This window comes from Hemitrygon akajei, unplaced genomic scaffold (assembly GCF_048418815.1).
Source record: "Hemitrygon akajei unplaced genomic scaffold, sHemAka1.3 Scf000033, whole genome shotgun sequence".
Classification (NCBI taxonomy): domain Eukaryota; kingdom Metazoa; phylum Chordata; class Chondrichthyes; order Myliobatiformes; family Dasyatidae; genus Hemitrygon; species Hemitrygon akajei.
Genome location: NW_027331919.1, coordinates 5607157 through 5751335, shown reverse-complemented (window position 1 = coordinate 5751335; position 144179 = coordinate 5607157). Strand labels below are relative to the sequence as shown.

Sequence of the window (144179 nt, the reverse complement as noted above, 5' to 3'; positions counted from 1 at the left end):
CTCCATCAACTTCAGCAAACATTGAAGCAAGACACACTGGCCAATAATTTCCTCGGCTCTCCATACTACCTTTCTTGAATAACGGAACAACACCGGCAAACCTCCAAACCTCCAGAACCTCTCTCGTCCTCATTGATGATGATTATCAGAAATGATCTGGCAAGTGTGGATGAGGACCGGCTATCTAGTTGGCAAAGGTGTACTTGGTAGCAATTAGGCCTTCAGGAGTGAGATTCTTTTCAGAGGACAAACTTGTCCTGCCTGACAGAATCAAAGATCACAACTTGCATGTACCCATCTTTTTCAAGAGACTTGCACGTCCAGTTTACAACACTGATATAGGGGATGTCCATTGGTCAGATATAAACATAGAAAACCTACAGAACGATACAGGCCCTTCGGACCACATAGCCCTGCCGAACATGCACTTCATTTAGATATTACCAGTGGCTACCCATAGCCTTCTATTTTTCTAAGCTCCATGTACCTATCCAGGAGTCCCTTAAAAACCCTATCACCTCTGCCTACAGCACTCTTGCAGGCCAACCTAGTCCATGCACTCACCTCTTTCTGAGTAAAATAACTTACCCCTGACCTCTTCTCTGTACCTTTCCCCCAGCACCATAAAACCGTGCCCTTCAAGTAATCGATCCTTTCTTCGTCCAGCTTCTGGCTTGGCGGTTAATCAACAGCAATCTTTCTCAACAATAATTAGGTGAGCTGAAAAGCCTTATTCTGTTCTTTATGACTCTAATGATGTGTATCCGATGAGAGATGATGCTCTGCAAACGGACCTTAGTGTGTCAGATTCTAAGGGCAGGACCTCCAGGGTTGTGATCTCGGGAGTGGTAGTTGTGCCCCGAAGTAATGAGTGCAGAATTAGGAAGAATATTCAGTTGAATAATCGATGTAGTTGAGCAGTTAGTGTGGGATGAGTGAACAAGACGTTTTGGATCACTGGAGAGGGGTGTAAATTTTACAGAGAGTCAGTTTGCACCTTATCTGGAAGGGGACTAATATTCTGCAGGGATGGTTTATTAAGGCTGCATAGTGGAGATTAAAAGAGAGTTGCAGGGTGATAGGAATCAGAGTGCCGGAACAGTTAGTGGAGAGGTTGCGGAAACAGACCTTGATGACCTCAAGCAAAGTCAGGAATCGAACGTTTGAACATGGTGTAACTAGTGTCCTGTCCTTCAGAATGATCGTACGGAAGGTGAATGAGCTCAGATCCCGGATCAACAGCTGGAATGATGACGTTGTGGCTATGATCGAGAATTGGTAGCAGGAGGGGCAGGTGAGGTGGGTCAGTTTTCTGAGGTTCAGTTGTTTTTGATGTGCAGAGCGTGAGGGATTAAAGGAGGAAGAGTGGCATTGCTAATCAGGGATATTGTGAGGGCCGTACAACATCAGGACAGACTAAAGAGCTCTTCTGGTGTGGTGAAATAGGAGCAAATAAGTAAAAAGAAAGGTGTCACAATATTACTGTGGCCAAGCTGCCTGACGACCCAGATGTCCAAGAGATTTAGAGGGGCAAATTTTTCAAGAAGTCAGGGTTTACAAGCATAAGGATGTTATAAAAGGGGAATTCATCTTTCTATATCGTCACTGGTACTTCCTCGCAATGTAGAAGTCCCGATGAAGATGCAGATCCGCCATTAGGGAATGAGACAAGAAAAGTGACTGAAGTTGGTGCAGGGGAACACTTTTCATCCAGCGCCCACATTGTCATTCATTTGAAAGCACTCATGCAAAAAGATCGATGCGAAACCTGCCGATGCGGGAAATCCATGGTGAAGGCCAAAGGGGGCAATTACTGAATCTCCAGAAACCAAAGATCAAATGGGAACTTGAGAACAACGATCCCTGGAACTCCCGATAATTGTTCCCACTTTACAATTATAATTCGCCCCTCTCATCCCATCTGTGTCCCAGCCATTAGATACCCCTTGACATCTACGAACTGCCCCCGTTCCATGATCTTCAAACCCTCCTTTCAGATACTCTCTTCTGCAGCACTTTATCACATATCTATCATCTTCAATCTCTTTAATACTCCGTACCCCATCTCCTGGTTTTACCTATCACCCACCGCTTTGCAGTTCTTCCTCCCCTCTCTGATTGTCTTGCTCTAACTTTCGACCGGTTTTTCCAGTCATGATGACTGTTCTTGGCACGAACCTTCAGCTGCTTACTACTTTGCACAGATCCTGTCCGGGCCTGCTGCGCCGCTCCACCACTTTATGCAAATAAACAGCAGGTCAGCTCCCTGGGTTGAGATTCTAATTTGGAGAAAGGACATTTTCAAAGTTACAGAAACATAGAAAACCTACAGCACAATACAGGCAGTTCGGCCCACAAAGCTGTGCCAAACTTGTCCCTAACATAGAACTACCTGGGCTTCTCCCATTGCCCTATGATTATCATAGCTCCATGTAGCCATCCTGGAGTCTCATGAAAGACCCGATCGTTTCAGCCTCCACCAATTTGTCCGGCAGCACATACCGGGCACGCACCACTGTATGATTAAAATAAAGACTTACCCTGGACATCTCCTCTGTGCCTATTTTCAAGCACGTTAAAAACTGTGCCCTCTCGTGCTGGACATTTCAGCCCTGGGTAAAGGCTTCTGACTATCCACACGATGAATGCCTCTTATTATCTTGTACACCTCTTTCAGGTCACCTCTCATCCTCCGTCGCTGAAAGGAGAATAGGTCGAGCTCCCCAATCGAGGCAACATTCTTGATCATCTGTCTGTGCGTTTTCAATGCTTCTCAAGTCCATCCTGTTGTGAGGCATCCAGCACTGAGCACAGTACTGCAAGTTGGGTCTGACCATGGTCCTATTTAGCTGAAACACTACCTCTCGGCCCTTAAAATAAAACCCACGACTGATGAAACCCACTGCACCGCATGTCTTCTTAACCATACTGTCAACCTGCGGCTGTGAATGTCCTGAGGACTCGGACCCCACGATCACTCTGATCCCCCACACTGCCAAGAGTCTTGCCATTAACGCTATGTTCTGCCATCATGCCTACCGTAACAAAATGAACCACTTCAAATTTATCAGGCTCTTACTCCATATGCCACTTCTCAGTAGAGTTTTGCATACTATCAATGGCCCGTGTAAACTCTGACAGCCGTCCACTCTGTCCACAACACACCCCACCTTTGCGTCATCAAAAAGTTTACTAACCGATCCCTCCACTTCATGTTCCATGTCATTAACAAAATTCACAAAGAGTAGCGATCCCAGAAGATTCAGTCACTCAGTATTCAGGATGAGATAGTTAATTAGATTAGACATCTGTCTCTGAGAATCCAGAGAACGTTGTTAGATGATTGCCCTCGGATTGGATGCCCGTGTCTACTGGAGTGCCACAGGAATATGTACTGATTCTACTGACCATTTATCAACCGAACTAACTTAAGAAATTCACTACACAACTTGTAATTAATCGAAGCTCGCATATTGCCTCTGCAGAAACAACAACGTAAGGCTGTTGAAACCGGGCCAACAGCTTAGAAATTGAATACTACTATTCCCACGTACCAATTCTCTGTGAGACAACTTGTCTAAATTGCAACACTGAAATAGGGGATGTATATTTGTCAGAAAAACATGGAACACCTACAGAACAATACAGGCCTTCGGACCACAACGCTCTGCCGAACATGTACTTCCTTTAAAAATTAGCAAGTGATACACTTAGCCCTCTATTTTTCTGAGCTCCATGTACCTGTCTAGGAGTAGCTTGAAAAAACCCTATCATATCTGCCTCCAGCACCACTGCAGACAACCTATTCCATGCACACACACTCTCTCTGAGTAAAAAAAAACACACCCCTGACCTCTCCTCAATACCTACTCCCCGGCACCATAAAACCGTGCCCTTCAAGTCTTCGTTTCTTTCTTCGTCCAATTTCTGGCTTGGAGGTTCTTCAACAGCAATCGTTCTCAAACGCAATTAAGTGGGCTGAAAAGCCTCATTCGGTTCATTATGACTCTAATGATGTGGATCAGATGAGGGATGAGGCTCTGTAAACGGACTTCAGTGAGTCAGATGTCTCTTCTTAGTCTCTTCTAGTCTCTTCACAGAAGAGCTCTTCTAGTGTGTTGATATGGCTGCAAGTGAGAAATAAGAAAGGTTTTAATGGGGCCAAGTTACTGACCACACAATATTCCAAGAGATTTAGAGGAGTAAATTTGCCATGAGGTCAAAGTTTTTACAAATATAACGTTTTTATAGTAGGGATTTAACTTTCCATATATTCACTCGGAGTCCCCCACCGAAGCAGGACTAGATGAGATTGTGTTTGCAAATGTGTTGAAAAAGGTTTTCCTCATCACAATTTGTAAATCCCGATTAGAGTGCCGATCTGCTATTAGGGAATGAGAATGCAAAATGACAGAATTTTCTGTAGGGGAACACTTTGCACCCACTGGCCTCAGTGCCAATCCTTTGATTGTTCTCATGCAAAAAGTTCGATGAGAAACCTGCCGATGCGGGAAATCCACGCTTAAGGCCAAATGAGGCAATTACTGCAACTCCAGAAATCAAAGATCAAATACAAACATGACAACAACGATACATCGAACTTCCGGTAATCGTTCCCACTTTAAAATTACCATTTCCCCCTCTCATCAATTCTGTGACCCTGCCCATCACATACCCCAGTGGTCCACCCACTTCCCCATGCTCCATGCTCTTCAGCCCTCTCCTATCAGATAGCCCCTTCTGCAGCACTTCAACACTTACATCTAGCATCTTCCATCTTTTTAATACACCTATCCTCATCTCCTTGTGTTCCCTATCACCCACCGCTTTGCTCATCTTGCACCCCTCTCTCATTGTCTTGCTCTAAATTTTCATATTATCTGTTCCAGTCATGATGACGGATCTTGGCCCGAAACCTCCGCTGCTGGCTACTTGGCAAAGATCCTGCCCGGGCATGCTGAGCTGCGTCAGCATTTCATGCAAATAAACCAGTTCGAGTCCGTGGGTGGAGATTCTAAGTTGGAAAGGTTCCAATTTTAATGTTATGGAAACATAGAAAACCTTCAGCACTATACTGGCACCTCGTTCCACAAAGCTGTGCCAAGCATGTACCTACCTTAGAACTACAGAGGCTTTTCCCATACCCTCTAAATTTCTGAGATCCATGTAGCCATCCAGTACTTTATTAAAATCACCTATCTTTTCCGGCTCCAACATTATCTCCTGCAGGTCATTCCACACACTCAACAGTATCTGATTAAAATACTTTCAACTGACATGTCCTCTGTATACGCTAATGCTGCGATCATATTTGTCCTACCAAAATGAACCACCTCAGACTTATCTGGCTTGAACTCATTCTGCCATTTCTCAGCCCAGTTCTGCATACTATCAACGGCCCGTTGTAACCCCTGACAGTCCTCCACACTGTCCAACAAGACAGACCACCTTTCTGTCATTAGCAAATGTCCTAACCCATCGCTCCACTTCCTCATCCACGCCATTAACAAAATCCATTAAAAAAACAGCGGTCCCTGAACAGATCCCTGAGTCGCACCACACGGCACAGGCCTCCTCCTTTCAGAATATGACCCTTCTAGAGCAACTCTTTGCCACCTCTGATCAAGCCAGTTCTGGATGCACTAAGCACTATCCCCTTGGTCCGATACCTCCTTACTTTCTCAATAAGCCTTGCATGGACATACCAAATGCCTTGCTGAAAACCATATGCAGTACACCTACAGCTGTACCTACATCAGTATGTTTAGTCACACTCTCAAATTTTCAATCAGGCTCGAAAGGCACATCTTGCCTTTGACAAAGCCATCCAGACTATTCCTAATCATTCTATGCCTCCCCTAATGTTCATAAATCCTGCATCTCAACATCTTCTCCATCAACTTACCAACCACTGAGGTGAGACACATTGGGCTATAACATCCTGGACTCTCCCTGCCACCTTTCTTGAATAAGGGAACATCAGAAAAATTTACATGGTGAATCTGACATCAGTTGTGGGAAAGGTATTGTAAGATATTCTAAGTGACAGGACATAAAGCATTTGCGTAGTCATGTAATGATTATGGATGGTCAAATGTAAGAAATTTGGCAATGAACTTACCAGGAAAGTGAATAAAGGCGAGGATTTGCTCGTTCTGTACATGGACGTCAGCTATTTCTTTCACAAAATCCCCTGGGAGGCAGCTCCAGAAGTTTGAGTCACGCAGTATTCAGGCTGAGATAGCTGATTAGATTAGAACTAATTCTAATTAGATTATAATTTCATAAGCAAAAGTATAGGCGATAATTCCCAACAGCCTAGATAGATAGATAGATAGATACCTAACAAGGTGTTTTCTCGGAGCCTGCACGATGCAAGTTCAGAAATTACCAGGGCCCTAGCAGAGATAATTAGATCATTATTAGGGACCGTAAAGCTACCAGAGTTTCGGAGAGTAACTAATGTTGCCCCACTTTTTAAAATTGCCTCTAAACATAAACCAGGGATTCGGACTGCAGTCAGAATGACAATTGTTGTGGGAAAGTTATTGGAATAAATTCTAAGTGACCGGACGTAATGTATCTGCACAGACATGTAATTATTAAGGGCTTGTTACTGATTATGGATGGAGTTTTTCACTGAACTTACCAGGAAAGTGAATGAAGGCGAAGTTGTGGATGTTGCCTACATGGACCTCAGTAAGGCTTTTCACAAAGTCCCCTGGGAGGCTGCTCAGAAAGATTCAGTCACTCAGTATTCAGGATGAGATAGTTAATTAGATTAGACATTGGTTTCTGAGAGAATCCAGATTGCGTTTGTAGAAGATTGCCCTCGAACTGGAAGCCCGTGTCTGCTGGAGAGCCACAGGAATAAGTACTGATTCTATTGACCATTTATCAACCGAACTAGCTTTAGAAATTCACAACTCAACTTGTAATTAATCGAAGCTCGCAGATTGCCTCTGCAGAAACAACAACGTACGGCTGTTGAAACCGGGCCAACATCTTAGAACTTGAATACTTCTATTCCCACGGACCAATACTCTATGATAAAACTTGTCCAATTTGCAACAGCGAAATAGGGGACGTATATCTGTCAGAAAAACATGGAAAACCTACAGAACAATACAGGCCTTCGGACGACAACGCTCTGCCGAACATGTACTTCCTTTAAAAATTACCAAGTGATACACTTAGCCCTCTATTATTCTGAGCTCCATCTACGTATCTAGGAGTCGCTTGAAAAAACCCTATCATATCTGCCTCCAGCACCACTGCAGACAACCTATTCCATGCACACACACTCTCTCTGAGTAAAAAAAAAACACACCCCTGACCTCTCCTCAATACCTACTCCCCAGCACCATAAAACCGTGCCCTTCAAGTCTTCGTTTCTCTCTTCGTCCAGATTCTGGCTTGGAGGTTCATCAACAGCAATCGTTCTCAACCGCAATTAAGTGGGCTGAAAAGACTCATTCGGTTCATTATGACTCTAATGATGTGGATCAGATGAGGGATGAGGCTCTGTAAACGGACTTCAGTGAGTCAGATGCTGAAGAGCAGGACCTCCAGGGTGGCGATTTCGGGAATGATCGTTGTGCCCCGAAGTAATGAGTGCAGAATTTCGAAGATTATTCAGTTTTCAATCAGGCTCTTTGGATCAATAGGTAGGTGGAATCTTTACGGAAGGGACAGTTTGAACCTTCTCTGGAAGTGGACTAATATCCTGGAGGGATAGTTTGTTAATGTCGCATAGTGAGGTTTAACCGAGTGTTGCAGTTTGATAGGAACCAGAGTGCCGGAGCAGTTAGAGGAGAAGTTGTGAAACAGATGCTGATGACCTCAAGCAACGTCAGGAATCAGACGGTTAAGCATGGTCTAAATAGTGTCCTGACCTTCAGAATCGTCGTCGGCCAGCTGAGATTCCGGATCAAAGTTGTTAGTGGCAAATTTTGTCCTCTGGAAGATAAAAAAGCTTTTGCATTTAGAGAGTCAAAATAAATGGTGGAAGACCCTAAATAATTTCTTCTTCTGTATTTACTCAACAGGTAGGTCAGTTTTCGGAGGTTTTGTTGTTTTTGATGTGAAAGACCGTGAGGGACTAAAGGGGGATGTGTGGCATTGCTAATCAGGGATATTGTGATGGCAGTGCTCCATCAGGACAGACTGAAGAGCTCTTCTAGTGTGGTGAAATGGGTGCAAGTGATAAATAAGAAAGGTTTTAATAGGGCCAAGTTACTGACCACACAATATTCCAAGAGATTTAGAGGAATAAATTTGCCAAGAGGTCAATGTTTTTCAAACATTACGTTTTTATTGTAGGGTATTAAACTCTCCATATTTTCACTCGGAGTCCCCTACAGAAACTGGACTAGATGAGATAGTGTTTGCAAATGTGTTGGAAAAGGTTTACCTCATCACAATTTGTAAATCCCGTTTAGAGTGCCGCTCTGCTATTAGGGAATGGGACAGCAAAATGACAGAATTTTGTGTAGGGGAACACTTTGCAGCCAGTGGCCACAGTGCCAATCCTTTGATTGTTCTCATGCAAACAGATCGATGAGAAACCTGTCGATGCGGGAAATCCACGGTGAAGGCCAAAGTGAACAATTACTGCAACTCCAGAAATCAAAAATCAAATACAAATATGACAACAGCGATAGCTCGAAATTCCGGTAATTGTTCCCACTTTAAAATTACCATTTCCCACTCTCATCAATTCTGTGTCCCTGCACATCACATACCCCTGGGGCGACCCACTTCACTATGTTCCATGCTCTTCACCCCTGTCCTATCAGATAGCCCCCTCTGCTGCACTTCAACACTTACATCTAGCATCTTCCATCTTTTTAATACACCTATCCTCATCTCCTTGTGTTCCCTATCACCCACCGCTTTGCTCATCTTGCACCCCTCTCTCATTGTCTTGCTCTAAATTTTCATATTATCTGTTCCAGTCATGATGACGGATCTTGGCCCGAAACCTCCGCTGCTGGCTACTTGGCAAAGATCCTGCCCGGGCATGCTGAGCTGCGCCAGCATTTCATGCAAATAAACCAGTTCGAGTCCGTGGGTGGAGATTCTAAGTTGGAAAGGTTCCAATTTTAATGTTATGGAAACATAGAAAACCTTCAGCACAATGCAGGCCCTTCGGCCCACAAAGCTGTGCCAAGCGTGTACCTACCTTAGAACTACATTAGCTTTTCCCAGAGCCCTCTAAATTTCTTAGATCCATGTAGCCATCCAGTAGTTCCTTAAAATCACCTATCTTTTCCGGCTCCAACACTGTTACCTTTCACACACTCAACAGTCTCTGATAAAAATACTTTCTCCTGGCATGTCCTCTCTATACGCTAATGCTGCGATCATATTTGTCCTACCAAAATGAACCACCTCACACTTATCTGGCTTGAACACAATCTGCCATTTTTCAGCCCAGTTCTGCATACAATCAACGGCCCGTTGAAACCCCTGACAGTCTTCCACACTGTCCAGAACACAGACCACATTTGTGTCATCAGCAAATTCCCTAACGCATCGCTCCACTTCCTCATCCACGCAGTGAACAAAATCCATTTTAAAAAACAGCGGTCCCAGAACAGATGCCTGAGGCACACCACAAGGCACAGACTTCCTCCTTTCAGAATATGACCCTTTTAGAGCCACTCGTTGCCTTCTCTGATCAAGCCAGTAAGCTAGTTCTGGATAGACAAAGCACTACCCCCTTGGTTCCGAAGCCTCCTAACTTTCGCAATAAGCCTTACATGGACATACCAAATGCCTTGCTGAAAACCACATGCACTGCATCTACCCATGGACCTACATCAGTATGTTTAGTCACACTCTCAAATTTTCAAATCTGGCTCGAAAGGGAGAACCAGCCTTTGACAAAGCCATCCGGACTATTCCTAATCATTCTATGCCTCCCCTAATGGTCATAAATCCTGCATCTCAGCATCTTCGCCAAGAACTTACCAACCACTGAGCTAAGAAACATTGGCCTGTAACATCCTGGGCTCTCCCTACTACCTTTCTTGAATAAGGGAACATCAGAAAATTTACACTGGTGAATCTGACATCAGTTGTGGGAAAGTTATTGTAAGATATTCTAAGTGACAGGACATAAAGCATTTGCATGGTCATGTAATAATTATGGATGGTCAAATGTAAGGAATGTGGCAATGAACTTACCAGGAAAGTGAATGAAGGCGAGGTTGTGCTCGTTCTGTACATGGACCTCAGCAATTTCTTTCACAAAGTGCCCTGGGAGGCTGCTCAGGAAGATTCAGTCACTCAGTATTCAGGCTGTGCTAGCTAATTAGATTGGAACTAATTTTAATTAGATTATAATTTCATAAGCAAAGGTTTAGGCGATATTTCCCCACAGCCTAACAAGGTGTTTTCTCGGAGCCTGCACGATGCAAGTTCAGAAATTACCAGGGCCCTAGCAGAGATAATGAGATCATACTTAGGGACAGTAAAACTACCAGAGTTTCGGAGAGATCCTAAAGTTGCCCCACTCTTTGAAAATGCCTCTAAACATAAACCAGGTAATTGTACAGCAGTCAGACTGGCAACAGTTGTGGGAAAGTTATTTGAAGAAATTCTAAGTGACCGGACGTAACGAACTTGCATAGACAGATAATGATTAAGTGCTGCTCACTGATTACGGATGGAGTTTTTCACTGAAATTACCAGAAAAGTGAAAGAAGGCGAAGTTGTGGATGTTGCCTACATGAACATCAGCAAGGCTTTTCACAAAGTCCCCTGGGAGGCTGCTCAGGAAGATTCAGTCACTCAGTATTCAGGATGAGATAGTTAATTAGATTAGACATTGGTTTCTGAGAGAATCCAGATTGCATTAGTAGATGATTGCCCAGGGACAGGATGCCCGTGTCTACTGGAGTGCCGCAGGAATAAGTGCTGGGTCTATTGACCATTTATCAACGGAACTAGGTTATTAAATTCACTAGACAACTTGTAATTAATCGAAGCTCGCATATTGCCTCTGCAGAAACAACAACGAAACTCTGTTGAAACCGGGCCAACAGCATAGAAATTGAATACTATTATCCCCACGTACCAATACTCTGTGAGACAACTTGTCTAGTTTACAACACCGAAATAGGGGATGTACATCTGTCAGAAAAACTTAGAAAACCTGCAGAACAATACAGGCCTTCGGACCACAACGCTCTGCCGAACATGTACTTCCTTTAAAAATTACCAAGTGATACCATAAACCCTCTATTTTGCTGAGCTCCATGTACCTGTCTAGGAGTAGCTTGAAAAAACCCTATCATATCTGCCTCCAGCACCACTGCAGACGACCTATTCCATGCACACACACTCTCTCTGAGTAAAAAAAAACACACCCCTGACCTCTCCTCAATACCTACTCCCCGACACCATAAAACCGTGCCCTTCAAGCCTTCGATTATTTTTTTTTTCGTCCAGATTATGGCTTGGAGGTTCATCAACAGCAATTGTTCTCAACCGCAATTAGGTGGGCTGAAAAGCCTCATTCTGTTCATTATGACTCTAATGATGTGGATCAGATGAGCGATGAGGCTCTGTAAATGGACATCAGTGAGTCAGATGCTGAAGAGCAGTACCTCCAGGTTTGCGATCTCGGGAATGATCGCTGTGCCCCGAAGTAAAGAGTGCAGAATTTGGAAGATTATTCAGTTTCTACGAGGCTGAGCAGTTCGTGTGGGATGAAGGAATAAGGCTCTTTGGATCAATGGGTAGGTGGAATCTTTACGGAACACACAGTTTGAACCTTCTATGGAAGTGGACTAGTATCCTGGAGGGATAGCTGGTTAATGCTGCATAGTGATGTTTAAACGATTGTTGCAGTTTGATAGGAACCAAAGTGCCGGAACAGTTAGTGGAGAAGTTGTGAAACAGATGCTGTTGTCCTCAAGCAACGTCAGGAATCGAACGGTTAAGCATGGTGTAAATAGTGTCCTGACCTTCAGAATTGTCGTCGGAAAGCTGGGATACCTGATCAACTTTGTTAGTGACAAATTTGTTCCTCTGGATGACAAGAATGCTAATGCATTTGGAGAGTCAACATAAATGGTGGAAGACACTAAATATTTTCTTCTTCTGTATTTACTCAACAGATAGGTCAGTTTTCGGAAGTTCTGTTGTTTTTGATGTGACAGACCGTGAGGGTCTAAAGTGGGATGTGTGGCATTGCTAATCAGGGATATTGTGATGGCAGTGCTCCATCAGGACAGACTGAAGAGCTCTTCTAGTGTGTTGATATGGGTGCAAGTGAGAAGTAAGAAAGGTTTTAATGGGGCCAAGTTACTGACCACACAATACTCCAGGAGATTTAGAGGAATAAATTTGAAAGAGATCCAAGTTTTTACAAACATAACGTTTTTATAGTTGGGATTTAACTCCCATATATTCACTCGGAGGCCCCTACCGAAACAGGACTAGATGAGAGAGTGTTTGCAGATGTTTTGAAAAAGGTTTTCCTCATCACAATTTGTAAATCCCGATTAGAGTGCCGATCTGCTATGAGGGAATGGGACTGCAAAATGACAGAATTTTGTGTAGGGGAACACTTTGCACTCACTGGCCACAGTGCCTATCCTTTGATTGTTCTCATGCAGAAAGATCGATGAGAAACCTGCCGATGCGGGAAATCCACGCTTAAGGCCAAAGGAGGCAATTACTGCAACTCCAGAAATCAAAGATCAAATACAAACATGACAACTGCGATACGTCCAACTTCCGGTAATAGTTCCCACTTTAAAATTAGCATTTCCCCCTCTCATAAATTCTGTGACCCTGACCATCACATAACCCTGGGGTCCACCCACTTCCCCATGTTCCATGCTCTTCAGCCTCTCCTATCAGATAGCCCCTTCTGCAGCACTTCAACACTTACGTCTAGCATCTTCCATCTTTTTAATACACCTATCCCCTTCTCCTTGTGTTCCCTATCACCCACCGCTTTGCTCATCTTGCACCCCTCTCTCATTGTCTTGCTCTAAATTTTCATATTATTTGTTCCAGTCATGATGACGGATCTTGGCCCGAAACCTCCGCTGCTGGCTACTTGGCAAAGATCCTGCCCGGGCATGCTGAGCTGCGCCAGCATTTCATGCGAATAAACCAGTTCGAGTCCGTGGGTGGAGATTCTAAGTTGGAAAGGTTCCAATTGTAATGTCATCGAAACATAGAAAATATTCAGAACAATACAGGCCCTTCGGCCCACAAAGCTGTGCCAGGCATGTACCTACCTTAGAACTACATCAGCTTTTCCCATAGCCCTCAAAATTTCTTTGATCCATGTCGCCATCCGGTAGTTCCTTAAAATCAACTATCTTTTCCGGCACCTGCAGGTCATTCCACACACTCAACAGTATCTGATTAAAATACTTTCTACTGACATGTCCTCTGTATACGCTAATGCTGCGATCATATTTGTCCTACCAAAATGAACCACCTCAGACTTATCTGGCTTGAACTCAATCTGCCATTTCTCAGCCCAGTTCTGCATACAATCAACCCCTGACAGTCCTCCGCACTGTCCAACAACACAGACCACCATTGTGTCATTAGCAAATGTCCTAACCCATCGCTCCACTTCCTCATCCACGCCATTAACAAAATCCATTAAAAAAAAAACAGCGGTCCCAGAACAGATCCCTGAGTCGCACCACACGGCACAGGCCTCCTCCATTCAGAATATGACCCTTCTAGAGGCACTCTTTGCCTTCTCTGATCAGGCCACTACTGGATGCACTAAGCACTATCCCTTTGTTCCGATACCTACTTACTTTCTCAATAAGCTTTGCATGGACATACCTAATGCCTTGCTGAAAACCATATGCGTTACATCTACCCCTGGACCTACATCAGTATGTTTAGTCACACTCTCAAATTTTCAATCAGGCTCGAAAGGGACAACCAGCCTTTGACAAAGCCATCCGGACTATTCCTAATCATTCTATGCCTCCCCTACTGTTCATAAATCCTGCATCTCAGTATCTTCTACATCAACTTACCAACCACTGAGGTGAGACACATTGGCCTATAACATCCTCGACTCTCCCTACCACCTTTCTTGAATAAGGGAACATCAGAAAAATTTACACTGGTGAATCTGACATCAGTTGTGGGAACGTTATTGTAAGATATTCTATGTGACAGGACATAAAGCATTTGCATGGTCATGTAATAATTATGGATGGTCAAATGTAAGGAATTTGGCAATGAACTTACCATGAAAGTGAATGAAGGCGAGGTTGTGCTCGTTATGTACATGGACCTCAGCAATTTCTTTCACAAAGTCCCTTGGGAGGCTGGTCCAGAAGATTCAGTCACTCAGTATTCAGGCTGAGATAGCTAATTAGATTGGAACTAATTTTAATTAGATTATAATTTCATAAGCAAAGGTTTAGGCGATAATTCCCCATAGCCTAACAAGGTGTTTTCTCGGAGCCTGCAAGATGCAAGTTCACAAATTGCCAGGGCCCTAGCAGAGATAATGAGATCATCCTTAGGGACAGTAAAGCTACCAGAGTTTCGAAGAGTTCCTAATGTTGCCCCACTCTTTGAAAATGCCTCTAAACATAAACTAGGGAATTGTACAGTAGTCAGACTGACAACAGTTGTGGGAAAGTCATTTGAAGAAATTCTAAGCGACCGGACGTAACGTATTTGCATAGACATGTAATGATGAATGGCTGCTCACTGATTATGAATGGAGTTTTTCTCTGAATTTACCAGGAATGTGAATGAAGGCGAAGTTGTGGATGTTGCCTACATGGACCTCAGTAAGGCTTTTCACAAAGTCCCCTGGGAGGCTGCTCAGAAAGATTCAGCCACTCAGTATTCAGGATGAGATAGTTAATTAGATTAGACATTGGTTTCTGAGAGAATCCAGATTGCATTAGTAGATGATTGCCCAGGGACAGGATGCCCGTGTCTACTGGAGTGCCGCAGGAATAAGTGTTGGGTCTATTGACCATTTATCAACGGAACTAGGTTATGAAATTCACTACACAACTTGTAATTAATCGAAGCTCGCATATTGCCTCTGCAGAAACAACAACGAAACTCTGTTGAAACCGGGCCAACAGCTTAGATCTTGAATACTATTATCCCCACGTACCAATACTCTGTGAGACAACTTGTCTAGTTTACAACACTGAAATACGGGATATACATCTGTCAGTAAAACATAGAAAACCTACAGAACAATACAGGCCTTCGGACCACAACGCTCCGCCGAACATGTACTCCCTTTAAAAATTACCAATTGATACACATAGCCCTCTATTTTTCTGTGCTCCATGTACCTATCTAGGAGTAGCTTGAAAAAACCCTATCATATCTGCCTCCAGAACCATTGCAGACCACCTATTCCATGGACACACACTCTCTGTGAGTAAAAAGAAAACACACCCCTGACCTCTCCTCAATACATACTCCCCAGCACCATAAAACCGTGCCCTTCAAGTCTTCGATTATTTTTTTTTCGTCCAGATTCTGGCTTGGAGGTTCATCAACAGCAATCGTTCTCAACCGCAATTAGGTGGGCTGAAAAGCCTCATTCTGTTCATTATGACTCTAATGATATGGATCAGATGAGGAATGAGGCTCTGTAAACGGACTTCAGTGAGTCAGATGCTGAAGAGCAGGACTACCAGAGTTGCAATCTCGGGAATGATCGTTGTGCCCCGAAGAAATGAGTGCAGAATTTGGAAGATTATTCAGTTTCAACGTGGCTGAGCAGTTAGTGTGGGATGAAGGAATAAGGCTATTTGGATCAATGGGTAGGTGCAATCAATACGAAAGGGACAGTTTGAACCTTCTCTGGAAGTGGACTAATATCCTGGAGGGATAGATTGTTAATGTCGCATAGTGATGTTTAAAAGATTGTTGCAGTTTGATAGGAACCAGAGTGCCGGAGCAGTTAGTGGAGAAGTTGTGAAACAGATGCTGATGACCTCAAGCAACGTCAGGAATCAAACGGTTAAGTGTAAATGGTGTACATAGTGTCCTGACCTTCAGAATGATCGTCGGAAAGCTGAGATACCTGATCAAATTTGTTAGTGACAAATTTTGTCCTCTGGAATATAAGAAAGCTAATGCATTTGGAGAGTCAAAATAAATGGTGGAAGACCCTAAATATTTTCTTCTTCTGTATTTACTCAACAGATAGGTCAGTTTTCGGAGTTTCTGTTGTTTTCGATGTGACAGACCGTGAGGGACTAAAGGGGGATGTGTGGCGTTGCTAATCAGGGATATTGTGATGGCAGTGCTCCATCAGGACAGACTGAAGAGCTCTTCTAGTGTGTTGATATGGGTGCAAGTGAGAAATAAGAAACGTTTTAATGGGGCCAAGTTACTGACCACACAATATTCCAAGAGATTTGGAGGAGTAAATTTGCCAAGAGGTCAAAGTTTTTACAAACATAACGTCTTTATAGTAGGATTTTAAACTTTCAATATATTCACTCGGAGTTCCCTCCCGAAACAGGACTAGATGAGACATTGTTTGCAAATGTGTTGAAAAAGGTGTAACACATCACAATTTTGAAATCCCGATTAGAGTGCCGATCTGCTATCAGGGAATGAGACTGCAAAATGACAGAATTTTGTGTAGGGGAACACTTGACACCCACTGGCCACAGTGCCATTCCTTTGATTGTTCTCATGCAAAATGATCGATGAGAAACCTGCCGATGCGTGAAATCCACGCTTAAGGCCAAAGGAGGCAATTACTCCAACTACAGAGATCAAAGATCAAATACAAACATGACAACAGAGATACCTCGAACTTCCGGTAATAATTCCCACTTTAAAATTAGCATTTCCCCCTCTCATCAATTCTGTGACCCTGACCATCACATAAACATGGGGTCCACCCACTTCCCCATATTCCATGCTCTTCAGCCCTGTCTATCAGATAGACCCCTCTTCTGCACTTCAACACTTACATCTAGCATCTTGCATCTTTTTAATACACCTATCCTCATCTCCTTGAGCTCCCTATCACCCACTGCTTTGCTCATCTTGCACCCCTCTCTCATTGTCTTGCTCTAAATTTTCATATTATCTGTTCCAGTCATGATGACGGATCTTGGCCCGAAACCTCCGCTGCTGGCTACTTGGCAAAGATCCTGCCCGGGCATGCTGAGCTGCGCCAGCATTTCATGCAAATAAACCAGTTCGAGTCCGTGGGTGGAGATTCTAAGTTGGAAAGGTTCCAATTTTAATGTTATGGAAACATAGAAAACCTTCAGCACTATACTGGCACCTCGTCCCACAAAGCTGTGCCAAGCATGTACCTACCTTAGAACTACAGAGGCTTTTCCCATACCCTCTAAATTTCTGAGATCCATGTAGCCATCCAGTACTTTATTAAAATCACCTATCTTTTCCGGCTCCAACATTATCTCCTGCAGGTCATTCCACACACTCAACAGTATCTGATTAAAATACTTTCTACTGACATGTCCTCTGTATACGCTAATGCTGCAATCATATTTGTCCTACCAAAATGAACCACCTCAGACTTATCTGGCTTGAACTCAATCTGCCATTTCTCAGCCCAGTTCTGCATACTATCAACGGCCCGTTGTAACCCCTGACAGTCCTCCACACTGTCCAACAACACAGACCACCTTTGTGTCATTAGCAAATGTCCTAACCCATCGCTCCACTTCCTCATCCACGCCATTAACAAAATCCATAAAAAAAACAGCGGTCCCAGAACTGATCCCTGAGGCACACCACACGGCACAGGTCTCCTCCATTCAGAATATGACCCTTTTAGAGCCACTCGTTGCCTTCTCTGATCAAGCCAGTAAGCTAGTTCTGAATGCACAAAGCACTACCCCCTTGGTTCCGAAGCCTCCTTACTCTCTCAATAAGCCTTGCATGGACATACTAAATGCCTTGCTGAAAACCATACGCACTGCATCGACCGCTGTACCTACGTCAATATGTTTAGTCACACACTTAAATTTTCAAATCAGGCTCGAAACGGACAACCTGCCTTTGCCAAAGCCATCCTGACTTTTCCTAATAATTTTATACCTCCCCTAATGTTCATAAAATCTACATTTCTGCATCTTCTCCATCAACTTACCAACTACTGAGGTAAGACACACTGGCCTATCACATCCTGGGCTCTCCCAACTACCTTTCCTGAATAAGGGAACATCAGAAAAATTTACACTGGTGAATCTGACATCGGTTGTGGGAATGTGATTGTAAGATATTCTAAGTGACAGGACATAAAGCATTTGCATAGTCATGTAATGATTATTGATGGTCAAATGTAAGGAATTTGGCAATGAACATACCCGGAAAGTGAATGAAGGCAAGGTTGTGCTCGTAGTGTACATAGACTTCAGTAAACTCTTTCACAAACTCCCCTTGTAGGCTCCTCGAGAAGATTCAGACACTCAGTGTTCAGAATGAGATAGCTAATTAGATTAGAACGAATTCTAATTTGATTAGAATTTCATAAGCAAAAGTTTAGGTGATAAATCCCCACAGCCTGACAAGTTGTTTTCTCGGAGCCTGCACGATGTAAGTTCAGAAATTACCAGGGCCCTAGCAGAGATAATTAGATCATCCTTAGGGACCGTAAAGATGCCACAGTTTCGGAGAGTACTTAATGTTGCCCCACTGTTTAAAAATGCCTCTAAACATAAACCAGGGAATTGTACAGCAGTCAGACAGACATCAGTTGTGTGAAAGTTATTTGAGGAAATTCTAAGTGACCGGACGTAATGTATCTGCATAGACATGTAATGATGAAGGGCTGCTCACTGATTATGGATGGAGTTTTTCACTGAATTTACCAGGAAAGTGAATGAAGGCGAAGTTGTGGATGTTGCCTACACGGACCTCAGTAAGGCTTTTCACAAAGTCCCCTGGGAGGCTGCTCAGAAAGATTCAGTCACTCAGTATTCAGGATGAGATAGTTAATTAGATTAGACATTGGTTTCTGAGAGAATCCAGATTGCATTAGTAGATGATTGCCCAGGGACAGGATGCCCGTGTCTACTGGAGTGCCACAGGAAAAAGTGTTGGGTCTATTGACCATTTATCAACGGAACTAGGTTATGAAATTCACTACACAACTTGTAATTAATCGAAGCTCGCATATTGCCTCTGCAGAAACAACAAATAAACTCTGTTGAAACCGGGCCAACAGCTTAGAACTTGAATACTATTATCCCCACGTACCAATACTCTGTGAGACAACTTGTCTAGTTTACAACACTGAAATACGGGATATACATCTGTCAGTAAAACATAGAAAACCTACAGAACAATACAGGCCTTCGGACCACAACGCTCCGCCGAACATGTACTCCCTTTAAAAATTACCAAGTGATACACATAGCCCTCTATTTTTTCTGTGCTCCATGTACCTATCTAGGAGTAGCTTGAAAAAACCCTATCATTTCTGCCTCCAGAACCATTGCAGACAACCTATTCCATGCACACACACTCTCTGTGAGTAAAAAGAAAACACACCCCTGACCTCTCCTCAATACATACTCCCCAGCACCATAAAACCGTGCCCTTCAATTCTTCGATTATTTTTTTTTTGTCCATTTTATGGCTTGGAGGTTCATCAACAGCAATTGTTCTCTACCGCAATTAGGTGGGCTGAAAAGCCTCATTCTGTTCATTATGACTCTAATGATATGGATCAGATGAGGAATGAGGCTCTGTAAACGGACTTCAGTGAGTCAGATGCTGAAGAGCAGGACTACCAGAGTTGCAATCTCCGGAATCATCGCTCTGCCCCGAAGTAATGAGTGCAGAATTTGGAAGATTATTCAGTTTCAACGTGGCTGAGCAGTTAGTGTGGGCTGAAGGAATAAGGCTATTTGGATCAATGGGTAGGTGCAATCAATACGAAAGGGACAGTTTGAACCTTCTCTGGAAGTGGACTAATATCCTGGAGGGATAGATTGTTAATGTCGCATAGTGATGTTTAAACGGTTGTTGCAGTTTGATAGGAACCAGCGTGCCGGATCAGTTAGTGTAGAGGTTGTTAAACAGATGTTGATGAGCTCAAGCAACGTCAGTAATCAAACGGTTAAGCATGGTGTAAACAGTGTCCTCACCTTCAGAATGGTCGTCGGAAAGCTGAGATACCTGATCAACTTTGTTAGTGACAAATTTTGTCCTCTGGAATATAAGAAAGCTAATGCATTTGGAGAGTCAAAATAAATGGTGGAAGACCCTAAATATTTTCTTCTTCTGTATTTACTCACCAGATAGGTCAGTTTTCGGGGTTTCTGTTGTTTTTGATGTGACAGACCGTGAGGGACTAAAGGGGGATGTGTGGCGTTGCTAATCAGGGATATTGTGATGGCAGTGCTCCATCAGGACAGACTGAAGGATATGGGTGTCTAGTGTGTTGATATGGGTGCAAGTGAGAAATAAGAAACGTTTTAATGGGGCCCAGTTACTGACCACACAATATTCCAAGAGATTTGGAGGAGTAAATTTGCCAAGAGGTCAAAGTTTTTACAAACATAACGTCTTTATAGTAGGATTTTAAACTTTCAATATATTCACTCGGAGTTCCCTCCCGAAACAGGACTAGATGAGACATTGTTTGCAAATGTGTTGAAAAAGGTTTAACACATCACAATTTTGAAATCCAGATTAGAGTGCCGATCTGCTTTCAGGGAATGAGACTGCAAAATGACAGAATTTTGTGTAGGGGAACACTATGCACCCACTGGCCACAGCACCATTCCTTTGATTGTTCTCATGCAGAATGATCGATGAGAAACCTGCCGATGCGTGAAATCCACGCTTAAGGCCAAAGGAGGCAATTACTCCAACGACAGAAATCAACCATCAAATACAAACATGACAACAGAGATACCTCGAACTTCCGGTAATAATTCCCACTTTAAAATTAGCATTTCCCCCTCTCATCAATTCTGTGACCCTGACCATCACATAACCCTGGGGTCCACCCACTTCCCCATGTTCCATGCTCTTCAGCCCTGTCTATCAGATAGACCCCTCTGCTGCACTTCAACACTTACATCTAGCATCTCCCATCTTTTTAATACACCTATCCCCATCTCCTTGTGTTCCCTATCACCCACCGCTTTGCTCATCTTGCACCCCTCTCTCATTGTCTTGCTCTAAATTTTCATATTATCTGTTCCAGTCATGATGACGGATCTTGGCCCGAAACCTCCGCTGCTGGCTACTTGGCAAAGATCCTGCCCGGGCATGCTGAGCTGCGTCAGCATTTCATGCAAATAAACCAGTTCGAGTCCGTGGGTGGAGATTCTAAGTTGGAAAGGTTCCAATTTTAATGTTATGGAAACATAGAAAACCTTCAGCACTATACTGGCACCTCGTTCCACAAAGCTGTGCCAAGCATGTACCTACCTTAGAACTACAGAGGCTTTTCCCATACCCTCTAAATTTCTGAGATCCATGTAGCCATCCAGTACTTTATTAAAATCACCTATCTTTTCCGGCTCCAACATTATCTCCTGCAGGTCATTCCACACACTCAACAGTATCTGATTAAAATACTTTCTACTGACATGTCCTCTGTATACGCTAATGCTGCGATCATATTTGTCCTACCAAAATGAACCACCTCAGACTTATCTGGCTTGAACTCATTCTGCCATTTCTCAGCCCAGTTCTGCATACTATCAACGGCCCGTTGTAACCCCTGACAGTCCTCCACACTGTCCAACAAGACAGACCACCTTTCTGTCATTAGCAAATGTCCTAACCCATCGCTCCACTTCCTCATCCACGCCATTAACAAAATCCATTAAAAAAAACAGCGGTCCCAGAACTGATCCCTGAGGCACACCACACGGCACAGGTCTCCTCCATTCAGAATATGACCCTTTTTGAGCCACTCGTTGCCTTCTCTGATCAAGCCAGTAAGCTAGTTCTGAATGCACAAAGCACTACCCCCTTGGTTCCGAAGCCTCCTTACTCTCTCAATAAGCCTTGCATGGACATACTAAATGCCTTGCTGAAAACCATACGCACTGCATCGACCGCTGTACCTACGTCAATATGTTTAGTCACACACTTAAATTTTCAAATCAGGCTCGAAAGGGACAACCTGCCTTTGCCAAAGCCATCCTGACTTTTCCTAATAATTTTATACCTCCCCTAATGTTCATAAAATCTACATTTCTGCATTTTCTCCATCAACTTACCAAACGCTGAGGTAAGACACACTGGCCTATCACATCCTGGGCTCTCCCTACTACCTTTCTTGAATAAGGGAACATCAGAAAAATTTACACTGGTGAATCTGACATCGGTTGTGGGAATGTGATTGTAAGATATTCTAAGTGACAGGGCATAAAGCATTTGCATAGTCATGTAATGATTATTGATGGTCAAATGTAAGGAATTTGGCAATGAACTTACCCGGAAAGTGAATGAAGACATGGTTGTGCTCGTAGTGTACATGGACTTCAGTAATCTCTTTCACAAACTCCCCTTGTAGGCTCCTCGAGAAGATTCAGACACTCAGTGTTCAGAATGAGATAGCTAATTAGATTAGAACGAATTCTAATTTGATTAGAATTTCATAAGCAAAAGTTTAGGTGATAAATCCCCACAGCCTGACAAGTTGTTTTCTCGGAGCCTGCACGATGTAAGTTCAGAAATTACCAGGGCCCTAGCAGAGATAATTAGATCATCCTTAGGGACCGTAAAGATGCCACAGTTTCGGAGAGTACTTAATGTTGCCCCACTGTTTAAAAATGCCTCTAAACATAAACCAGGGAATTGTACAGCAGTCAGACAGACATCAGTTGTGTGAAAGTTATTTGAGGAAATTCTAAGTGACCGGACGTAATGTATCTGCATAGACATGTAATGATGAAGGGCTGCTCACTGATTATGGATGGAGTTTTTCACTGAATTTACCAGGAAAGTGAATGAAGGCGAAGTTGTGGATGTTGCCTACACGGACCTCAGTAAGGCTTTTCACAAAGTCCCCTGGGAGGCTGCTCAGAAAGATTCAGTCACTCAGTATTCAGGATGAGATAGTTAATTAGATTAGACATTGGTTTCTGAGAGAATCCAGATTGCATTAGTAGATGATTGCCCAGGGACAGGATGCCCGTGTCTACTGGAGTGCCACAGGAAAAAGTGTTGGGTCTATTGACCATTTATCAACGGAACTAGGTTATGAAATTCACTACACAACTTGTAATTAATCGAAGCTCGCATATTGCCTCTGCAGAAACAACAAATAAACTCTGTTGAAACCGGGCCAACAGCTTAGAACTTGAATACTATTATCCCCACGTACCAATACTCTGTGAGACAACTTGTCTAGTTTACAACACTGAAATACGGGATATACATCTGTCAGTAAAACATAGAAAACCTACAGAACAATACAGGCCTTCGGACCACAACGCTCCGCCGAACATGTACTCCCTTTAAAAATTACCAAGTGATACACATAGCCCTCTATTTTTTCTGTGCTCCATGTACCTATCTAGGAGTAGCTTGAAAAAACCCTATCATTTCTGCCTCCAGAACCATTGCAGACAACCTATTCCATGCACACACACTCTCTGTGAGTAAAAAGAAAACACACCCCTGACCTCTCCTCAATACATACTCCCCAGCACCATAAAACCGTGCCCTTCAATTCTTCGATTATTTTTTTTTTGTCCATTTTATGGCTTGGAGGTTCATCAACAGCAATTGTTCTCTACCGCAATTAGGTGGGCTGAAAAGCCTCATTCTGTTCATTATGACTCTAATGATATGGATCAGATGAGGAATGAGGCTCTGTAAACGGACTTCAGTGAGTCAGATGCTGAAGAGCAGGACTACCAGAGTTGCAATCTCCGGAATCATCGCTCTGCCCCGAAGTAATGAGTGCAGAATTTGGAAGATTATTCAGTTTCAACGTGGCTGAGCAGTTAGTGTGGGCTGAAGGAATAAGGCTATTTGGATCAATGGGTAGGTGCAATCAATACGAAAGGGACAGTTTGAACCTTCTCTGGAAGTGGACTAATATCCTGGAGGGATAGATTGTTAATGTCGCATAGTGATGTTTAAACGGTTGTTGCAGTTTGATAGGAACCAGCGTGCCGGATCAGTTAGTGTAGAGGTTGTTAAACAGATGTTGATGAGCTCAAGCAACGTCAGTAATCAAACGGTTAAGCATGGTGTAAACAGTGTCCTCACCTTCAGAATGGTCGTCGGAAAGCTGAGATACCTGATCAACTTTGTTAGTGACAAATTTTGTCCTCTGGAATATAAGAAAGCTAATGCATTTGGAGAGTCAAAATAAATGGTGGAAGACCCTAAATATTTTCTTCTTCTGGATTTACTCACCAGATAGGTCAGTTTTCGGGGTTTCTGTTGTTTTTGATGTGACAGACCGTGAGGGACTAAAGGGGGATGTGTGGCGTTGCTAATCAGGGATATTGTGATGGCAGTGCTCCATCAGGACAGACTGAAGGATATGGGTGTCTAGTGTGTTGATATGGGTGCAAGTGAGAAATAAGAAACGTTTTAATGGGGCCCAGTTACTGACCACACAATATTCCAAGAGATTTGGAGGAGTAAATTTGCCAAGAGGTCAAAGTTTTTACAAACATAACGTCTTTATAGTAGGATTTTAAACTTTCAATATATTCACTCGGAGTTCCCTCCCGAAACAGGACTAGATGAGACATTGTTTGCAAATGTGTTGAAAAAGGTTTAACACATCACAATTTTGAAATCCAGATTAGAGTGCCGATCTGCTTTCAGGGAATGAGACTGCAAAATGACAGAATTTTGTGTAGGGGAACACTATGCACCCACTGGCCACAGCACCATTCCTTTGATTGTTCTCATGCAGAATGATCGATGAGAAACCTGCCGATGCGTGAAATCCACGCTTAAGGCCAAAGGAGGCAATTACTCCAACGACAGAAATCAACCATCAAATACAAACATGACAACAGAGATACCTCGAACTTCCGGTAATAATTCCCACTTTAAAATTAGCATTTCCCCCTCTCATCAATTCTGTGACCCTGACCATCACATAACCCTGGGGTCCACCCACTTCCCCATGTTCCATGCTCTTCAGCCCTGTCTATCAGATAGACCCCTCTGCTGCACTTCAACACTTACATCTAGCATCTCCCATCTTTTTAATACACCTATCCCCATCTCCTTGTGTTCCCTATCACCCACCGCTTTGCTCATCTTGCACCCCTCTCTCATTGTCTTGCTCTAAATTTTCATATTATCTGTTCCAGTCATGATGACGGATCTTGGCCGGAAACCTCCGCTGCTGGCTACTTGGCAAAGATCCTGCCCGGGCATGCTGAGCTGCGTCAGCATTTCATGCAAATAAACCAGTTCGAGTCCGTGGGTGGAGATTCTAAGTTGGAAAGGTTCCAATTTTAATGTTATGGAAACATAGAAAACCTTCAGCACTATACTGGCACCTCGTTCCACAAAGCTGTGCCAAGCATGTACCTACCTTAGAACTACAGAGGCTTTTCCCATACCCTCTAAATTTCTGAGATCCATGTAGCCATCCAGTACTTTATTAAAATCACCTATCTTTTCCGGCTCCAACATTATCTCCTGCAGGTCATTCCACACACTCAACAGTATCTGATTAAAATACTTTCTACTGACATGTCCTCTGTATACGCTAATGCTGCGATCATATTTGTCCTACCAAAATGAACCACCTCAGACTTATCTGGCTTGAACTCATTCTGCCATTTCTCAGCCCAGTTCTGCATACTATCAACGGCCCGTTGTAACCCCTGACAGTCCTCCACACTGTCCAACAAGACAGACCACCTTTCTGTCATTAGCAAATGTCCTAACCCATCGCTCCACTTCCTCATCCACGCCATTAACAAAATCCATTAAAAAAAACAGCGGTCCCAGAACTGATCCCTGAGGCACACCACACGGCACAGGTCTCCTCCATTCAGAATATGACCCTTTTTGAGCCACTCGTTGCCTTCTCTGATCAAGCCAGTAAGCTAGTTCTGGATGCACAAAGCACTACCCCCTTGGTTCCGAAGCCTCCTTACTCTCTCAATAAGCCTTGCATGGACATACTAAATGCCTTGCTGAAAACCATACGCACTGCATCGACCGCTGTACCTACGTCAATATGTTTAGTCACACACTTAAATTTTCAAATCAGGCTCGAAAGGGACAACCTGCCTTTGCCAAAGCCATCCTGACTTTTCCTAATAATTTTATACCTCCCCTAATGTTCATAAAATCTACATTTCTGCATTTTCTCCATCAACTTACCAAACGCTGAGGTAAGACACACTGGCCTATCACATCCTGGGCTCTCCCTACTACCTTTCTTGAATAAGGGAACATCAGAAAAATTTACACTGGTGAATCTGACATCGGTTGTGGGAATGTGATTGTAAGATATTCTAAGTGACAGGGCATAAAGCATTTGCATAGTCATGTAATGATTATTGATGGTCAAATGTAAGGAATTTGGCAATGAACTTACCCGGAAAGTGAATGAAGACATGGTTGTGCTCGTAGTGTACATGGACTTCAGTAATCTCTTTCACAAACTCCCCTTGTAGGCTCCTCGAGAAGATTCAGACACTCAGTGTTCAGAATGAGATAGCTAATTAGATTAGAACGAATTCTAATTTGATTAGAATTTCATAAGCAAAAGTTTAGGTGATAAATCCCCACAGCCTGACAAGTTGTTTTCTCGGAGCCTGCACGATGTAAGTTCAGAAATTACCAGGGCCCTAGCAGAGATAATTAGATCATCCTTAGGGAAAGTAAAGATGCCACAGTTTCGGAGAGTACCTAATGTTGCCCCACTCTTTGAAAATGCCTCTAAACATAAACCAGGGAATTGTACAGCAGTCAGACAGACATCAGTTGTGGGAAAGTTATTTGAGGAAATTCTAAGTGACCGGACGTAATGTATCTGCATAGACATGTAATGATGAAGGGCTGTCACTGATTATGGATGGAGTTTTTCTCTGAACATACCAGGAAAGTGAATGAAGGCGAAGTTGTGGATGTTGCCTACATGAACCTCAGTAAGGCTTTTCACAAAGTCCCCAGCGAGGCTGCTCAGGAAGATTCAGTCACTAAGTATTCAGGATGAGATAGTTAATTAGATTAGACATCGGTTTCTGAGAGTTTCCAGAGTGCATTAGTAGATGATTGCCCAGGGACTGGAAGCCTCTTGTCTACTGGCGTGCCACAGGAATAAGTGCTGGGTCTATTGACCATTTATCAACGGAACTAGGTTATGAAATTCACTACACAACTTGTAATTAATCGAACCTCGCATATTGCCTCTGCAGAAACAACAACGTAAGTCTGTTGAAACCGGGCCCACAGCTTAGAACTTGAATACTACTATCCCCACGTACCAATACTCTGTGAGACAACTTGTCTAGTTTACAACACCGAAATATGGGACATACATCTGTCAGAAAAAACATAGAAAACCTACAGGACAATACAGGCCTTCGGACCACAACGCTCTGCCGAACATGTACTTCCTTTAACGATTACCAAGTGATGCCCTTAGCCCTCTATTTTTCTAAGCTCCATGTACCTATCTAGGAGTCCCTTAATGACTCTAACGATGTGGATCAGATGATGGATGAGGTTCTGTAAACAGACCTCCGTGAGTCAAATGCTGAATAGCAGGACCTCCAGGGATGTGATCACGGGAATGATTATTCAGTTTCTACGTGGCTGAGCAGTTTGTATGGAATGAGGGAATAAGGCTCTTTGGATCATTGGGGAGGTGGAATTTCTACAGAGAGACAGTTTGAACCTTCCCAGGAAGGGGACTAATATCCTGGAGGGATAGTTTGTTAATGCTGCATGGTTTGGTTTAGAACTACATAGGAGTTTCCCATTGCCCACTAAATTTCTTAGATCCATGCAGCATCTTCGGGGCTTCCATGCAGAATAAATAATTTTTCTCTGATTGTCTTGCTCGAACTTTTGATCTTTTTTTTCCAGTCATGCTGATTGTTCTTGCACGAAACTTCAGCTGCTTACTACGTTACATAAATCCTGACCGGTCCTGTTGTGCGGCCCCAGCATTGTTTGCAAAAATATAACCGGTCTAGTCAGTGGGTTGAGATTCTAATTTGGAGAAAGGCCAATTTTAATGTGACAGAAACATAGAGAACCTGCAGCACAATACAGGCCCTTCGGCCCACTAATCTGTGTCAAACATGTCCCTAACTTAGAACTGGCAAAAAAGCCCAGATAAGCAAAGGTCGAGTGAGAAGCAGTAAGTTAAACCCAAGATGGAGCCACAGAAAACAAGTCTCAACTGAGCTCAGGTGCAGTGATACTGAATTCCCACTAAACACTGTCAATTTAACCCATGCAATCCCAAAAATAAGGACGCCAGGTAATGATGCTTAAAAATATATTACACTCAGAATTACATGCCTCTCATTATACTGGTCCACGGGAAAAACACAAGCCTGGTCTGTTCAGCCCGGTCTGGGCCACCTTGGGAAGATCTCTAATGACTAAAGACACGAAACAGTCAATGATCCGGGGATGCATTACTGATGATGTGTCCCACTGCACACCCGGTTCATTGAACCAACTGGTGTCGGACCACGTTAGTGAAAGGCATGGGCCAGATTAATCTGGCTTCACCATACGAGCGTATCCGCCATAGCACCTCATACCTCACCACCTGAAACTCCGCAGCCTTACCTCTCCCAGCCACTCTGTGAAGTTTGGCCAGGTGGATTCAGAATTGGCTTGCCTGCAGAAGGCAGAGGGTTGTGATGGAGGGAGTACATTCAGATTGGAGGGTTGTGACTAATGGTGTCCCACAAGGATCTGTTCTGGGACCTCTACTTTTTCTGATTTTTATTAACGACCTGGATGTGGGGGTAGAAGTGTGGGTTGGCAAGTTTGCAGAGGACATAAAGGTTGGTGATGTTGTAGATAGTGTAGCGGATTGTCGAAGATTACAGCGAGACATTGATAGGATGAAGAAGTGGGCTGAGAAGTGGCAGATGGAGTTCAACCCGGAGAAGTGTGAGGTGGGACACTTTGGAAGGACAAACTCCAAGGCAGAGTACAAGGTAAATGGCAGGATACTTGGTAGTGTGGAGGAGCAGAGAGTCCTGGGGGTACATGTCCACAGATCCCTGAAAGTTGCTTCACAGGGAGATAGGGTAGTTAAGAAAGCTTATGGGGTGTTAGCTTTCATAAGTCAAGGAATAGTGTTCAATAGACGAGATGTAATGATGCAACTCTTTAAAACTCTAGTTAGGCCACACTTGGAGTACTGTATCCAGTTCTGGTCGCCTCGCTATAGGGAGGATGTGGAAGCATTAGAAAGGGTACAGAGGAGATTTACCAGGATGCTGCCTGGTTTAGAGAGTATGGATTATGATCAGAGATTCAGGGAGATAGGGCTTTACTCTTTGGAGAAAAGGAGGAGGCGAGGAGACATGATAGAGGTATACAAGATATTAACAGGAAAAGGTAGAGTGGATAGCCAGCGCCTCTTCCCCAGGGCACAACTGCTCAGTACAAGAGGACCTGGCTTTAAGGTAAGAGGGGGGAAGTTCAAGGGGGATATTAGAGGAAGGTTTTTCACTCAGAGAGTGGTTGGTGCGTGGAATGCACTGCCTGAGTCAGTGGGGGAGGCAGATAAACTAGTGAAGTTTAAGAGACTACTAGACAGGCATATGGAGGAAATTAAAGTGGGGGTTATATGGGAGGCAGGGTTTGAGGGTCGGCACAGCACTGTGGGCCGTACGGCCTGAAATGTGCTGTACTATGCTAAGTTCTATGTTCTATGTAAGTTGATGTCACTTTGCCTCACTTTTATAGACTGTGTCATTGTACTGAATAAGTAAAGATGCAATTTTTTTTTTTATTGTCTCCCGCATGACATTTAAGACTAATCTCGGCAATACAGAGGAGGGCACATCTGGACCACAGGATACAAGAGATGAGCACAAGCCGATTCGCAGGTGAAGTGTTGCCTCACTTGGAAGGACTGGTAGGTGCAGAGTTCTGGCCGTTCACAGAGCTGAGTGACAGGAGGGAGATTAGTTCGTTAGGCCGGAACATGAGGAGTGGGGGCAGGTGGGAGAGGAGAGGGGTGAGGGAAGTTTAGGAGAAATGACATGGAAGGGGAAGAAAAGGGAGTAGAGCGGCCAGAGAAAAAGAAGGGGTGAAAAGTCGTTCAAATGAGAGAGGAGTGGTGAGCAACGATTATTTCGAAGGCTTAGAACAAGGCGCTGAGAGAGAGTTAGAGGGGCATGGAGGGGTACGGCGAGGGAGAAGGACAGCACAAGGGTAAAGATGGTTACAGTTACCCTTTCTCCTCCTCCCCTCCCTTAACTCATCAAACATTGCTGCCCTATCTCTGAACTCACGCCCCTCCTTTCTTCACACCTTGTTCACCTACAAAAGTTAACGAGGCTCGATGCTGACTAGCTCGCAGCCGTAGGCCTCGTCTGCATTTCTCCAGCAATTCCGACCCCACTCCTGCATTTGCTGGCCAATTGATAACACCGTTCCCGTACGACATCCTGAACGTGACCGACCCTGCGTTCTGAGAGGGCGGAAACACTCGGGACGGGGTTTGGAGACGGGATAAGGTTGCCAGCTTCTCCTCAGAGCAAACTTCCTCCACGCGCGTGAAAACAGTTTGCATACAGCATGGCGTGAGACGCCTACAACCTCGCCATCCCGTCGCTCAGAGCTCTCTCTCCCATTCCCTTATTCGGATCCAACTTATCCTCAGCGGGCGGCAATTTCGCAATTTCCCACAACTTCACCACCCCATTCCCCTTTCCACCACGATTGAGTGAATCACCCGGGATGGATCAAATCCACAGCCTGGGATTCGCTGAATTAAACAAAGAACCCCTTTGGTTGTGATGGAACGGCAAGGAGGGAAATTGTTTGACCTACGCGGAAGTACAGACAGAAACTACCCGCGTCCGCGAGAGACGGTTAACGCAGCCTTTGATATTCCTGTCTGTGTTTCCTCCATTTGCCCCCAGTCCCCTCTCCTCCCGCTGTCGGACATACCCCGGGCCGCCGAGGGTGCGCGCACCAGAACTGCGGCCATGTAGGCTTATTCCAGCTCAATCGGACCAGTGTATCTGTAATGCCCGACGGACACTGTATAAACAAATAGCCTCGGAGGGAGCAGCTTAGACTGAAATCTCTGTACATGGTGAGCACACCGCTCACCCGGGACCGCACTGAACTCCGTCCGGTTTCAACATCGCAGTAAGTGTTGTCTCCGATTCCTCAGAAGCACGGAGCGTTCACAGCGGGGTTCGGACCGGGAGGGAATTCAATGGCAGGAAGGAGCTCTGAAATGTTCAAGTTAACGAATTAATTACTGAGCAAACGGATTAGGAGAAGCGACGTCATTACCTTCAATCAAAACATTCTCCTGCTGGTTTCTACTGAGCCAGCACTGTAGAACGTTTCACACCGGCAGTGATATCCGAAATGTCCCACGGGGCAGGGTTCCGTCTCTGATCTCTCTCTCTCTCTCTCTCTGTTTTCTCTCTCTCTCACTCTCTCTGATCTCTCTGTCTCTCTCTCTCTCTCTCTCTCTCTGTGATCTCTCTCTCTCCCTGTCACACACACACGCACTCACACACAGACACACACACACACACACACACACTAAAACTAACTACTCAAAACAACAGATAAAACGTGAGATTTTACTGTTTGGATTGTCTCAGTTAAGAATGTGGCAGATCGGCTAATTCCATTTTTTTTAAAAAAGGATATTATAGCCACAAATTATTAGGTGTTGAGATAAATTAGAATACTGGAAACTCACAAAGTCTGATAGCGATTGAGACAAGTCGGCATTCAGATTGCTGACACTGCGGAACTTTCTTTCCTCTGTCAGCGCGTTTTATTGATATCCCCCTGGAACAGTAAGATTTGACTACAATATTCAGCCTGCTTTGCTGACAGTTGAAGGGAGGGGAGGAATGTTGAACCGTTTGGATTTGTTTTCAGCAGAAACGCCGCTCCCTGATCCGAGGAATGTCTGCGTGTCGGAATCCGTCCTGCGGACGGGCAGCAGCTTGCACACAGAAAGTCGCGCTGTGAGTCTCACAGAACAGCAGCACCGGCTCCTCGCCCGATTGTCTGCTATGAAGTTGGAAGAAAACGACTTGAAAATATATCCACACGGAGACTGAATATTCTTAGCGAATTAAGGTGAGAATAATTCAGCTTCTGATATTTGTTTCCGATCTTTATTTCAAATCGATGCATGATTTGCGTTTTGCATCGGTGATCAATAACTCATTCGCACCATTTTAACCCTCTTCCGGCGGCGATATCATTTGTGATCCTACACTTCCTTGTCAGCATTACTGAGATTTTCCACAGCTTATGCCACGATTAAAAACAGATCTGAAACCAAGGGTTCCGATTTCAAAGCAAGCGTGTGAAAAATCTGTTTGGACAACACGTTTCCCGCTTCCAAAGCTTGTCATTTCAGATGAATGCATGTTATCTTTCCCTTTCAGACTGTGTTTATTGTGGGTGCTTCCAACTGATCCGCTCGACATCCTGTAGAAGCAAAGATTTTGATTCTGTTCAAGGCCACGGCACACAGTAAACAGCGGGGGTGGGGGCGGTGCTGGGAAAAGGGGGGTGGGCGGGCTGACCGGTTACAGAAAGAGACAGGCGGCAGGCTGCATTACGGAGCGAAAACCATGATTTTATTGTACGGGGCAGAAGGCTGGATGGGCCGAGTGGCCGATTTCTGCGTGGTATATTGACAGTAAAGATCTGACTCCAGAGTTACTGGAAAACTATATAACAATTACGAACCATCACATATATAAAGTACCTGTCGCCGAAATAAAAACAAACATTGAAGGCAGAAGGCGACGCCCTGCATCGGGACAGGTGAGGGATGTTCGAGTTGAAACTCGTCCTGAGCTGGGAAGCCCCGTTCTCACACAGGGTGGAGCTCAGAACCTCCTAGAACCCGAGATGGATCAGATCCTCGGTCTGGGATTGGCTGAATTAAACAAAGAACCTCCGCCTCATTGGTTGTGATGGAACTGCAAGGAGGGAAATTGTTTGACCTACGCGGAAGTTCACACAGAACCTACCTGCGTCCGCGAGAGACGGTTAACGCGGCCTTTGATATTCCTGTCTGTGTTTCCTCTATTTGCCCGCAGTTCCGTCTCCCCCCGCTGTCGGACATACCCCGGGCCGCCGAGGGTGCGCGCACCAGAACTGCGGCCATGTACGCTTATTCCAGCTCAATCGGACCAGTGTATCTGTAATGCCCGACGGACACTGTATAAACAAATAGCCTCGGAGGGAGCAGCTTAGACTGAAATCTCTGTACATGGTGAGCACACCGCTCACCCGGGACCACACTGAACTCCGTCCGGTTTCAACATCGCAGTAAGTGTTGTCTCCAATTCCTCAGAACCAGGGAGCGTTCACAGCGGGGTTCGGACCGGGAGGGATTTCAATGGCTGGAAGCAGCTCTGAAATGTTCAAGTTAACGAATTAATCACTGAGCAAACGGATTAGGAGAAGCGATGTCATTACCTTCAATCAAAACATTGTCCTGTTGGTTTCTACTGAGTCAGTACTGTACAACGTTACACACCGACAATGATATCCGAAATGTCCCACGGGGCAGAGTTCCGTCTCTGATCTCTCTCTCTCTCTCTCTCTCTCTCTCTCTCTCTCTCTCTCTCTCTCTCTCTCTCTCTCTCTCTCTCTCTCTCTCTCTCTCTCTCTCTCTCTCTCTCCCTCCCTCTCCCTCTCATCTCTATCTCTCTCTCCGTCACACACACACATTCACACACACACACACACACACACACATACACTCTCACACACACAGACACACACACACACATACACACACACACACACACACACAGACACACACACACACATACACTCACACACACACACACAGACACACACACACACAGACACACACACTCACACACACAGACACACAGACCGTCACACACACACACAGACACACACACACACACATACACTCACACAGACACACACTCACACATACTCAGACACACACACTCACACACACACAGTCACACACACATACACACACAGACACACACACACTCACACACACAGACACACACACAGTCACACACACAGACTCACACACACACACACTCACGCACACACACACTCACACAGACACACAGACACACACACACAGACACACACACTCACACACAGACACACACACACAGTCACACACACAGACACACACACAGACTCACACACACACTGACACACACACACACACAGTCACACACACACACAGACTCACACACACACTCACACACACACACACTCACACAGACACACACACAGACACACACACCGTCACACACACACACACATACACTCACACAGACACACACTCACACAGACTCAGACACACACACTCACACACACAGACACACACACACAGTCACACACACATACACACACAGACACACACACACTCACACCCACAGACACACACACACAGTCACACACACACACAGACTCACACAGACACACAGACACTCACACACACACACACACTCACACAGACACACAGACACACACACACAGTCACACACACAGACACACACACAGACTCACACACACACTCACACACACACACACACACACACAGTCACACACACACAGACTCACACACACACGCACACACACTCACACACACTCACTCACACACACACACACACACACACACACACACACACACACACACACACACAGACACACACACACACTAAAACTAACTACTCAAAACAACAGAGAAAACGTGAGATTTTACTGTTTGGATTGTCTCAGTTAAGAATGCGGCAGATCGGCTAATTCCATTATTTTTATTTTTCTTAGAAAGAAAGATATTAAATCCACAGATGATTAAGTGTTGAGATAAATTAGAATACTGGAAACTCACAAAGTCTGATAACAATTGTGACAAGTCGGCATTCAGATTGCTGACACTGGGGAACTTTCTCTCCTCTGTCACCGAGTCTTATTGATATCCCCCTGGTACAGTAAGATTTGACTACAACATTAAGCCTGCTTTGCTGACAGTTGAAGGGAGGGGAGGAATGTTGAACCGTTTGGATTTGTTTTCAGCAGAAACGCCGCTCCCTGATCCGAGGAATGTCTGCGTCTCGGAATCCGTCCTGCGGACGGGCAGCAGCTTGCACACAGAAAGTCGCGCTGTGAGTCTCACAGAACAGCAGCACCGGCTCCTCGCCCGATTCTCTGCTATGAAGTTGGAAGAAAACGACTTGAAAATATATCCACACGGAGACTGAATATTCTTAGCGAATTCAGGTGAGAATAATTCAGCTTCTGATATTTGTTTCCGATCTTTATTTCAAATCGATCCATGATCTGTGTTTTGCATCGGTGATCAATAACTTATTCGCTCCATTTTAACCCCCTTCCGGCGGCGATATGATTTGTGATCCTACACTTTCTTGTCAGCATTACTGAGATTTTTCACAGCTTCTGCCACGATTAAAAACGGATCTGAAACCAAGGGTTCCGATTTCAAAGCAAGTGTGTCAAAACTCTGTTAGGACAACACGTTTCCCGTTTCGAAAACTTGGCATTTCAGATGAATTCATGTTATCTTTTCCTTTGAGACTGTGTTTATTCTGGGTGCTTCCAACGGATCCGCTCGACATCCTGTAGAAGCAAAGATTTTGACTCTGTTCAAGGCCACGGCACACAGTGAACAGCGGGTGTGGGGGCGGTGGTGGGAAAAGGGGTTGGGGGGCTGACCGGTTACAGAAAGAGACAGGCGGCAGGCGACATTACGGTGCGAAAGCCATGATTTTATTGTACGGGGCAGAACGATGGATGGGCTGAGTAGCCGATTTTTGGTATATTTCCGGTAAAGATCTGACTCCAGATAGTAAATGTCGAACTCCAGAATTACTGTAACATTGTTTACTGTAGTACAGGAAGGAAGAGAGCGCGTTGGGCCGTAAATGGGGTCGGGCCACCGGGGGCGATCCTCAACGTTGCAGGAAGTGCTGGCCGGTTTGAGGTCCGAGAAACCCAAGGGGTCCCAGGGGAGTAGGGACCCCTGTTTGAGGGGATGGACAGGGAGAGTAAGCCTTCGGGGGACGACCAGCGCAGTGGGCTGGTAGTGGCGGGCGTCCCGGGAGAGGAGGGGCGACTGGTAGCGTGTGCTATAACTGTGGGAAAGAGGGGCATTTCCGGCGGGAATGTGAACAGTCAGGGGTGTGCTACAGCTGTGGCGAAGGGGGACACTTTCGGAGGGATTGTGAGAGACAAGACGTCCCGAGGTAGGCAAGCCCCCGGGCGAATAAGAACGGAGAGGAGTCGGGAAACTTAGGAGAGACTCAGTGAGGGAACGGACTGGGGTCTCTGGAGGAACACATTGCTAGAAATCAGCCAGGGGACCACCGAAAGCCCAAGCGTGGGCCTACCGATAGAGGTAGTTTACGCAAAAGCCATCCTCGACACAGGATGTCAGGTTACCTTATTGCACCGGCCGTTCTACAACAAATATCTAAAGCACTTGTCAGTAACCCCATTTGAGGCACTGGAGATTTCGGGTGTAAGAGACAGTGATTATCCGTGTACCTGTCAGTGAGATTGGAATTCTCGGAGGGCGATGAGGGAGTGTCTGAAGCCATTGAGACGCCGGTGTTGGTTTGTCCGGACCCGGTGGAAACAGGTGTCGCTCTGCCCTTCTGCTGGGGACTAATTCCCCTCTTGTGAACGGCTCCTGGGAGCCGGTAAGGAGAAGGCGCTGGAGAACTTTCTGGAGACCCTCTCGGTACACCCAGTGTTTCAAGCGGTGTTTCGAGCTGGATCCTGAGTGCAAACGAGTGTCGGTGTGGTGTACGCAAGGGAGGTCTAAAGTGATACGGCAGGGGAGGTGGCACTAGTGATGGGGACCCTCAGATTCCCCGGAGTGCCGGCGGGCGAAGCCCTGATAGTAGACGCCCCGCACGATCTCGAGGGGGAGACACGATTTCCGGCGGGGGTGCTGGTGAGGCCCGAAGTGCAGAGGCCAGCGGTGGTACCTGCGAGACGGATGGCCGTCAGTGTCAGGAACACTACGGCAGGAGAAATCACCTTTAAGAGAGGGATCCCGCTGGCGCATTTGTTCCCGGTGACGGTAATGTCTAACGCCCCTGTGAGGCCCACGAGGGGGATGGATTGGAAAACAGAGGAAAGCTGACCGCTGAGGCCTTTAACTTTGGGGATTCTCCTGTGTCGCCGGAGCAGAAACGCAGGCTGGCGGAGAAGACTTTGAAGCTGGAAGATGTTTTTTCTCTTGGCGAATTCGATGTGGGTTGCTCCAAGAGCACTCGCCATATCATTCGAGTGACTGAGGACACCCCGTTCAGAGAGAGGTCACGGCGACTGGCCCCTGCAGATGTGGAAGACGTGCAGCAACACTTGTGCAAGTTGAAGGAAACTGGAATCATCACTGAGTCTCGAAGCCCCTATGCGTCCCCCATAGTAGTGGCCCGGAAGAAGATGAGAAGGGTACGCATGTGTGCGGACTATCGGACTTTCAACCGGCGAACTGTCGCTGACCAGTATATCAAATATGGGATATTAATTGCCCAGCAATAAAATCTAAAATTTGGCAATGCCAATCCACCGTCCTTTTTTAACTTCTGTAAATGTCTTTTACCTAACCTAGAATTTTTATTCTGCCAGAAATACATGAAGAAATTTTTCAATGAACATTGTCAAAAAAAGATTTCAGAATAAAAATTGGTACCGCTTGAAATATATATAAGAACATAGGTAAAAAATCACCTTAAAACCATTAATCCGACTTATCAATGATAAAGACAATGGTGAACATTTTGTAAACAAATATTTAATGTGATCAATTAAGGGTAAAAAATTAACCTTAAAAAAATCCTATGCTTTTTCTTGTAATTTTAATCTCTAAGTATATAAAATAAACAGTAACTAATTTAAAATGCAAATTTCTGTAAATTGGAACCTGCCTATTTAGGGGGAACAATTCACTCTTATTAAGATTCAATTTATACCCGGAAGAATTACTAAACTGAGCCAACAATGATATAACTGCAGTAATGGATTTCTCAGGATCAGAAATGTATAATAACAAGTTGTCTGCATATTATGATAACTTACGGATATCCATCCCGCGATTAATGCCAAAAATGTTAGGTGATTCTCTAATAGCAATTGCCAAAGGTTCCAGCGCAATATCAAATAATAATGGACTAAGAGGACAACCTTGCCTGGTAACCCGAAATAAGCAAAAAAAGTGAGGTGCCGGAGACAATTTTCCACAATATGTACCAGTCACACACAGAATATCTACATAGTTCAACAAAGACCGATCATGAGTCACCATGGCATTGTGCATGGAAAGTTGTGTTCAACAATACTTTTTTAACATTTTTGAAGATGATTGTCAATGAGTGTGGGGGAGTGGGTATTGTACATTGGCAAGCTGCCTCATGACAGCTTGGTCTGGAAGATAACATCCCATGCGGTACAGAGACACAGCTAGTTGGGTTCAAAAGTTGCCTTGCAGCTAGCAAGCAAAGAGTGGTGGATGAAGGTTTCTCCTCAGAGTGGAGGCGGGTAACTAGTGGTGTACCGCGAGGCTACAGGTTGGGACATTTGATTTTCATTATTTGATAGCAATGATCAGAATGCAAGTGCACAAGGCTTGACCAGAAATTTCACCGATGACAGACAATTAGTAGATGGTACTCACGGTGAATATTATCGTCGCTTATAGGGGATCTAAATGGGCAGAGGATGGGAAATAGATTCCAAAACCAACCCGAGCAGCAACGGTTTCATGCAGAGGCTGGTGATTATGTGGCGGGAACTGCCAGAGGAAGTGGATGAGGTAGACACAATTATATAATTCCAGAAGCAGTTGGGATGTGAAGATGGAAGGAAGAGGCCAGGAGGAAAACGGGCCCAACTTAGAAAATTAGGACCATCTCAGTGTACACTGTGGTCAGCATTGTCTCGATGGGCTGAAGGGTCAGTATCTGTGCTCTGTTTCTCTGTGCCTCTATCGGAAGGATGCTCTAAATATCACTGGACAGACATACAGACATGGTTTGGGAGTTGATGCGAACTGCGGCTCTGATACAGTGAATGGCTGTACTGTCACATTTGCAAAGTAATCCAACTCTCTCTGACTCACTGTCTGCTTGTTGTGTTTAATTCAGGGCATCACCAGCAAGTGGAGCTGTCCTGCACCGGGATCAGAGTGTAAACAAGACGACGACAATCAACAACCATCAGTCAGAATCAGAATGGCTACAGGTATGTTCACCTGGACCTTTATAACTAAACTTCTGCCCTGTTGGTGCACAATAGTTCAGATGAAGAAGCTTACACAGGCGCTAACAGGGCAGAGAAAAAGTTTCATCAAGCAGTGTCATTGATCCCACTGGTAAAGTGATTTGTGTAATGGATCGGTCCAACAGTTCCAGCGCAGGGACCTGACACCAGTAATGGTCGAATGACTCCACTCACCAGGCAAAGCTTCACCTGAGTGAAAGGAGCCGGAGACCCTGAATCAGCAGGTTGAGAGTGAAACACAAACAGGAATGTGACAGCGGTGTTGTTTGTTATGTAAAAGTCTACAGACAGACGGACATACTTTATTGATCCCGAGGGAAATTGGATTTCGTTACAGTCGCACCAACCACGGATAGTGTAGAAATATAGCAATATAAAACCATATATAATAATAAGTTAATCATGCCAAGTGGAAATAAGTCCAGGACCCGCCTATTGGCTCAGGGTGTCTGACACTCCGAGGGAGGAGTTGTAAAGTTTGATGGCCACAGGCAGGAATGACTTCCTATGACGCTCAGTGTTGCATCTCGGTGGAATGAGTCTCTGGCTGAATGTACTCCTGTGCCTAACCAGTACATTATGGAGTGGAGGGGAGTATTTTCCAAGATGGCATGCAACTTGGACCGCATCCTCTTTTCAGACACCACCGTCAGAGAGTCCAGTTCCACCCCTACAACATTATCTAGGTTCAGGGTTTGTTGCACATCAGGGCCTGTTTAGAGGTGAAAGACATCTTCAACTTTCATTTACAAAATTCAGAGGCAGGTGACAAGAGCATTTCGTGGATTTCAAAGATTGTGCGATAATACAACATTTCATGTTTTGTCAGGGCAGCTCTCAACTCCCCCCTCGCTGCGCAAAGTAGATGAGGGGAGTTTTCCGAACTCTGTTTTCTGTAGCCGAGCCGAGAACATTGCTAGCCTTGGAAATGGCTGAGGATCAGGAGACACTTCATTTGTGGTCTGCATCGGTTTGTCACTGTCTGGTATGGAGGGGCTACTGCACAGGACCGAGAGAAGCTGCCGGAAGTTGTAGATCTTCAGGGAGCGGTGTCTCAGAAAGGCAGCGTCCATTATTAAGGACGTCCAGCACCCAGGGCATGCCCTTTTCTCACTGTTACCATCAGGGAGGAGGTACAGAAGCCTGAATGCACACACTCAGCGATTCAGGAACAGATTCGTCCTCTCTGCCATCCCATTCCTAAATGGACATTGAATCTTTGGACACTACCTAACTTTGTTCAAAATACACAGTCTTTCTGTTTTTGCACATTTAAAAAAAAATCTATTCAATATACGTAATTGGTTTACTTGTTTACTTTTTTTTAAAAAAAATATTCATTATTATTTTTTTCTCTGCTAGATTACCTATTGCATTGAACTGCTGCTGCTAAGTTAACAAATTTCACGTCACATGCCGGTGATAATAAACCTGATTCTGATTCTGTTTTACGTGTGCAAGTTTACCCTTCAAGCTCCCGTGTTCCGGGGCAAACTGTCCCAGCCGAACCAGATAACAAACAACCCCATCCGGTAACGTACTTGTGAATCTCCCCGACACTCTTCCCAGCTGAGTCACATCCATCCTGTAGATTGTTGGCAACTGCATCCTTAGCAAATGCAAAGCTCTCTCAGCGAGACTATGTTTAGCTACTGGAACTGCACGCAAGACTCTCCCTTTGCCAATGACTTGTATCGTTGCTACGTGACAATTATTATCCAGGAGACGGGATGGGACCCAGGGGACCAGGCATCATGGGCATCAAGGTTATGTTCAATCTGTAACCCAGGGGACTGGACGTTGTCTATCTCAAGGCAGTGGTCAGTCTTTGACCCAGGGGACAAGACAGTGTGTGACAAAGCAACCGGAGAACGTTTGATCTGGAGGATCGGACCACGAGTAATCCAGTGGCTTGTCTGTGAGTGACACAGGTGACTGGACAGTTTGTGATCCAGGGAGATTTAAGTTTGTGGGAAATAATCCCAGTGATAATTCCTGCTATCACCTAATGCCTTTCCATTAATAACCGCTGGTTATCGGTGTGTTCAGTTAATACGTAGTCGGTGATCAGTATTACTGTGTCTATCCAGTTCTTTTTCTGGGAGTGGATGTGTCCACTCACTGGCTTACCGGGATGGTCACCTGGCAGGAGGTGTGGTTCACATTCACCAGCACAGTCCCACTCCAAATCCGGTCAGCCGGAGTCCCGGCCCCATTGCAGACACCCGTTGTGAATCCTTGTTCGAGCACAAATCACTCTAAACCTGCAATTCATCATTTACTGCAGGTGGGAAATTAAATCGGTTACAGAAAGTACTCAAGAGGCTTCTACCAGGCAGCTCATCGGGGGAAGATGATCGGGACACGGGAAGCAAGGTTCCAAAGCAGGGTCAGATTGAGAGCAATGTCCCAATGGAATGCGGTCCAGCCGCAGAGGAGGAGAAGCAAATTCAGCCCAGAGACAGTGACGTCAGAGACACTGAGCAGGACCCTGGAACCGGCACAAGTGAGGCGACTGCCTGTCAGCCCAGAGACAGTGACGTCAGAGACACTGAGCAGGACCCTGGACCCAGCACAAGTGAGGCGACTGCCTGTCAGCCCAGAGACAGTGACGTCAGAGACACTGAGCAGGACCCTGGAACCGGCACAAGTGAGGCGACTGCCTGTCAGCTCGGAAACTCATTAAACACGGAATTGTCAAGTGCCCAACAGGGAGTGGGTGAGTAAAACATGAGGGTGATGTGTTCGCAGAATGAGGTGGGAAGTGGGTAAATGTGATTCCTTGTTGGAGGGTTGGTCAGAGAGAGGAAAAGTGTGGGCGTGGTGCATGCGGTGTAGTGTGGCACCGGTTACCGCACTACAGGAAATGTACTACCTGCTCTGAGGATTTCCAGGATGTGTATCGGAGGAAATGCAGCTATCCGGGTAAGGGAGTATTTCCAGGATATGAGTTATGGGAAATGCATTCGCCAGGATAGAGAGAGTATCTCTGGGAAGCGACAGTCCCAACATTTATTGCCCATTTTAAACTGAAATCGGTGAGTGGGTGGGACGGTGGGAGAGACAGGTTTCTGGTGAATGGGTTCCTTCTGGGAACGTCTAGCACAGCGCATTGATGGGTCGGTTTTTTAAGACCAGTGTTGGAGATTAGGGCAAAATACGAGTTTCCAGCTGAAAGCAGGTAAACACTGAGGTTCAAGACATGACTGGTTTGTTAGGGCTGGGTGAGAGCGGTGGAGACAAGCGATATTTGAGTTTGTGACTACATTCACATTTTATATTCGCAGAGCCAGAGTTTACAATTTTCGACCTCCTGGCAGAGGGGGGCGAGTATCGACTGTACCAACTGACCAAGTTCTACAGGAACAGACTCAAACATGCAATTGAAGAAAAAGTTGAAAGACTCGGTTGGATGTTGACAAAGGAGGGACATTTCAGTAGAGAAGAAAATGAGGTGAGTGTATTTAGTGTATTGTCACTGAACTGCTGGTATCAGAGGGAATAGTGATCGATATTAATCTCCTGCACGTTCTAGGAGTTCTACATGGCAATGGAGACTTTGATCTCTGACTTGTCTTCAGTAGATCTGTTACAGCTGTTCAGGTGGGGAGCACTGGGAACTGCAGGTTCAACGTCACCTTCTCCTCTCACACCTGCTGTATTTATCAGTGTACCGGACCTCAGTCAGACCTTTGTCTTCAGTAGATCTGTTTCAGCTGTTCAGGTGGGGAGCACTGGGAACTGCAGGTTCAGAGTCACCTTCTCCTCTCACACTTGCTGTATTTATCAGTGTACCGGACCTCAGTCAGACCTTTGTCTTCAGTAGATCATTTTCAGCTGTACAGGTGGGGAGCACTGGGAACTGCAGGTTCAGAGTCACCTTCTCCTCTCACACCTGCTGTATTTATCAGTGTACCGGACCTCAGTCAGACCTTTGTCTTCGGTAGATCTGTTTCAGCTGTTCAGGTGGGGAGCACTGGGAACTGCAGGTTCAGAGCCACCTTCTCTTCTCACACCTGCTGTATTTATCAGTGTACCGGACCTCAGTCAGACCTTTGTCTTCAGTAGATCTGTTTCAGCTGTTCAGGTGGGGAGCACTGGGAACTGCAGGTTCAGAGTCACCTTCTCCTCTCACACCTGCTGTATTTATCCGTGTACCGGACCTCAGTAAGACCTTTGTCTTCAGTAGATCTGTTTCGGCTGTTCAGGTGGGGAGCACTGGGAACTGCAGGTTCAGAGTCACCTTCTCCTCTCACACCTGCTGTATTTATCAGTGTACCGGACCTCAGTCAGACCTTTGTCTTCAGTAGATCTGTTTCAGCTGTTCAGGTGGGGAGCACTGGGAACTGCAGGTTCAGAGTCAACTTCTCCTCTCACACCTGCTGTATTTATCAGTGTACCGGTCCTCAGTCAAACCTTTGTCTTCAGTAGATCTGTTTCGGCTGTTCAGGTGGGGAGCACTGGGAACTGCAGGTTCAGAGTCACCTTCTCCTCTCACACCTGCTGTATTTATCAGTGTACCGGACCTCAGTCAGACCTTTGTCTTCAGTAGATCTGTTTCAGCTGTTCAGGTGGGGAGCACTGGGAACTGCAGGTTCAGAGTCACCTTCTCCTCTCACACCTGCTGTATTTATCAGTGTACCGGACCTCAGTCAGACCTTTGTCTTCAGTAGATCTGTTTCAGCTGTTCAGGTGGGGAGCACTGGGAACTGCAGGTTCAATGTCACCTTCTCCTCTCACACCTGCTGTATTTATCAGTGTACCGGACCTCAGTCAGACCTTTGTCTTCAGTAGATCTGTTTCAGCTGTTCAGGTGGGGAGCACTGGGAACAGCAGGTTCAATGTCACCTTCTCCTCTCACACCTGCTGTATTTATCAGTGTACCGGACCTCAGTCAGACCTTTGTCTTCAGTAGATCTGTTTCAGCTGTTCAGGTGGGGAGGACTGGGAACTGCAGGTTCAGAGTCACCTTCTCCTCTCACACCTGCTGTATTTATCAGTGTACCGGACCTCAGTCAGACCTTTGTCTTCAGTAGATCTGTTTCAGCTGTTCAGGTGGGGAGCACTGGGAACTGCAGGTTCAGAGTCACCTTCTCCTCTCACACCTGCTGTATTTATCAGTGTACCGGACCTCAGTCAGACCTTTGTCTCCAGTAGATCTGTTTCGGCTGTTCAGGTGGGGAGCACTGGGAACTGCAGGTTCAGAGTCACCTTCTCCTCTCACACCTGCTGTATTTATCAGTGTACCGGACCTCAGTCAGACCTTTGTCTTCAGTAGATCTGTTTCGGCTGTTCAGTTGGGGAGCACTGGGAACTGCAGGTTCAATGTCACCTTCTCCTCTCACACCTGCTGTATTTATCAGTGTACCGGACCTCAGTCAGACCTTTGTCTTCAGTAGATCTGTTTCAGCTGTTCAGGTGGGGAGCACTGGGAACTGCAGGTTCAGAGTCACCTTCTCCTTTCACACCTGCTGTATTTATCAGTGTACCGGACCTCAGTCAGACCTTTGTCTTCAGTAGATCTGTTTCAGCTGTTCAGGTGGGGAGGACTGGGAACTGCAGGTTCAGAGTCACCTTCTCCTCTCACACCTGCTGTATTTATCAATGTACCGGACCTCAGTCAGACCTTTGTCTTCAGTAGATCTGTTTCGGCTGTTCAGGTGGGGAGCACTGGCAACTGCAGGTTCAGAGTCACCTTCTCCTCTCACACCTGCTGTATTTATCCGTGTACCGGACCTCAGTCAGACCTTTGTCTTCAGTAGATCTGTTTCGGCTGTTCAGGTGGGGAGCACTGGGAACTGCAGGTTCAGAGTCACCTTCTCCTCTCACACCTGCTGTATTTGTAACACTTACCCAACAGGCTGGTATATGTCTAGGGGAAAAAGAGATCCAGCCACACACCAACCCCGCCTCCCGTTCACGCAGGTGCTGTGAGAATCGAGTTTATGCCTCGGCAGTATCAGACTCACAACAAATACCGTTATGAAATACACTTTAAAGAGTTTACTAAAATTAAAAGAGTATTAGGCAGTACAATATATATATATATATATATATATACACAAGAAAAAAACAAAAGGCGCCAACTTATCAAAGTTCAGTCAGTTTAGTGCACATCGGTGGAGCTCATCCAGCGAACCATTCGACTCCCCGGTGGTCTCCCGAGCGCACGTCCTCCTTCCTCGGCGTCTCCCTCCGGACTCTCCAAGCCCGCGCAACCCCTCCCCCAAGTTCCCAGCCTCACAAAACACAATAACATTCCCCATTGATTAACAAATGAATACAATTACCATATCAGCCATTCTAAAGCGAAACAATGGCAAGAGAAACTTTTAACAGACAAAGAAGCATTCCTACTCGTAACAAACCACAGAAGCCCTTTTTAGTAACATACACAGGACATTGTACATTCTCTCCCCACCAGCAAATGTCATGCCCTCATGGCATTACTAGAGTTCCCCAAAGCTTCTTGCAACACACAAAACCCAACCCAGGTGCAGAAAGCAGTGACATAACTACCCAGAGCAGTAGAAATCACACTCGGTTCTCCTTGTACCACATATGTCAACCGCTCTGGGGGGCGCCTAATCCTCTGAGATCTCCATACCCCTTCTGCCCCCCTGGGCTCCCTCTCCACCTGCGAACCCACTGTCTCGGACACCCCAGGTCTTCCTGACAGACCCTCACCCCCTTCCTCACAGGGGTCCTCCCTCACCTGAGATCTCTCCGGCTCACGCTCAGGCTCCACCCTCTCTCCCACCAATGTTGGCTGCCTCTCCATCTGGCCCTCAAGACCTTCCCTCCTCTCACCCAATTCAGTATGGGAAGGGCCAGGAGCCTCCTCTCCGGGTACTGGAGCACCAGCGAAAGGGAACAGGGGCCACTCATCTGAGTCATCCTCTTCCGAATCAGTAGCCATTTCCGGGCGAGGGACCCGTCCCCGCTCTTCAGCAGTGGTCTCTTCCCTTTCTCTGTGTCCTCGCAGAGTCCTTGTACTGGGCGTAACCTCCCACTCTGGCTCCGTATCCACCTGCACCGCTTGACCCAGCGGCAGCAGGTGATTCCGATGGAGTACCTTGATAGGCCCTTTCCCATCCTCAGGTTTCACCCGGTAAACTGGCAGGTTCGGCATCTGGCTCTCTATTACATAGGGGCTGGCCGCCCATCGGTCTGCCAACTTGTGCTTACCAGGGAGTCCCAAATTCCGTAAAAGGACCCGGTCGCCCGGCAATAATTGAACAAACTTCACCTTTCGATCATACCGCATCTTATTCCTCTGATTTTGTTTGGTAGCCGCCGCCTCGGCCAACTCGTACGCCCGCTGTAACTCCCTCTTCATGTCGGACACATACTTTAGATGGGACTTCCCGGGTAATTCACCCACTTCACCCCCAAAACACAAGTCAATGGGCAACCTCGCTTCCCGCCCGAACATCAGATAATAGGGCGAATATCCTGTAGCATCATTGCGAGTACAATTGTAACAGTGAACCAATTGTCCAATATGACGACTCCACCTGCTTTTCTGCCCAATCTCCAGCGTCCCGAGCATATCCAACAGGGTCCGGTTGAACCTCTCTGGCTGCGGATCTCCCTGTGGGTGATACGGGGTAGTCCTGGATTTCTCAACCCCAAGCATAGTCAGTAATTCATGGATAAGGCGGCTCTCAAAGTCCCGCCCCTGATCGCTATGGATTCGCCTGGGAAGGCCGTAATGAACAAAATACTTCTCCCATAACACCTTTGCCACTGTCGTTGCCTTCTGATCATTAGTGGGAAATGCCTGAGCATAGCGAGTGTAATGATCGGTAATGACTAAGACATTCGCGGTGTTGCTGGTGTCAGGTTCAATCGACAGAAAATCCATACATACCAGGTCCAGAGGTCCCGCACTCTGCAAGTGCGACAGTGGAGCAGCCAACGCGGGCAGGGTCTTCCTCCGGATGCAACGACTGCAGCCCCTACAGTATTCTTCGACTTCCCCCCTCATCCGGGGCCAGTAGAACCGGTCTTTGAGTAATCCATAGGTCTTTTCCACCCCCAGGTGTCCAGAATCATCATGTAGGGCCTGGAGTACAGCCTGCCGATACTCCTCCGGCAGGACCAGTTGCCAACAGTGGGGTTGGTCCGGTGGCGCCGTTACCCGGTACAAGATTTTGTTCTTTAACTTCAACCGAGACCACTCCTTCAACAACAGGGGCACGAATGGGTGTTTCTCCTTCTCAGCCAACGCCCCATCCCCCCTCTCGACTGCTCTCCACACTGTGCCAATGCCCGGGCCATTTTGCTGAGCAGCGGCCACTTCCCCCGGACTCAGTTCCGGCAACTGTTTAGTCCGTAGTGCGGTCAGGTCACAGTAAGCTAGGGGTATGGCGTCGTCAAAACCCCCCAAATGGTCCACGGCTCGTTCCAGCCTCCCTCTTCCCTCGGCCTTCATGGTGATAGCAAACTGGCACATCGCCTTCACTCCAGGGGCAGGGACACTCTCCCACTCCTCATCCCTCTCCTGTTCCCCCGGCTCCCGACGAGACAAAGCATCCGCATCGACATTCTTACTTCCGGGCCGGTACCTCAGGCTGAAATCATATACCGACAAGGCCGCCAGCCACTGATGTCCTGTGGCATCCAGCTTTGCCGAAGTCAAAATATAAGTGAGCGGATTGTTATCCGTTCGCACCTCAAACTTGGCTCCGTACAGGTAATCGCCCAACTTGTCCACCACCGCCCACTTCAGCGCCAGGAACTCCAACTTGTGAGTGGGATAGTTTCTCTCCGATGGCGACAAGCTTCAGCTGACAAAGGCCACCGGCCTCAATGCTTTGCCATGCTCCTGGTACAGAACAGCCCCGAGACCCTCTCGGCTGGCATCCGTGTGCAGCACATATGGCTTCTGGGGATCGGCAAAAGCCAACACCGGGGCCTGGGTCAGTGCCCTTTTCAAAGATCAGAACGCTTCTTCACATTGATCATCCCATCTCGAGCCAAAAGGTTCCGCTGGGTTCCAGTATCCTCCAGCGTCCTGCCTCTGGTCCCCCGTCCGTTTCTTTCCCACCGGGGGATAGCCACACAACAGCTGAGTCAACGGATGACACACTTTGGCGTATCCTTTCACAAATCGCCGGTAATACCCACAGAACCCCAAAAATGAGCGCAGAGCGCCCACTTTCTGGGGTCTTGGCCAGGTGGTCACGGCCTCTATCTTGGTTGGATCAGTAGCCACTCCCTCTCGCGAAATGATATGATCAACGTAGCTAACCGACGACTTGCAGAACTGGCATTTGTCCAGGGAAAGCTTCAACCCTTCTTCATTAAGCCGGCCCAACACCTTCAACAGCCTCTCCTCATGTTCCTCCAAAGTCGATCCAAACACTATCAAATCGTCCAGGTACACCAGCACCTCTAACAGATTCATATCCCCCACAGTTCTCTCCATGAGCCTCTGGAAGGTGGCTGGGGCTCCCGATATGCCTTGGGGCATTCGTTCGAACTGAAAGAACCCCAGCGGGCAGATAAAAGCGGTCTTCTCCTTATCGCCCGCACTCATTGGGATCTGGTAATACCCACTTCTTAAATCCAGCACACTGAACCACTTCGCACCGCTCAGGCAGGCCAGCGCATCCTCGACTCTTGGGACAGTATATTGATCAGGGACAGTTCGCCGATTCAACGTCCTGTAGTCAACACACATGCGCACTCGCCCATTCTTCTTCCGTGCCACCACTACTGGGGACGCATAAGGACTTCGGGACTCAGCTATGATTCCGGCCTCCTTCAACTTGCGCAGGTGCTGCTGCACGTCCTCCTTCCTCGGCGTCTCCCTCCGGACTCTCCAAGCCCGCGCAACCCCTCCCCCAAGGTCCCAGCCTCACAAAACACAATAAAATTCCCCATTGATTAACAAATGAATACAATTACCATATCAGCCATTCTAAAGTGAAACAACGGCAAGAGAAACTTGTAACAGACAAAGAAGCATTCCTACTCGTAATAAACCACAGAAGCCCTTTTTAGTAACATACACAGGACATTGTACATATTTATCAGTGTACCGGACCTCAGTCAGACCTTTGTCTTCAGTAGATCTGTTTCAGCTGTTCAGGTGGGGAGCACTGGGAACTGCAGGTTCAGAGTCACCTTCTCCTCTCACAACTACTGTATTTATCAGTGTACCGGACCTCAGTCAGACCTTTGTCTTCAGTAGATCTGTTTCGGCTGTTCAGGTGGGGAGCACTGGGAACTGCAGGTTCAGAGTCACCTTCTCCTCTCACACCTGCTGTATTTATCAGTGTACCGGACCTCAGTCAGACCTTTGACTTCAGTAGATCTGTTTCAGCTGTTCAGGTGGGGAGCACTGGGAACTGCAGGTTCAGTGTCACCTTCTCCTCTCACACCTGCTGTATTTATCAGTGTACCGGACCTCAGTCAGACCTTTGTCTTCAGTAGATCTGTTTCAGCTGTTCAGGTGGGGAGCACTGGGAACTGTAGGTTCAGAGTCACCTTCTCCTCTCACACCTGCTGTATTTATCAGTGTACCGGACCTCAGTCAGACCTTTGTCTTCAGTAGATCTGTTTCGGCTGTTCAGGTGGGGAGCACTGGGAACTTCAGGTTCAGAGTCACCTTCTCCTCTCACACCTGCTGTATTTATCAGTGTACCGGACCTCAGTCAGACCTTTGTCTTCAGTAGATCTGTTTCAGCTGTTCAGGTGGGGAGCACTGGGAACTGCAGGTTCAGAGTCACCTTCTCCTCTCACACCTGCTGTATTTATCAGTGTACCAGACCTCAGTCAGACCTTTGTCTTCAGTAGATCTGTTTCAGCTGTTCAGCTGGGGAGCACTGGGAACTGCAGGTTCAGTGTCACCTTCTCCTCTCACACCTGCTGTATTTATCCGTGTACCGGACCTCAGTCAGACCTTTGTCTTCAGTAGATCTGTTTCAGCTGTTCAGGTGGGGAGCACTGGGAACTGCAGGTTCAGAGTCACCTTCTCCTCTCACACCTGCTGTATTTATCAGTGTACCGGACCTCAGTCAGACCTTTGTCTTCAGTAGATCTGTTTCAGCTGTTCAGGTGGGGAGCACTGGGAACTGCAGGTTCAGAGTCACCTTCTCCTCTCACACCTGCTGTATTTATAAGTGTACCGGACCTCAGTCAGACCTTTGTCTTCAGTAGATCTGTTTCGGCTGTTCAGGTGGGGAGCACTGGGAACTGCAGGTTCAGAGTCACCTTCTCCTCTCACACCTGCTGTATTTATCAGTGTACCGGACCTCAGTCAGACCTTTGTCCTCAGTAGATCTGTTTCAGCTGTTCAGGTGTGGAGCAATGGGAACTGCAGGTTCAGAGTCACCTTCTCCTCTCACACCTGCTGTATTTATCCGTGTACCGGACCTCAGTCAGACCTTTGTCTTCAGTAGATCTGTTTCAGCTGTTCAGGTGGGGAGCACTGGGAACTGCAGGTTCAGAGTCACCTTCTCCCCTCACACCTGCTGTATTTATCAGTGTACCGGGCCTCAGTCAGACCTTTGTCTTCAGTAGATCTGTTTCGGCTGTTCAGGTGGGGAGCACTGGGAACTGCAGGTTCAACGTCACCTTCTCCTCTCACACCTGCTGTATTTATCAGTGTACCAGACCTCAGTCAGACCTTTGTCTTCAGTAGATCTGTTTCAGCTGTTCAGCTGGGGAGCACTGGGAACTGCAGGTTCAGTGTCACCTTCTCCTCTCACACCTGCTGTATTTATCCGTGTACCGGACCTCAGTCAGACCTTTGTCTTCAGTAGATCTGTTTCAGCTGTTCAGGTGGGGAGCACTGGGAACTGCAGGTTCAGAGTCACCTTCTCCTCTCACACCTGCTGTATTTATAAGTGTACCGGACCTCAGTCAGACCTTTGTCTTCAGTAGATCTGTTTCGGCTGTTCAGGTGGGGAGCACTGGGAACTGCAGGTTCAGAGTCACCTTCTCCTCTCACACCTGCTGTATTTATCAGTGTACCGGACCTCAGTCAGACCTTTGTCTTCAGTAGATCTGTTTCAGCTGTTCAGGTGGGGAGCACTGGGAACTGCAGGTTCAGAGTCACCTTCTCCCCTCACACCTGCTGTATTTATCAGTGTACCGGGCCTCAGTCAGACCTTTGTCTTCAGTAGATCTGTTTCGGCTGTTCAGGTGGGGAGCACTGGGAACTGCAGGTTCAACGTCACCTTTTCTTCTCACACCTGCTGTATTTATCAGTGTACCGGACCTCAGTCAGACCTTTGTCTTCAGTAGATCTGTTTCAGCTGTTCAGGTGGGGAGCACTGGGAACTGCAGGTTCAGAGTCACCTTCTCCTCTCACACCTGCTGTATTTATCCGTGTACCGGACCTCAGTCAGACCTTTGTCTTCAGTAGATCTGTTTCAGCTGTTCAGGTGGGGCGCACTGGGAACTGCAGGTTCAGAGTCACCTTCTCCTCTCACACCTGCTGTATTTATCAGTGTACCGGACCTCAGTCAGACCTTTGACAAGGTTCCGCACGGAAGGTTAGTTATGAAGGTTCAATCGTTAGGTATTAATATTGAAGTAATAAATGGATTCAACAGTGGCTGGATGGGAGATGCCAGAGAGTAGTGGTGGATAACTGTTTGTCAGGTTGGAGGCCGTTGACTAGTGGTGTGCCTCAGGGATCTGTACTGGGTCCAATGTTGTTTGTCATATACATTAATGATCTGGATGATGGGGTGGTACATTGGATTACTAAGTATACAGATGATACTAAGATAGGTGGCGTTGTGGAAAATGAAGTAGTTTTCAAATCTTACAGAGAGATCTAGGACAGTTAGAAGAGTGGGCTGAAAGTTTGCAGATTGAGTTTAATGCTGATAAGTTTGAGGTGCTTTATTTTTGTAGGACTAATCAAAATAGGACATACATGGTAAATGGTAGGGCGTTGAAGAGTGCAGTATAACACAGTGAACTAGTAATAATGGTGCATAGTTCCCTGAAGGTGGAATCTCATGTGGATAGGGTGGTGAAGAAAGCTTTTGGTATGCTGGCCTTTTTAAATCAGAGCATTGAGTGCAGGAGTTGGGAAGTAAAGATAAATTGTACAAGGCATTGGTAAGGCCAAATTTGGAGTATTGTGTACAGTTCTGGCCACCGAATTATTCATAAAGATGTCAACAAAATATAGAGTGTACAGAGGAGATTTACTAGAATGTTACCTGGGTCTCAGCACCTAAGTACAGAGAAAGGTTGAACAAGTTAAGTCTTTATTCTTTACAGCGTTGAAGTTTCAGGGGGGGCATTTGATAGAGGCATTTAAAATTATGAGGGGATAGTGTTGATATGGATAGGCTTTTTCCATTGAGAGTAGGCGAGATTCAAACAAATGGACATGAGTTGAGAGTTGGGGGCAAAAGTTAAGGGGTAACACGAGGGGGAACTTCTTTACTCAGAGAGTGGTAACTGTGTGGAATGAGCTTCCAGTAGAAGTGGCAAAGACAGGTTCAATATTGTCATTTTAAAAAATGGATATGTACATAGACAGGAAGGGAATGGAGGGTTATGGGCTGAGTGCAGGTAGATGGAACTAGGTGAGAGTAAGCGCTCGGCACGGACTGTGTTACTGTGCTGTAATAGTCATATCGTTGTATGACATAAGTGCAAGGGCTGCATATCTGGACTGTTGAACAGGCATTCAGTCTAAAATTAATTTTGCATCTTATCAGGACCGTCGGTCAAATTCACCTCAGCTCATTAATCCAGGATGAATATTAATCTGTGAGATTCGCCATGTCTGTCCATCTACTCCACAATAAATTAATTGTTTGCTTTTATAGAAAGTCACTGAACTGACAGAGAAGGGAAACCGGACAGAGAGCTCCAGACTCTTCCTCAGTTTGGTGATGGGCAAAGGCTCCCGGGCCCGGAGGGCGATGTGGGAATCCTTTGTGATGTGGAGGACTGAGTTACCGAAGTTGGACAGGATACTGAGGGAAATACAGGAGCTCGGTATGTTAAAACCACGCACTGAACCCAAAGGCACATTAAATGGTTGCAATTATTTTAGTTCTGTTTTCATGAACTCTTTTTTTGATTTAAACAGGTCCTGACCCAGAGGAATACATAAACATCGCACAAGGGTTGTCTGAGTTACCCACTGAACTGATAGGTGAGTGATGAAATGCTCAGTTCAAACCACATCTCAAATGTTAGACTGTGACTTGGCAGAATCTGGGAACGAAAATCCACCATCAATCATTCGCCGATCTCTGGTTTCAGGTTACAATTCAGATCATCTCTCGTTGCAGCCTGAACATTGTAAAGCGTATTTTTCCAGCTGTTCCAGCTGTTGATGTATTAATCCAGTCCTTGTGTCTCTGAACCCTCCACTCCGGGTCCTAACGCTCTGGAAATCCCCACACACCCCAGACAGGCTCCTGACACACTGTATGACCCAGTCCAGGTGACCTTTCTCTCTTCAGACCTTTCAGATTCCGAAGCACCTTCTCCTTCGTAATAGCAGCTGCACTCAATTCTGTCCGCTGATGCTCTTTACAATTTGGAATTCTGCTAGTGACTTCCACAGAGTATGTCTGACATTTCCTTTTCACCCGTTACTAAATCTACAACATCATTTTCCAGCGGTTCGATATCAACACTCTACTTGTTTTACTCTTTATATATCTGAGAAAGAAAAAAAAACACTTTGTTATCCTCTCTTATGCTATTAACCATACCCTCACATTTCCTGCACATTCACGTATCCCTTGAAGAACCTATAACATAGTTGCCTCCAACACGACCCAGGCTGTGAAAAATCTGCCCACATGTACTCTAAATTTACCCTATTTCACTTTAATCAAATGCCCTCTGGTATGAGTCATCAATCCCAAGTTGAAAGCAAAATACAGGCTCTCTATCCCAAAATCTTATCTCTCAATCTTATAAACATCAGGCAGATCTCTATTCAAACTCCAGAATAGTTTGCCACCGAATCCAAGCAACATCCTGGTGAACCTGTTCTGCACCCTCTCCAATCATCCCCAGTACTGGACAATCAGAAGTGAACACAATACTCTAGATGCTCCATAAAACCATAAGACTCAGGAAGATAATTAAGCCATTCAGCTCAGTGAATTTGCTCCGCAATTCCTCTCAACCCCATTATCCTGCCTTCTCTAAATGTTGACGCTCTTCCGAATCAGGAACATCTCTGAGTAAAGAAACCCCCATTTCCCGCATGTTCTGTTCCTGTTTTGACACCATTGGTGTTTGCAGTGGACACCTGTGACTCCCCAGTGTGTAACTTTGCCAAAATGCACAGTGTCCTGCTCTCCGTATTTCCACACCAGATCAGCAATAACATCGTCTGTTAATGATGCAACAATGCTTTAAATATAGTGAAATGTTGTAACGGGAGTGCAGTCAGGATTGCAATAGGATATCAGGGGAATGTTCACCTTCATCAGGAATTAGTGTCAGAATATGAGGATTGGACATTTTTCTGAGGCAATCATCGCTGTTAGTTCCTGTGTCTGTGAACAGAATTTTACTTTCTGTCCTAATATCCATGGAAGCATTGAATTAATTCATGTAATCTCAAACACTGAATATTGGAATGTAGTTATAAAGTTCTTTGTCAGTTGAGCTAGTTAACATTTTGAATATGTTTTTGTTCCCATGAAGATGTTCAACAGAAACACAAGGAGACTCTGCGGGCACAAACTGACACACTGAGAGTGAACACGATCCTGATGAGGGAGAAGGTGAAGGTTTTCCAGCTGATTGATCGATACACAAAGCTCACCGTCATTTCTACTCTTCGAGATCGGAGACTGGTGGAACACGAGCTGCTGGCAAGAGGCAGAGACCACGAGGATTATAGAGAGAAACATCTCCGTGGAGCGTTAGAAAAAATACAGACTGCTCAGTTATTCCACAGCAGTTTTTCCCGGAGTAAATCCAAATCTGGGAGTTCTGCAGCAGTAGCCGGAGTGCCAGGAATCGGGAAAACAACAATGGTACAAAAGATTGTTTATGACTGGGCCGCGGGGAAAATATTCCAACAGTTCCAGTTTGTCTTCAGTTTCAAATTCCGGGATTTAAACTCTATCAACTGCAGAATAAACCTGAGGGAACTGATTCTGGATCAGTATCCTTACTTTGGGAATATCCTGAGAGAGGTCTGGAAGAACCCAAAGGGATTGCTGTTTATATTCGATGGTTTGGATGAATTCAAGCACACAATCGATTTTTCTGACAGTCGGAGAGATACAGAACCCAAGCACCAGTGCCCAGATCCCGAGTCATGGTGTGAAGTGTCTGACATTGTGTACAGTTTAATCCAGGGCAAGCTGCTCCCAGGGTGTTCAGTGCTGGTGACCACCCGCCCCACTGTGTTACATTTATTGGAAAAAGCGAAGATCGGTGTCTGGGCTGAAATCCTGGGATTTGTTGGTGAGGAACGGAAGGAATATTTCATCAGGCATTTTGAAGATCAGACGGTGGCAGCAGCTGTTTTCAAACACGTGCAGGAGAACGAGATCCTGTACACCATGAGCTACAACCCCTCCTACTGCTGGATCCTTGCTCTGGCACTGGGCCCCTTCTTCACACAAAGAGTCAGGGACCCGCAGCGAGTTCCCAAGACCATCACACAACTGTACTCCTACTATATTTACAACATCCTGAAAAATCACGGCCGTGAGATTGAGAGACCCCGTGATGTGTTACTCAGGGTGGGTCAGATGGCCTACAGAGGAGTTTCCGAGAAGAAGATTGTGTTTGCAGACGGAGATTTGATCAAGTTCAATCTGCAGCCTTCGCAGTTCCTGTCCGGGTTCCTGATGGAGCTTTTGGAGAGAGAGGATTCTGCCCACAGCGTGGTGTACACATTCCCACACCTCACCATCCAGGAGTTTGTAGCTGCAGTCGCACAATTCCTGACTGTACATCCCGAGGATATCCTGAAATTCCTCACTGAAGCCCACAAGACAAAAGATGGGCGATTTGAGGTATTTCTCCGTTTTGTTGCTGGTCTCTCCAACCCAATGACAGCTCGGGGCCTGGAGGAGTTTCTGGGTCCATTTCCTCATCAAACAACCTGCCAGGTGATTGATTGGGTGAAGGAGGAGGTTAAACACCAGAGTAGAAACACGGGTGACATTGGTAGAAGGAGACTCCTGAACACATTGCACTACCTGTTTGAGTCTCAGAATCGTGGACTGGCTCAGGCCGCACTGGGATCTCTGAAAACACTTTCATTCAGTGGAATGACACTAACCCCGATTGACTGCGCGGTCCTGTCTCATGCCTTCGGACTCTGTGATACAATAAAACACCTCAACCTGGAGGGCTGCCACATTCAGTGTGAAGGAATCCAGCGGCTGGGACCCGGGCTGCACAAGTGCCAGGAGTTGAGGTAACTTGATTTATCTCTCACTCAGAACTGTGACACTGTTCCATTGTGCTGTTTCAAAGTAAACGGATTTGGGTAAAACTGCAGTAAATCAGATTGAGATGAATTGTGACAAATGCCACCCCCCTTCATCCCATGCGATCACCCTTCCCCATCCCCCTTCATCCTGTGGGATCTCTCTTCCCCATCCCCCTTCCTCCTATGGAATCTCACTTCCCCATCCCCTTCCTGCTGTCGGATCACATTCCCCATCCCCCTTGCTGTGGGATCTCTCTTCCCCATTCCCATCCTCTTGTGGGATCTCTCATCCCCATCACTCTTCTTCCTGAGGGATCTCTCTTCCCCATCCCCCTTCCTCCTGTGGAATCTCCTTTACCCATCCCCCTTCCTGCTGTGGGATATCTCTACCCTATCCCCATCCTCGTGTGGAATCTCCTTTACCCATCCGCCTTCCTCCCAAGCGATCATTTTTCCCCATCCCCCTTCCTCCTATAGGATCTCTCTTCCCCATCCCCCTTCCTCCTGTGGGATCTCTCTTCCCCATCCCCCTTCCTCCTATAGGATCTCTCTTCCCCATCCCCCTTCCTCCTGTGGGATCTCTCTTCCCAACTCCTTCCTCCTGTGGGATCTCTCTTCCCAACTCCTTCCTCCTGTGTGATCTCTCTTCCCCATCCAGTTCCTCCTGTGGGATCTCACTTCCCAACTCCTTCCTCCTGTGTGATCTCTCTTCCAGATCCCCCGTCCTCCTGTGGGATCTCTCTTCCCCATCCCCTTCCTCCTATGGGATCTCACATCCCGATCCCTTTCCTCCTGTGGTATCTCTCTTCTCCATCCCCTTCCTCCTGTGGGATCACTTTCCCCATCCCCCTTCGTCCTGTGGGATCTCTATTCCAAACTCCTTCCTCCTGTGGGATCTCTATTCCAGATCCCCCTTCCTCCTGTGGGATCTCTCTTCCCGATCCCTTTCCTCCTGTCGGATCACTTTCCCCATTCCCATCCTCTTGTGGGATCTCTCATCCCCATCACTCTTCTTCCTGAGGGATCTCTCTTCCCCATCCCCTTCCTCCTCTGGGATCTCAATAACCCATCCCCATCCTCCTGTGGAATTTCCCTTCCCCATCCCCCTTCCTCGTGTGGGATATCTCTACCCCATCCCCTTCCTCGTGTGGAATCTCCTTTACCCATCCCCCTTCCTCCCAAGCGATCATTTTTCCCCATCCACCTTCCTCCTGTAGGATCTCTCTTCACCATCCCCCTTCCTCCTGTGGGATCGCTCTTCCCCATTCCACTTCCTCCTGTGGGATCTCTCTTCCCCATCCCCCTTCCTTCTGTGTGATCTCCCTTCCTGATCCCTTTCCTCCTGTCGGATCACTTTCCCCATCCCCCTTACTGTGGGATCTCTCTTCCCCATTCCCATCCTCTTGTGGGATCTCTCATCCCCATCACTCTTCTTCCTGAGGGATCTCTCTTCCCCATCCCCTTCCTCCTGTGGAATCTCCCTTCCCCATCCCCCTTCCTACTGTGGGATCTCTCTTCCGAACAACTTCCTCCTGTGGGATCTCTCTTCCCAACCCCTTCCTCCTGTGGGATCTCTCTTCCCAACCACTTCCTCCTGTGGGATCTCTCTTCCCAACCACTTCCTCCTGCGGGATCTCTCTTCCCAATTCCTTCCTCCTGTGTGATCTCTCTTCCAGATTCCCCTTTCTCCTGTGGGATCTCACTTCCCCATCCCCCTTCCTCCTATGGGATCTCACTTCCCGAACCCTTTTCTCCTGTGGTATCTCTCTTCTGCATCCCCTTCCTCCTGTGGGATCACTTTCCCCATCCCCCTTCCTCCTGTGGGATCTCTCTTCCCCATTCCCCTTCCTCCTGTGGGATCTCTCTTCCCCATCCCACTTCCTCCTGTGGGATCTCTCTTCCCCATTCCCCTTCCTCCTGTGGGATCTCTCTTCCCCATCCCCCTTCCTCCTTTGGGATCTCTCTTCCCCATCCCCATTCCTCCTGGGGGATCTCTCTTCCCCATCCCCCTTCCTCCTGTGTGATCTCTCTTCCCGATCACTTTCCTCCTGTGGGATCACTTTCCCCATCCCCCTTACTGTGGGATCTCTCTTCCCCATTCCCATCCTCTTGTGGGATCTCTCATCCCCATCACTCTTCTTACTGAGGGATCTCTCTTCCCCATCCCCTTCCTCCTCTGGGATCTCAATAACCCATTCCGTTCCTCCTGTGGAATCTCCCTTCCCCATCCCCCATCCTCCTGTGGGATCTCTCTTCCCCATCCCCCTTTCTCCTGTGGGGTCTCTCTTCCCAACCCCTTCCTACTGTGGGATCTCTCTTCCCAACCCCTTCCTCCTGTGGGATCTCTCTTCCCAATAACTTCATCCTGTAGGATCTCTCTTCCCAACCACTTCATCCTGTAGGATCTCTCTTCCCCATCCGCCTTCCTCCTGTGGGATCTCTCCTTCCCATTCCCTTCTCCCGTGGGATCTCTCTTTTCCATCCCCCTTCGACCTGTGGGAACTCTGTTCCCCATCCCACATCCTCCTGTGGGATCTCTCTTCCCCATCCCCCTTCCTCCTGTGGGATCTCTCTTCCCCATCCCCCTTCCTCCTGTGGGATCTCTCTTCCCCATCCCCCTTCCTCCTGTGGGATCTCTCTTCCCCATCCCTTTACTCCTGTCGGATCACTTTCCCCATCCCCTTCCTCCTCTAGGATCTCAATAACCCATCCCCTTCCTCCTTTGGAATCTCCCTTCCTCATCCCCCTTCCTCGTGTGGGATCTCCTTTACCCATCCCTCTTCCTCCTGTGGAATCTCTCTTCCCCATCCCCCTTCCTCGTGTGGGATCTCCTTTAACCATCCCCCTTCCTCCTGTGGGATATCTCTACCCCATCCCCTTCCTCGTGTGGAATCTCCTTTACCCATCCCCCTTCCTCCCAAGTGATCATTTTCCCCATCCCCCTTCCTCCTATAGGATCTCTCTTCCCCATCCCCCTTCCTCCTGTCGGATCTCTCTTCCCCATCCCCCTTCCTCCTGTAGGATCTCACTTCCCCATCCCCCTTCCTCCTGTAGGATCTCTCTTCCCCATCCGCCTTCCTCCCGTGGGATCTCTCCTTCCCATTCCCCTTTCTCCCGTGGGATCTCTCTTTTCCATCCCCCTTCGACCTGTGGGAACTCTGTTCCCCATCCCACTTCCTCCTGTGGGATCTCTCTTCCCCATCCCCCTTCCTTCTGTGTGATCTCCCTTCCTGATCCCTTTCCTCCTGTCGGATCACTTTCCCCATCCCCCTTACTGTGGGATCTCTCTTCCCCATTCCCATCCTCTTGTGGGATCTCTCATCCCCATCACTCTTCTTCCTGAGGGATCTCTCTTCCCCATCCCCTTCCTCCTGTGGAATCTCCCTTCCCCATCCCCCTTCCTACTGTGGGATCTCTCTTCCGAACAACTTCCTCCTGTGGGATCTCTCTTCCCAACCCCTTCCTCCTGTGGGATCTCTCTTCCCAACCACTTCCTCCTGTGGGATCTCTCTTCCTAACCACTTCCTCCTGCGGGATCTCTCTTCCCAATTCCTTCCTCCTGTGTGATCTCTCTTCCAGATTCCCCTTTCTCCTGTGGGATCTCACTTCCCCATCCCCCTTCCTCCTATGGGATCTCACTTCCCGAACCCTTTCCTCCTGTGGTATCTCTCTTCTGCATCCCCTTCCTCCTGTGGGATCACTTTCCCCATCCCCCTTCCTCCTGTGGGATCTCTCTTCCCCATTCCCCTTCCTCCTGTGGGATCTCTCTTCCCCATCCCACTTCCTCCTGTGGGATCTCTCTTCCCCATTCCCCTTCCTCCTGTGGGATCTCTCTTCCCCATCCCCCTTCCTCCTTTGGGATCTCTCTTCCCCATCCCCATTCCTCCTGGGGGATCTCTCTTCCCCATCCCCCTTCCTCCTGTGTGATCTCTCTTCCCGATCACTTTCCTCCTGTGGGATCACTTTCCCCATCCCCCTTACTGTGGGATCTCTCTTCCCCATTCCCATCCTCTTGTGGGATCTCTCATCCCCATCACTCTTCTTACTGAGGGATCTCTCCTCCCCATCCCCTTCCTCCTCTGGGATCTCAATAACCCATCCCCTTCCTCCTGTCGGATCAATTTCCCTGTCCCCCTTCCTCCTGTGTGATCTCTCTTCCCGATCCCCTTCTTCCTGTGGGATCTCTCTTCCCACCTCCTTCCTCCTGTGTGATCTCTCTTCCAGATTCCCCTTTCTCCTGTGGGATCTCTCTTCCCCATCCCCGTTCCTCCTAGGGGATCTCACTTCCCGAACCCTTTCCTCCTGTGGTATCTCTCTTCTGCATCCCCTTCCTCCTGTCGGATCACTTTCCCTGTCCGCCTTCCTCCTGTCGGATCACTTTCCCCATCCCCTTCCTCCCAAGCGATCATTTTCCCCATCCCCCTTCCTCCCAAGCGATCATTTTTCCCCATCCCCCTTCCTGCTATAGGATCTCTCTTCCCCATCCCCCTTCCTCCTGTGGGATCTCTCTTCCCGATCCCCTTCTTCCTGTGGGATCTCTCTTCCCCATCCCACTTCCTCCTGTAGGATCTCTCTTCCCCATCCCCCTTCCTCCTGTAGGATCTCTCTTCCCCATCCGCCTTCCTCCTGTGGGATCTCTCCTTCCCATTCCCCTTTCTCCCGTGGGATCTCTCTTTTCCATCCCCCTTCGACCTGTGGGAACTCTGTTCCCCATCCCCCTTCCTGCTGTGGGATCACTCTTCCCCATCCCCCTTCCTCCTTTGGGATCTCTCTTCCCAATCCCCTTCCTCATGTAGGATCTCCTTTACCCATCCCCCTTCCTCCTATAGGATCTCTCTTCCCCATCCCTCTTCCTCCTGTTGGATCTCCCTTCACCATCCGCCTAACTCCTGTGGGATCTCTCCTTCCCATTCCCTTTCTCCCGTAGGATCCCTCTTTTCTATCCCCCTTCAACCTGTGGGAACTCTGTTCCCCATCCCACTTCCTCCTGTGGGATCTGTCTTCCCCATCCCACTTCCTCCTGTGGGATCTGTCTTCCCTATCCCACTTCCTTCTGTGGGATTTCTCTTCCCCATCCCACTTCTTCCTGTGGCATCTCTCTTCCCCATCCGCTTCCCCATGTAGAATTCTTTTCCTGATCTTCTTCCTCCATTTCGATCTCCCTTCCTGATTCAGCTTCCTAATGCGCCATTTCTCTACTATATCTACTTCCTCCTCTGGGATCTCTCTTCCCAACCACTTCATCCTGTGGGATCTCTCTTCCCTATCCACTTCCTCCTGTGGGATCTCTCTTCCCAACCACTTCCTCCTGTGGGATCTCTCTTCCCAACATCTTCATCCTGTGGGATCTCTCTTCCCTATCCACTTCCTCCTGTGGGATCTCTCTTCCCAACCACTTCCTCCTGTGGGATCTCTCTTCCCAACTCCTTCCTCCTGTGTGATCTCTCTTCCAGATTCCCCTTTCTACTGTGGGATCTCTCTTCCCAATCCCCCTTTCTCCTAGGGGATCTCACTTCCCGAACCCTTTCCTCCTGTGGTATCTCTCTTCTGCATCCGCTTCCTCCTGTCAGATCACTTTCCCCATCCCCTTCCTCCTCTAGGATCTCAATAACCCATCCCACTTCCTCCTGTGGGATCTCTCTTCCCCATCCCCCTTCCTCCTGTGGGTTCTCTCTTCCCCATCCCCCTTCCTCGTGTGGGATCTCCTTTACCCATCCCCCTTCCTCCTGTGGGATATCTCTACCCCATCTCCTTCCTCGTGTGGAATCTCCTTAACCCATCCCCCTTCCTCCCAAGTGATCATTTTCCCCATCCCCATTCCTCCTATAGGATCTCTCTTCCCCATCCCCCTTCCTCCTGTCGGATCTCTCTTCCCCATCCCCCTTCCTCCTGTAGGATCTCTCTTCCCCATCCCCCTTCCTCCTGTAGGATCTCTCTTCCCCATCCGCCTTCCTCCTGTGGGATCTCTCCTTCCCATTCCCCTTTCTCCCGTGGGATCTCTCTTTTCCATCCCCCTTCGACCTGTGGGAACTCTGTTCCCCATCCCACTTCCTCCTGTGGGATCTCTCTTCCCCATCCCCCTTCCTCCTGTGGGATCTCTCTTCCCCATCCCCCTTCCTCCTGTAGGATCTCCTTTACCCATCCCCCTTCCTCCTATAGGATCTCTCTTCCCCATCCCTCTTCCTCCTGTTGGATCTCCCTTCACCATCCGCCTAACTCCTGTGGGATCTCTCCTTCCCATTCCCTTTCTCCCGTAGGATCCCTCTTTTCTATCCCCCTTCGACCTGTGGGAACTCTGTTCCCCATCCCACTTCCTCCTGTGGGATCTGTCTTCCCTATCCCACTTCCTTCTGTGGGATTTCTCTTCCCCATCCCACTTCTTCCTGTGGCATCTCTCTTCCCCATCCGCTTCCCCATGTAGAATTCTTTTCCTGATCTTCTTCCTCCATTTCGATCTCCCTTCCTGATTCAGCTTCCTAATGCGCCATTTCTCTACTATATCTACTTCCTCCTCTGGGATCTCTCTTCCCAACCACTTCATCCTGTGGGATCTCTCTTCCCTATCCACTTCCTCCTGTGGGATCTCTCTTCCCAACCACTTCCTCCTGTGGGATCTCTCTTCCCAACATCTTCATCCTGTGGGATCTCTCTTCCCTATCCACTTCCTCCTGTGGGATCTCTCTTCCCAACCACTTCCTCCTGTGGGATCTCTCTTCCCAACTCCTTCCTCCTGTGTGATCTCTCTTCCAGATTCCCCTTTCTACTGTGGGATCTCTCTTCCCAATCCCCCTTTCTCCTAGGGGATCTCACTTCCCGAACCCTTTCCTCCTGTGGTATCTCTCTTCTGCATCCGCTTCCTCCTGTCAGATCACTTTCCCCATCCCCTTCCTCCTCTAGGATCTCAATAACCCATCCCACTTCCTCCTGTGGGATCTCTCTTCCCCATCCCCCTTCCTCCTGTGGGTTCTCTCTTCCCCATCCCCCTTCCTCGTGTGGGATCTCCTTTACCCATCCCCCTTCCTCCTGTGGGATATCTCTACCCCATCTCCTTCCTCGTGTGGAATCTCCTTAACCCATCCCCCTTCCTCCCAAGTGATCATTTTCCCCATCCCCATTCCTCCTATAGGATCTCTCTTCCCCATCCCCCTTCCTCCTGTCGGATCTCTCTTCCCCATCCCCCTTCCTCCTGTAGGATCTCTCTTCCCCATCCCCCTTCCTCCTGTAGGATCTCTCTTCCCCATCCGCCTTCCTCCTGTGGGATCTCTCCTTCCCATTCCCCTTTCTCCCGTGGGATCTCTCTTTTCCATCCCCCTTCGACCTGTGGGAACTCTGTTCCCCATCCCACTTCCTCCTGTGGGATCTCTCTTCCCCATCCCCCTTCCTCCTGTGGGATCTCTCTTCCCCATCCCCCTTCCTCCTGTAGGATCTCCTTTACCCATCCCCCTTCCTCCTATAGGATCTCTCTTCCCCATCCCTCTTCCTCCTGTTGGATCTCCCTTCACCATCCGCCTAACTCCTGTGGGATCTCTCCTTCCCATTCCCTTTCTCCCGTAGGATCCCTCTTTTCTATCCCCCTTCGACCTGTGGGAACTCTGTTCCCCATCCCACTTCCTCCTGTGGGATCTGTCTTCCCTATCCCACTTCCTTCTGTGGGATTTCTCTTCCCCATCCCACTTCTTCCTGTGGCATCTCTCTTCCCCATCCGCTTCCCCTTGTAGAATTCTTTTCCTGATCTTCTTCCTCCCCTTCGATCTCCCTTCCTGATTCAGCTTCCTACTGCGCCATTTCTCTACTATGTCCACTTCCTCCTCTGGGATCTATCTTCCCCATCCCTCTTCCTCCTGTGGGATCTCTCTTCCCCATCCCCTTCCTCCTGTGGGATCTCTCTTCCCCATCCCCCTTCCTCGTGTGGGATGTCCTTTACCCATTCCCCTTCCTCCTGTGGAATTTCCCTTCCCCATCCCCTTCCTCATGTGGGATATCTCTACCCCATCCCCTTCCTCATGTGGGATCTCTCTACCCCATTCCCTTCCTCGTGTGGAATCTCCTTTACCCATCCCCCTTCCTCCCAAGCGATCATTTTTCCCCATCCACCTTCCTCCTATAGGATCTCTCTTCCCCATCCCCCTTACTGTGGGATCTCTCTTCCCCATTCCCATCCTCTTGTGGGATCTCTCATCCCCATCACTCTTCTTCCTGAGGGATCTCTCTTCCCCATCCCCTTCCTCCTGTGGGATCTCTCTTCCCCATCCCCCATCCTCGTGTGGGATGTCCTTTACCCATCCCCCTTCCTCCTGTGGAATTTCCCTTCCCCATCCCCTTCCTCATGTGGGATATCTCTACCCCATCCCCTTCCTCATGTGGGATCTCACTACCCCATTCCCTTCCTCGTGTGGAATCTCCTTTACCCATCCCCCTTCCTCCCAAGCGATCATTTTTCCCCATCCACCTTCCTCCTATAGGATCTCTCTTCCCCATCCCCCTTACTGTGGGATCTCTCTTCCCCATTCCCATCCTCTTGTGGGATCTCTCATCCCCATCACTCTTCTTCCTGAGGGATCTCTCTTCCCCATCCCCTTCCTCCGCTGGGATCTCAATAACCCATCCCGTTCCTCCTGTGGGATCTCTCTTCCCAACTCCTTCCTCCTGAGTGATCTCTCTTCCAGATTCCCCTTTCTCCTGTGGGATCTCTCTTCCCAATCCCCCTTCCTCCTAGGGGATCTCACTTCCCGATCCCTTTCCTCCTGTGGTATCTCTCTTATGCATCCCCTTCCTCCTGTCGGATCACTTTCCCTGTCCCCCTTCCTCCTGTGTGATCTCTCTTCCCGATCCCCTTCTTCCTGTGGGATCTCTCTTCCCAACTCCTTCCTCCTGTGTGATCTCTCTTCCAGATTCCCCTTTCTCCTGTGGGATCTCTCTTCCCCATCCCCGTTCCTCCTAGGGGATCTCACTTCCCGAACCCTTTCCTCCTGTGGTATCTCTCTTCTGCATCCCCTTCCTCCTGTCGGATCACTTTCCCTGTCCGCCTTCCTCCTGTCGGATCACTTTCCCCATCCCCTTCCTCCCAAGCGATCATTTTTCCCCATCCCCCTTCCTCCCAAGCGATCATTTTTCCCCATCCCCCTTCCTCCTATAGGATCTCTCTTCCCCATCCCCCTTCCTCCTGTGGGATCTCTCTTCCCGATCCCCTTCTTCCTGTGGGATCTCTCTTCCCCATCCCACTTCCTCCTGTAGGATCTCTCTTCCCCATCCCCCTTCCTCCTGTAGGATCTCTCTTCCCCATCCGCCTTCCTCCTGTGGGATCTCTCCTTCCCATTCCCCTTTCTCCCGTGGGATCTCTCTTTTCCATCCCCCTTCGACCTGTGGGAACTCTGTTCCCCATCCCCCTTCCTGCTGTGGGATCACTCTTCCCCATCCCCCTTCCTCCTTTGGGATCTCTCTTCCCAATCCCCTTCCTCATGTAGGATCTCCTTTACCCATCCCCCTTCCTCCTATAGGATCTCTCTTCCCCATCCCTCTTCCTCCTGTTGGATCTCCCTTCACCATCCGCCTAACTCCTGTGGGATCTCTCCTTCCCATTCCCTTTCTCCCGTAGGATCCCTCTTTTCTATCCCACTTCCTCCTGTGGGATCTGTCTTCCCTATCCCACTTCCTTCTGTGGGATTTCTCTTCCCCATCCCACTTCTTCCTGTGGCATCTCTCTTCCCCATCCGCTTCCCCATGTAGAATTCTTTTCCTGATCTTCTTCCTCCCCTTCGATCTCCCTTCCTGATTCAGCTTCCTACTGCGCCATTTCTCTACTATATCCACTTCCTCCTCTGGGTCTCTCTTCCGAACCACTTCATCCTGTGGGATCTCTCTTCCCTATCCACTTCCTCCTGTGGGATCTCTCTTCCCAACCACTTCCTCCTGTGGGATCTCTCTTCCCAACCACTTCATCCTGTGGGATCTCTCTTCCCTATCCACTTCCTCCTGTGGGATCTCTCTTCCCAACCACTTCCTCCTGTGGGATCTCTCTTCCCAACTCCTTCCTCCTGTGTGATCTCTCTTCCAGATTCCCCTTTCTCCTGTGGGATCTCTCTTCCCAATCCCCCTTCCTCCTAGGGGATCTCACTTCCCGAACCCTTTCCTCCTGTGGTATCTCTCTTCTGCATCCCCTTCCTCCTGTCAGATCACTTTCCCTGTCCCCCTTCCTCCTGTGGGATCCCTCTTCCCCATCCCCCTGCCTTCTGTGTGATCTCTCTTCCCGATCACTTTCCTCCTGTCGGATCACTTTCCCCATCCCCTTCCTCCCAAGCGATCATTTTTCCCCATCCCCCTTCCTCCCAAGCGATTATTTTTCCCCATCCCCCTTCCTCCTATAGGATCTCTCTACCCCATCCCCCTTCCTCCTGTGGGATCTCTCTTCCCGATCCCCTTCTTCCTGTGGGATCTCTCTTCCCAACTCCTTCCTCCTGTGTGATCTCTCTTCCAGATTCCCCTTTCTCCTGTGGGATCTCTCTTCCCCATCCCCCTTCCTCCTAAGGGATCTCTCTTCCCGATCCCCTTCTTCCTGTGGGATCTCTCTTCCCCATCCCACTTCCTCCTGTAGGATCTCTCTTCCCCATCCCCCTTCCTCCTGTGGGATCTCTCCTTCCCATTCCCCTTTCTCCCGTGGGATCTCTCTTTTCCATCCCCCTTCGACCTGTGGGAACTCTGTTCCCCATCGCACTTCCTCCTGTGGGATCTCTCTTGCCCATCCCCCTTCCTCCTTTGGGATCTCTCTTCCCCATCCCTCTTCCTCCTGTTGGATCTCCCTTCACCATCCGCCTAACTCCTGTGGGATCTCTCCTTCCCATTCCCTTTCTCCCGTAGGATCCCTCTTTTCTATCCCCCTTCAACCTGTGGGAACTCTGTTCACCATCCCACTTCCTCCTGTGGGATCTGTCTTCCCTATCCCACTTCCTTCTGTGGGATTTCTCTTCCCCATCCCACTTCTTCCTGTGGCATCTCTCTTCCCCATCCGCTTCCCCATGTAGAATTCTTTTCCTGATCTTCTTCCTCCCCGTCGATCTCCCTTCCTGATTCAGCTTCCTACTGCGCCATTTCTCTACTATATCCACTGCCGCCTCTGGGATCTCTCTTCCCAACCACTTCATCCTGTGGGATCTCTCTTCCCTATCCACTTCCTCCTGTGGGATCTCTCTTCCCAACTCCTTCCTCCTGTGTGATCTCTCTTCCAGATTCCCCTTTCTCCTGTGGGATCTCTCTTCCCCATCCCCCTTCCTCCTAGGGGATGTCACTTCCCGAACCCGTTCCTCCTGTGGTATCTCTCTTCTGCATCCCCTTCCTCCTGTGGGATCTCTCTTCCCCATCCCCCTTCCTCCTGTGGGATCTCTCTTCCCCATCCCCCTGCCTTCTGTGTGATCTCACTTCCCGAACCCTTTCCTCCTGTGGTATCTCTCTTCTGCATCCCCCTTCCTCCTGTCGGATCACTTTCCCAATCCCCCTTCCTCCTGTGGGATCTCTCTTCCCCATCCCCCTGCCTCCTGTGGAATCTCCCTTCCTCATCCCCCTTCCTCCTGTGGGATAACTTTACCCTATCCCCTTCCTCGTGTGGAATCTCCTTTACCCATCCCCCTTCCTCCCAAGTGATCATTTTCCCCATCCCCATTCCTCCTATACGATCTCTCTTCCCCATCCCCCTTCCTCCTGTGGGATCTGTCCTTCCCATTCCCCTTTCTCCCGTGGGATCTCTCTTCCCCATCCCACTTCCTCCTGTGGGATCTCTCTTCCCCATCCCCCTTCCTCCTGTGGGATCTCTCTTCCCCATCCCCCTTCCTCCTTTGGGATCTCTCTTCCCCATCCCCTTTCGCGTGTAGGATCTCCTTTACCCATCCCCCTTCCTCCTATAGGATCTCTCTTCCCCATCCCTCTTCCTCCTGTTGGATCTCCCTTCACCATCCGCCTAACTCCTGTGGGATCTCTCCTTCCCATTCCCTTTCTCCCGTAGGATCCCTCTTTTCTATCCCCCTTCGACCTGTGGGAACTCTGTGCCCCATCCCACTTCCTCCTGTGGGATCTGTCTTCCCTATCCCACTTCCTTCTGTGGGATTTCTCTTCCCCATCCCACTTCTTCCTGTGGCATCTCTGTTCCCCATCCGCTTCCCCATGTAGAATTCTTTTCCTGATCTTCTTCCTCCCCTTCGATCTCCCTTCCTGATTCAGCTTCCTACTGCGCCATTTCTCTACTATATCCACTTCCTCCTCTGGGATCTTTCTTCCCAACCACTTCATCCTGTGGGACCTCTCTTCCCTATCCACTTCCTCCTGTGGGATCTCTCTTCCCAACCACTTCCTCCTGTGGGATCTCTCTTCCCAACCACTTCATCCTGTGGGATCTCTCTTCCCTATCCACTTCCTCCTGTGGGATCTCTCTTCCCAACCACTTCCTCCTGTGGGATCTCTCTTCCCAACTCCTTCCTCCTGTGTGATCTCTCTTCCAGATTCCCCTTTCTCCTGTGGGATCTCTCTTCCCAATCCCCCTTCCTCCTAGGGGATCTCACTTCACGAACCCTTTCCTCCTGTGGTATCTCTCTTCTGCATCCCCTTCCTCCTGTCGGATCACTTTCCCTGTCCCCCTTCCTCCTGTGGGATCTCTCTTCCCCATCCCCCTGCCTTCTGTGTGATCTGTCTTCCCGATCACTTTCCTCCTGTCGGATCACTTTCCCCGTCCCCTTCCTCCCGCGATCATTTTTCCCCATCCCCCTTCCTCCTATAGGATCTCTCTTTCCCATCCCCCTTCCTCCTGTGGGATCTCTCTTCCCGATCCACTTCTTCCTGTGGGATCTCTCTTCCCAACTCCTTCCTCCTGTGTGATCTCTCTTCCAGATTCCCCTTTCTCCTGTGGGATCTCTCTTCCCCATCCCCCTTCCTCCTAAGGGATCTCTCTTCCCGATCCCCTTCTTCCTGTGGGATCTCTCTTCCCCATCCCACTTCCTCCTGTAGGATCTCTCTTCCCCATCCCCCTTCCTCCTGTAGGATCTCTCTTCCCCATCCGCCTTCCTCCTGTGGGATCTCTCCTTCACATTCCCCTTTCTCCCGTGGGATCTCTCTTTTCCATCCCCCTTCCTCCTGTGGGATCTCTCTTCCCCATCCCCCTTCCTCCTTTGGGATCTCTCTTCCCCATCCCTCTTCCTCCTGTTGGATCTCCCTTCACCATCCGACTAACTCCTGTGGGATCTCTCCTTCCCATTCCCTTTCTCCCGTAGGATCCCTCTTTTCTATCCCACTTCCTTCTGTGGGATTTCTCTTCCCCATCCCACTTCTTCCTGTGGCATCTCTCTTCCCCATCCGCTTCCCCATGTAGAATTCTTTTCCTGATCTTCTTCCTCCCCTTCGATCTCCCTTCCTGATTCAGCTTCCTACTGCGCCATTTCTCTACTATATCCACTTCCTCCTCTGGGATCTCTCTTCCCAACCACTTCATCCTGTGGGATCTCTCTTCCCTATCCACTTCCTCCTGTGGGATCTCTCTTCCCAACCACTTCCTCCTGTGGGATCTCTCTTCCCAACTCCTTCCTCCTGTGTGATCTCTCTTCCAGATTCCCCTTTCTCCTGTGGGATCTCTCTTCCCCATCCCCCTTCCTCCTAGGGGATCTCACTTCCCGAACCCGTTACTCCTGTTGTATCTCTCTTCTGCATCCCCTTCCGCCTGTGGGATCTCTCTTCCCCATCCCCCTTCCTCCTGTGGGATCTCTCTTCCCCATCCCCCTGCCATCTGTGTGATCTCTCTTCCCGATCCCTTTCCTCCTGTGGGATCTCTCTTCCCCAACCCACTTCCTCCTGTAGGATCTCTCTTCCCCATCCCCCTTCCTCCTAGGGGATCTCACTTCCCGAACCCTTTCCTCCTGTGGTATCTCTCTTCTGCATCCCCCTTCCTCCTGTCGGATCACTTTCCCCATCTCCCTTCCTCCTGTGGGATCTCTCTTCCCCATCCCCCTGCCTCCTGTGGAATCTCCCTTCCTCATCCCCCTTCCTCGTGTGGGATCTCCTTTACCCATCCCCCTTCCTCCTGTGGGATATCTTTACCCTATCCCCTTCCTCGTGTGGAATCTCCTTTACCCATCCCCCTTCCTCCCAAGTGATCATTTTCCCCATCCCCCTTCCTCCTATACGATCTCTCTTCCCCATCCCCCTTCCTCCTGTGGGATCTCTCCTTCCCATTCCCCTTTCTCCCGTGGGATCTCTCTTCCCCATCCCACTTCCTCCTGTGGGATCTCTCTTCCCCATCCCCCTTCCTCCTGTGGGATCTCTCTTCCCCATCCCCCTTCCTCCTTTGGGATCTCTCTTCCCCATCCCCTTCCTCGTGTAGGATCTCCTTTACCCATCCCCCTTCCTCCTATAGGATCTCTCTTCCCCATCCCTCTTCCTCCTGTTGGATCTCCTTTCACCATCCGCCTAACTCCTGTGGGATCTCTCCTTCCCATTCCCTTTCTCCCGTAGGATCCCTCTTTTCTATCCCCCTTCGACCTGTGGGAACTCTGTTCCCCATCCCACTTCCTCCTGTGGGATCTGTCTTCCCTATCCCACTTCCTTCTGTGGGATTTCTCTTCCCCATCCCACTTCCTCCTGTGGGATCTCTCTTCCCGATCCCCTTCTTCCTGTGGGATCTCTCTTCCCAACTCCTTCCTCCTGTGTGATCTCTCTTCCAGATTCCCCTTTCTCCTGTGGGATCTCTCTTCCCCATCCCCCTTCCTCCTAAGTGATCTCTCTTCCCGATCCCCTTCTTCCTGTGGGATCTCTCTTCCCCATCCCACTTCCTCCTGTAGGATCTCTCTTCCCCATCCCCCTTCCTCCTGTAGGATCTCTCTTCCACATCCGCCTTCCTCCTGTGGGATCTCTCCTTCCCATTCCCCTTTCTCCCGTGGGATCTCTCTTTTCCATCCCCCTTCGACCTGTGGGAACTCTGTTCCCCATCCCCCTTCCTCCTGTGGGATCTCTCTTCCCCATCCCCCTTCCTCCTTTGGGATCTCTCTTCCCCATCCCTCTTCCTCCTGTTGGATCTCCCTTCACCATCCGCCTAACTCCTGTGGGATCTCTCCTTCCCATTCCCTTTCTCCCGTAGGATCCCTCTTTTCTATCCCCCTTCAACCTGTGGGAACTCTGTTCCCCATCCCACTTCCTCCTGTGGGATCTGTCTTCCCTATCCCACTTCCTTCTGTGGGATTTCTCTTCCCCATCCCACTTCTTCCTGTGGCATCTCTCTTCCCCATCCGCTTCCCCATGTAGAATTCTTTTCCTGATCTTCTTCCTCCCCTTCGATCTCCCTTCCTGATTCAGCTTCCTACTGCGCCATTTCTCTACTATATCCACTTCCTCCTCTTGGATCTCTCTTCCCAACCACTTCATCCTGTGGGATCTCTCTTCCCTATCCACTTCCTCCTGTGGGATCTCTCTTCCCAACCACTTCCTCCTGTGGGATCTCTCTTCCCAACTCCTTCCTCCTGTGTGATCTCTCTTCCAGATTCCCCTTTCTCCTGTGGGATCTCTCTTCCCCATCCCCCTTCCTCCTAGGGGATCTCACTTCCCGAACCCGTTCCTCCTGTGGTATCTCTCTTCTGCATCCCCTTCCTCCTGTGGGATCTCTCTTCCCCATCCCCCTTCCTCCTGTGGGATCTCTCTTCCCCATCCCCCTGCCATCTGTGTGATCTCTCTTCCCGATCCCTTTCCTCCTGTGGGATTTCTCTTCCCCATCCCACTTCCTCCTGTAGGATCTCTCTTCCCCATCCCCCTTCCTCCTAGGGTATCTCACTTCCCGAACCCTTTCCTCCTGTGGTATCTCTCTTCTGCATCCCCCTTCCTCCTGTCGGATCACTTTCCCCATCCCCCTTCCTCCTGTGGGATCTCTCTTCCCCATCCCCCTGCCTCCTGTGGAATCTCCCTTCCTCATCCCCCTTCCTCCTGTGGGATAACTTTACCCTATCCCCTTCCTCGTGTGGAATCTCCTTTACCCATCCCCCTTCCTCCCAAGTGATCATTTTCCCCATCCCCATTCCTCCTATACGATCTCTCTTCCCCATCCCCCTTCCTCCTGTGGGATCTGTCCTTCCCATTCCCCTTTCTCCCGTGGGATCTCTCTTCCCCATCCCACTTCCTCCTGTGGGATCTCTCTTCCCCATCCCCCTTCCTCCTGTGGGATCTCTCTTCCCCATCCCCCTTCCTCCTTTGGGATCTCTCTTCCCCATCCCCTTTCGCGTGTAGGATCTCCTTTACCCATCCCCCTTCCTCCTATAGGATCTCTCTTCCCCATCCCTCTTCCTCCTGTTGGATCTCCCTTCACCATCCGCCTAACTCCTGTGGGATCTCTCCTTCCCATTCCCTTTCTCCCGTAGGATCCCTCTTTTCTATCCCCCTTCGACCTGTGGGAACTCTGTTCCCCATCCCACTTCCTCCTGTGGGATCTGTCTTCCCTATCCCACTTCCTTCTGTGGGATTTCTCTTCCCCATCCCACTTCTTCCTGTGGCATCTCTGTTCCCCATCCGCTTCCCCATGTAGAATTCTTTTCCTGATCTTCTTCCTCCCCTTCGATCTCCCTTCCTGATTCAGCTTCCTACTGCGCCATTTCTCTACTATATCCACTTCCTCCTCTGGGATCTTTCTTCCCAACCACTTCATCCTGTGGGACCTCTCTTCCCTATCCACTTCCTCCTGTGGGATCTCTCTTCCCAACCACTTCCTCCTGTGGGATCTCTCTTCCCAACCACTTCATCCTGTGGGATCTCTCTTCCCTATCCACTTCCTCCTGTGGGATCTCTCTTCCCAACCACTTCCTCCTGTGGGATCTCTCTTCCCAACTCCTTCCTCCTGTGTGATCTCTCTTCCAGATTCCCCTTTCTCCTGTGGGATCTCTCTTCCCAATCCCCCTTCCTCCTAGGGGATCTCACTTCACGAACCCTTTCCTCCTGTGGTATCTCTCTTCTGCATCCCCTTCCTCCTGTCGGATCACTTTCCCTGTCCCCCTTCCTCCTGTGGGATCTCTCTTCCCCATCCCCCTGCCTTCTGTGTGATCTGTCTTCCCGATCACTTTCCTCCTGTCGGATCACTTTCCCCGTCCCCTTCCTCCCAAGCGATCATTTTTCCCCATCCCCCTTCCTCCTATAGGATCTCTCTTTCCCATCCCCCTTCCTCCTGTGGGATCTCTCTTCCCGATCCACTTCTTCCTGTGGGATCTCTCTTCCCAACTCCTTCCTCCTGTGTGATCTCTCTTCCAGATTCCCCTTTCTCCTGTGGGATCTCTCTTCCCCATCCCCCTTCCTCCTAAGGGATCTCTCTTCCCGATCCCCTTCTTCCTGTGGGATCTCTCTTCCCCATCACACTTCCTCCTGTAGGATCTCTCTTCCCCATCCCCCTTCCTCCTGTAGGATCTCTCTTCCCCATCCGCCTTCCTCCTGTGGGATCTCTCCTTCACATTCCCCTTTCTCCCGTGGGATCTCTCTTTTCCATCCCCCTTCGACCTGTGGGAACTCTGTTCCCCATCCCCCTTCCTCCTGTGGGATCTCTCTTCCCCATCCCCCTTCCTCCTTTGGGATCTCTCTTCCCCATCCCTCTTCCTCCTGTTGGATCTCCCTTCACCATCCGCCTAACTCCTGTGGGATCTCTCCTTCCCATTCCCTTTCTCCCGTAGGATCCCTCTTTTCTATCCCACTTCCTTCTGTGGGATTTCTCTTCCCCATCCCACTTCTTCCTGTGGCATCTCTCTTCCCCATCCGCTTCCCCATGTAGAATTATTTTCCTGATCTTCTTCCTCCCCTTCGATCTCCCTTCCTGATTCAGCTTCCTACTGCGCCATTTCTCTACTATATCCACTTCCTCCTCTGGGATCTCTCTTCCCAACCACTTCATCCTGTGGGATCTCTCTTCCCTATCCACTTCCTCCTGTGGGATCTCTCTTCCCAACCACTTCCTCCTGTGGGATCTCTCTTCCCAACTCCTTCCTCCTGTGTGATCTCTCTTCCAGATTCCCCTTTCTCCTGTGGGATCTCTCTTCCCCATCCCCCTTCCTCCTAGGGGATCTCACTTCCCGAACCCGTTACTCCTGTGGGATCTCTCTTCCCCATCCCCCTTCCTCCTGTGGGATCTCTCTTCCCCATCCCCCTGCCATCTGTGTGATCTCTCTTCCCGATCCCTTTCCTCCTGTGGGATCTCTCTTCCCCATCCCACTTCCTCCTGTAGGATCTCTCTTCCCCATCCCCCTTCCTCCTAGGGGATCTCACTTCCCGAACCCTTTCCTCCTGTGGTATCTCTCTTCTGCATCCCCCTTCCTCCTGTCGGATCACTTTCCCAATCCCCCTTCCTCCTGTGGGATCTCTCTTCCCCATCCCCCTGCCTCCTGTGGAATCTCCCTTCCTCATCCCCCTTCCTCCTGTGGGATAACTTTACCCTATCCCCTTCCTCGTGTGGAATCTCCTTTACCCATCCCCCTTCCTCCCAAGTGATCATTTTCCCCATCCCCATTCCTCCTATACGATCTCTCTTCCCCATCCCCCTTCCTCCTGTGGGATCTGTCCTTCCCATTCCCCTTTCTCCCGTGGGATCTCTCTTCCCCATCCCACTTCCTCCTGTGGGATCTCTCTTCCCCATCCCCCTTCCTCCTGTGGGATCTCTCTTCCCCATCCCCCTTCCTCCTTTGGGATCTCTCTTCCCCATCCCCTTTCGCGTGTAGGATCTCCTTTACCCATCCCCCTTCCTCCTATAGGATCTCTCTTCCCCATCCCTCTTCCTCCTGTTGGATCTCCCTTCACCATCCGCCTAACTCCTGTGGGATCTCTCCTTCCCATTCCCTTTCTCCCGTAGGATCCCTCTTTTCTATCCCCCTTCGACCTGTGGGAACTCTGTTCCCCATCCCACTTCCTCCTGTGGGATCTGTCTTCCCTATCCCACTTCCTTCTGTGGGATTTCTCTTCCCCATCCCACTTCTTCCTGTGGCATCTCTGTTCCCCATCCGCTTCCCCATGTAGAATTCTTTTCCTGATCTTCTTCCTCCCCTTCGATCTCCCTTCCTGATTCAGCTTCCTACTGCGCCATTTCTCTACTATATCCACTTCCTCCTCTGGGATCTTTCTTCCCAACCACTTCATCCTGTGGGACCTCTCTTCCCTATCCACTTCCTCCTGTGGGATCTCTCTTCCCAACCACTTCCTCCTGTGGGATCTCTCTTCCCAACCACTTCATCCTGTGGGATCTCTCTTCCCTATCCACTTCCTCCTGTGGGATCTCTCTTCCCAACCACTTCCTCCTGTGGGATCTCTCTTCCCAACTCCTTCCTCCTGTGTGATCTCTCTTCCAGATTCCCCTTTCTCCTGTGGGATCTCTCTTCCCAATCCCCCTTCCTCCTAGGGGATCTCACTTCACGAACCCTTTCCTCCTGTGGTATCTCTCTTCTGCATCCCCTTCCTCCTGTCGGATCACTTTCCCTGTCCCCCTTCCTCCTGTGGGATCTCTCTTCCCCATCCCCCTGCCTTCTGTGTGATCTGTCTTCCCGATCACTTTCCTCCTGTCGGATCACTTTCCCCGTCCCCTTCCTCCCAAGCGATCATTTTTCCCCATCCCCCTTCCTCCTATAGGATCTCTCTTTCCCATCCCCCTTCCTCCTGTGGGATCTCTCTTCCCGATCCACTTCTTCCTGTGGGATCTCTCTTCCCAACTCTTTCCTCCTGTGTGATCTCTCTTCCAGATTCCCCTTTCTCCTGTGGGATCTCTCTTCCCCATCCCCCTTCCTCCTAAGGGATCTCTCTTCCCGATCCCCTTCTTCCTGTGGGATCTCTCTTCCCCATCCCACTTCCTCCTGTAGGATCTCTCTTCCCCATCCCCCTTCCTCCTGTAGGATCTCTCTTCCCCATCCGCCTTCCTCCTGTGGGATCTCTCCTTCACATTCCCCTTTCTCCCGTGGGATCTCTCTTTTCCATCCCCCTTCGACCTGTGGGAACTCTGTTCCCCATCCCCCTTCCTCCTGTGGGATCTCTCTTCCCCATCCCCCTTCCTCCTTTGGGATCTCTCTTCCCCATCCCTCTTCCTCCTGTTGGATCTCCCTTCACCATCCGCCTAACTCCTGTGGGATCTCTCCTTCCCATTCCCTTTCTCCCGTAGGATCCCTCTTTTCTATCCCACTTCCTTCTGTGGGATTTCTCTTCCCCATCCCACTTCTTCCTGTGGCATCTCTCTTCCCCATCCGCTTCCCCATGTAGAATTCTTTTCCTGATCTTCTTCCTCCCCTTCGATCTCCCTTCCTGATTCAGCTTCCTACTGCGCCATTTCTCTACTATATCCACTTCCTCCTCTGGGATCTCTCTTCCCAACCACTTCATCCTGTGGGATCTCTCTTCCCTATCCACTTCCTCCTGTGGGATCTCTCTTCCCAACCACTTCCTCCTGTGGGATCTCTCTTCCCAACTCCTTCCTCCTGTGTGATCTCTCTTCCAGATTCCCCTTTCTCCTGTGGGATCTCTCTTCCCCATCCCCCTTCCTCCTAGGGGATCTCACTTCCCGAACCCGTTACTCCTGTGGTATCTCTCTTCTGCATCCCCTTCCTCCTGTGGGATCTCTCTTCCCCATCCCCCTTCCTCCTGTGGGATCTCTCTTCCCCATCCCCCTGCCATCTGTGTGATCTCTCTTCCCGATCCCTTTCCTCCTGTGGGATCTCTCTTCCCCAACCCACTTCCTCCTGTAGGATCTCTCTTCCCCATCCCCCTTCCTCCTAGGGGATCTCACTTCCCGAACCCTTTCCTCCTGTGGTATCTCTCTTCTGCATCCCCCTTCCTCCTGTCGGATCACTTTCCCCATCCCCCTTCCTCCTGTGGGATCTCTCTTCCCCATCCCCCTGCCTCCTGTGGAATCTCCCTTCCTCATCCCCCTTCCTCGTGTGGGATCTCCTTTACCCATCCCCCTTCCTCCTGTGGGATATCTTTACCCTATCCCCTTCCTCGTGTGGAATCTCCTTTACCCATCCCCCTTCCTCCCAAGTGATCATTTTCCCCATCCCCCTTCCTCCTATACGATCTCTCTTCCCCATCCCCCTTCCTCCTGTGGGATCTCTCCTTCCCATTCCCCTTTCTCCCGTGGGATCTCTCTTCCCCATCCCACTTCCTCCTGTGGGATCTCTCTTCCCCATCCCCCTTCCTCCTGTGGGATCTCTCTTCCCCAACCCCCTTCCTCCTTTGGGATCTCTCTTCCCCATCCCCTTCCTCGTGTAGGATCTCCTTTACCCATCCCCCTTCCTCCTATAGGATCTCTCTTCCCCATCCCTCTTCCTCCTGTTGGATCTCCTTTCACCATCCGCCTAACTCCTGTGGGATCTCTCCTTCCCATTCCCTTTCTCCCGTAGGATCCCTCTTTTCTATCCCCCTTCGACCTGTGGGAACTCTGTTCCCCATCCCACTTCCTCCTGTGGGATCTGTCTTCCCTATCCCACTTCCTTCTGTGGGATTTCTCTTCCCCATCCCACTTCCTCCTGTGGGATCTCTCTTCCAGATCCCCTTCTTCCTGTGGGATCTCTCTTCCCAACTCCTTCCTCCTGTGTGATCTCTCTTCCAGATTCCCCTTTCTCCTGTGGGATCTCTCTTCCCCATCCCCCTTCCTCCTAAGTGATCTCTCTTCCCGATCCCCTTCTTCCTGTGGGATCTCTCTTCCCCATCCCACTTCCTCCTGTAGGATCTCTCTTCCCCATCCCCCTTCCTCCTGTAGGATCTCTCTTCCACATCCGCCTTCCTCCTGTGGGATCTCTCCTTCCCATTCCCCTTTCTCCCGTGGGATCTCTCTTTTCCATCCCCCTTCGACCTGTGGGAACTCTGTTCCCCATCCCCCTTCCTCCTGTGGGATCTCTCTTCCCCATCCCCCTTCCTCCTTTGGGATCTCTCTTCCCCATCCCTCTTCCTCCTGTTGGATCTCCCTCCACCATCCGCCTAACTCCTGTGGGATCTCTCCTTCCCATTCCCTTTCTCCCGTAGGATCCCTCTTTTCTATCCCCCTTCAACCTGTGGGAACTCTGTTCCCCATCCCACTTCCTCCTGTGGGATCTGTCTTCCCTATCCCACTTCCTTCTGTGGGATTTCTCTTCCCCATCCCACTTCTTCCTGTGGCATCTCTCTTCCCCATCCGCTTCCCCATGTAGAATTCTTTTCCTGATCTTCTTCCTCCCCTTCGATCTCCCTTCCTGATTCAGCTTCCTACTGCGCCATTTCTCTACTATATCCACTTCCTCCTCTTGGATCTCTCTTCCCAACCACTTCATCCTGTGGGATCTCTCTTCCCTATCCACTTCCTGCTGTGGGATCTCTCTTCCCAACCACTTCCTCCTGTGGGATCTCTCTTCCCAACTCCTTCCTCCTGTGTAATCTCTCTTCCAGATTCCCCTTTCTCCTGTGGGATCTCTCTTCCCCATCCCCCTTCCTCCTAGGGGATCTCACTTCCCGAACCCTTTCCTCCTGTGGTATCTCTCTTCTGCATCCCCCTTCCTCCTGTCGGATCACTTTCCCCATCCCCCTTCCTCCTGTGGAATCTCCCTTCCTCATCCCCCTTCCTCGTGTGGGATCTCCTTTACCCATCCCCCTTCCTCCTGTGGGATATCTTTACCCTATCCCCTTCCTCGAGTGGAATCTCCTTTACCCATCCCCAATCCTCCCAAGTGATCATTTTCCCCATCCCCCTTCCTCCTATACGATCTCTCTTCCCCATCCCCCTTCCTCCTATAGGATCTCTCTTCCCCATCCCTCTTCCTCCTGTTGGATCTCCTTTCACCATCCGCTTAACTCCTGTGGGATCTCTCTTCCCCATCCCCTTCCTCGTGTAGGATCTCCTTTACCCATCCCCCTTCCTCCTATACGATCTCTCTTCCCCATCCCTCTTCCTCCTGTTGGATCTCCCTTCACCATCCCACTTCCTCCTGTGGGATATGTCTTCCCCATCCCACTTCCTTCTGTGGGATTAATCTTCCCCATCCCACTTCTTCCTGTGGGATCTGTCTTCCCCATCCCACTTCTTCCTGTGGGATCTGTCTTCCCCATCCACCTTCCTCCTGTGTGATTTCTCCTTCCCATCCCCATTCCTCCCGTAGGATCACTCTTTCCTATCCCCCTTCCTTGAGTGGGATCTCTCTTCCCCATCCCCTTCCTCCTGTGGGATCTCTCTTCCCCATCCCCTTCCTCCTGTGGGATCTCTCCTTCCCATTCCCCTTTCTCCCGTGGGATCTCTCTTCCCCATCCCACTTCCTCCTGTGGGATCTCTCTTCCCCATCCCCCTTCCTCCTGTGGGATCTCTCTTCCCCAACCCCCTTCCTCCTTTGGGATCTCTCTTCCCCATCCCCTTCCTCGTGTAGGATCTCCTTTACCCATCCCCCTTCCTCCTATAGGATCTCTCTTCCCCATCCCTCTTCCTCCTGTTGGATCTCCTTTCACCATCCGCCTAACTCCTGTGGGATCTCTCCTTCCCATTCCCTTTCTCCCGTAGGATCCCTCTTTTCTATCCCCCTTCGACCTGTGGGAACTCTGTTCCCCATCCCACTTCCTCCTGTGGGATCTGTCTTCCCTATCCCACTTCCTTCTGTGGGATTTCTCTTCCCCATCCCACTTCCTCCTGTGGGATCTCTCTTCCAGATCCCCTTCTTCCTGTGGGATCTCTCTTCCCAACTCCTTCCTCCTGTGTGATCTCTCTTCCAGATTCCCCTTTCTCCTGTGGGATCTCTCTTCCCCATCCCCCTTCCTCCTAAGTGATCTCTCTTCCCGATCCCCTTCTTCCTGTGGGATCTCTCTTCCCCATCCCACTTCCTCCTGTAGGATCTCTCTTCCCCATCCCCCTTCCTCCTGTAGGATCTCTCTTCCACATCCGCCTTCCTCCTGTGGGATCTCTCCTTCCCATTCCCCTTTCTCCCGTGGGATCTCTCTTTTCCATCCCCCTTCGACCTGTGGGAACTCTGTTCCCCATCCCCCTTCCTCCTGTGGGATCTCTCTTCCCCATCCCCCTTCCTCCTTTGGGATCTCTCTTCCCCATCCCTCTTCCTCCTGTTGGATCTCCCTCCACCATCCGCCTAACTCCTGTGGGATCTCTCCTTCCCATTCCCTTTCTCCCGTAGGATCCCTCTTTTCTATCCCCCTTCAACCTGTGGGAACTCTGTTCCCCATCCCACTTCCTCCTGTGGGATCTGTCTTCCCTATCCCACTTCCTTCTGTGGGATTTCTCTTCCCCATCCCACTTCTTCCTGTGGCATCTCTCTTCCCCATCCGCTTCCCCATGTAGAATTCTTTTCCTGATCTTCTTCCTCCCCTTCGATCTCCCTTCCTGATTCAGCTTCCTACTGCGCCATTTCTCTACTATATCCACTTCCTCCTCTTGGATCTCTCTTCCCAACCACTTCATCCTGTGGGATCTCTCTTCCCTATCCACTTCCTGCTGTGGGATCTCTCTTCCCAACCACTTCCTCCTGTGGGATCTCTCTTCCCAACTCCTTCCTCCTGTGTAATCTCTCTTCCAGATTCCCCTTTCTCCTGTGGGATCTCTCTTCCCCATCCCCCTTCCTCCTAGGGGATCTCACTTCCCGAACCCTTTCCTCCTGTGGTATCTCTCTTCTGCATCCCCCTTCCTCCTGTCGGATCACTTTCCCCATCCCCCTTCCTCCTGTGGAATCTCCCTTCCTCATCCCCCTTCCTCGTGTGGGATCTCCTTTACCCATCCCCCTTCCTCCTGTGGGATATCTTTACCCTATCCCCTTCCTCGAGTGGAATCTCCTTTACCCATCCCCAATCCTCCCAAGTGATCATTTTCCCCATCCCCCTTCCTCCTATACGATCTCTCTTCCCCATCCCCCTTCCTCCTATAGGATCTCTCTTCCCCATCCCTCTTCCTCCTGTTGGATCTCCTTTCACCATCCGCTTAACTCCTGTGGGATCTCTCTTCCCCATCCCCTTCCTCGTGTAGGATCTCCTTTACCCATCCCCCTTCCTCCTATACGATCTCTCTTCCCCATCCCTCTTCCTCCTGTTGGATCTCCCTTCACCATCCCACTTCCTCCTGTGGGATATGTCTTCCCCATCCCACTTCCTTCTGTGGGATTAATCTTCCCCATCCCACTTCTTCCTGTGGGATCTGTCTTCCCCATCCCACTTCTTCCTGTGGGATCTGTCTTCCCCATCCACCTTCCTCCTGTGTGATCTCTCCTTCCCATCCCCATTCCTCCCGTAGGATCACTCTTTCCTATCCCCCTTCCTTGAGTGGGATCTCTCTTCCCCATCCCCTTCCTCCTGTGGGATCTCTCTTCCCCATCCCCTTCCTCCTGTGTGATCTCTCCTTCCCATCCCCATTCCTCCCGTAGGATCACTCTTTCCTATCCCCCTTCCTTGAGTGGGATCTCTCTTCCCCATCCCCTTCCTCCTGTGGGATCTCTCTTCCCCATCCCCTTCCTCCTGTGGGATCTCTCTTCCCCATCCCCCTTCCTCCTAAAGGATCTCTCTTCCCCATCCCCCTTCCTCCTGTGGGATCTCTCTTCCCCATCCCCTCCCGCCTGTGGGATCTCTCTTCCACATCCCCCTTCCTCCTATACGATCTCTCTTCCCCATCCCCCTTCCTCCTGTGGGATCTCTCCTTCCCATTCCCCTTTCTCCCGTGGGATCTCTCTTCCCCATCCCCCTTCCTCCTGTGGGATCTCTCTTCCCCATCCCCTCCCGCCTGTGGGATCTCTCTTCCACATCCCCCTTCCTCCTATACGATCTCTCTTCCCCATCCCCCTTCCTCCTGTGGGATCTCTCCTTCCCATTCCCCTTTCTCCCGTGGGATCTCTCTTCCCCATCCCACTTCCTCCTGTGGGATCTCTCTTCCCCATCCCCCTTCCTCCTGTGGGATCTCTCTTCCCCATCCCCCTTCCTCCTTTGGGATCTCACTTCCCCATCCCCTTCCTCGTGTAGGATCTCCTTTACCCATCCCCCTTCCTCCTATAGGATCTCTCTTCCCCATCCCTCTTCCTCCTGTTGGATCTCCTTTCACCATCCGCCTAACTCCTGTGGGATCTCTCCTTCCCATTCCCTTTCTCCCGTAGGATCCCTCTTTTCTATCCCCCTTCGACCTGTGGGAACTCTGTTCCCCATCCCACTTCCTCCTGTGGGATCTGTCTTCCCTATCCCACTTCCTTCTGTGGGATTTCTCTTCCCCATCCCACTTCTTCCTGTGGCATCTCTCTTCCCCATCCGCTTCCCCATGTAGAATTCTTTTCCTGATCTTCTTCCTCCCCTTCGATCTCCCTTCCTGATTCAGCTTCCTACTGCGCCATTTCTCTACTATATCCACTTCCTCCTCTGGGATCTCTCTTCCCCATCCCTCTTCCTCCTGTGGGATCTCTCTTCCCCATCCCCTTCCTCCTGTGGGATCTCTCTTCCCCATCCCCCTTCCTCATGTGGGATGTCCTTTACCCATCCCCCTTCCTACTGTGGGGTATCTCTACACTATCCCCTTCCTCGTGTGGAATCTCTTTTACCCATCCCCCTTCCTCCCAAGCGATCATTTTTCCCCATCCCACTTCCTCCAATAGGATCTCTCTTCCCCATCCCCCTTCCTCCTGTGGGATCTCTCTTCCCAACCCCTTCCTCCTGTGGGATCTCTCTTCCCAACCACTTCATCCTGTGGGATCTCTCTTCCCAACCCCTTCCTCCTGTGGGATCTCTCTTCCCTATCCACTTCCTCCTGTGGGATCTCTCTTCCCAACCACTTCCTCCTGTGGGATCTCTCTTCCCCATCCCCCTTCCTCCTGTGGGATCTCTCTTCCCCATCCCCCTTCCTCCTATAGATAGATAGATAGATACTTTATTCATCCCCATGGGGAAATTCAACTTTTTTTACAATGTCCCATACACTTGTTGTAGCAAAACTAATTACATACAATACTTAACTCAGTGTAAAATATGATATGCATCTAAATCACTATCTCAAAAAGCATTAATAATAGCTTTTAAAAAATTCTTAAGTCCTGGCGGTTGAATTGTAAAGCCTAATGGCATTGGGGAGTATTGACCTCTTCATCCTGTCTGAGGAGCATTGCATCGATAGTAACCTGTCGCTGAAACTGCTTCTCTGTCTCTGGATGGTGCTATGTAGAGGATGTTCAGAGTCTTCCATAATTGACCGTAGCCTACTCAGCGTCCTTCGCTCAGCTACCGATGTTAAACTCTCCAGTACTTTGCCCACGACAGAGCCCGCCTTCCTTACCAGCTTATTAAGACGTGAGGCGTCCCTCTTCTTAATGCTTCCTCCCCAACACGCCACCACAAAGAAGAGGGCGCTCTCCACAACTGACCTATAGAACATCTTCAGCATCTCACTACAGACATTGAATGACGCCAACCTTCTAAGGAAGTACAGTCGACTCTGTGCCTTCCTGCACAAGGCATCTGCACAAGGATCTCTCTTCCCCATTGCTCTTCCTCCTGTTGGATCTCCCTTCACCATCCGCCTTCCTCCTGTGGGATCTCTCCTTCCCATTCCCTTTCTCCCGTAGGATCTCTCTTTTCTATCCCCCTTCAACCTGTGGGAACTCTGTTCCCCATCCCACTTCCTCCTGTGGGATCTGTCTTCCCTATCCCACTTCCTTCTGTGGGATTTCTCTTCCCCATCCCACTTCTTCCTGTGGCATCTCTCTTCCCCATCCGCTTCCCCATGTAGAATTCTCTTCCCGATCTTCTTCCTCCCCTTCGATCTCCCTTCCTGATTCAGCTTCCTACTGCGGGATTTCTCTACTATATCCACTTCCTCCTCTGGGATCTCTCTTCCCCATCCCTCTTCCTCCTGTGGGATCTCTCTTCCCCATCCCCTTCCTCCTGTGGGATCTCTCTTCCCCATCCCCCTTCCTCATGTGGGATGACCTTTACCCATCCCCCTTCCTCGTGTGGGATATCTCTACCCAGTCTCTCTAACCTCTCTGCGTAAGACAGTCCAGACATCCCAGGAATCAACCTCGTGAATCTACGCTGCACATCCTCTACAGCCAGGATGTCATTCCTTAACCCTGGAGACCAAAACTGTACACAATACTCCAGGTGTGGTCTCACCAGGGATCTGTACAAATGCAAGAAGATTTCCTTGCTCCTGTACTCAATTTCCTTTGTAATAAAGGCCAACATTCCATTAGCCTTCTTCACTGCCTGCTGTACTTGCTCATTCAATTTCAGTGACTGATGAACAAGGACTCCTAGATCTCTTTGTATTTCTCCCTTACCTAACACTACACCGTTCAGATAATTATCTGCCTTCCTGTTCTTACTCCCAAAGTGGATAACCTCACACTTATTCACATTAAACGACATCTGCCAAGTATCTGCCCACTCACCCAGCCTATCCTAGTCATCCTGAATTCTCCTAACATCCTCATCACATGTCACACTGCCACCCAGCTTAGTATCATCAGCAAATTTGCTGATGTTATTCTCAATGCCTTCATCTAAATCGTTGATGTAAATTGTAACCAGCTGTGGTCCCAATACCGAGCCCTGTGGTACCCCACTAGTCACTACCTGCCATTCCGAGAAACACCCATTCACCGCTACCCTTTGCTTTCTATCTGCCAAAAAGTTTTCTATCCATGTCAGTGTCTTCCCCCCGATGCCCTGAGCTTTGATTTTACCCACCAATCTCCTATGTGGGACCTTATCAAATGCCTTCTGAAAATCGAGGTACACTACATCCACTGGATCTCACCCGTCTAACTTCCTGGTTACATCCTCGAAAAACTCCAAAAGATTAGTCAAGCATGATTTACCCTTGGTAAATCCATGCTGGTCAGCCCAATCCTATCACTGCTACCTAGATATGCCACCATTTCATTCTTAATAATGGACTCTAGCATCTTCCCCACCACCGATGTCAGGCTAACAAGTCGATAGTTCTCTGTTTTCTCCCTCCCTCCTTTCTTAAAAAATGGGATAACATTAGCCATTCTCCAATCCTCAGGAACTGATCCTGAATCTAAGGAACATTAGAAAATGATTAACAATGCATCCGCAATTTCCAGGGCCACCTCCTTTAGTACCCTAGGATGCAGACCATCTGGACCTGGGGATTTGTCAGCCTTCAGTCCCATCAGTCTACTCATCACCGTTTTCTTCCTAATGTCAATCTGTTTCATTTCCTCTGTTACCCTATGTCCTTGGCCCATCCATACATCTGGGAGATTGCTTGTGTCTTCCCTAGTGAAGACAGATCTAAAGTACTCATTAAATTCTTCTGCCATTTCTCTGTTTCACATAACAATTTCACCCAATTCATTCTTCAAGGGCCCAACATTGTTCTTAACTATCTTCTTTCTCTTCACATATGTAAAAAAGCTTTTGCTATCTTCCTTTATATTCCTGGCTAGCTTGCGTTCGTACCTCATTTTTTCTCCCCGTATTGCCTTTTTAGTTAAGTTCTGTTGTTACTTAAAAACTGCCCAATCATCTGTCCTCCCACTCACCTTAGCTCTGTCATACTTAATTTTTTTTAATGCTATGCAATCTCTGACTTCCTTTGTCAACCACTGTGGCCCCTTTCCCCCCTTTGAATCCTTCCTTCTCTGGGGATGAACTGATTTTGCACCTTGTGCATTATTCCCAAGAATACCTGCCATTGCTGTTCCGCTGTCTTTTCTGCTAGGCTATCCGTCCAGTCAACTTTGGTCAGCTCCTCCCTCATGGCTCCATAGTTTCCCCTGTTCATCTGCAACACTGACACCTCCGAGCTGCCCTTATACTTCACAAACTGCAGATAAAAACATATCATGTTATGGTCACTACCTCCTAATGGCTCCTTTACTTCAAGATCGCTTATCAAATCCTGTTCATTACACAAGACTAAATCCAGAATAGCCTTGTCCCTGGTCGGCTCTCATACAAGCTGTTCCAAGAATGCATCCCGTAGGCACTCTACAAACTCCCTATCCTGGGGTCCAGCACCAAACTGTTTCCCATCCCCCTTCCTCCCAAAAGATCATTTTTCCCCATCCCCCTTGCTCCTATAGGATAGCTCTTTTCCATCCCCCTTCGACCTGTGGGAACTCTGTTCCCCATCCCACTTCCTCCTGTGGGATATCTCTTCCCCATCCCCCTTCCTCCTGTGGGATCTCTCTTCCCCATCCACTTCCTCATGTAGGATCTCCTTTACCCATCCCCCTTCCTCCTATACGATCTCTCTTCCCCATCCCTCTTCCTCCTGTTGGATCTCCCTTCACCATCCACCTTCCTCCTGTGGGATCTCTCCTTCCCATTCCCTTTCTCCCGTAGGATCTCTCTTTTCTATCCCCCTTCGACCTGTGGGAACTCTGTGCCCCATCCCACTTCCTCCTGTGGGATCTGTCTTCCCCATCCCACTTCCTTCTGTGGAATTAATCTTCCCCATCCCACTTCTTCCTGTGGGATCTGTCTTCCCCATCCCACTTCCTTCTGTGGGATTTCTCTTCCCCATCCACCTTCCTCCTGTGTGATCTCTCCTTCCCATCCCCATTCCTCCCGTAGGATCACTCTTTCCTATCCCCCTTCCTTGAGTGGGATCTCTCTTCCCCATCCCCTTCCTCCTGTGGGATCTCTCTTCCCCATCCCCTTCCTCCTGTGGGATCTCTCTTCCCCATCCCCTTCCTCCTGTGGGATCTCTCTTCCCCATCCCCCTTCCTCCTGTAGGATCTCTCTTCCCCATCCCCCATCCTCCTGTGGGTTCTCTCTTCCCCATCCCCCTTCCTCCTGTGGGATCTCTCTTCCCCATCCCCCTTCCTCCTGTAGGATCTCTCTTCCCCATCCCCCTTCCTCCTGTGTTATCTCTCTTCCCCATCCCCCTTCCTCCTATAGGATCACTCTTTTCCATCCCCCTTCGACCTGTGGGAACTCTGTTCCCCATCCCACTTCCTCCTGTGTAATCTCTCTTCCCCATCCCCCTTCCTCCTGTGGGATCTCTCTTCCCCATCCCCCTTCCTCCTGTTGGATCTCCCTTCCCCATCCCCCTTCCTCCTGTGGGATCTCTCTTCCCCATCCCCTTCATCGTGTGGGATCTCTCCTTCCCATTCCCTTTCTCCCGTAGGATCTCTCTTTTCTATCCCCCTTCGACCTGTGGGAACTCTGTTCCCCATCCCACTTCCTCCTGTGGGATCTGTCTTCCCCATCCCACTTCCTTCTGTGGGATTAATCTACCCCAGCCCACTTCTTCCCGTGGGATCTGTCTTCCCCATCCCACTTCCTTCTGTGGGATCTCATTCCCCATCCACCTTCCTCCTGTGTGATCTCTCCTTCCCATCCCCATTCCTCCCGTAGGATCACTCTTTCCTATCCCCCTTCCTCGAGTGGGATCTCTCTTCCCCATCCCCTTCCTCCTGTGGGATCTCTCTTCCCCATCCCCTTCCTCCTGTGGGAGCTCTCTTCCCCATCCCCCTTCCTCCTATAGGATCTCACTTCCCCATCCCCCTTCCTCCTGTGGGATCTCTCTTCCCCATCCCCTTCCTCGTGTGGAATCTCCTTTACCCATCCCCCTTCCTCCCAAAAGATCATTTTTCCCCATCCCCCTTCCTCCTATAGGATAGCTCTTTTCCATCCCCCTTCGACGTGTGGGAACTCTGTTCCCCATCCCACTTCCTCCTGTGGGATCTCTCTTCCCCATCCCCTTCCTCGTGTAGGATCTCCTTTACCCATCCCCCTTCCTCCTATACGATCTCTCTTCCCCATCCCTCTTCCTCCTGTTGGATCTCCCTTCACCATCCCACTTCCTCCTGTGGGATCTGTCTTCCCCATCCCACTTCCTTCTGTGGGATTAATCTTCCCCATCCCACTTCTTCCTGTGGGATCTGTCTTCCCCATCCCACTTCCTTCTGTGGGATTTCTCTTCCCCATCCACCTTCCTCCTGTGTGATCTCTCCTTCCCATCCCCATTCCTCCCGTAGGATCACTCTTTCCTATCCCCCTTCCTTGAGTGGGATCTCTCTTCCCCATCCCCTTCCTCCTGTGGGATCTCTCTTCCCCATCCCCTTCCTCCTGTGTGATCTCTCCTTCCCATCCCCATTCCTCCCGTAGGATCACTCTTTCCTATCCCCCTTCCTTGAGTGGGATCTCTCTTCCCCATCCCCTTCCTCCTGTGGGATCTCTCTTCCCCATCCCCTTCCTCCTGTGGGATCTCTCTTCCCCATCCCCCTTCCTCCTAAAGGATCTCTCTTCCCCATCCCCCTTCCTCCTGTGGGATCTCTCTTCCCCATCCCCTCCCGCCTGTGGGATCTCTCTTCCACATCCCCCTTCCTCCTATACGATCTCTCTTCCCCATCCCCCTTCCTCCTGTGGGATCTCTCCTTCCCATTCCCCTTTCTCCCGTGGGATCTCTCTTCCCCATCCCACTTCCTCCTGTGGGATCTCTCTTCCCCATCCCCCTTCCTCCTGTGGGATCTCTCTTCCCCATCCCCCTTCCTCCTTTGGGATCTCACTTCCCCATCCCCTTCCTCGTGTAGGATCTCCTTTACCCATCCCCCTTCCTCCTATAGGATCTCTCTTCCCCATCTCTCTTCCTCCTGTGGGATCTCTCTTCCCCATCCCCTTCCTCCTGTGGGATCTCTCTTCCCCATCCCCCTTCCTCATGTGGGATGTCCTTTACCCATCCCCCTTCCTACTGTGGGGTATCTCTACACTATCCCCTTCCTCGTGTGGAATCTCTTTTACCCATCCCCCTTCCTCCCAAGCGATCATTTTTCCCCATCCCACTTCCTCCAATAGGATCTCTCTTCCCCATCCCCCTTCCTCCTGTGGGATCTCTCTTCCCAACCCCTTCCTCCTGTGGGATCTCTCTTCCCAACCACTTCATCCTGTGGGATCTCTCTTCCCAACCCCTTCCTCCTGTGGGATCTCTCTTCCCTATCCACTTCCTCCTGTGGGATCTCTCTTCCCAACCACTTCCTCCTGTGGGATCTCTCTTCCCCATCCCCCTTCCTCCTGTGGGATCTCTCTTCCCCATCCCCCTTCCTCCTATAGATAGATAGATAGATACTTTATTCATCCCCATGGGGAAATTCAACTTTTTTTACAATGTCCCATACACTTGTTGTAGCAAAACTAATTACATACAATACTTAACTCAGTGTAAAATATGATATGCATCTAAATCACTATCTCAAAAAGCATTAATAATAGCTTTTAAAAAATTCTTAAGTCCTGGCGGTTGAATTGTAAAGCCTAATGGCATTGGGGAGTATTGACCTCTTCATCCTGTCTGAGGAGCATTGCATCGATAGTAACCTGTCGCTGAAACTGCTTCTCTGTCTCTGGATGGTGCTATGTAGAGGATGTTCAGAGTCTTCCATAATTGACCGTAGCCTACTCAGCGTCCTTCGCTCAGCTACCGATGTTAAACTCTCCAGTACTTTGCCCACGACAGAGCCCGCCTTCCTTACCAGCTTATTAAGACGTGAGGCATCCCTCTTCTTAATGCTTCCTCCCCAACACGCCACCACAAAGAAGAGGGCGCTCTCCACAACTGACCTATAGAACATCTTCAGCATCTCACTACAGACATTGAATGACGCCAACCTTCTAAGGAAGTACAGTCGACTCTGTGCCTTCCTGCACAAGGCATCTGCACAAGGATCTCTCTTCCCCATTGCTCTTCCTCCTGTTGGATCTCCCTTCACCATCCGCCTTCCTCCTGTGGGATCTCTCCTTCCCATTCCCTTTCTCCCGTAGGATCTCTCTTTTCTATCCCCCTTCAACCTGTGGGAACTCTGTTCCCCATCCCACTTCCTCCTGTGGGATCTGTCTTCCCTATCCCACTTCCTTCTGTGGGATTTCTCTTCCCCATCCCACTTCTTCCTGTGGCATCTCTCTTCCCCATCCGCTTCCCCATGTAGAATTCTCTTCCCGATCTTCTTCCTCCCCTTCGATCTCCCTTCCTGATTCAGCTTCCTACTGCGGGATTTCTCTACTATATCCACTTCCTCCTCTGGGATCTCTCTTCCCCATCCCTCTTCCTCCTGTGGGATCTCTCTTCCCCATCCCCTTCCTCCTGTGGGATCTCTCTTCCCCATCCCCCTTCCTCATGTGGGATGACCTTTACCCATCCCCCTTCCTCGTGTGGGATATCTCTACCCAGTCTCTCTAACCTCTCTGCGTAAGACAGTCCAGACATCCCAGGAATCAACCTCGTGAATCTACGCTGCACATCCTCTACAGCCAGGATGTCATTCCTTAACCCTGGAGACCAAAACTGTACACAATACTCCAGGTGTGGTCTCACCAGGGATCTGTACAAATGCAAGAAGATTTCCTTGCTCCTGTACTCAATTTCCTTTGTAATAAAGGCCAACATTCCATTAGCCTTCTTCACTGCCTGCTGTACTTGCTCATTCAATTTCAGTGACTGATGAACAAGGACTCCTAGATCTCTTTGTATTTCTCCCTTACCTAACACTACACCGTTCAGATAATTATCTGCCTTCCTGTTCTTACTCCCAAAGTGGATAACCTCACACTTATTCACATTAAACGACATCTGCCAAGTATCTGCCCACTCACCCAGCCTATCCTAGTCATCCTGAATTCTCCTAACATCCTCATCACATGTCACACTGCCACCCAGCTTAGTATCATCAGCAAATTTGCTGATGTTATTCTCAATGCCTTCATCTAAATCGTTGATGTAAATTGTAACCAGCTGTGGTCCCAATACCGAGCCCTGTGGTACCCCACTAGTCACTACCTGCCATTCCGAGAAACACCCATTCACCGCTACCCTTTGCTTTCTATCTGCCAAAAAGTTTTCTATCCATGTCAGTGTCTTCCCCCCGATGCCCTGAGCTTTGATTTTACCCACCAATCTCCTATGTGGGACCTTATCAAATGCCTTCTGAAAATCGAGGTACACTACATCCACTGGATCTCACCCGTCTAACTTCCTGGTTACATCCCCGAAAAACTCCAAAAGATTAGTCAAGCATGATTTACCCTTGGTAAATCCATGCTGGTCAGCCCAATCCTATCACTGCTACCTAGATATGCCACCATTTCATTCTTAATAATGGACTCTAGCATCTTCCCCACCACCGATGTCAGGCTAACAAGTCGATAGTTCTCTGTTTTCTCCCTCCCTCCTTTCTTAAAAAATGGGATAACATTAGCCATTCTCCAATCCTCAGGAACTGATCCTGAATCTAAGGAACATTAGAAAATGATTAACAATGCATCCGCAATTTCCAGGGCCACCTCCTTTAGTACCCTAGGATGCAGACCATCTGGACCTGGGGATTTGTCAGCCTTCAGTCCCATCAGTCTACTCATCACCGTTTTCTTCCTAATGTCAATCTGTTTCATTTCCTCTGTTACCCTATGTCCTTGGCCCATCCATACATCTGGGAGATTGCTTGTGTCTTCCCTAGTGAAGACAGATCTAAAGTACTCATTAAATTCTTCTGCCATTTCTCTGTTTCACATAACAATTTCACCCAATTCATTCTTCAAGGGCCCAACATTGTTCTTAACTATCTTCTTTCTCTTCACATATGTAAAAAAGCTTTTGCTATCTTCCTTTATATTCCTGGCTAGCTTGCATTCATACCTCATTTTTTCTCCCCGTATTGCCTTTTTAGTTAAGTTCTGTTGTTCCTTAAAAACTGCCCAATCATCTGTCCTCCCACTCACCTTAGCTCTGTCATACTTAATTTTTTTTAATGCTATGCAATCTCTGACTTCCTTTGTCAACCACTGTGGCCCCTTTCCCCCCTTTGAATCCTTCCTTCTCTGGGGATGAACTGATTTTGCACCTTGTGCATTATTCCCAAGAATACCTGCCATTGCTGTTCCGCTGTCTTTTCTGCTAGGCTATCCGTCCAGTCAACTTTGGTCAGCTCCTCCCTCATGGCTCCATAGTTTCCCCTGTTCATCTGCAACACTGACACCTCCGAGCTGCCCTTATACTTCACAAACTGCAGATAAAAACATATCATGTTATGGTCACTACCTCCTAATGGCTCCTTTACTTCAAGATCGCTTATCAAATCCTGTTCATTACACAAGACTAAATCCAGAATAGCCTTGACCCTGGTCGGCTCTCATACAAGCTGTTCCAAGAATGCATCCCGTAGGCACTCTACAAACTCCCTATCCTGGGGTCCAGCACCAAACTGTTTCCCATCCCCCTTCCTCCCAAAAGATCATTTTTCCCCATCCCCCTTGCTCCTATAGGATAGCTCTTTTCCATCCCCCTTCGACCTGTGGGAACTCTGTTCCCCATCCCACTTCCTCCTGTGGGATCTCTCTTCCCCATCCCCCTTCCTCCTGTGGGATCTCTCTTCCCCATCCACTTCCTCATGTAGGATCTCCTTTACCCATCCCCCTTCCTCCTATACGATCTCTCTTCCCCATCCCTCTTCCTCCTGTTGGATCTCCCTTCACCATCCACCTTCCTCCTGTGGGATCTCTCCTTCCCATTCCCTTTCTCCCGTAGGATCTCTCTTTTCTATCCCCCTTCGACCTGTGGGAACTCTGTGCCCCATCCCACTTCCTCCTGTGGGATCTGTCTTCCCCATCCCACTTCCTTCTGTAGAATTAATCTTCCCCATCCCACTTCTTCCTGTGGGATCTGTCTTCCCCAACCCACTTCCTTCTGTGGGATTTCTCTTCCCCATCCACCTTCCTCCTGTGTGATCTCTCCTTCCCATCCCCATTCCTCCCGTAGGATCACTCTTTCCTATCCCCCTTCCTTGAGTGGGATCTCTCTTCCCCATCCCCTTCCTCCTGTGGGATCTCTCTTCCCCATCCCCTTCCTCCTGTGGGATCTCTCTTCCCCATCCCCTTCCTCCTGTGGGATCTCTCTTCCCCATCCCCCTTCCTCCTGTAGGATCTCTCTTCCCCATCCCCCATCCTCCTGTGGGTTCTCTCTTCCCCATCCCCCTTCCTCCTGTGGGATCTCTCTTCCCCATCCCCCTTCCTCCTGTAGGATCTCTCTTCCCCATCCCCCTTCCTCCTGTGTTATCTCTCTTCCCCATCCCCCTTCCTCCTATAGGATCACTCTTTTCCATCCCCCTTCGATCTGTGGGAACTCTGTTCCCCATCCCACTTCCTCCTGTGGGATCTCTCTTCCCCATCCCCCTTCCTCCTGTGGGATCTCTCTTCCCCATCCCCCTTCCTCCTGTTGGATCTCCCTTCCCCATCCCCCTTCCTCCTGTGGGATCTCTCTTCCCCATCCCCTTCATCGTGTGGGATCTCTCCTTCCCATTCCCTTTCTCCCGTAGGATCTCTCTTTTCTATCCCCCTTCGACCTGTGGGAACTCTGTTCCCCATCCCACTTCCTCCTGTGGGATCTGTCTTCCCCATCCCACTTCCTTCTGTGGGATTAATCTACCCCAGCCCACTTCTTCCCGTGGGATCTGTCTTCCCCATCCCACTTCCTTCTGTGGGATCTCATTCCCCATCCACCTTCCTCCTGTGTGATCTCTCCTTCCCATCCCCATTCCTCCCGTAGGATCACTCTTTCCTATCCCCCTTCCTCGAGTGGGATCTCTCTTCCCCATCCCCTTCCTCCTGTGGGATCTCTCTTCCCCATCCCCTTCCTCCTGTGGGATCTCTCTTCCCCATCCCCCTTCCTCCTATAGGATCTCACTTCCCCATCCCCCTTCCTCCTGTGGGATCTCTCTTCCCCATCCCCTTCCTCGTGTGGAATCTCCTTTACCCATCCCCCTTCCTCCCAAAAGATCATTTTTCCCCATCCCCCTTCCTCCTATAGGATAGCTCTTTTCCATCCCCCTTCGACGTGTGGGAACTCTGTTCCCCATCCCACTTCCTCCCGTGGGATCTCTCTTCCCCATCCCCCTTCCTCCTGTGGGATCTCTCTTCCCCATCCCCTTCCTCGTGTAGGATCTCCTTTACCCATCCCCCTTCCTCCTATACGATCTCTCTTCCCCATCCCTCTTCCTCCTGTTGGATCTCCCTTCACCATCCCACTTCCTCCTGTGGGTTCTGTCTTCCCCATCCCACTTCCTTCTGTGGGATTAATCTTCCCCATCCCACTTCTTCCTGTGGGATCTGTCTTCCCCATCCCACTTCCTTCTGTGGGATTTCTCTTCCCCATCCACCTTCCTCCTGTGTGATCTCTCCTTCCCATCCCCATTCCTCCCGTAGGATCACTCTTTCCTATCCCCCTTCCTTGAGTGGGATCTCTCTTCCCCATCCCCTTCCTCCTGTGGGATCTCTCTTCCCCATCCCCTTCCTCCTGTGTGATCTCTCCTTCCCATCCCCATTCCTCCCGTAGGATCACTCTTTCCTATCCCCCTTCCTTGAGTGGGATCTCTCTTCCCCATCCCCTTCCTCCTGTGGGATCTCTCTTCCCCATCCCCTTCCTCCTGTGGGATCTCTCTTCCCCATCCCCCTTCCTCCTAAAGGATCTCTCTTCCCCATCCCCCTTCCTCCTGTGGGATCTCTCTTCCCCATCCCCTCCCGCCTGTGGGATGTCTCTTCCACATCCCCCTTCCTCCTATACGATCTCTCTTCCCCATCCCCCTTCCTCCTGTGGGATCTCTCCTTCCCATTCCCCTTTATCCCGTGGGATCTCTCTTCCCCATCCCACTTCCTCCTGTGGGATCTCTCTTCCCCATCCCCCTTCCTCCTGTGGGATCTCTCTTCCCCATCCCCCTTCCTCCTTTGGGATCTCACTTCCCCATCCCCTTCCTCGTGTAGGATCTCCTTTACCCATTCCCCTTCCTCCTATAGGATCTCTCTTCCCCATCCCTCTTCCTCCTGTTGGATCTCCTTTCACCATCCGCCTAACTCCTGTGGGATCTCTCCTTCCCATTCCCTTTCTCCCGTAGGATCCCTCTTTTCTATCCCCCTTCGACCTGTGGGAACTCTGTTCCCCATCCCACTTCCTCCTGTGGGATCTGTCTTCCCTATCCCACTTCCTTCTGTGGGATTTCTCTTCCCCATCCCACTTCTTCCTGTGGCATCTCTCTTCCCCATCCGCTTCCCCATGTAGAATTCTTTTCCTGATCTTCTTCCTCCCCTTCGATCTCCCTTCCTGATTCAGCTTCCTACTGCGCCATTTCTCTACTATATCCACTTCCTCCTCTGGGATCTCTCTTCCCCATCCCTCTTCCTCCTGTGGGATCTCTCTTCCCCATCCCCTTCCTCCTGTGGGATCTCTCTTCCCCATCCCCCTTCCTCATGTGGGATGTCCTTTACCCATCCCCCTTCCTACTGTGGGGTATCTCTACACTATCCCCTTCCTCGTGTGGAATCTCTTTTACCCATCCCCCTTCCTCCCAAGCGATCATTTTTCCCCATCCCACTTCCTCCAATAGGATCTCTCTTCCCCATCCCCCTTCCTCCTGTGGGATCTCTCTTCCCAACCCCTTCCTCCTGTGGGATCTCTCTTCCCAACCACTTCATCCTGTGGGATCTCTCTTCCCAACCCCTTCCTCCTGTGGGATCTCTCTTCCCTATCCACTTCCTCCTGTGGGATCTCTCTTCCCAACCACTTCCTCCTGTGGGATCTCTCTTCCCCATCCCCCTTCATCCTGTGGGATCTCTCTTCCCCATCCCCCTTCCTCCTATAGATAGATAGATAGATACTTTATTCATCCCCATGGGGAAATTCAACTTTTTTTACAATGTCCCATACACTTGTTGTAGCAAAACTAATTACATACAATACTTAACTCAGTGTAAAATATGATATGCATCTAAATCACTATCTCAAAAAGCATTAATAATAGCTTTTAAAAAATTCTTAAGTCCTGGCGGTTGAATTGTAAAGCCTAATGGCATTGGGGAGTATTGACCTCTTCATCCTGTCTGAGGAGCATTGCATCGATAGTAACCTGTCGCTGAAACTGCTTCTCTGTCTCTGGATGGTGCTATGTAGAGGATGTTCAGAGTCTTCCATAATTGACCGTAGCCTACTCAGCGTCCTTCGCTCAGCTACCGATGTTAAACTCTCCAGTACTTTGCCCACGACAGAGCCCGCCTTCCTTACCAGCTTATTAAGACGTGAGGCATCCCTCTTCTTAATGCTTCCTCCCCAACACGCCACCACAAAGAAGAGGGCGCTCTCCACAACTGACCTATAGAACATCTTCAGCATCTCACTACAGACATTGAATGACGCCAACCTTCTAAGGAAGTACAGTCGACTCTGTGCCTTCCTGCACAAGGCATCTGCACAAGGATCTCTCTTCCCCATTGCTCTTCCTCCTGTTGGATCTCCCTTCACCATCCGCCTTCCTCCTGTGGGATCTCTCCTTCCCATTCCCTTTCTCCCGTAGGATCTCTCTTTTCTATCCCCCTTCAACCTGTGGGAACTCTGTTCCCCATCCCACTTCCTCCTGTGGGATCTGTCTTCCCTATCCCACTTCCTACTGTGGGATTTCTCTTCCCCATCCCACTTCTTCCTGTGGCATCTCTCTTCCCCATCCGCTTCCCCATGTAGAATTCTCTTCCCGATCTTCTTCCTCCCCTTCGATCTCCCTTCCTGATTCAGCTTCCTACTGCGGGATTTCTCTACTATATCCACTTCCTCCTCTGGGATCTCTCTTCCCCATCCCTCTTCCTCCTGTGGGATCTCTCTTCCCCATCCCCTTCCTCCTGTGGGATCTCTCTTCCCCATCCCCCTTCCTCATGTGGGATGACCTTTACCCATCCCCCTTCCTCGTGTGGGATATCTCTACCCAGTCTCTCTAACCTCTCTGCGTAAGACAGTCCAGACATCCCAGGAATCAACCTCGTGAATCTACGCTGCACATCCTCTACAGCCAGGATGTCATTCCTTAACCCTGGAGACCAAAACTGTACACAATACTCCAGGTGTGGTCTCACCAGGGATCTGTACAAATGCAAGAAGATTTCCTTGCTCCTGTACTCAATTTCCTTTGTAATAAAGGCCAACATTCCATTAGCCTTCTTCACTGCCTGCTGTACTTGCTCATTCAATTTCAGTGACTGATGAACAAGGACTCCTAGATCTCTTTGTATTTCTCCCTTACCTAACACTACACCGTTCAGATAATTATCTGCCTTCCTGTTCTTACTCCCAAAGTGGATAACCTCACACTTATTCACATTAAACGACATCTGCCAAGTATCTGCCCACTCACCCAGCCTATCCTAGTCATCCTGAATTCTCCTAACATCCTCATCACATGTCACACTGCCACCCAGCTTAGTACCATCAGCAAATTTGCTGATGTTATTCTCAATGCCTTCATCTAAATCGTTGATGTAAATTGTAAACAGCTGTGGTCCCAATACCGAGCCCTGTGGTACCCCACTAGTCACTACCTGCCATTCCGAGAAACACCCATTCACCGCTACCCTTTGCTTTCTATCTGCCAAAAAGTTTTCTATCCATGTCAGTGTCTTCCCCCCGATGCCCTGAGCTTTGATTTTACCCACCAATCTCCTATGTGGGACCTTATCAAATGCCTTCTGAAAATCGAGGTACACTACATCCACTGGATCTCACCCGTCTAACTTCCTGGTTACATCCTCGAAAAACTCCAAAAGATTAGTCAAGCATGATTTACCCTTGGTAAATCCATGCTGGTCAGCCCAATCCTATCACTGCTACCTAGATATGCCACCATTTCATTCTTAATAATGGACTCTAGCATCTTCCCCACCACCGATGTCAGGCTAACAAGTCGATAGTTCTCTGTTTTCTCCCTCCCTCCTTTCTTAAAAAATGGGATAACATTAGCCATTCTCCAATCCTCAGGAACTGATCCTGAATCTAAGGAACATTAGAAAATGATTAACAATGCATCCGCAATTTCCAGGGCCACCTCCTTTAGTACCCTAGGATGCAGACCATCTGGACCTGGGGATTTGTCAGCCTTCAGTCCCATCAGTCTACTCATCACCGTTTTCTTCCTAATGTCAATCTGTTTCATTTCCTCTGTTACCCTATGTCCTTGGCCCATCCATACATCTGGGAGATTGCTTGTGTCTTCCCTAGTGAAGACAGATCTAAAGTACTCATTAAATTCTTCTGCCATTTCTCTGTTTCACATAACAATTTCACCCAATTCATTCTTCAAGGGCCCAACATTGTTCTTAACTATCTTCTTTCTCTTCACATATGTAAAAAAGCTTTTGCTATCTTCCTTTATATTCCTGGCTAGCTTGCGTTCGTACCTCATTTTTTCTCCCCGTATTGCCTTTTTAGTTAAGTTCTGTTGTTCCTTAAAAACTGCCCAATCATCTGTCCTCCCACTCACCTTAGCTCTGTCATACTTAATTTTTTTTAATGCTATGCAATCTCTGACTTCCTTTGTCAACCACTGTGGCCCCTTTCCCCCCTTTGAATCCTTCCTTCTCTGGGGATGAACTGATTTTGCACCTTGTGCATTATTCCCAAGAATACCTGCCATTGCTGTTCCGCTGTCTTTTCTGCTAGGCTATCCGTCCAGTCAACTTTGGTCAGCTCCTCCCTCATGGCTCCATAGTTTCCCCTGTTCATCTGCAACACTGACACCTCCGAGCTGCCCTTATACTTCACAAACTGCAGATAAAAACATATCATGTTATGGTCACTACCTCCTAATGGCTCCTTTACTTCAAGATCGCTTATCAAATCCTGTTCATTACACAAGACTAAATCCAGAATAGCCTTGTCCCTGGTCGGCTCTCATACAAGCTGTTCCAAGAATGCATCCCGTAGGCACTCTACAAACTCCCTATCCTGGGGTCCAGCACCAAACTGTTTCCCATCCCCCTTCCTCCCAAAAGATCATTTTTCCCCATCCCCCTTGCTCCTATAGGATAGCTCTTTTCCATCCCCCTTCGACCTGTGGGAACTCTGTTCCCCATCCCACTTCCTCCTGTGGGATCTCTCTTCCCCATCCCCCTTCCTCCTGTGGGATCTCTCTTCCCCATCCCCTTCCTCATGTAGGATCTCCTTTACCCATCCCCCTTCCTCCTATACGATCTCTCTTCCCCATCCCTCTTCCTCCTGTTGGATCTCCCTTCACCATCCACCTTCCTCCTGTGGGATCTCTCCTTCCCATTCCCTTTCTCCCGTAGGATCTCTCTTTTCTATCCCCCTTCGACCTGTGGGAACTCTGTGCCCCATCCCACTTCCTCCTGTGGGATCTGTCTTCCCCATCCCACTTCCTTCTGTGGAATTAATCTTCCCCATCCCACTTCTTCCTGTGGGATCTGTCTTCCCCATCCCACTTCCTTCTGTGGGATTTCTCTTCCCCATCCACCTTCCTCCTGTGTGATCTCTCCTTCCCATCCCCATTCCTCCCGTAGGATCACTCTTTCCTATCCCCCTTCCTTGAGTGGGATCTCTCTTCCCCATCCCCTTCCTCCTGTGGGATCTCTCTTCCCCATCCCCTTCCTCCTGTGGGATCTCTCTTCCCCATCCCCTTCCTCCTGTGGGATCTCTCTTCCCCATCCCCCTTCCTCCTGTAGCATCTCTCTTCCCCATCCCCCATCCTCCTGTGAGTTCTCTCTTCCCCATCCCCCTTCCTCCTGTGGGATCTCTCTTCCCCATCCCCCTTCCTCCTGTAGGATCTCTCTTCCCCATCCCCCTTCCTCCTGTGTTATCTCTCTTCCCCATCCCCCTTCCTCCTATAGGATCACTCTTTTCCATCCCCCTTCGACCTGTGGGAACTCTGTTCCCCATCCCACTTCCTCCTGTGGGATCTCTCTTCCCCATCCCCCTTCCTCCTGTGGGATCTCTCTTCCCCATCCCCCTTCCTCCTGTTGGATCTCCCTTCCCCATCCCCCTTCCTCCTGTGGGATCTCTCTTCCCCATCCCCTTCATCGTGTGGGATCTCTCCTTCCCATTCCCTTTCTCCCGTAGGATCTCTCTTTTCTATCCCCCTTCGACCTGTGGGAACTCTGTTCCCCATCTCACTTCCTCCTGTGGGATCTGTCTTCCCCATCCCACTTCCTTCTGTGGGATTAATCTACCCCAGCCCACTTCTTCCCGTGGGATCTGTCTTCCCCATCCCACTTCCTTCTGTGGGATCTCATTCCCCATCCACCTTCCTCCTGTGTGATCTCTCCTTCCCATCCCCATTCCTCCCGTAGGATCACTCTTTCCTATCCCCCTTCCTCGAGTGGGATCTCTCTTCCCCATCCCCTTCCTCCTGTGGGATCTCTCTTCCCCATCCCCTTCCTCCTGTGGGATCTCTCTTCCCCATCCCCCTTCCTCCTATAGGATCTCACTTCCCCATCCCCCTTCCTCCTGTGGGATCTCTCTTCCCCATCCCCTTCCTCGTGTGCAATCTCCTTTACCCATCCCCCTTCCTCCCAAAAGATCATTTTTCCCCATCCCCCTTCCTCCTATAGGATAGCTCTTTTCCATCCCCCTTCGACGTGTGGGAACTCTGTTCCCCATCCCACTTCCTCCTGTGGGATCTCTCTTCCCCATCCCCCTTCCTCCTGTGGGATCTCTCTTCCCCATCCCCTTCCTCGTGTAGGATCTCCTTTACCCATCCCCCTTCCTCCTATACGATCTCTCTTCCCCATCCCTCTTCCTCCTGTTGGATCTCCCTTCACCATCCCACTTCCTCCTGTGGGATCTCTCTTCCCCATCCCGCTTCCTCCTGTAGGATCTCTCTTCCCCATCCCCCTTCCTCCTGTGTTATCTCTCTTCCCCATCCCCCTTCCTCCTATAGGATCACTCTTTTCCATCCCCCTTCGACCTGTGGGAACTCTGTTCCCCATCCCACTTCCTCCTGTGGGATCTCTCTTCCCCATCCCCCTTCCTCCTGTTGGATCTCCCTTCCCCATCCCCCTTCCTCCTGAGGGATCTCTGTTCCCCATCCCCCCTCCTTCTATGGGATCTCTCTTCCTCATCCCCTTCCTCCTGTGGGATATCTCTTCCCCATCCCTCTCCTTTTGTGGGATCTCTCTTTCCCATCCCCCTACCTCCTGTGGGATCTCTCTTCCCCATCCCCCTTCCTCCTGTGGTATCTCTTTTTCCCATCACCCTACCTCCTGTTGGATCTCTCTTCCTGATCCTGCTTCCTATTGTGGGATCTCTCTTCCCCATCCAATTCCTCCTGCTGGAAATTTCTTCCCCATCACCTTTCTCCTGGGGATCTCTCTTCCCCATCCCCCTTCCTCCAGAGAGATCACTGTTCCCCAACGTCCTTCCTCCTGTGGGATATCTCTTCCCCATCCGCCTTCCTCCTGTGGGATCTCTCTTCCACATCCCCTTCCTCCTGTGGGATCTCCCTGCCCCATCCGACTTCCCCCTGTGGGGTCTCTCCGTCCCATTGCCCTTCCTCCCGTAGGATCTCTTTCCTATCCACCTCCCTCCTGTAGGATGTTTCTTCCCCATTCTCCTTCCTCCTGTGGGATCTCTCTTCCCCATCCCCTTCCTCCTGTGGGATCTCTCTTCCCCATCCACCTCTTCTTGTGGGATCTCTCTACCCCATCGCCCTTCCTCATGTGGGATCTCTCTTCCCCAACCCCCTTCCTCCTGAGGGATCTCTTTTTCCTCATCCCCCTTCCTCCTGTGGCATCTCTCTTCCCCATCATCCTGTGGGATCTCTCTTCCCTATCCCCCTTTCCTCCGGAGGGATCTCCTTTTCCCATCACCCTACCTCCTGTTGGATCTCTCTTCCTGATTCTGCTTCCTATTGTGGGATCTCTCTTCCCCATCCAATTCCTCCTGCTGGAAATTTCTTCCCCATCCCCTTCCTCCAGAGAGATCACTGTTCCCCAACGTCCTACCTCCTGTGGGATATCTCTTCCCCATCCGCCTTCCTCCTGTGGGATCTCTCTTCCACATCCCCTTCCCCCTGTGGGATCTCTGTTTCCCAACCCCCTTCCTCTGTGGGATCTCCCTGCCCCATCTGACTTCCCCCTGTGGGGTCTCTCCGTCCCATTGCCCGTCCTCCCGTAGGATCTCTTTCCTATCCCCCTCCCTCCTGTAGGATGTTTTTTTCCCCATTCTCCTTCCTCCTGTCGGATCTCTCTTCCCCATCCCCCTTCTGCCTGTCAGATCTCTCTTCCACATCCCCCTCCTCTTGAGGGATCTCTCTTCCCCAACACCCTTCCTCCTGTGGGATCTCTCTTCCCCATCTCCTTCTTCCTGTGGGATCTCTCTTCCCCATCCCCTTTCCACCTGTGGGATCTCTCTTCCCCATCCCCCTTCCTCCTGTGGCATCTCTCTTCCCCATCATCCTTCATCCTGTGGGATCTCTCTTCCCCATCATCCTTCATCCTGTGGGATCTCTCTTCCCTATACCCCTTTCCTCCTGTGGGATCTCTCTTCCCTATCCCCCTTTCCTCCGGAGGGATCTCTTTTCCCCCATCCATTTCCACCTGTGGGATCTCTCTTCCACATCCCCCTTCCTACTGTGGGATCTCTCTTCCCCATCACCTTTCCACCTGTGGGATCTCTCTACCCCATCCCTCTTCCTCCTGTGGGATCTCACTTACCCATCCCCCTTCCTCCTGTGGGATCTCTCTTCCCCACCCCCCTTCCTCCTGTGGGATCTATCTTCCCCATCCCCCTTCCTCCAGTGGCATCTCTCTTCCCCAGCCCCCTTCCTCCTGTGGGATCTCTCTTCCCCATCCCCCTACCACCTGTTGGATCTCTCTTCCTGATTCTGCTTCCTACTGTGGGATCACTCTTCCCCATCCACTTCCTCCTGCTGGAAATTTCTTCCCCATCCCCCTTTCTCCTGAGGGATCTCTCATTGCCTTCCCCTTCTCCTGTGGGATCTCTCCTGCTGATTCCGTTTCCGACTGTGGGATCTTTTTTTCCCAATCTCTTTCACCCTGTGGGATCTCTTCCCCATCCCTGTCCTCCTGTTGGATCTCTCTTCCCCACCTCCTTCCTCCTATGGGACCTCTTCCCCATCCCCTTCTTCCTGTGAGATCTCCCTTCCCCATCCACCTTCCTCCTGTGGGATCTCTCCTTCCCCATCCCACTTCTTCCTGCCGGATCTCATTTCCTCATCCCCTCCCTCCTGTGTGATATCTCTTCCCCATCCCTTTCTTCCTGTAGATCTCTTTTCCCAATCTCCTTTCTCCTGTGGGATCTCTTTTCCTGATTCAGCTTCCTACTGTCTTCCCCATCCACTTCCTCCTCTGGGATATCTCTTTCCCATCCTCTTCCTCCTGTGGGATCTCTCATCCCCATCCCCCTTTCTCCTGTGGGATCTCTCTTCCCCGTCCCCCGGTGGGATCTCTCCTTCCCCATCCCCCCATAACTGTGGTATCTCTTTTCCCCATCCCACTTCCTCCTGTGGGATCTCGTTTCCCCATCCCTTTCCTCTTGTGTCTTTCCATCCGTTCCCTCAGGTGGGGTCTCTTCCTCCATTTCCCATCGACATTTCCCGATTCACAAAGCTTCCTCACTGTGGGGCTATATCACCCCCATCCCTGCCCCTTCTGACACTCTGTGGTCAGTAACACTTTTCTAGCCAACGGAGAACGAGACAGAAAATGTGGAGTTCACAGGGTCACAGCAACAGACTAAATGACTGACATTGGGTGAATACCCTGGAGCTGGGCAGTGAGGGACATTGACAGTGATGGGAACTCCGATCAGTGATTTACGGAAGGGTTTAATGTTTCCTGAAATATCCGCTTGAGAGAATTACCCTCAGTCCCACGGTTTGTATCACTTTGTTCATCAATTTGTCTGTTTGTGTTTAGACTCGGGGAGAATGACCTGGGAGATTCAGGAGTGAAACTGGTGTTGTCGGCTCTGAGGAACCCGGAATGTAAAATACAGAAACTGTGGTAAGTACCGGACTGTGGCAGATTGTGTTTACAGTCACTGGGTGTCTGACACTGAACATTAATGTAATCAGTAATTGTGTTACTGATAAACACTGGGGATTTGTACCTTCTCCTGTCTCTCTGTGTCCTTCACCCTCACTCTCTCTCATCTCTAGGCTGGGGGATGTCGGTCTCACAGATTCTGGGGCCGAGGATCTCGTCTCCGCTCTCGGTACAAAACCATCACTGACGGAGCTGGACCTGAGTGTTAACAAACTGGGAGATTCAGGAGTGAAACTGGTGTCTGCAGCTCTGGGGAACCCGGAGTGTAAAATACAGAGACTGCGGTAAGTACCAGACTGTGGGAGATTGTGTTTACAGTCACTGGGTGTCTGACACTGAACATTAATGTGATCAGTAATTGTGTTACTGATAAACACTGGGGATTTGTACCGTCTCCTGTCTCTCTGTGTCCTTCACCCTCACTCTCTCTCATCTCCAGGCTGATGGATGTCGGTCTCACAGATTCTGGTGCCGAGGATCTCGTCTCCGCTCTCAGTACAAAACCATCACTGACGGGGCTGAACCTGAGTGGAAACTCTCTGACAGACGGATCTCTCCCCGGTCTCCGCCGACTCATACTGACCCTCCCGAGTCTGAAGGAGATCCGGTGAGTGTTTGTGTTAATGTTCAATGTGATAAAATGTCAGCGGATCCGCGGGTTTTCTGGTGATATTTGTCTGTGAGTGTTGTTCAAACATTAACCCCGGTCCCCTGTTACTGACACTGTTGTGTAATCTGTTTATTCCATCTTCATTCTCCCGTCTGTTTCAGGCTGGACGGGAATCGGTTCAGTGAGACCGGGGAGAAGGAACTGAGATCTCTGCGGGAAGTCAGACCCGGACTGAGAGTGTGGATCCTGTGAACATCTGAATGTGTGAACATCCCCGCCCGCCGGATGGAGCCGATTCCCTGCCCTCCCCTTTAACTACCCCTCCCCTTTAACTGCCCCTCCTCTTTAACTCCCCCTCCCCTATAACTCCCCATTCCCCTATAACTACCCCTCCCCTATAACTACCCCTCCCCTTTAACTCCCCCCACCCCTTTAACTACCCCTCCTCTTTAACTCCCCATCCCCTTTAACTACCCCTCCCCTTTAACTACCCCTCCCCTCTAACTCCCCCTCCACTTTAACTCCCCCTCCCCTCTAACTCCCCCTCCCCTTTAACTCCCCCTCCCCTTTAACTCCCCCTCCCCTTTAACTCACCCCTCCCCTTTAACTCCCGCCCTTACCTTTAACGGCCGCGCGCCGGGGCTGATTCCCAGCGGTTTTAACGGAACTGGCTCCGGTCTCGAGCTCGGTGATATCGGAAGCGCTCCCGCGGTGACGCATTTCCGCCCGTTGTCCGGCGGCGCCACTTCCGCCGGATGTGCGTCTACGAGACTCTCCCGCGTGACCCCCCCCCCCCGGGGAATTACCCGGACAGGAGGAGCCCGGGGGGGGGCCAGGGCTCAGTCTGGGACACCGGTGTCCCGGTGGGGTCCGGGGCTCAGTCTGGGACACCGGTGTCCCCGGGGGGGGGGCGGGGCTCAGTCTGGGACACCGGTGTCCCGGGGGGGGGGCCGGGGTCAGTCTGGGACACCGGTGTCCCGGGGGGTCCGGGGCTCAGTCTGGGACACCGGTGTCCCGGGGGGTCCGGGGCTCAGTCTGGGACACCGGTGTCCCGGGGGGGGGGGCGGGGCTCAGTCTGGGACACCGGTGTCCCGGGGGGGGGGCGGGGCTCAGTCTGGGACACCGGTGTCCCGGGGGGGGGGGCCGGGGTCAGTCTGGGACACCGGTGTCCCGGGGGGTCCGGGGCTCAGTCTGGGACACCGGTGTCCCGGGGGGGGGCGGGGCTCAGTCTGGGACACCGGTGTCCCGGGGGGGGGGCGGGGCTCAGTCTGGGACACCGGTGTCCCGGGGGGGAGGGGCTCAGTCTGGGACACCGGTGTCCCGGGGGGGGGCGGAGCTCAGTCTGGGACACGGTGTCCCGGGGGGGAGGGGCTCAGTCTGGGACACCGGTGTCCCGGGGGGGTGGGGTCGGGGCTCAGTCTGGGACACCGGTGTCCCGGGGGGGGGGCCGGGGCTCAGTCTGGGACACCGGTGTCCCGGGGGGGGGGGGGGCGAGGCTCAGTCTGGGACAACCGGTGTCCCGGGGGGCCGGGGCTCAGTCTGGGACACCGGTGTCCCGGGGGGGCCGGGGCTCAGTCTGGGACACCGGTGTCCCGGGGGTGGTCCGGGGCTCAGTCTGGGACACCGGTGTCCCGGGGGGCCGGGGGCTCAGTCTGGGACACCGGTGTCCCGGGGGGGGGCGGGGCTCAGTCTGGGACACCGGTGTCCCGGGGGGCCGGGGCTCAGTCTGGGACACCGGTGTCCCGGGGGGGGCGGGGCTCAGTCTGGGACAACCGGTGTCCCGGGGGGGGGGGGGGGCCGGGGCTCAGTCTGGGACACCGGTGTCCCGGGGGGGGGGGCCGGGGCTCAGTCTGGGACACCGGTGTCCCGGGGGGGGGGTCCGGGGCTCAGTCTGGGACACCGGTGTCCCGGGGGGTCGGGGGCTCAGTCTGGGACACCGGTGTCCCGGGGGGGGCGGGGCTCAGTCTGGGACACCGGTGTCCCGGGGGGGGGGGGGGCCGGGGCTCAGTCTGGGACACCGGTGTCCCGGGGGGGGGGGGGGCCGGGGCTCAGTCTGGGACAACCGGTGTCCCGGGGGGGTCGGGGCTCAGTCTGGGACACCGGTGTCCCGGGGGGGGCGGGGCTCAGTCTGGGACAACCGGTGTCCCGGGGGGGGGGGGGCCGGGGCTCAGTCTGGGACAAACACCGGTGTCCCGGGGGGGGGGCCGGGGCTCAGTCTGCGACACCGGTGTCCCGGGGGGGGGGGGGCCGGGGCTCAGTCTGGGACACCGGTGTCCCGGGGGGTGGGGGGGGGGCCGGGGCTCAGTCTGGGACACCGGGTGTCCCGGGGGGTCGGGGCTCAGTCTGGGACAACCGGTGTCCCGGGGGGGGCGGGGGCTCAGTCTGGGACAACCGGTGTCCCGGGGGGGGGGGGGCCGGGGGCTCAGTCTGGGACACCCGGTGTCCCGGGGGGGGGGGCCGGGGCTCAGTCTGCGACACCGGTGTCCCGGGGGGGGGGGTCCGGGGCTCAGTCTGGGACACCGGTGTCCCGGGGGGTCGGGGCTCAGTCTGGGACACACCGGTGTCCCGGGGGGGGGCGGGGCCGGGGCTCAGTCTGGGACACCGGTGTCCCGGGGGTGGGGGGTCCGGGGCTCAGTCTGGGACACCGGTGTCCCGGGGGGGGGGAGGGGCTCAGTCTGGGACAACACCGGTGTCCCGGGGGGTCCGGGGCTCAGTCTGGGACACCGGTTGTCCCCGGGGGGGGAGGGGCTCAGTCTGGGACACCGGTGTCCCGGGGGGGGGCGGGGCTCAGTCTGGGACACCGGTGTCCCGGGGGGGGAGGGGCTCAGTCTGGGACACCGGTGTCCCGGGGGGGGGCGGGGGCTCAGTCTGGGACACCGGTGTCCCGGGAGGGGGGGCCGGGGCTCAGTCTGGGACACCGGTTGTCCCGGGGGGGGGGCCGGGGCTCAGTCTGGGACACCGGTGTCCCGGGGGGGGGGTCCGGGGCTCAGTCTGGGACACCGGTTGTCCCGGGGGGGCGGGGGCTCAGTCTGGGACACCGGTGTCCCGGGGGGGGGGGTCCGGGGCTCAGTCTGGGACACACCGGTGTCCCGGGGGGGGGGGCGGGGGCTCAGTCTGCGACACCGGTGTCCCGGGGGGGGGGGTCCGGGGCTCAGTCTGGGACACCGGTGTCCCGGGGGGTCGGGGCTCAGTCTGGGACACCGGTGTCCCGGGGGGGGGCGGGGCCGGGGCTCAGTCTGGGACACCGGTGTCCCGGGGGTGGGGGGGTCCGGGGCTCAGTCTGGGACACCGGTGTCCCGGGGGGGTGGGAGGGGCTCAGTCTGGGACACCGGTGTCCCGGGGGGTCCGGGGCTCAGTCTGGGACACCGGGTGTCCCGGGGGGGGAGGGGCTCAGTCTGGGACACCGGTGTCCCGGGGGGGGGCGGGGCTCAGTCTGGGACACCGGTGTCCCGGGGGGCCGGGGCTCAGTCTGGGACACCGGTGTCCCGGGGGGGGCGGGGCTCAGTCTGGGACACCGGTGTCCCGGGGGGGGGTGGGGTGCCGGGGCTCAGTCTGGGACACCGGTGTCCCGGGGGGGGGGCCGGGGCTCAGTCTGGGACACCGGTGTCCCGGGGGGGGGGTCCGGGGCTCAGTCTGGGACACCGGTGTCCCGGGGGGGGGGGCGGGGCTCAGTCTGCGACACTAACCGGTGTCCCGGGGGGGGGGTCCGGGGCTCAGTCTGGGACACCGGTGTCCCGGGGGGTCGGGGCTCAGTCTGGGACACCGGTGTCCCGGGGGGGGCGGGGCCGGGGCTCAGTCTGGGACACCGGTGTCCCGGGGGTGGGGGGTCCGGGGCTCAGTCTGGGACACCGGTGTCCCGGGGGGGGGGCCGGGGCTCAGTCTGGGACAACCGGTGTCCCGGGGGTGGGGGGTCCGGGGCTCAGTCTGCGACAACCGGTGTCCCGGGGGGGGGGGTCCGGGGCTCAGTCTGGGACACCGGTGTCCCGGGGGGTCGGTGTCCCGGGGGGTCCGGGGCTCAGTCTGGGACACCGGTGTCCCCGGGGGGGAGGGGCTCAGTCTGGGACACCGGTGTCCCGGAGGGGGCCGGGGGCTCAGTCTGCGACACCGGTGTCCCGGGGGGGGGGAGGGGCTCAGTCTGGGACACCGGTGTCCCGGGGGGGCCGGGGCTCAGTCTGGGACACCGGTGTCCGGGGGGCGGGGCCGGGGCTCAGTCTGGGACACCGGTGTCCCGGGGGGGGGGCGGGGCTCAGTCTGGGACACCGGTGTCCCGGGGGGGGGGTCCGGGGCTCAGTCTGGGACCCGGTGTCCCGGGTGGGGCCGGGGCTCAGTCTGGGACACCGGTGTCCCGGGGGGGGGGCCGGGGCTCAGTCTGGGACACCGGTGTCCCGGGGGGGGGGGCCGGGGCTCAGTCTGGGACACCGGTGGTCCCGGGGGGGCCGGGGCTCAGTCTGGGACACCGGTGTCCGGGGGGGGGTGGGGCTCAGTCTGGGACACCGGTGTCCCGGGGGGGGGGGGGGTCGGGGCTCAGTCTGGGACACCGGTGTCCCGGGGGGGGGGGGGGTCGGGGCTCAGTCTGGGACACCGGTGTCCCGGGGGGGGGGCGGGGCTCAGTCTGGGACACCGGTGTCCCGGGGGAGGGGGGCCGGGGCTCAGTCTGGGACACCGGTGTCCGGGGGGGAGGGGCTCAGTCTGGGACACCGGTGTCCCGGGGGGGCGGGGCTCAGTCTGGGACACCGGTGTACGGGGGGCCGGGGTTCAGTCTGGGACACCGGTGTCCCGGGGGGGCCGGGGCTCAGTCTGGGACACCGGTGTCCCGTGAGAGAATCCTTTTGCTCCCGTCCCTGTCTGGCCGATACAATGGTGTTAAATTGACAAATCCCTCGGCAATGGCCTTGGATCCACAGCGATCCCGGACACGGCCCTGAAGTGTTATTGGATGCAGAGTGACGGTGAGAGACGGGACTGATTAATCTACCGGTCACCCGTTGTCGCCGGTCAGTTAATTGTGAGTGAGTCGGGAACAGTGTGGCGACCCACTTTCTGCGCAGGCGCATGGACTCACAAATAGCCAGCGCGGTGAGCACCTCTGACGTCATTTCCGCTCGGAGAGGGCGGGCGCTCGGGATTAAATGCGCAGGCGCATCGGCTCACAAATACCCCAGGATTAAATGCCAGCGCCGCGAAGTTTGAATAAACTAGTCTGGAACAGACTCACCGACTGCGAGTCGTTGTCTCTCGCTCTGTATGTAGTACATCGCTACAACAGCTTATTTATTCCCGCAAGTCAGCAGCTCACATACTGTTTAATTATCATTTATCATGATGAAATCAATAAACCGCTGTAACTTCCTGACTTGGTGTCGGACTTGAGTTTGTTTGAGGTTTCCGCTGCCCCCCGCACCCTGTGCACTGGAACAGTGGGTCGGAGCTCCTCACACTGACACAGTAGCGTCTCAGCTCCAGGCTGAGGGAGGTCGGACTGGCAGAGTCTGGGTGCCCAGGATCTCGTCTCAAATTAACCCCCTTCCTGGCTAACCGTCCCCCTCCTGTACCCCGCAGACAGTTAATATCGGCTCGAATATCAGACGTGAGTCACTGAGGTCCCGAGTACGAGACGGATGGAGGATGGAATACCGGCGTGAAACACAGAGTGAAGCTCCCTCCTCACCGACCCATCACACACTCCCGGGCTCAGACACAGAGTGAATCTCCCTCCGCACCGTCCCATCACACACTCCCGGGGCCAGACATAGAGTGAATCTCCCTCCACACCGTCCCATCACACACTCCCGGAGCCAGACACAGAGTGAATCTTCCTCCGCACCGTCCCATCACACACTCCCGGGATCAGACACAGAGTGAATCTCCCTCCGCACCGTCCCATCACACACTCCCGGCGTCAGACACAGAGCGAATCTCCCTCCACACCGTCCCATCACACACTCCCGGGGCCAGACACAGAGTGAATCTCCCTCCACACCGTCCGATCACACACTTACGGGGTCAGACACAGAGCGAATCTCCCTCCACACCGTCCCATCACACACTCCCGGGGTCAGACACAGAATGAATCTCCCTTCACACCGTCCCATCACACACTCCCGGGGTCACACATAGAGTGAATCTCCCTCCACACCGCCCCATCAAACACTCCTGGGGTCAGATACAGAGTGAATCTCCCTCCACACCGTCCCATCACGCACTCCCGGGGCCAGACACAGAGTGAATCTCCCTCCACACCATCCCATCACACACTCCCGGGGTCAGACAGAGAGTGAATCTCCCTCCACACCGTCCCATCACCCACTCCCGGGGTCAGACACAGAGTGAATCCCCGTCCACACCGTCCCATCACACACTCCCGGGGTCAGACACAGAATGAATCTCCCTCCGCACTGTCCCATCACACACTCCCGGGGTCAGACACAGAGTGAATCTCCCTCCACACGATCCGATCACACACACTCCCGGGGTCAGACACAGAGTGAATCTCCCTCCATACCGCCCCATCAAACACTCCCGGGGTCAGAAACAGAGTGAATCTCCCTCCACACCGTCCCATCACACACACCCGGGGTCAGATACAGAGTGAATCTCCCTCCACACCGTCCCATCACACACTCCCGGGGACAGACACAGAGTGCAGCTCCCTCCACACTGTCCCATCACACTTACACCTGGGGTCAGACACAGAGTGAATCTCCCTCCACACGGTCCGATTACACAGTGAGGTATTATGAAACAGCGAATCTCCCTCTCTGACCATTCAGTATAGGCTCAGAACTGAGAGATTGACATGCGGTTGAAGGGGGAGTCTAAGTCCGGAATTCAACTCTCCCCCATTCTCTCCACAAATCCCTGTCAACACAGAGAGGGAGGCGTTTGGGGAGAGAGGGGGTGTGATAGAGACGAGGGGGCTGCATGGCTGTGGTAGGTCACGGGGAGGGAGGCGATGACGGAGAAGGGGATTGTGGTAGATGTTGAAGGGGTCGAAGGAGACGGAGAGGCATGCAGGTGAGGGATGTGTCGACTGATGTGAGGAGAACAGCAGCGGAGGTTGGAGTATCCGAGGACGTGTCTCTCCGCTGTAGTCTGAATTCCCCCCCCCCCCCGCTTCAAAAGGCAACAATTACACCAGTGCCGGAGAAGAGTAGGGAGAGCTGCCTCGACAACAATCGCCCAGTGACACTCACACCTACTGGGATTAACTGCTTTGACAATAGACAGTAGGTGCAGGAGTAGGCCATTCGGCCCTTCTAGCCAGTACCACCATTCACTGTGATCATGGCTGATCATACACAATCAGTACCCCGTTCCTGCCCTCCCCCCATATCCCTTGACCCCGCTGTCCATAAGAGCTCTATCTAACTCTCTCTTGAATGCATCCAGAGACTTGGCCTCCACTGCCTTCTGGGGCAGAACATTCCACAGATCCACCACTCTCAGGGTGAAAAAGTTTTTCCGCATCTCCGTTCTAAATGGCCTACCCCTTATTCTTAAACTGTGGCCTCTGGTTCTGGACTCACCCATCAGCGGGAACATGCTTCCTGCCTCCAGCGTGTTCAATCCCTTAATAATCTTATATGCCTCAATCAGATCCCCTCTCATCCTTCTAAATTCCAGTGTATACAAGCCCAGTCGCTCCAATCTTTCGACATATGACAGTCCCGCCATCCCGGGAATTAACCTCGTGAACCTACGCTGCACTCCCTCAATAGCAAGAATGTCCTTCCTTTAATCGGGAGACCAAAACTGCACACAATACACCAGGTGGGGTCTCACCAGGGCCCTGTACAGCTGCAGAAGGACCTCTTTACTCCTATACTGAATTGCTCTTGTTATAAAGGCCAGCATGCCATTAGCTTTCTTCACTGCCTGCTGTACCTGCATGCTTGCTTTCATTGACTGATGTACAAGAACACCTAGATCTCGCTGTACTTCCCCTTTTCCTAACGACTCCATTTAGATAGTAATCTGCCTTCCTGTTCTTCCCACCAAAGCGGATAACCTCACATTTATCCACATTAAACTGCATCTGCCATACATTTGCCCACTCACCCAACCTGTCCAAGTCACCCTGCATTCTCATAACATCTTCCATACATTTCACACTGCCACCCAGCTTTGTGTCACGACTTGGAGCAAGGTTCCTCTCTCTCTGAGAGTCGACCAACAATCTGGCAAGGGCTGACCGGAGCTGTCGGAGTCTTATCCTCTGGTGGCGAATGGAAACCAGGTGCTGGTGATTGAGAGGAATTGGGAGCGATTGGGAATCAAGTGCGGGGATCTGGTTGAGAGGCTGGTCATACCCAGAGTCGACCCCTTCTCCAGCGAGGACGTGGGCCCGCTGTGATTTGGGGAAACTCGACGAAAGGTCTACCGCGGATACGATCTCACTCGCTCTCCCCTGGTCCCTGGGCATTATAACACCGACGCCAAGCTGCTGATGACTGAGACCAGCTCGGCGTTCAGCATCATCCTCCCCTCCGTTCTGATCCACAGGCTCCAGATCCTGGGCCAGCGAACCTCCCTCTGGAACTGGATGATGGAGATCCTCATCACCGTGACTCCCTCAGCACCGGGACATCGGGGAAGGGAGAGGAGCCTGAAAACTCGACGATTCAGCAACACCTTCTTCCCCTCCGCCATCAGGTGTTTGGATGCGTCAGAGCACCCCCCGACATTTCTGCCGTATTTATTGTAATTTATTGTAATTTACATTAAACTTACATCCTTTAAAATAGGAAAGGGGGATATAAAGAGCAGAGATAGAAGGAGGGAGAGAGTGTGAGAGAGGAGAGATGGAGAGGGAGGGAGGGGGAGAGATATTAGGGAAGAGAGAGAGACTGAGCAGTTCATTTCACTCGGAGAGAGGGGTGAGAGAGAAGGAGGGAGGGGGAGAGATATTAGGGAACAGAGAGAAAGACTGAGGAGTTGTTCAGTTCACTCGGAGGGAGGTGGAGAGAGAGACTGTGAGGAGTTGTTCATTTCACTCGGAGGGAGAGAGAGAGAGAGAGAGTGAGGAGTTGTTCATTTCACTCGGAGGGAGGGGGCTCGCTTGCTTCGGTGAGTGTTGGGTGTTTGTCCCTGGGGTCGTGGTTTCCCCCGCACAGAGGATCTGAATCCCCGGCGATGAGCAGAACAGTGGGAGGGTCAGAAGATCAAACCAGGAACCAACCGCGGGTGGGTTGGGGGGGTGTCGATGGGACACAGTTCCCCAGGACAACAAGGCTCAGCATGAGTGATACATACCCCTCTGTATTTCACTCCTTCTCTAATCCCCTTCTTCCACTCCTTACCCCCTCCCTTCTCTTTATACCCCCCCCCCTCCGTCCATTAACTTTACATCCTTTTTGCTTTACCGGTTGCGCAAAAGAACAAATCTCAGGTCGTGTAAATCACCGATGGTAAATCGGACCGTGAATCCGGCAGAAGAGATGAGACACAGGGGGACGGGACGTTCGACACGCCGGCCTCCGTCAGTCGGGACACTGAGTACGGGAGTCGGGGGGTCACGTCCCAGTTCTAAATGACGTCGGTGAGGCCGCACTGGGAGTCCGGTGTCCGGTTCTGGTCGCCCTGCTGGGGGAAAGATGCCCCCGAGCTGGGAGAGTCCGGGGGAAGATTTGCGAGGAACTTGCCAGGACTCGGGGGACTGGGATACGGAGAGAGCTCGGGAATGTTGAGGATCTGTTCTGTGACATTTCAGAGACGTATGAAAGCACGAGGGGGACACAGATCAGGCGAATGCGTGCGCTTTATTTCCCCCGGGACTGGGGTATCGAGAGCAACAGCGCACGTGATTGAGGTGAAAGCAGCTGAAGAGGGGAGCGGGAGAGCGAGAGGGGTTGGATAAAAGGGAGAGCGGGGTCGAGAGGGAGTAGAGAATGGGAAGAGAGAGAATGATCGGAAGGGGGAAGAGTTGGGGGAAAGGGAGGCAAGGTAGCGAGAGGAAGGGAAGTGAGGATGTAACAGCGGAGGGGAGGAGGATGAGAAAGAGAGAGAGTTCAGAGGAACGAGGGTAAAGAGAAAGCAAGATGGCGAGTGAGAGCGATAGAAGGAGGGAGGTTAGGGACGAGGGGCAGAGAGGATGGGTTAGTGAGAGTCGGAGAGAGAGATGGGGAGAACGAGGGTGTTGTCATGTGATTGGAGTCGGACCCACGGGCTGTTGACTGAGATCCCGGATGTTTTCAGGAATATCCGGGCACAGAGGTGCAGGCTTCTCACAGATGAAACGATGGCGAACCTGACTGCAGCGGGAGAGATGAGTGTACCATGTACATCCTTTGCATTCGAACTCTCCAGCGTTCTTCCCATACACGACCTGTGAGGTCACTTTTCCGTCAAGGAGGGGAAAACCACTTCAAATGACAACTCCAGCAGACAGCCCTGTGTCAGTCCCCAAAGTCACTGACACCCTCCCTCACCACTGACCTGTATCAGACCCCAACATCTCCCACTTCCCCAACACAGCCCTGTGTCAGCCTCCGGAATACACCCACTGACCCATACTCCCCCTCAGGCTTATGTCAGTCCCCAAACTAATCGCTTACCCCACAGTCCCGTGTCCCATTATGTTCCCACTGACACACCATAGAACAGTACAGGCCCTTCAGCCCTCCATGTTGTACTGACCCATATAATCCTTTTAAAAAAGTACTACCCCGTAACCCTCCATTTTCCTTTCATCCGTGTGCCTGTCCAAGAGGTTCTTAAACACCCCTAATGTTTTAGCCTCCATCACCATCCCTGGCAAGTCACTCCAGGCACTCCCAGCCCTCTGTGTAAAACATTTACCCCCGATGTCTCCCCTAAACTTCCCTCCCTTAATTTTGTGCCTTTGCCCTCTGGTGTTTGCTATTGGTTCCCTGGGAAACGGGTACTGACTATCCACCCTATCTATGCCTCTCATAATCGTCTAGACCTCTATCAAGTCCCCTTTCATTCTTCTACGCTCCAAAGAGAAAAGTCCCAGCTCTGCTAACCTTGCTTCATATGACTTCTCTACCAAACCAGGCAACATCCTGGTAAATCTCCTCTGCACCCTCTCCATAGCTGCAAACTTACCACCAAGGCCATCTATTCATCTTCTAAATCATTGGAACACAGCATAAAGAGAAGCGGTCCCAACACCGGCCCCGGCAGAACATCACCGGTCACTGTCAGCCGACCAGAAAAGGATCCTTTTATTCCCACTCACACCCCTCAACGTGATACCGACACCCCGCTCTCTGTAGCATCACCGACACCCCCTTCATCATCTCCCTCAGTGTTACAGATCCGTCTGTCTCTGATCGCCCCCGATCAAAAATACCGGAGTATTTGGGAACAATATCCGGAGGCGAACAGGACCCAGCGCCCATGTCGACCGCAGATCGACGAGCCGAACTCAACCCTTGAATCCAGGACAGGCGAGGATTCCCGCCCGGATCCCCGTCTCAGGAATGTTCCGGCCTTCAACCACAACGCCTCCACCCCGGAGAGCAAACTGTTTGTCCCCGAAAGCCACCGCTCACCCTCGAAAACGAATTGTTCGCCCTGCGAAGGAACCTCTCTGTCCTGAGCACCGATCTCTCTGTTCAGCATTCAGCGCAAACTCATCTCCGAGACAGATTCAATCACCTGGAATTGAAATACGGAACTCTCAACGAAACCAAGGCACAAATCTGCCGACTGCTGACTGTCGTGGTTTCTCGTGCCCCACAAACGACCAGGAGACGCAGAAGGTTCTTCAAGAAGTGTTGAACTTTAATTTGCAAATCAAGAGTTGAGACAGTCGTTGAGCTGGTCGCCGATTGCCCACCGATCCTTGTACATAGCATTTTTTATAGCAATCTCCTGGTTTAGTTGTATTAGCATATCCAATCGGTCTACAGTTGCGTATCACAAGTACATCCGCCACTATTGTCTCTACCCATTGACTTAATCCTGTTCTAATCTACATCTATAGGGAGAAGCAATGTCGAGGTTTCGGGCCGAGACCCTTCGTCAGGACTAACCGAAAGGAAAGATAGGTTAGTCGTGACGAAGGGTCTCGGCCCGAAACGTCGACATCGCTTCTCCCTATAGATGCTGCCTGGCCTGCTGTGTTCTACCAGCATTCTGTGTGTGTTGTTGTTTGAATTTCCAGCATCTGCAGATTTCCTCGTGTTTGCTAGTCTACATCTCTTAGCTGCCTCTCATTAACACACCATTGTCTTCTACATTTGTTAAGATTTCATTCTCCTACTAAATTGGATACATGCATAGCAAATAGCAAGTTCAAAGCTAACTACATAGTATTGATTACACAGCAAACAATGAAACTTTTATACTCCAGTATATCCCCCCTTTGAGACCGATAGGGTCTCACACAGAGAAAGAAGACTTAAGAGCCCGCGCACAAAAGCCCCAATAAACTCAAGCACTTATTCCCAAATCGCGGGTTAAACTACAATTTTCTGCGCCAAGACCTCAAAGTATTCTCTCCCTGTTACCCTGGGCCGCTGAGCCAAAAAACCTGTCCCTTTGTACCTGAGACAGGGGGGAAAAACTCAGAAGCCCTTGCAATCTACCCCCACACTGTCGTTTTGCTCCTGTTCATCCTGCAGGTGTTGTAGGCTGTAACGATACATTTTCGGTGTTTCTTTCTCCACTAAGCTTGCTTCAGTAATTGCCACGAGCATCGGAAATTGTTTGGTTGCAGCACGCACTACAAGAGACTTGAGACAAGGAGGAAAACAGCACAGCTCAACAATACAATACTGACAGTTATTGCCATCTTAGTCAGCCATGCTCCCCATCCTCCGAGTCTACTGTCTAACCAGTCAAATAACTGATGTCCGGGCCCTGCATTCTGTTTAACTTCCTTTCTTAGACTTTTCAACTTATACATTGCCTTAGTAAACGATCCTTCCGGACTAGTGTTATTTGGTATAAAAATACAGCACTTCTCTCCAAACATCACACAAACTGCGAGGAAGCCTGATAGAACATACACCAATATGGGCACATTGGTGCGTTTCTCATACAGCTTTGATAGCAGGGGTCTGTTATAACACAAAGCTTCAGGGAGCAAGCCTTAATCGGACCTGGACACTGTCGTTCACATTGCTCCCCTGTGCTCTCTTCGCCACCGCGTGCAGGTGGAGGAGTTATCAGACATGGGAACTACATGCTGAGTGGGGCTTTCCCTTGAGCACAGATAGCAATTCTGTCTCTCCATCATTCCTGCCGTGTAAGTTGCCCATTGATACCACTGATTAGTACGTGTCTGTAACCATGGCGAGGAGGTAAGTGTTGTGCTCCTCTTACTTCTTTTCTGTAGGTTCTGTGGGGACTTAACAGTCCCATTCCATATCTGCCACACTAATGGTTCCCAAGTCTGCACTGGAGTATGTGGGTGCTTTGTCCACAGGGGCACGACTGGTCGTTCCCAGCTCATCCCCATTATCTGAAGAAGCCCTACTGTCCACCACCACATCCTGAGGGTCTTCAGGCCCGTCCTCAGGACCAAAAATTTCCCTTACCAACTGATCAGACTCCTGAGGTGCGGTGTCAGCTTCTTGTTCCTCCTGTCTGTCTCCTGCTAACTGCTCCTCCGCATCACTTACCTCGGACAACTCACCTGATTGCCCTTGCGGGGCTGCCCTCGTGCAGTGGTTCAGACGGTACCAGGTGGGAGCGTCCTTCTACCTGAACTGCGGTGGGTGACGCCTTGGCCACCGTAAAGGGTCCTTCCCCCTTCTCGGCTCGTTCCACTTTCTCCAAAAATCTTGCACGTAAACCTGGTCTCCTGGTTTGATCGGTCCTTCCCCTGGTACAGTCTCCGGCTCTTTCTGTTTTTCCTGTGCATAAATAGACCTATGTATCATAGTTAGCTGCTGCATGTATTGTTTCAATTCTATTTCCAATTGTTCCAAGCTAGGTCCCTTATACGGTCCTCTCCACTGGGGCACAGGCATGGGCCTCCCAGTGAGCATCTCATGCGGTGTCAGGCATGTCATTCGATTAGTTTGCATGCGGTAACTCATCAATGCTAACGGTAAAGCACCGAAACAATTAAGTTTAGTGTCTGCACAGATATTGTTCAGTTTGGCTTTCAGGGTTCCATTAATTCTCTCTACCATGCCCTGCGACTGAGGGTAGTATTCACATCCAAATCTTTGCTTTATCCTCAGCGCCTGTAATACCAATTTGATCGCTTTCTGGATAAAAGCTGAACCATTGTCTGAGCTAACTTCTGTAGGTATTCCAATCCTTGGGACCACTTCAGTTGTCAGAAATTTTACCCCTGTCTTTGCCCCTTGATCTCTTGAAGGTACCGCCTCCAACCATCTGCTAATTCGATCAATTACTACCAGCATGTATCTCCTCCCTTTCACTGTCTTTATCATGTCTACGTAATCAATCACTGGATGTTTAAATGGTCCTTCAGGTACAGGACTGTGACCTATTGGGGTTGTAATTCCCTTCCGAACATTATTCTGTGCGCATACCTCGCACTGTGACAAGACAAAGTCCACTGAAGCCTGTAAATAAGGCGACCAAAAACCATCCTTCTTTATTTTCTTTATCACTTCCCCCCTTGCACAATGGTCTATCCCATGCGCTTCTGAAATCAGAACCGTCAGTAGAGGGGTGGGCGCTACCAACAAACCGTCTTCCGTGCTCCACAATCCTTCCGGGTTCTGCTTGGCCCCCCTTCGTCTCCACATTGTCTGTTCTGCCAAAGTTGCCTTACCTTGTATTTCAATTAGGTCCTCTACCTCAGGTTCTGGAGTTAGGCTTACCTGGGGGGCAATGACAGCTGATGTACATCCAGACGCTTTTCTGGCTGCCTCGTCCGCAGCTTCATTTCCCTTTGTTATTACATCATTTCCCTTTTTATGTGCCTGGCATTTTACTATAGCCAATGCTTTAGGTTTCATTATGGCTTTTACTAAGTCTAGAATTTGCTGACAATGTTGTATGGGATCTCCATTACCTTTTTTAAAACCTCTCTGCTTCCACACTGCCCCGAACAAATGGCATACTCCATGAGCATATGCCGAATCAGTGTAGATGTCTACTTTCTCACCTTCCATCATTTCACACGCAGCTGTCAGGGCTTTGATTTCCGCTAGTTAGGCGGAACACGGTTGGGGGCAGGACCCCATCCTAATAATCTTATAGCTCGACTGATCCTGCTGTACTACTGAGAACCCTGCGTGATTTCCATCAGAATCCCTATAACAAGAGCCATCTACGAACAGAACCTTTTTATCTGCATCCTCTAGAGGTTCTGACCGTAAATCTGCTCTCAATTTGGCAAATGCCATCGTCTTCCCTACACAATCATGGGGTTCTCCTTCATAGCCCAAAGGGACAAAATCGGCTATATTACTGGTAGTGCATCTCTGTATAGTTATGTCAGGAAATGTCAATAGCATCTGATACGCTGCTATCCTGGCTGGCGTCAGCACAAATTTCCCTCTTTCCAGCAATTCTGCTACTTTGTGGTGTGTGTACAGAGTCACAGAATAGCCCAGGGTTACAGATGATGCCTTTTCATATGCATAGTACAGCGCCGCCAATCCCCGATAACAGGGTGGATACCCCTGAGCCACCTCATCTAGTCTCATACTGTGGTATGCTATCGGCTGCTTTGCTTTTCCTGTGCCTGTCTCTTGTGTTAGAACCGCTGTGACATAACCCTCCTGTCGGTTGGATACATACAAATGAAAAACCTTCTCGTAGTCAGGCAAAGCTAATGCTGGTGCTGACTGCAATTCCTGCTTAATAATATTGAAAGCTATCTCCGCCTCTCCATTCCACTGTAATCTGTTCTTCAAATTTGTATGTCCTGCTTCTTTCATTATCTTTCTCAAAGGTGCCACAATCTCAGCATATTCTCCTATCCAATCTGAGCTGTACCCTGCCATTCCCAAAAACGTCATCATCTGCCCTACTGTCTGGGGTTTGGGGGCCTTAGTTATTGCCTCAATCTGATCTGGTGCTATCGCCTTCACTCCCTTGGATATTACCCTGCCTAAGTATTCCACTTGCTGCGTGCAAAATTGCAGTTCCTTTTTGGATACTTTATGTCCTCCGTGCGCCAGCTTCTCTAACAGAGTTACAGTGTCCTGCTCACACTGTTCCTTACTGTGGGAGCAAATCAACAGGTCATCCACATACTGTAACAATGTACTTTCCAATGGTATGCCCTCTAGGTCTGCCTTCAACACCTGATTAAAAACGTGTGGTGAATGTTTAAATCCTTGCGGCATTCTGCTACAGGTATACTGAGCACCTCTGTAAGTAAATGCAAACAAATACTGACACTGGTCGGCCAGAGGAATGCTGAAGAAAGCCGAACACAAATCAATCACTGAAAAGTAACTTGCTTCTGGTGGAACATTAGTCAAAAGCGTGTGTGGGTTGGGGACTACCATTGGCCAGTCCTCTACCACATCAGTTACCGCTCGCAAATCATGCACCAATCTCCACTTAGATTTATCTGCTTTTAAGACCGGCAGCAACGGGGTATTGCATGGACTGTTTGTTCTTTTAAGCACTCCTATTTCAAGCAACCCCTGTACTGTCGATGCTATTCCCTCTTCTGCTTCTGGTCTTAGAGGGTATTGTCATCTCCTGGGTGGAATTGCTCCCCTTCTCAGCCTTATTTCCACCGGACTAGCTGTTTTTATTTTCCCTACGTCCGTGTCATGCTGTGACCACACAATAGACGGCAACTCATCTAACCTTCTATCTTTCTGCTGGCCTCTTTCCTTTCCCAGCAAGGGCATGTGTGGTTGGGGAGTTATTTCGACCTCTCTCACTGTCCCTACCATATCTACACTTACCATTATTTTAATGCAATTGTTGTCTTCTGATATCCACACCTCTGGCGTGATTTTCCTCCACACTGTTACGGTTTCAGCACTCTTACCTAAAGGTCCTAAGTCTTTAGACTGATATCCCTTGTTTACCAACAACATTACGTGGGGCGCAGCCTCCGGTATCCTGTACCATTTTTCTAAAAAGGTGTTCCACTTAACTTGTAAAGTTGCCCCTGGCTTTCCAATTATCACAGCCTCCCCTTCCAGGTGCTGTTGGGTACATGCCTCCGGGTGCCATCTCTCCTCTAACTCCCTGTTCTGAGCCTCGTCAAAAATCACTGTACAATGTAGCTCAGATTTGGGCATGACAGCCCTGGGTAATATAGCCTGCACGCCCTTTTTCCATTTTTCCCAGGTTTCCTGAATCTGATCTGCGATGTCTCCTATCCAAAAGACATTAGCCTTCTTGTCTTCTTGCACTATCAATTGAGCCCCTGCTCTTTCCACACTCAGCCCATTTCTGGTGCATTCTAATTTTAATTCCAGTTTCAATAAGGCATCTCTGCCTAACAAATTAATCGGAGTTCCTTTAAATACTAGCACCGGCAAAACAATTCCTTTATTTCCCATTCTCAACCGCACTGGAGCCGTGCACTGTGTCAGCTGTGTTTTCCCCGAGAACCCTACCGTCTTAATAAACTTTCCTGACATGGGAAGGTGAAGGGCATACTGTGGCTGTACGCAAGTGTACGTGGCTTCAGTATCTATCATCATTGGTGTCAGTTGCCTTTCTAACATAACCTGAACAATGGGTTCCTCCTCTGCCTCCCTTGTTATCATTGGGTAATGTCCCTTCCCACTCAAGTTCTCGGGGCACCCCTAATACCTCGCATAGGGGTTCACAGGTCCGCTTGGGCCTGTGGGGGCTGGTCCTTGGCTAAACTTTGGTTCCCTTCTTATCGGTTCCTGCTGGTGTGTGACAGGCCATAGTATAAACGGACAATCTCTTCTCATGTGACCTGGCTGATTACATTCCCAGCACAATCTCTCTACCTCTCTTTCCCACTGTTTTCTCACTGGTCTCCTTTGCCCATAGCTCCTCTGTCCCCCTCCTTGGGACTTCCAGTCTTGTCTGGGCTGTTTGAATTTAGTTTGTTCCTGATAGGGCATTTGTGGGAATGCTCCCCCAAAGACGTTGATTATTGGCATGGGGTTTTCCAGCCCTTGTCTAACAGTATGATCGGTCCCTCCATATAGCAGTGCTTCATCCAGTTCGATGGCTGTACTCAGACCGGTGGTTGCTGGCAGCATCTTTTTGTTTTTCTCTTTTTCCTTCTTTTTGAGTTCTTCGAGCTGCATTTGTATTAACTTTCTTTGCACCTCTTCCTGCTGCTCAGCCAACCTTCGTTTGTCTTTCCGGTATTTCTCAACCGCATGGACTACGTGGTCTCTAAATTATTGTGGGGTCATTGACGTCAGCCCAACCACTTCCTCTAGTTTGGATTTAACTTGCGGAGGCATTGCATCCAGAATGCTATGTTGGAACAGTGTGGTGATGAATAAGCTATTCTCCACCTCTTGCTCAGTCTCCAGTCTCCACATTTTCAACTGGTTTTCTACGTTGGCTGCTGGGTTTTCAGTGTCTCCCCCTTTAAGGCTTCGGGGTCCACTTTGGGTGGATAAAGCTTCCTGAGGGCCTGCCATACCCTCTGCCTCACTCTGACAAACCCGTCTCTATCAGTTCTCGAGTCGTTCGAGTTTACTGTGCCAACCATTTCCATTAGTTCGTTAAATTTGGAGGTTCCCATCAACCCTATCAACAGTGCCTTCAAATCTCCCATAGCCAATAATAGTCCCGCCGTTTCTTCTTCAAAGGCTCTAATCCATTTCCCTGCTCATTCATGTAGATTGGGCAGAGTGTTTTTCAGCCCTTCTCGGTCCTGGGATCCCCAAGGGATGTACTGCACTTGTCCTGATCCTTTAACTAACAACGGCATCATTCTTCCTCCATCTTCCCACCTGCCCTGTCTCTCCTCCTCGCCTGACTCCCCATCTGTCTCAGGGTATGTCTTTACTGCCTCCCACACAAATGTCTCCGGGGTCCTCTTCTTCCCTCGGTCTCTCTGTGGAGTCCTTCCTTTCTGTCCTGATTCAATACTTGGTTGGCCCCTGGAGTATTTTTCGCATCTCCCCTGGCAATCCCCTCTCAGTAACTTATCTAGCTCTCTCTCTACTTCCGCAAGTCGCTCCCCTACCGCCTCCTTCTGCTCTTCTAGGCTTCTGCCTCCTACCTCTTCCCCACAAATTCCCGCATCCTCTCTCTTTCCACTTAACTCTTGCCCCTCCAATGAGTCACATTCTCTTTCTTCCTGTCCGTGTCTGTACACCTGTGGCAGGGACTCCTCATGATCCTTACTCGTGCTTGATTCCCTTCTCTCTTTTGTTTCTCCAAAACCCTCATCTCCTATCTTTTTTCCACTTCCTCTTGAATGCCTCATCTCTTCCTGCCCTGATGAGCCACTTTCTTTTCTAGTCTGTTCATTTCTGTGGTATAACAGATACTCCTCATACTCCTTTTCCTCTCTCAAGTATTTCATCTGTTCAATCTCGTCTTTCATTTCTCTCTTTGCCTGTTCCACCTTTATCCTTTCTGCCTGTATCTCCTTCCATATCGCCGCTTTTTCCTTCTCGTATTGTCTTGTTTCCTCCTCATTATCCCAAACTTGTACTTCTCCCTGCATGTTTACTGTTCCCGTCAGCAGGGGGCACTGCTTAGGGGTTCCTTCCTCATTATAGGGAGGGGGCTTTTCTGTTTCTTTTACATCCGGGTACGGAGCTGAAGCCAGCTTCTCACTGTACCTTCCTCTCTCTCTCTAACAGGCTGTTTCTCCAGCACCTTAGTGTCTTCCTCGCTTGTAATCAATATTCTACCTGTCCTCCCCAGCCTTTCTCGCCCCGTTCTGAAGAGTCTTAGCACTTCCATTTCTCGTTCTCTTTTTTGCCCTCTTTTCTTAGATTTATCTTTTGGTTTGTAATTTTTAATTAGTGCCTCCATTTCTTCGCACAAACTTGCATCAAACGTTCCTTCTCTTGGCCGTTTTGTGACCAGGTTTTTGGTTCTCTTTTCCCATTTTTCTGAAGTTTTTGTGATCTGATATTTATTTACCGGGATTTTTTTTTTGCTCGGAATCTCTACTGCCGTTCCTTTACCTGTCATGTTGTTCTCTCTTTTTAAGGTATTTCAGAGATTCACAGTTCGTTTAATGGATAATATTATTTACTCTAATTCTATGCCTGCTCTATCGTCTATCTACCTGCGCTTTAAACTATAAATTGGACTGTCCTTCTTTCCTACTCTGTTCTGCCCGTACAGACCTCTATTCAGAGCGGTACCCTCAGAACTTTCTCTTTGCACCTCGTCTATTCAGACCCTTATCTCTTAAGGCGGTATACACGAGGATTTTCTCTATTTTCCTTTCCCTGCCCGTTCAGCCCTTCGTTTCATACGAAGCGGTATCCACCAGGATTTTCTCTATTTTCCCTTCTCTACCCGTTCAGACCTTCGTTCCATACGAAGCGGTATCCACAGGGACTTACCAACACCACGTGGAATTTTTCTTCACTTAACTTCTCATTAGCTTATTTGTACTTACCCTCATTGCAGTGTTCTTGATCAATCCTCTGAGCCTCCTGTTAGCCCCCAATTCTGCCAGATTCTTTGGACCGGAGAGACCCTTCGGCAGCGGTTCCACACTTCTGAGACTCCGAGACCTCCCCAAAACCAACAGAATTCTTAGTCGAAATTGTCGCAAAAAGCGCTTACCTTTTGTTTGGGTGCACCCTTAATTCTGTTAGCCTTGTGGGGGTCCCTAGAGGACTGGGAAGTGTCCCCAATCTGCCGTTTCCTTTCCGCGGGTCTCTTTCCGGTCCTGCCGCGGTTGCCAATTTTGTCGTGGTTTCTCGTGCCCCATAAACGACCAGGAGACGCAGAAGATTCTTCAAGAAGTGTTAAACTTTAATTTGCAAAACAAAGCTGATACAGTCAGTGAGCTGGTCGCCGATTGCCCACCGATCCTTGTACATAGCATTTTTTATAGCAATCTCCTGGTTTAGTTGTATTAGCATATCCAATCGTTCTACAGTTGCGTATCACAAGTACATCCGCCACTATTGTTTCTACCCATTGACTTAATACTGTTCTAATCTACATATCTTAGCTACCTCTCATTAACACACCATTGTCCTCTACATTCTTAAGATTTCATTCTCCTACTAAATTGGATACATGCATAGCAAGTTCAAAGCTGACAAAATAGTTTGATTACACAGCAAACAATGCAACTTTTATACTCCAATATGACCGGCAGACAGGGTGAGGAAACATCCCCACTCCCCCCGCTCCGAATCACAAGGCAGAGAGGGAGGGGAGGCTGCTGATCTCGGGAATGTGGCGAAGAGACTTCCGGCGAGAGTGACACCTACTGTCCGAACGCGAGCAGTACGTCAAGCGACGGTGTGCCGGGAGAGACACCTAGTGGCTGGTCCCGGGAGTGCGTTATTGCTGCCCCACAGGGGGAGCTTCACCCTGCGTTCGGTAGGACGAGCGGAGGAGCTCTGATCCCGAATATGAGTGACGTTACGGTGTGGAGGGAGATTCACTCTGTGTCTGACCCCGGGAGTGTGTGATGGGACGGTGTGGAGGGAGATTCACTCTGTGTCTGACCCCGGGAGTGTGTGATGGGACGGTGTGGAGGGAGATTCACTCTGTGTCTGACCCCGGGAGTGTGTGATGGGACGGTGTGGACGGAGATTCACTCTGTGTCTGACCCCGGGAGTGTGTGATGGGACGGTGTGGGGGGAGATTCACTCTGTGTCTGACCCCGAGAGTGTGTGATGGGACGGTGTGGAGGGAGATTCACTCTGTGTCTGACCCCGGGAGTTTGTGATGGGACGGTGTGGATGGAGATTCACTCTGTGTCCGACCCTGGGAGTGTCTGATGGGACGGTGTGGAGGGAGATTCACTCAGTGTGTGTGTGTGTGTGTATGTGTGAGATGAGCCGGAGTAGAGAGAAAAAGTGAAGGGAAATTGAAGTTGAGTGGGATTTAGAGGGTTTATCTTTTTGAATCATTCAGGAGGAGACTCTTGGCTGAGAGAAGGTACAAAACTGTTCATGATTTGTTTGCAGTTTAAATATTGTTTCCTTCTTTATAATCGCACAGTCAGAGCGGTAGCAATGACTATCAGGAGAGTTGAATACTCCTCCTGCGAGATGTGGGAGGTATGGAGACCTCCAGAGTCCCCGACAACTTCACCTGTAAAAAGGTCATCCAGCTGCACCGTCTATCGCTCTGCGTTACAGAGTTGGAACTGGAACTGGATGAACTTGGGATCATTCGGGAAGCTGATGGGGTGATAGGGAGGACATCTAGAGAGGTGCTTACACCCAAAGTGTAGGGTACAGGAAAATGGGTGACAGACAGGACGGTGAAAGGACTTAAACAGCCAGAGACAGTGCAGCGACCCCTCGTGGCCAACCCGCTCAATAACAGGCAGACCACTTTGGATACCTCTGGATGGGAGGAGGAAGGGGCAAATGACCAAGCAGGGGAAAGTCTCACCGATCAGGTCTCTGGCACTGACTGTGGTTCTGTGGCTCAGCAGGGAGTAAAGGGTGAAAGTTGGCGAGCTGTATCGATAGTGCTCTCTCTGTTAGGGGAAAGGAAAAGAGACACTGTGGACGGGAACGAGATTCCTCGACGGCATGCTGTCGTTATCGTCACCGGTGTATAAGTAGGAAAAGGGAGCCGGTTGTCCAAACTGATGTATGTGCAGGTGTGGACAAAATTAGAAAGAACATTCAGTTTAATACGTGGCTAAGGAGTTAGTGTTGAAACCCACGTAATATGTATAAGAAAACAGATAGCAAGTATATGTAGGATATCAGTAAGTACATTCACGCATTAAGTATACACACACACACACACACACACACACACACACACACACACACACACACACACACACACACACATTTATGCAGCTTGAAGCACCCCGGGCATTTTGAATGCCATTGCAATCGACAATTATTCACAAAGCAGATTGTCTTCTGCCGAGCGAACACTGGGGGGCAGCACAGACCCCTGCCTGGAGGCCGCGCCACACCGCCCCCACCTCGCTCAGCTTCTTCATTTCCTCTCCCATGAGCCACTCTCACAGTTTACACCCGAACTGGGATCGAACTAATATCCCAGCGGCAAGGTTTGCCATGAGAAGGGGAGAGTGGTGGTATAAACTAGAGTTGCAGGGACATGTAAATAAGAACGCCATTAGAGTTAGTTGAGTGGTTGTTCGGACAGATGTTGTGAGGACTTCTGGAAAAAGTCGAGCCTGTCGGGACTCATGTTCTGAGCTGCTTATGTTTCAATGCGGGAAGTATTGTTTGAAGGGCCGATGCGCTCAGGTCAGGGGTCAACGTCTCTCAGCCTGACACGGCAGATATTAGTGAGACTTGATTGCAGGTGGGACAGTACCGTTTGCATAAGCTGTGAACTAGACACACAACCCTCACTGTGACACAGAGATGTTCTTCAATGGGACACTGAAAGTGTTTCGGTGTCAGTGCCACAACCCACATCTGACATGAACACGCCCCTCATCGTGACACTGAGACACTGACAGGATCTGCACAACAGCAGTGATGCACCATCAATAACTCACTCTGAGACGGAAGAAGCGAGATATCGGCTTTTATTGACTGGAAGAATGAACAACACTACATTCTGGAGAATGAGGCCGGGCTCAGGCCTCAATCGCCTTTATACAGGGGTCTGTGGGAGGAGCCACAGGAGCAGTCCAGACAGGTATATGTAGTTCACCAAATTCACCCCCCCCCCTTTGTTTTAAAAGAGTCCCCAGGTGGCGAAGTTTCTTACAAGTATATTTACAGGTTAAGTCTATCAGGTGGTCGAATCGTAGCTCCGGCTGCGATTGCACAGGTGCCGGTGGTGGTGATTGCACAGGTGCCGGTGGTGGTGATTGCACAGGTGCCGGAGGTGATGATTGCACAGGTGCCGGTGGTGGTGATTGCACAGGTGCCGGAGGTGGTGATTGCACAGGTGCCGGTGGTGGTGATTGCACAGATGCCGGAGGTGGTGATTGCACAGGTGCCGGTGGTGGTGTTTGCACAGGAGACGGAGGTTGTGCTGGTTCTGGCCTAACTGGAGGTGTCAGGGATCCCTCACGTGTGTGGGAGGCGCCCGGAATATACGCGTACGAGATGCCCGGTACATGAGCGTCGTGAGGAGTCTGGGTGGGGCACGGTGTGCGCGGTGTCACCTCGGGTACCGGGTTCATAGTTACCGTGGAGTGTTCGGGGTAGTGGTCTGCTGATCCTGCGGGCGCCAGGTCGCGGACGGAGACCGTGTCCTCCCACCCATCAGGCAAGACCACGTAGGCATACTGGGGGTTAGCATGCAGGAGGTGAACCTTCTCTACCAGCGGGGAGTATTTATTACTCCTCACATGTTTCCGGAGCAGCACTGGCCCCGGGGACGTCAGCCAAGCCGGTAGGGTGGTCCCAGTGACAGACTTGCTGGGAAAAGAGAATAGGCGTTCGTAAGGGGTGGCATTGGTGGACGTACATAACAGAGAGCGGATAGAGTGGAGTGCCTTGGGGAGGACCTCCTGTCAGCGAGAGACCGACAATCCATTTGACTTAAGGGCTAAAAGTGTGGCCTTCCACACCGTGACATTCTCCCTCTCCACCTGTCCATTCCCCCGGGGATTGTAACTCGTGGTTCGACTAGTAGCAATGCCCCTAGCTAGCAGGTACCGGCGCAGCTCGTCACTCATAAAGCAGGACCCTCTATCACTGTGGATATAGCAGGGATATCCGAACAGAGTGAAGAGCTGGCGCAGGGCGTTTATGACGGACGTGGTAGTAGTGTCGGGGCAGGGAATGGCAAAGGGGAATCGCGAGTACTCGTCAATAATATTGAGAAAATAGACATTGAGTTCAGTGGAGGGAAGGGGGCCCTTAAAGTCAAAACTCAGTCGCTCAAAAGGGCGGGTGGCCTTGACAAGTTGCGCCATGTCAGGACGGTAGAAGTGGGGTTTGCACTCAGCGCAGATTTGGCAGTCCCTTGTCATCGTCCTGATGTCCTCCAGGGAGTACGGCAGGTTCCGGGCTTTAACAAAATGGTAAAATCGGGTGACCCTCGGATGGCAAAGATGTGCATGAAGGGCATACAGCTGGCAGAGCTGTGCGCTAGCACACGTTCCCCAGGATAGGGCATCAGGGGGCTCATTGAGTCTGCCAGGCCGGTACAGGATATCATAATTGTAGGTGGAGAGTTCCATTCTCCACCGCAAAATTTTATCATTTTTGATTTTGCCCCGCTGTTGGTTGCTGAACATGAACGCAACCGAGCGCTGGTCGGTCAGCAAGGTGAACCTTTTGCCGGCGAGATAGTGCCTCCAGTGCCTGATAGCTTCCACTATGGCCTGGGCTTCTTTCTCCACCGCGGAGTGTCGAAGTTCAGAGCCTTGAAGGGTACGAGAAAAGAATGCTACTGGCCTGCCTGCCTGATTCAGGGTAGCGGCAAGCGCGAAATCGGAGGCATCACTCTCTACTTGGAAGAGAATGGTCTCGTCCACCGCATGCATCGTTGCTTTGATAATGTCCCCTTTAATGCAGCTGAAGGCCGCGCAGGCTTCAGCAGAGAGGGGAAAAGTGGTAGACCGGACCAGGGGGCGGGCCTTGTCTGCGTAAGGGGGGACCCATTGGGCGTAATAGGAAAAAAAAACCCAGGCACCGTCTGAGGGCTTTGAGAGTGGTGGGAAGGGGGAGTTCTAACAGGGGGCGCATACGATCGGGGTCAGGGCTAATGACCCCGTTTTCCACGAGATACCCAAGGATAGCGAGTCGGGTGGTTCTGAACACACACTTGTCCCTGTTATAAGTAAGGTTCAAAGCTTCGGCCACTTGGAAAAATCGTTGGAGGTTGACGTCGTGATCCGACCAGTCGCGACCACAGATGGTGATGTTATCTAGATAGGGAAATGTGGCCTTCAGGTTGTACTGGTCAACTATCCGGTCCATCTCCCTCTGGAAGACTGAGACACCATTGGTGACACCAAATGGGACGCGCAGGAAGTGATAGAGCCTGCCGCCCGCCTCGAAGGCGGTGTAGGGGCGGTCATCTGGGTGGATGGGGAGCTGGTGATAAGCGGATTTCAGATCTATCGTCAAGTACACCTTGTACTGAGCTATCTGGTTGACCATATCCGCGATGCGGGGTAGGGGGTACGCGTCAAGCTGCGTGAACCTATTGATGGTCTGACTATAGTCCATGTAACGTTCTCGCTCGGGTGTAACGAAACCCGAGTTAAACGTCGAGGTAAACCGTAGTCAATGAAAACAAGGTCGCAGTAAGATTAACCATTTACTGTTCACTCTTCACATTAACGTATGGTGAAAACTGTTGATAAAACAATACAAGATTGGTACAATATTTGTTTCCTTCTAGATATCACATTTACATCGTGAATACTTGCAAAGGTAAAACTACAACAACTACATTACATTAAAGTGCAGCATACAGTCAGAATCTACCGACTCCATTGACTGCTTTAAATACACTTCAACACAAACTATCCCGACTCTTTAACTAACGAAAACATAAACCTTATCGACCGTCGTTACTTTTAACAGAATCAGCGTTAACATTTTAATTCAACATATCGATTATCTCATGACTTACAGCGTTGCTTTCACTGTGTTTCTGGTGCGTAGAAAGAAAACTCTGCTTGCGCTGAACTGACGCATGTCTGGCCCCCACCCTTGCGTTTATCCCAAACCGGTATTTTCCCACAAGACGCGGCGAAACCGGATGTGATGTCATCGCATGCCGCGATATATTACAGACAAATGAATTTACTTAAACAATCCTAACTTTAACTAAGAAATGCTAACAAACAAATTACTAAGCGAAAATATTATAAACTAAATAACTGCCATAAAGGCAACACACTCCCCGCTTGACCTTCGTAAGGTCACAATGAACATAATACAAAACTTCAGTCTCTAAATCAGTCATTAGGTAGAAGTAGAATGACTTCTGTAACTGGCCTTTGGTAAATTTTCACATCGCCTTGGTCGGTAGTTTTCAACTCGACTTTTTGACATGTCCATCCCTACTAGGGAATGTGGCAGTGATTCTGGCCATTGGCCAGCAGTTGCGGGCGCTTTGCTTGTCTCTGAGCAGGACTAAATCTCCAACTTGAAGATTCCTGCGGGGTTCTGTCCACTTTTGTCTGTGTTGCAACAAAGTTAGATATTCCTGTCTCCAACGAGACCAGAATCGATTTGCTAGGGCCTGGACCTGTCTCCATTGCTTTGTGTACAAATCCTTATGAGAGAAGTCCCCTGGTGGAGGGGGGTGCTCCCGCCTTCTGCGAAAGGAGCATTGATGGCGAGAGTATGAAGGGGTTTTCCGGGTCGGAAGACACAGGTAGGAGTGATCGTGCATTTATAATGGCTGTGACCTCTGCCATTAGTGTGCACAGTACCCCGTTGGTCAATCGGGTGCGTTGCTGCATCTCAGGTTTCCCTTTCAGGGTTTTTTGCAAGGACGTGAACCGCTTGACTGCCTGCTCTTTGTTGTTTGGCAGTCGCTGGCGTGGTTCTCTGAAAGGTAGTGGGGCAACCCAATTATTTGCTTCATCTCTGAAGACTTCGGTGTCCATTATTTCTAAGAAAATGACGTCTTGAGCTGACGGAACAGGTTTATTATCATGCTCCGTTTGAGCGAAGACTGACTGACCCAGCGTCTCGTCAGTTACTTTGCGCTTGTTAAAGCCTTGTTGTGCTTCCTGGACACACATGGAACTTGTCCGGGGTTGAAGAATCGAATGGCGGCTACTCTCTAGCACATTGGTCTTGAGTATGTTAACCGTCGATTTGTGTATGTTGCCAGGGCACACCTCTCCTATCACCACCCAGCCCAGATCCAGGCGTTGCGCAAAGGGGGCGTCGTGTGGTCCATTGACCTGCTGCCTGACCTTGTGCACCTGGAGAACATCTCTTCCTAATAGCAGGAGTATTTCCGCTTTTGGATCCAGTTCTGGGATGTGTTTGGCGATGTGGTGGAGATGTGGCTGGTGTAGCACCGCACTTGGCGTCGGGATCTCAGTGCGGTTATTCAAGATTTCGTTGCACTCTAAGAGTGGAGGGAGACAGATGACGACTTTACCATCCAGGGACTCGATCTGGAAGCCTTCAGCCTTCCTTCCGTAAGTTTCCATGTTGCCTGAGCAAGTTCTAAGGTAGTATGGGAACTGCTCTCTCTCAATGTTGAACAAGTTAAAGAACTCTGGACTGACTAGCGAACGATTGCTCTGATCATCCAGAATTACATAGGCTTTGATGGCCGTGTCTTTGGCTCCCTTAGGGTACACCTTAGTGAGACAGATCTTTGAACAAGAACGGCTTGACTGAGCTTGATCGCAAACTTTTGTACAGCTCGAGCTGACAACAGTTGTCCTGGTCTGAGCTTCTCCCTCCCCGCCGTCCTGTTGTGGGGGTGGTGGAGCTTTGTCGGTTCGCGGTGCATGGCCCCATCGTGATTAGTGCTATTACATTCTGGGCACTTCACGGCGATCGTACACTCTCTAGCACAGTGAGAGGTCGAGGAACAGCATTTAAAACATATTCTTTTCTCCTTGAGAAGGGCCATCCACTCTTCAAGGGGTTTTTCCCTAAACGTTCTGCATCTTTTGAGGGGGTGGGGTTTGTTATGCAATGGACAATTCTTGCTAGGGTCGTTGTTAGTTGTAAAGGCTTCAGTCTTAAGCACTGAGACTGGTTTATTAATGTTGAAATTATTCGGAGAGGATTTATCTGGCTTGGTGTAAATTGTCCTGCTTCCTGGACCTATGAGGCTAGGATCATTTCGCTTCTTCGCCTCCTTGCACACAAACCTAGTGAAATACTCAAAGGGAGGAAATCGACCTCTGTGATCTTCCTTGTACTCTGAGGCAACGGACAACCACCTGTCCTGCAGCCCAAATGGAAGTTTGTCCACGATTTGTCTAATCCCGGTTGGAGTATCTAGGTATACTAGACCAGCTGAGTAGCCATTTTCTTTGGCGCCTTGAATCTCCATGAGTAAATCTCCGAATTCTCTTAGCTTAGTGTGGTCCTTGGCTGACACCTTAGGAAAATTTCCCAAACGTTGGCATAGAGCCGCTTCAATAATTTCGGGGGCCCCATAGCCCTCCTGAAGTCTCTCCCATGCTTTCTTCAATGCTAGCTCGGGTTTGTTGATGTACACTGAACGTATGCGTCTCACCTGTTCGCATGATTCTTTTCCCAGCCATTTCGCCATAAGATCCAACTTCTGGGTTGTTCTGAGCTGGACTCCGTCGATAGCGTTGGTGAATGTGGAGTGCCATGCACGGTAATTTTCAGGTTTATCGTCGAACTGGTATAGTCCTGAAGTGACGAGATCCCGTTGTGCTAAATACCGTGCTACGGGTTCGACTGCAAGTGGCGTGCGGGCTGAGGGAACATGTCTGCAGGTACACGACTGAGGGCGTACATCTGTTATGGAATTTGCTGTTCTGGACTCGGTCTTTGCCTCTCTTCTCCCCAAATCTGGTAAGTTCGGTGTCGAGAAGTACTTGTCGTGAGCCCTTGCACTCTAGGGTTCGTCGCCGAGTTGCACGCGTAAATTGATTTCCTCGGATGGATGTGATGCGGTCGGGCCTCTCTGAGACTCCTCGTGAAGTTGGACGTTATCTACTGAGTGTGGAGCAGAAGAACGAATCTTCCAGTTTATTTGAGATTGGACATAGTCGCTTGTGCGTTCCAACCTGATCTTTTCTGAAGTAGATTTTCCGTCAACCGGATCATGCATTTCTTCAGCATCTTCTATTAACTCTGCTTCCACCCTGGCAGCTTCTGCTTCTCGTTCTAGCTTCAGCACTTCTAACTCTGCCTCTACCCTTTTTCTTTCCAACTCGTTTTCGCTTCTCCGGCAGCCTTTTTCCTCTTGTTTTCGGCTTTCCTCCTCTGGTTTTCTGCTTCTCTCCTCTGGTTTTGCTCTTGCAACTCGTTTTCGGCTTCTCTGGCAGCCGCTTTCATTTTGACTTCTAATTCTTGTTTGGCAAAGCACGCTTGCACATCGGCGAGTTCTGCTTTAGCTCTTGCTTGGGCGGCTTTACTTGATGCCCTACTGCCCCTGTCGCAGGATGGCAACGACTTTATGCTGGACCGAGTTGACATTGCTGCACTTGAAACACCTGATAATGCCGCTTTTTCACTGTAACGTTCTCGCTCGGGTGTAACGGACCCGAATTAAACGTCGAGTTAAACCGGAGTCAATGAAAACAAGGTCGCAGTAAGATTAACCATTTACTGTTCACTCTTCACATTAACGTATGGTGAAAACTGTTGATAAAACAATACAAGATTGGTACAGTATTTGTTTCCTTCTAAATATCACATTTACATCGTGAATACTTGCAAAGGTAAAACTACAATAACTACATTACATTACAGTCAGAATCTACCTGCTCCGTTGACTGCTTTAAATACACTTCAACACAAACTATCCCGACTCTTTAACTAACGAAAACATAAACCTTATCGACCGTCGTTACTTTTAACAGAATCGGCGTTAACATTTTAATTCAACATATCGATTATCTAATGACTTACAGCGTTGCTTTCACTGTGTTTTTGGTGCGTAGGGAACAACTGCTTGCGCTGGACTGCCACATGTGAGCGACCCCCACCCTTGCGTTTATCCCAAACCGGTATTTTCCCACAAGACGCGGCGAAACCGGACGTGACGTCATCGCAGCCGCGATATATTACAGGCAAATGAATTTACTTAAACAATCCTAACTTTACCTAAAAAATGCTAACAAATTACTAAGCGAAAATATTATAAACTAAATAACTGCCGTAAAGGCAGCACACACCTTCTATAGATTTGCTATGTATAGCCACTGGAAAATCAGCTCAGGGCTGTGTCTGCCGTTAGATGTGTACTCTGATTAAAAATTTTCCTTTAACCTTTGAACATTGATCTATCGTTTTGATTGCTTCTCCCGACCTTGGGTATGAACTTTTCCTGCACTGCGAGTATAACTTCTTTAAATCGGCCCGAATGTCAAGCAGATCCTTCTAGTTCACCTTCTAAAGCCTTAGCCGCATCTTCACAGAATGTACCTTCCCGATATTGAATTCACTTGTTTTCGTTTTTACTGATTTTCTCCCAACAAAAAACCTCGAGACTAACAATGATATGATCACTTGTTCCTAAAGGCACAACAACTTCCGTACTCAAAACTCAGCGTTATGCTTACAGAATATCAAATTTAGACAGGATTCTCCTCTTGCTGGTGCATGAATATACTGGGTCAAGAAACACTTGTTTAACGTTTCAATAAATTCACTCTCCTCTGATCCATAAGTCACTGGGTTCTTCCAGTCAGTATTTTGGAAGATAATGGTACCCATAACTACAACACACCATCACGGTTTTTTTTTAATCGTCTGATGGAGAAATACGTAACAAGGAGTTGTCCTCATTGTGTAGACTAGGCTGGTCATGGAGGGATGAATTAAAATAAATAAATTTTTTGAAAAAGCTACGATAAAGATGTGGATGATTCCTCGCGGAAGGATGTGACGTCTGGTAGTTAAGCAAAGTCAGTGCAGGAGAATATTTAATTGAGGATTGTGGAGATTGTTGGCAGTAATTTAAAGTAAAGCGGGAATGATTAGAAGCAGCAATTATGCGTTGCATGAGGTGGTGTCGGGCTTGAAGAGAAAATATTCACATTAGGGAGAAGCCCAATAATTTACAAGGAGAGTGGGCGAAAGGAGAGAGGATAATAATGCTTTTCAGTCAGTTTTAGAGAGCTTATTATAGAAAAGAGTGAGAGATTAGAAGCATTTTAGCTTGTAGTGGAAGGATGGGAAAATGTGCACTGATTTAAAGACATTAGGAATATAATTCTTAAATCAATATTAGAAAAGAAACACAACACTAGAGATCAGAAGAAGTTTCCAAAGCAGATGGAAAAGCTGCACAGCCAACTTGCCCATTCAAAGAGAAATAATATGGGTCTTTGAAATAGAAGAGGACGTAGTGACGCATCTCTGTACGGCAGCCTCGCTCCAAACATCTCTTGCCAGCATACAAACCGAAGAACCCTGTACCTCTCTTGGCGATTTCCCTATGTGAGACCAGAAAGAGATCGCAATGTAAGGAAACGAAGCAGGAACTGAAACGGGAATATAACATGCACTACTTCCTTTGTGTTTAAGCATCTGAGAGATACTGCTCAGGAAAATGAGACATTAATGCCTGCGGATGATCATACTGAGCTGGTAAAAGACCATGGTCACCGGAGAGCAGTACACGGTCTAGGTAACGCAGATGAAAGGACATTGATTTGATTGTGTTTCTATAGGAACATATCATTAGGTCATAATACATAGCAGCCTTTTCTCAGTCCCGGAATTACATTCTTCACACCCGAATTTGCGGCAAATACAAGAATAAGGCAGCAAGTGAAGAATTAAACAATCCTTTAAGTTATTTCTGGGTACGAGCAGAGTATCTCGCTAGACGTGCCAACCAAATGTAACCAGAGGAGCGGCAAGCACTCAATTAAATTTACGTCAGATCAATGAATGGTGTCCCAAGGGCCACAATGAATAAACATTATATCGAGACAATTTAAAGCCAGTAGTCAGATATATGTGGTGTCTGGCAGCACCGATGAATCTAGAATGTCCTTGACATTGTTTCATCCTTCTGTCCTAACACACAGTGAGGAATTGAGGTTCAGTACAAAGTTTTCGAGTGTGCACAAGAAAGTGCAAGTGTGAAATTCTGAGGGAAGTAACACTCTAAAGGAATATACCTTCACTCCATCAGTAAGAGATTTCTGGATTGGATTTTGTTGGGGAAATGTTCCCAGTACTGTGTCGAAACCTATTCATTCAGCGGTGGTAATTGGGTTTATTAAGCCTGCTGGTATGCAACAGAACGTTGATTTACTCTGAATCCTATACTTGGTCATAGATTGCAGGTGAGAGAACGTGGACGCCGTTGGAGATTTAATGGCGCGCTGAGGTATTTTAAATGGTTTGAATATTAATCTGCGGACGATACATAACTTCCAGCGTCCATTTGCTTTAGACATGGAAAAGATTTCTCAAATGTATGATTCTAATCATAGATTATCTTTGAATTGTTCAACACTTACAATTATGTCATTTTCTGTGATAGTTTAAAGTGTGAATGCATTGAGAACGTAAAATATTGCACAGGGTCTGGATATCTGTCAGATCACTTGAAATATAAAGAGAGACAATTCGTGCGTAAGTGAACGGAAGGCACTCGTGTTTGTTAGGTTTGTTTTGAGAGAATGCTTGAATTAATCCTCCGTTCGACACCACAACTGTCTATCTCAAAATCTATGTTTCCTTGAGTGAAATGCATTTCCAGGCCCTGATGTGAATTTCAGAGGGTGGGTTTCTTTCCGAAACTGTTAGTGTATCTGGGCGACTAACACCCTCATTTACCTTCCTTGTGCTCTTTAGCATATTTGATAAGGTATTTCACCCTGGCAATTAACCCTCCATATGCCAGTGACCTGCAACGGTTTGACGATAGAAAAGTTCAAGTCTGTATTTTTGGTTTTGCTTTACCTGCGTATTTAGAATATGATCTTTTATTTGTCTGCTTTTGTATTGATTTCAGACGGAGACGCGGATTCCTCCGCGGCCGGGTGGAATCAGGGTTAAAGGGATCGAAATATGAGTGTGACTATTCCGGCCACGACAAACTCATTGTTGAAAGATAAGGTGGCAGATGGGCAAATTCATGTATACTTGAAATTGGAATTTGGAATTGGCATTTTGGGAGATTGGTTGATCTGGGGAGCACTAACAGATGCTGCTGAAGACTATCAAATGTTGAGTGTTATGGGTTCCATTGAAAATATTTCTTTCGTTGTCATTGTAGCATCAGCTGTGTAATATGCCAACGGGAGGTCAGATTGTAATGCGTGCAGTTCCATTCAGAAATTCAGAATTTTGCATACATCCTCAGCAGTAATTCAATAAAATATCCAAGTTTTGCAGGATGGTCAAATTATAGTCGGAATTTCAGAACACTTTCATTGCGGAGTGTAGACATAGTTGTAAAGTCTGTTAAAGTGTATACCTTACTTGTGGAACACCACTGGCCACCGTCTTCCTGGCATAATTCCTTCCTTCTAGTATCTAATTTGCCTTCTGTTAATATGCCCATTCTCAGTGTACACAATCAGGTTTCGCTCGACCCAATGCCGTCTCACTTTCTGAATGTGCCTATCATGCATATCCCGGTCAAACACCTTACACGATTAATACACCCCGCATCGACTGGTTTGTCTTCATCAGTATATTTGTTCACATTTTCGAATAATTCATTTAGGCTCATATGGGAGGACCAGCTCCTACAAAACCATGCTGACTGTTCTCATCCAGAATACATTTCTCCAGATATGCATAAATCCCATCTCTAAGAATCCTCCCCGGGAGCTTGCCCACCCTGACGAAAGGCTCAATGTCCTGTAAGTCTCAGGAGTATCCCTACTGCATTTCTTGAAAAAAGAATTAACAGTCACCATCCTCCAATTCCCCGGTAATACTCCTGTGGCCAGTGAAGACACAAATATCATGTTTAAAACCGCAGTAGTATCATCGCCCGCTTTCTCTAGTTACCTGGGGTATATATCTTCTATATATAAATATAGAATGGTTTATTTTAATGGTTTACAAGTTTCCAGGGCATAGATCGTAACGTAGGGATGTCCCACTGTATCCGTCTTTTTATGCCGGATCCACATTTATCAAGGTCGCGCTCACCGGCTGACACCGAAGCAAAGTATCATTAAGGACCTTCACTGCCTCCTTGCACTCCAGCCAGATGTTTCCTGATATGTCCCTCCCACCCTCTCGTCACCCTCCTGTTCTTCATGAACCTTAATGAGACACTCAGAGGCATTCTCACCCTCCCACCCTCTCGTCACCCTCCTGTTCTTCATGAACCTTAATGAGACACACAGAGGCATTCTCACCCTCCAACCCTCTCGTCACCCTCCTGTTCTTCATGAACCTTAATGAGACACTCAGAGGCATTCTCACCCTCCCACCCTCTCGTCACCCTCCTGTTCTTCATGAACCTTAATGAGACACTCAGAGGCATTCTCACCCTCCCACCCTCTCGTCACCCTCCTGTTCTTCATGAACCTTAATGAGACACTCAGAGGCATTCTCACCCTCCCACCCTCTCGTCACCCTCCTGTTCTTCATGAACCTTAATGTGACACTCAGAGGCATTCTCACCCTCCCACCCTCTCGTCACCCTCCTGTTCTTCATGTACCTTAATGAGACACTCAGAGGCATTCTCACCCTCCCACCCTCTCGTCACCCTCCTGTTCTTCATGAACCTTAATGAGACACTCAGAGGCATTCTCACCCTCCCACCCTCTCGTCACCCTCCTGTTCTTCATGAACCTTAATGAGACACTCAGAGGCATTCTCACCCTCCCACCCTCTCGTCACCCTCCTGTTCTTCATGAACCTTAATGAGACACTCAGAGGCATTCTCACCCTCCCACCCTCTCGTCACCCTCCTGTTCTTCATGAACCTTAATGAGACACTCAGAGGCATTCTCACCCTCCCACCCTCTCGTCACCCTCCTGTTCTTCATGAACCTTAATGAGACACTCAGAGGCATTCTCACCCTCCCACCCTCTCGTCACCCTCCTGTTCTTCATGTACCTTAATGAGACACTCAGAGGCATTCTCACCCTCCCACCCTCTCGTCACCCTCCTGTTCTTCATGAACCTTAATGAGACACTCAGAGGCATTCTCACCCTCCCACCCTCTCGTCACTCTCCTGTTCTTCATGTACCTTAATGAGACACTCAGAGGCATTCTCACCCTCCCACCCTCTCGTCACCCTCCTGTTCTTCATGAACCTTAATGAGACACTCAGAGGCATTCTCACCCTCCCACCCTCTCGTCACCCTCCTGTTCTTCATGAACCTTAATGAGACACTCAGAGGCATTCTCACCCTCCCACCCTCTCGTCACCCTCCTGTTCTTCATGTACCTTAATGAGACACTCAGAGGCATTCTCACCCTCCCACCCTCTCGTCACCCTCCTGTTCTTCATGAACCTTAATGAGACACTCAGAGGCATTCTCACCCTCCCACCCTCTCGTCACCCTCCTGTTCTTCATGAACCTTAATGAGACACTCAGAGGCATTCTCACCCTCCCACCCTCTCGTCACCCTCCTGTTCTTCATGAACCTTAATGAGACACTCAGAGGCATTCTCACCCTCCCACCCTCTCGTCACCCTCCTGTTCTTCATGTACCTTAATGAGACACTCAGAGGCATTCTCACCCTCCCACCCTCTCATCACCCTCCTGTTCTTCATGAACCTTAATGAGACACTCAGAGGCATTCTCACCCTCCCACCCTCTCGTCACCCTCCTGTTCTTCATGAACCTTAATGAGACACTCAGAGGCATTCTCACCCTCCCACCCTCTCGTCACCCTCCTGTTCTTCATGTACCTTAATGAGACACTCAGAGGCATTCTCACCCTCCCACCCTCTCGTCACCCTCCTGTTCTTCATGAACCTTAATGAGACACTCAGAGGCATTCTCACCCTCCCACCCTCTCGTCACCCTCCTGTTCTTCATGAACCTTAATGAGACACTCAGAGGCATTCTCATGTTCCTTTCCAATTCTTCTAAGTTCAGTTCATTTCCTTCCCGCCCAACTTGTGACTTTCCGCAGCCCTGTCTGATCTTCTCTTCCTGAATCTTAAGTGTATTTCTCTCTTCTTCTTGACGAGGTTTTCCATATCTCTTGGCAACCAGGATTATTTGACGCTACCTTCCGTTCCTGGCTGCAGTGAGACAAGTCTATACTGAACGCCAATCAACTGTTCCATTAGCAAATCATTTATTGCGCATTTCAAGGAGCACACCATTTCCCAAATTCGGCTCCAAGTGCCTACCTAATAGCACCAATTAAACACATTCTCTACTGTCAGCTCCTAGCACACTGAATGCTTATGGCAAATATCGAACAGTTGACCCTCGAGGAGATTTGCGCCATTTTCTGGTACCAGATCCTGAATAGACGGTTCTCTATTTCCCTTGCCAGCTTATTGAGAAATACTATCATACGTGAACCTTTTATCCCGAGAAAGTGCCAATGAATAATAGGGAAGTTTAGTTTGGCTGTGACAACAACCGTGTTAATATGCCACCTGTCCAAAATCAACCTCCTGATCAGATTCTTCCTGTCTCTACTTTTTTTTTTGATTTGGAGATAGTGTGCGGGGTCCCAAGCGAGTGATTGCTTCCTTTCTGCTTCTGAGTTCTAATCACTGTCTATAAATAGACAATCCCTCCACTGTTTATTCCACTTCCGCAGCTGTGTTACGGTCCGTGTGTTTCAATGGCACTCACTTTACTCTCTTTAACCCGACACTGTCAATTTTCAATCATCTGAACACGGGTGTGTCCGGAAGCCATTCCTGTCTTTGTCTTTGTCAAGTCTCTGCGATAGTTTGGAGAAAGTCAAAGAATGTAACAATCACGAAAGTCAATTGAACATTTGCCCAGGTTCCTACCTCAGCTGTGTGAAGTATACAACCTTCCGTAGATTTTGCAATTTCAGGATGACCAGGCAAATGATTCTTTGAATTCATGACCAACACATTTGTTAAACTGTTTTATTAGAAGCCTCCGCTGAGTTTGTAAAACTAGTTGGTCAGAAAGCTCGCAATTGGACGTGGATGTTATCTGCACAGACGGCCATTTAACGTAACCACATACTTCATTCCATTCTTCAGCTCTTTTCTGAACTTCCTCTGTGTCAGAGTATAGATGCAGGTATTGGTGCACATACTCAGAATTTGCAACATGAACCCGAATTGTTGTAGTATATATACCGGGGAACTGAAATATCTGTCCTGATAATCATAGTTTTGCGTTTGCCATTTCAGGGAATGAGCTACATAGGGGATCCAAAATAAAATAAAATTAGCTGATATAGCAAACAACAAAATCATCGATTTTCTGTTTTCTATCTCGGTATCCTGCTGATTTTCACTGCCGTTCCGAAGTCCTCTGCGGACTCTATTGGCCGCAATGATATGCCTCACTGTTAAGCAATTGAACACTAGAATTAAGCCGATTGGTAGCAAAGGTGTTAAAATGCTATCCAGCAATTCGTATCCTCTCCACAAGGGTGAAGTATTGTATTCATATGTGAGGGCGCAATGCCACGGTATGTTGTCAATAATGACGTAAGGTTCAACGGCAAAATAAAACGGGGCTCCCGACGCTCACTATAACCACGGTCACCATAACCACCGTTGCTGCTCTCTCAGTGCAGTAACGTTCACGCAGCTTCCGACAACATATCGCGATGAAACGATCGAAGGTAAAACTGACCGTAAACCAAACAGAACAGTCTCTCGTCGCAACCCTAAATACAAGTGCTAGAGCACATACCGGAGTGATGAGCAGGGATCTGGATTGAAAGTAGATTCTTCTGATCTCATCCAGTAAAACGGCAACGATAACCACCATCAGATCCGCTGTTGCCATTCCAACCAGGTAACGGGTGATGCATTTGGAGAGTCCGCATTTTCCCCGAGATAGGATCACAATCGCCGTTAAATTAACTGCAGGAAATTTGCAGGAAAATAAAAACAACACAGAATTATCGGTAGTTACAACTGTCTGAATTTCCACCATTCTTCCAATGATATGCAGGGTGTAGTTTTTTATGGAAGTCAAACAACAGAAATGCAATGCATGCCGGCTTCAGACGGTGCACTCCGGATGGAGGACAATAATGGACCGGAGTGGCCGTGGATTGGCGACCATCCGACAGGTTATAGCCGGCCATCTGATTCTCACGACGCACGCCCCACGAACAACGCCATTTCAATTACTAAAGATGAAACAGCTGAAGGATATATTTGTAGTGAAATTGATTAGGTGCAAATCATGAGTTCTAATTTAGCGATTATGGAGGAACCATAATCGTGTCGATATTTGGCTGGAG

At 49.7% G+C, this 144179-nt stretch overlaps 1 protein-coding gene across 1 annotated transcript; it reads left to right on the top strand.

The window, feature by feature from the left end:
• The first annotated feature begins 31007 nt into the window (after positions 1–31007).
• Positions 31008–105557, top strand: LOC140719950 (NACHT, LRR and PYD domains-containing protein 3-like). Its single transcript, XM_073034862.1, has 14 exons — positions 31008–31296; positions 32053–32256; positions 33234–33465; positions 35215–35418; positions 39309–39405; positions 41732–42163; positions 42732–42898; positions 53253–53424; positions 53519–53584; positions 55102–56836; positions 104465–104551; positions 104707–104877; positions 105033–105200; positions 105365–105557. Exons 5-14 carry the CDS (start codon positions 39396–39398, stop codon positions 105453–105455), a joined length of 3099 nt encoding a protein of 1032 aa, XP_072890963.1. The 5' UTR covers positions 31008–31296; positions 32053–32256; positions 33234–33465; positions 35215–35418; positions 39309–39395; the 3' UTR covers positions 105456–105557.
• Positions 105558–144179: the final 38622 nt, after the last annotated feature.

Coding starts and splice junctions, on each gene's coding strand:
- LOC140719950 (XM_073034862.1), top strand. Junction 53,425..53,518: donor GAGGGAAATACAGGAGCTCG/GTATGTTAAAAC, acceptor TGATTTAAACAG/GTCCTGACCCAGAGGAATAC. Junction 104,552..104,706: donor TGTAAAATACAGAAACTGTG/GTAAGTACCGGA, acceptor TCTCATCTCTAG/GCTGGGGGATGTCGGTCTCA.